Source organism: Geotrypetes seraphini, chromosome 1 (genome assembly GCF_902459505.1).
Source record: "Geotrypetes seraphini chromosome 1, aGeoSer1.1, whole genome shotgun sequence".
Lineage (NCBI taxonomy): Eukaryota > Metazoa > Chordata > Amphibia > Gymnophiona > Dermophiidae > Geotrypetes > Geotrypetes seraphini.
The window spans coordinates 48,962,680-49,088,757 of record NC_047084.1 but is presented as its reverse complement, the minus strand read 5'-3'; the positions used below and the strand labels follow the sequence as shown (position 1 = coordinate 49,088,757).

At 45.9% G+C, this 126,078-nt stretch overlaps 1 protein-coding gene across 6 annotated transcripts; it reads left to right on the top strand.

Annotated features, from left to right (window-relative positions):
• The first annotated feature begins 32,930 nt into the window (after window positions 1-32,930).
• SETD9 (SET domain containing 9) lies at window positions 32,931-125,856 on the top strand. 6 transcript variants are annotated; one of them, XM_033931069.1, is made up of 7 exons: window positions 32,931-33,581; window positions 81,470-81,813; window positions 99,182-99,305; window positions 102,914-103,029; window positions 111,783-111,888; window positions 118,512-118,607; window positions 124,870-125,856. In XM_033931069.1, exons 1-6 carry the CDS (start codon window positions 33,403-33,405, stop codon window positions 118,600-118,602), a joined length of 960 nt encoding a protein of 319 aa, XP_033786960.1. In that variant the 5' UTR covers window positions 32,931-33,402; the 3' UTR covers window positions 118,603-118,607; window positions 124,870-125,856. The 6 variants fall into 6 exon arrangements, with proteins under 6 accessions (XP_033786960.1, XP_033786969.1, XP_033786979.1 ...); XM_033931078.1 differs by lacking the exon at window positions 118,512-118,607 and having other exon boundaries at window positions 124,870-125,086; XM_033931088.1 differs by lacking the exon at window positions 118,512-118,607 and having other exon boundaries at window positions 102,914-103,043; window positions 124,870-125,086.
• Window positions 125,857-126,078: the final 222 nt, after the last annotated feature.

Genomic DNA, 126,078 nt, shown 5'->3' with positions numbered 1-126,078 from the left:
GCACGTGCATAGGGCCTGAAATTGTCAGGGGGCCCCAGGGCCAGCGTTAGGGGGGAGCAAACAGGGCAGCTGCCCTGAGTCCCATGGTCCGAACTTCTCTTTATCTTACTCGCTTCCCCTCACCTTCCCGATCTTTATTAAACAGCTAAATTTTCCTTTTGCAGAGGGGCTCCGACATAGCAGCCGTTCTCACAAACTACCGGCAGCTGCCCCGAAACTTTCCCTCTGTGGTGATCTGCCCTGCTGGAAACAGGAAGTTGCAGCAGAGGGAAATCTTTGGGGCAGCCATCGGCAGCTTGTGAGAACGGCTGCCATGTTGGGGCACCTCTGAAAAGGAATATTTTGGCTACCCGGGGGGGGGGGGGGGGGAATCGGTCTGCCCCGGGTGATCCAAGGCCTGGTGTCATGAACTTCGGGCAGCAGCATGCTCCAAAGCCTGGCATTATGAACTTCTTCAGGTAGCAGCAGCGTTCACAATTTGCTGCTGATGTCAGATTTGGGCCTTCCTCTCAGCCGGATTCTACCTACTTACTGTTTCTGCAAAGGCAGGACCTAACAGAGAAGAAGGCCCAAAGCTGCTACCTGAAGAAGTTCATAATGCCAGGCTTTGGAGCACCCACTTAGGGGGTTGCACTGTCGACCAGAGACGGGGTGACAGAAGGAGGAAAGGGAACAGAGGGGGTGAGAATTGTTGCACCCAACTGGAGGGAGAGAGAGAAGGAGAAGGCAGATGAAGGGAGGGAGAGAAAGGAAGGAATGAAAGGAGATGCCAGGGCATGAAGGGAAGGAGGAAGGTATACCAGACCAAGGGAAAATGAAGGAGGAGATGTCAGAGCATGGAGGGGGAGGGAGAGATGGCAGGAAAGGAGAGAGATATTAGGGAAGGAGACAGAGATGCCAGACCATGGGGTGGGAAGGAAGGAAAGAAAGGAGAAGAGAGATGCTAGAGCATAGGGGAGGGAGTGGTGAAAGAGAAAAATGGAGAGGTGCAGAGCTGAAATGAATCATGTACAAAGGAGAGAAGGGGCACAGGATAGACAGTTTATGGAAGGAGCATAGAAAGAGGGAAGATGTTATATGGAACCGGGAGAGGGTAGACAGTGGATGGAAGGGGCAGAAAAAGGGAAGAGGCTGCATGGAAGAGAGAGAGAGGACAGATGCTGGCTAGAAAGAAAAGAGTGAAGACGATGATTAAAGCAGAAATGACAAAAGGTAGAAAAAATATTTTTTTTGTTTCTTTAGAATAAAATAGTATTGTAGTATTGATAAAATTTTTATAAACAGAAAATAAGGTAATCTTTATTGGACTAATTTTAATACTTTTTTTTTTTACTAACTTTCAGAGACCACAACTCCATTCTCGGGTCAGGACAGTATAATGTAACAGCAGTATACTATATTGGCCTCTGAAAGTTAATTGAAAAATTGATTAGTCCAATAAAATGGTATATTCTTTATTTTCAATTTTTGTTTTATTTCTATTTGTTAACTTGTAAAGTGGTGATTGACAGTTTTTTGAAATTTATATCTGCTATATTTATATTTTGCAGAGTATTAGGGGGGATGTGTCACTGTTTCTGTAGTGTTTCACTGTATGCAGTTTAGCTTCTTGGCGGTTCAGTTTAACCTTTATCTACATATTTCTATTTTTAGTTTGTGATTACTTATTTCATACTGGGTGGTGTATCTGTGTTCTGTGTGTATGAAAGAAATGGTTTTCTGTTAGCATTGATTAGCCTTGTTTGACGAAATGCATCGGCATGGTTCTTGGGAGCACCTTGAATAAACCTGATTTGAATCTCCTTATTGTCTGCTGATCTTCTTTTATTCCACATTGGATTCTTTGGTGGACTGCTTGCCTTGCTGTTTCATTACAAGTTAACATACATTACATTAGTGATTTTTATTCTGCCATTACCTTGCGATTCAAGGAGGATTACAGAAGAGGATTTCTGGACATATCCAGAGGTGTTACAGAGTACAGCGGGTTGCATCAGAGGATTGTAATGTTTCATACGGTGTTAGTTATTCTTCATGGATTTCTTGAATAGCAGGGTTTTTATTTCTTTTCTGAAAATTTTGTAGTCTGAGGTTGCGATTAGTAGATTGGAGAGTTGGTGGTCTAGTTTTGCTGCCTGTGTGGCTAGAAGGCCATCGTACAGTTTTTTCCGTTTGATGTCTCTGGAGGGTATGTGAATGGTGTCTGGGTTCTCCTGTGTCTGGTTGTGGTAGTTTGGATTAGGCGGTTTTTCAAGTAGGCTGTATTTAAATAGACAGTAGGCTGGATTTAAATAGACAGTAGAATTTAAATAGTATTCTTGCTTGAATTGGGAGCCAATGTGAGTCGAGGTATGCCTCGGTGATGTGGTCATGTTTTCTTAGTGAATAGATTAGTCTCAGGGCTGTATTTTATACTGTTTGTAGTTGTTTTATCATTGTTGCGGGGCAGGGGAGATATAGGATGTTGCAATAGTCAAGGAGACCTAGGACTAGGGACTGGACCATGAGCTGGAATTATTTTCTGTCGAAGAATTTTCAAACTTGCCTTAGGTTTCTCATGACCGCGAATGATTTCTGTATTGTTTTGTTGATTTGTGGTTGCATGATGCAGCATCTGTCTATCATAATTCCCAGAAGTTTTAGAGTGGGTTAAATAGGCTATGTGATTGAATTTATTACTAGGTTTGTTATGGTTGGAGGGTTGTTGTTTTTTTTTTTTTGAGAAGTATGAATTTTGTTTTGTCTGGGTTCAGTTTTAGTTTGTGGTCTTTCATCAATGTTGCCACTGTTTCTAGAGTTCTCTGTAGTGTGTCTGCATAGCTATAGGAGGTTAAGCCTATTTTGTCTAAGCAGGTGCCAAGGGATGCATTGTAGAGATTGAAGAGTGTTGGGGATAATGGCGATCCTTGGGGTACTCCACCATGGTTCTGATTTTTCTTTGTTTGTCTTTACTCTGTAGGTCCTGGATTGTAGGAATCCTTGAAACCATGTGTGTACTTTGCCTGTGATTCCTTTTGTATCTAGTATTTATAGCAGGATGTCGTGGTCTACCAGGTCAAATGCTGCGGTGAGATCTAGTTGAATAATCAGCATTTTTTTTGCCTGTGCTGAGGTGTTGTCTAGCTGTGTCCAGAAGGGAGCCTAGTAGTGTCAGTGCTGATGTTGGTTCTGAATCCAGACTGTGTAGGGTGGAGCAAATTGTGGTTTTCTAGGTAGTTGGTGAGGAGTTTAGCTACAAGGCCTTCCATACATGGAATGGAACAGAGGAGATACAGATTTGGTTTTTATATATACACTAGTCTTTAAGCCCGTTACATTAACGGGTGCTAGAATATATGTTTGTCTGTCTTTCTTTATTTCTGTCTCTCTCTGCCGCTGTCTTTCTTTCTTTCTGTCTCTCTCCCTGCCCCTGTCTCTTTTTTCTTTCCTTTCTGTCTCCCTCCTCCCACTATCTGTCTTTCTTTCTCTCCCCACTTCTTTCCAACGTCTGCTCCCCTTGTCCCTCAGACTTCCATTCAGCGGCTGCCCCTCCTCTCCCCCACACTTGCATTCAGTGTCTGTCTCCCTCTCTCACTCCTTTTATCTACTGTTCACCCTCTTGTTTTTCCCCTTCCATTCACTGCCCTCTCTTCTCTTTCCATCCAGTGTCCGCCTTCTGTCTCTCTCTGTTCCATATGGCATCTCCTCCTTCCTTTCCCCCTTCCTTTTCACTTGGTGTGGCATACCTTCCTCCTTCCCTGCATGCCCTGCCATGTCTTCTTCCCTCTAAGCCATTCTCTCCCCCTCTGCTCCCTTTCCTCCTTGAACTTCATCGGGCAGCAGCAGCAGCAATCATAATTCATTGCTGTTGCCAAGCTTCAGGTCTTCCTCTCTGGCCGGTCCTGTCTTCATGAAAACAGGAAGTAGGCAGGACCCGCCAGAGAGTAAGGCCTGAAGTCGGCAACAGCCCATAGGGCTGCTTGGTGAGAGATAAGGTGTTTGTGGTGTTTTTTCAGTTTGCAACCTTTAACTGGAGGGGAAATGAATTTTGAATGTGTGTTTCTCTTGCGCTTGTTGTTAGTAAATGAGAAAAGGTCTGTTATGTACTTGGGAGCAAGTCCATATAGTACTTTGAAGCAGAGGCAGGCAAATTTAAACCTTACTCATGCTTCCGTTGGCAGCCAGTGCAACTGCCAATAGTAAGGTGTCACGTGATCAAATTTCTTCAGCCCGAAGATAAGTCTGACCGCAGCATTTTGCATTATTTGAAGACGTCTCATATTTTTTTCGGAGAGTGCTAAATAGGCGATGTTGCAATAGTCAAGTTGACTCAGCACGAGGGATTGCACTAGGATTCTGAATGCTGACGTATCGAAGTATGATTTAATGGATCTGAGTTTCCAGAGAGTAAGAAAACCCTTTCTGAATAGGGAGTCCACTTGATCCTTCATAGTTAGGCATTGGTCTAGACAGAGTAATGCCTAATATCTTCATGGTGGGCTGGATAGGGTAGTTGAGTTTATTGATGCATAATGGGGTTTTATTGTCCATCGGGTGAGGGGAGGCAATGAAGAATTTTGTTTTTTCTGGGTTAAGTTTGAGCTTGAAATCTGTCATCCATTGTTCCATCTCATTTATGGCATCGGATGCCTTGGGAATGGTTTCCGAGATAGAGTTAGCGAATGGGATGATAATCGTAAAGTCATCTGCGTAGCTGAATAATTTTATCCCCAGTTGGGTTAGTTTCACACCTAATGACATGTAGATATTGAAAAGCAGTGGGGAAAGCGGTGACCCTTGTGGTACTCCCTTTACCCTTTATTCTCTTCTTTCTTCCACTTCCCAGGCCTGCTGCTTCTACCTAGCTACCCCTCTCTAAGCCTCTCCCCTAGCCCTCCTCTTCCCCCAACACCCCTCAATCTCCCCCTTGCGAACCCAGTTTTGGCCTCCCCTTCACACTAGCCTCTCAGATTGCCCCCCCTCTGAATCTTTCTTCCCCCTCCCGACCAGGCCAACATTTCCAACATGACCAGCATCACTCATAATCTCCCCGCCTTTCTCCTCCTCTATTTGCTTAGCACAAGAGGCTGGATTACAAATGTTCTAGCATTTGAACCTATTTCAACCTACACCACTTGGACTAGAATCCCCGGTCCTGACAAATTCCTCCGCCCTCATCGACTTATACACGATTGCACAGAAGCAGGTCCTTTCCCAATTCCTGTGATCAATACCACCCGCCACCCTCCTAGACCAACTCCTAAAAGAAAACGATCTCTAAAATATCTGCAACGTACGATACCTTCCTGCCCCCCACAACAATCCATTCTTCCTTGTGCCTACTTGAACATCCGCTCAGCTAGAAATAAGGCCCAGCTCATCAAAGACTGGCTGGAAGAAACTCGCTTAGACATTGTCCTCCTAACCGAAACATGGCTCATTTCCGACCAGGACCCCATCATAGGGGACATTCTCCCTCCACACTACAAAATTATCACTCTCTCAAGAAACTCAAAAAGAGGAGGTGGCCTCGCTATCATTCTCCATAATCACCTTCACTTCCATGTCCTAGACTCTAAATCAACCAAGGACCTAGAAATCCTCACCTGCAAAATTTCCAAAACAGACTGTATAGATAACCTAATCATCACGCTATTCTATATACCCCCTAATAAATGGAATCAAGCAAAAGATGATTTCTACGAGCACCTTCTTGCGAACTCGTCAGCAGGCACCTACAATCTCTTAGCAGGAGATATCAACCTATACCTAGAACAGAAAGAGAACTCAAATGTCGCAGACCTTCTCTCCTTCCTCACGACACTAGGCTTCTCCAATCCCCCCCAAACCACAACCCATAACAAAGGCCACCACCTCGACCTCATCACCTTTCTCTCCAATACCAACACCACTCCCAATATAAGTCTCTTAGACCAAACCTGGTCAAATACCCCCTGGTCTGACCACCTCCTGTGCAATTTTGAACTAGCCTGGCACAAAAAACAACCTGACAAAAAGCCTAACCCCATCCATACAAAGCAATTCATCTGGACAAGAGAACATCTTAATCCAGCAGACTTCTGGTCACACTACACTCTCATCTCCGACTCCGACGTAGACCCCAACTTCCACCTAAATTGGGAAAAATTTAGCGACCAGGTTCTTAACACCACTGTCCCTCTTAAACTTCTCTCGAAAACTCTTCGCCCCTCAAACAGCTGGTTTGACGCTGACCTCCTGACCATAAAACGAGAAGTCCGGAAACTTGAAAGAATCTGGCGTAAATCAGGGACTGATTTAGACAGACTTACCTGGCGACTGAAAGTCAAAGAATACAAAAAACAGATCATCGAGAAGCGCAGTAAACACTACTCCCAACTAATAAACTCCCCTTCTCTAAACAGCAAAGCACTTTTTAGACTAGTTAACTCCCTATTCGACATAGACTTTCACAAACGCCCCACCTCCGACCTCCCTCCCTCCGCAATCACTCTAGCCGACCACTTCGCGAACAAAATCCACACTCTAAAACTGTCTCTTTCAGCTCACAGCCCCGATCCCCCACTCAACCTACGCGCAGCAGATACAGAAGGTTCAATAGCCGACATGTCCTGGACCTCCTTTGTAAATCCTGACTGGAATCTATTCCTCGAACTTTATTCTAAATACGCCAATTCCAACTGCCTATTAGACACTTGTCCTCCCACCATCATGAAATGCGCCCCCCCATCATTCAAAGCAGAACTCTTCAATTGGGTATCTCTATGCCTGTCCACTGGACACTTCCCGTCCGAACTTGGCCACATCCTCATTTCCCCTATCCCTAAACAACCCAAGGAGCCAATCTCTTCAATCACCAACTACAGACCCATCGCCAACATACCACTCTTCCAAAAACTCATGGAAGGTCTTATCAACAACAACCTTACAAATTACCTCGACAAGGTCAATATTCTTCATGACTCCCAGTCCGGTTTCCGCCCAAATCATAGCACCGAAACCGTCCTAGCTGCCCTGACAAATTACCTCCTCCACCTGTTCTCACTGGGTAAAAGCGCCCTGATACTTCAATTCGATCTGAGTAGTGCCTTCGACCTGGTCGACCACGACATTATGCTCAACTGCCTTGACTCCATCGGCATCTCTGGACAGGTAATAGATTGGTTCACAGGCTTCCTAACCAACCGTACCTACCAGGTCCACAGTAATGGAGCCTTCTCCCACCACTGGCGTAACCCTTGTGGAGTCCCACAAGGCTCTCCCCTATCCCCCTCCCTATTCAATATTTACTTGACCCCTCTGGCACGAAGCCTAGCAAACTCTAACCTAAAATCGTTCATATATGCAGATGACATCACCATCCTTGTTCCCATTACCTCACTCACTCTAGAAACGGAAAAACTCATCGCATCTATCCTCACCAAGTTAGAACTGTGGACCTCAAAACTCAAATTAAAATTGAACTCTGAAAAAACCAAAATCTTCCTAGCGAGTCCCAACCACAAATTAACAAACACTTCCCTCAGATTGAATGGGCTAGATTACCCTATCTTACCCACCATAAAAATCCTTGGAGTCATCCTGGACCGCACCCTAACCTTCGATGACCATACCAGTGCCCAGGTGAAAAAATGTTTCTGTACCCTCTGGAAACTGCGCACCATCAAACGCTACTTCGACCACCAAGCCTTCCGTCTACTCGTTCAATCTCTGGTATTAAGCATATTAGACTACTGCAACATTATTTACCTGGGATCCTATAAAAATACCATCAAACGTCTTAGAACAGTCCAAAATGTGGCCGTCCGCCTCATCTATGATCTCAAAAAATACGATCATGTTAGCCCCTACTACACCAAACTCCATTGGCTTCCAGTAGAGGCAAGGATCATCTTTAAGTTCGCCTGCCTCTGTTTCAAAACTCTAACAGGATCTTCCCCAATCTACTTGTCTGAGCACCTTGAAATAGCAGGCCCCTCTCGCACACGAAACGCCCACCTATTCACCTTTCCCTCCCTAAAAGGCTGCCTCTACAAGAGATTCATTGATAGAACCCTAGCATTCCAAGCGGGCAAATGGAACAATTGCCTTACCGCCCTCATCTCCAACTCCCCGCCCTACCACCTGTTCAGGAAGTCACTAAAAACCTACCTCTTCGACAAATTCCGCTAACGCTGCCTTCCCTCCTTCCCTGCACCCTCCTGACCTCGACATGCCTCCATTCCCTCTGACTACGCCCCCCTCCCAAGCCACTATGGCCTCTCTTTCTCAATCTCTGTTTTATTTAATTGCCCTGCCTTTTCATTGCCTCACATTTAACATCACTGTAAATGTATCACCGCTATAACATGTAACATCGCTGTATACGTACAGTCTCTTCTTTAGTATATGCCTTTTTATTACTGCTATTTATGTAACATCTCTGTAAATGTAACAACACTGTAATATGTATCATCGCTGTAAATGTACAGTCTCTTCTATTGTTAACCGCATTGAACTTCCATGGTATTGCGGTATACAAGAATAAAGTTATTATTATTATTATTATTACTCCGGATGAGTTGCTCCAGGTATCGGAGTGATCGTTGTTAAAGCGTACCTGGTAAGAACTGGATATGAGGAAGCCACGAAACCAGTTCAGTACCTCAGCTCTGATACCAATGGCGTCCAGACTTTGCAGCATTTTCTCATAGTCTACCAGATCAAATGCAGAGCTCATGTCGAATTGCATGATCAGGGCGTTGAGGCCCTTGCTAAATAATAGGCGCAAATGGTCTAGGATAGCAGCGATTACTGTCTCCGTACTGAATAGGGGTCTAAAGCCAGATTGAGTTTCGTGCAGGAGAAAGAATTGGTTAAGATATTCCATCAGTTGGGTGTGAACTAATCCCTCCATGATTTTTACAATAAATGGGATAGATGCTATAGGTCTGTAATTGGTTATTAGCGCTGGGGATTCTTTTCTATTTTTGGGGATAGGGGTTATTATTATGTGACCGTTGTTAGTGAGGAAAGTCCCATTTTCTAGGTTGTGGGTTAAGTAGTGTAGTTGTGATATTTTAAATTCTGATGGTGCCGCTTTCATAATCTCCTGGGGGCACGTATCAAGGGTGCAATGAGATTTAGAGTATTTATTGTATAGTTTGGTGTAGGTATTCCATTCTAGATCTTGAAAGGAACTCCAGATCATGTCTGTTGGTATTTCATGGTTTACATAAAGTGAGGCAGTTGAGAGTAGTGCTGTCCGATGAATCGATTCGAATTGATTCAATTTTCAAAAAAATCGGCCTCCCGATTAAATGACTGACCCTTCCCCCGTGCCTTCCTAAAGCAGGAACTGCAGCACTGCCTCTTGCTGGCTGTCTGCTGCCACTCCTGCTTGAGGGGGAAGAGTCAGTCAGAAAGGCTTCCCCCAGCTTCCCCACTCTTACCATCTTTAAGGCTAACACGGCAGCCTGCAGGCTCGTTGGTGTTATAGTGATCCCTGCAGCTGCCCGTCGTCCTCAGCGGCACATTATCTCTGCTACGTCCTGCCCCTGCTCTGACATCAGGGACAGGATCACGGCAGAGAGAACGTGCCGCTGAGGATGACGGGCAGCTGCAGGGATCACTATAACACCAAAGAGCCTGCAGGCTGCCGTGTTATCCTAAAGGTAAGAGCGGGGAAGACAAAGGCTTGCGGGGGGAGCAGGCATTTACGGCGGGGAGCAAGCCGAAGAGTGCCTTTACGGCATGGGGGCAGGCCTTTGCGGGGGGAACAGGTCTTCGCGGCGGGGAGCAGGCCGAAGAGTGCCTTCATGGCAGGGAGGCAGGTCTGTGCAGAGGGAAGAGGAAGAAGAGTTCCTTCGCGGTGGGGAAGCAGGCCTGTGCAGAGGGAGAAGGAGGAAAGAGTAAGAAAGGGGAGGGGAGATGCCAGACCTGGGGTGAAAGGAAGAGAGAGACCAAACCAAAAAGAGGGGGAGGAAAGCAAAAGGAGAGAGGGAGAAGAAATGCAAGACCACAAGGGGAAGGGTACAAGAGGGAAAGTTATTGCTCCAAAGTAGGTGGGCAGAGTACAGGATGGTAGGAGAGATAGTAGGAGAAAGCCTGTACCTGGGGTAGGGGATACAGGAGGTAAGGAAAAGAGAAAGAAGAAGCTGGATATGGGGAGAGATAAGATGCTGGGCATGGAGGGAGCATAGGAACAGGGACACAAGGGGGACAGTACTGGAGAGGAGAATAGGGACATGGACACAGAAGAGAGATGCTGGATGAAAGGGTAGTTGATAAAAGGAGAGATGGGAGAGAGAATAAAAGATGGCGTCTTGAGCAGAGCACATATTGGAGTGCTCTCCGTCGACGGGGCAATTTCTTTTGAATAAATATAACTACTACAGCTATCTAATGCCCAAAAGACGTGGGAAACAGAGGGGATTTCCTCCACTTACCTCTGCTTTCTCCAATATGCGGCAGACTGTAATACCATCGTTTACAGTCCAGCCAACCATTTCGGGCGGATCTGCTGCTGAGTCTAGGGGAAGTCTCAGCTTAGACGGCGACTTGTCGCTGAGCCCGAGAGAGCCACGCATGCCCCCAATGCCTGGAGGAACATCGGGAGACCGGTTGCTGTGGGGGAGCTCCCCGAATGTAGCGGGAGAGACGCTGCCGAGACCTGATGTTGACCCGGAAGTTTTCACATCAACGCCGACGTCGATTCCTGTTGGGGAGTCGCAGCGGCTAGGGAGTAGTGAACCCCGAGCAGCAAGTGGTGGAGAGGTTGAGGGAACCCAGGATTTGGTGCCTGGAGGAGTCACTGAGGAAAAGCTAGTGGCTATTTCCCCCCTCAAGCCACTTGTGAAGCCTCAGGCGGTCACACTTGATTCAATCTGGACTGCTTTGGAGAACCTACATTCGGTATGTGCTAATTTTGTTTCAATTACTTTAAATTCAACTTCTAAGATAAACCTGTTGGAGACATCACTTCAGCAGCAACAATCAGAGATAAAGAATTTAGAGAAAATAACAACAGAGACTAAAAATTTGATGACTAAACAGGTTTCTGATAAAATGCTTTTCCTGAGGAAGATTGAAAATTTGGAGAATCAACATAAAAGTTTGAACTTGAGACTTTTAAATTTTCCAATAGCCAAGTTTATGTCACCTCGGGAAATTTTTAGGAATTTCATGATAACTATATTAAAGATATCAGAATCTGATCTTCCACCACTACAAAAAATTTATTACTTAAAGAAAAATGTAAATAAAGAAGGAGAATCAGTTAGAGGTGAAGACCAGATGGATTTATCTGATATATTACAATCATCTGATATTGAAATAGAGGGTCGGGCTACGTTACTAGTCTCTTTTGTATTTCATCAAGATAAAGAATTGCTGCTGAAATTGTACTTTAAATTGAAACAAGTGTCCTACTTGGGAGGACGAATATATATGTTCCCTGATGTCTCAAAATGGACGCAATCTAGAAGAAAAGAATTTCTAACATACCGAATGAAAGTGATATCATTAGGAGCAGTTTTTCAATTAAGATTTCCTTGTAAATGTGTGGTTTCCCTTCAGGAAACAAAATATGTATTTTTTGAACCTGCCCAATTAGGCTTTTTTCTAGAAGGCAAGGGTGTCTCTAAGCACCCAGATTGAACAGGATTGTATGGTGTTAAATTTGTTTGGAAGGCTGTACTCTGCTCTTTATTTTGGAATTCTTAAATTGGTTTATGTACCCCCTCCCCTGGGGGTTGTTATTCTCTTTCTTTTTTTCTCCTCCACCTATTGTGGACTATGTAAGATACTATATTTCCTTATGTTATTTGCTTATCAGCATGAACTGATTGTATTCTATTTCAGTATTTCCTTATCATTGTGTGTAATGATAAATTGAAATGATAAATATAAAATAAAAAAAAAAAAAAAAAAGGAGAGATGGTGGATCTGGGGATGGTGGGGTCCATCGCTGCAGCTGCGGGGGGATAGAGATGAAAAAAAAGGAAAGATGCCAGACCTCCGGGGGAGGAAAGGGAAACAGAAGGGGAGGACAGAGATGGATGGATAGCACGAAGAAAGAAGGAGAGCCTGATCAGAAGACAACCAGACCAACATGGGCCCAACATGATTTGAAAAATAACCAGATAAGAAAAGATAGGAAAAATAATTTTATTTTCTGTTTTGTGATTACAATATGTCAGGTTTGAAATGTGTATCCTTCCAGAGCTGGTGTTGAACCGCGAAAGTGAGCTAGGATTTAACAGAGAGAGGAAAAGTCTTTTTTGTTTGTTTATTTTGTTTACACCACAGGACCAGTGTGGGTAGGAGAGGACAAAGGGGGGGTGAAGAGGCTATAAAATAAACCCACCAGGATGTTTGGAAAAAAACACCCAATTGGGCAGGAAAATCGAATTGAATCTAAAAATCAATTCAATAGACTGAATCGAATCAAAATTTTTTTTTCCTGAATCAGGCAGCACTAGTTGAGAGGCATTACAAACTTGGTTATTAATATAGACTTATATTTCAGATAGTATTACTGCTTTACAATATATTTAAACACTTTTATATACGTATGGAAAGGGTTCAGAGTTAAAATCCTAGGTAAATAGGTGGGAAGGGAAGGAAGGGGGGATTTGTTCAGAGATTTTTGGGGGTTGCATAGAAAAAAAATTGCACTGGTATGCTAATCTTTGTCTTAAAAAAAAGAAGTGGAAATAAAGAAGAAAACAGATAAATGGGGGCGGGGTGGAGCTGGGCATGGCCAGGGTGCCCAGTGTACTTGTGTACCTAGGGGCCCTCGAAGAATTAAGCCTGCCCTGATCGTACATATGTTGGCCTCCAGTTAATGTTGGAGAAATTGTGGGGAAAGAGGAATGTTGGAACCCTTAGGGTGAGATTGTTCAATCATACAATCCTTTTGGAGTCAAGTTTGGAAAACAGTAAAATTCTGTGCTAACAAAAACTGGACAGAAAACTGTCCAAAATGTTTGTTAGGTCTTGGACAGGGAGGAAATGGTTATTCTGGTCCACTTAGTGTTGTCTCCAAACTAGTATTCATAGTAAAGTTGGCAACTGCAAGATATTGGAAGGCTGAGGGCATGTCTTTCAGTAAGGAAATGTGCTGGTATGAGAAATTGACAGATGAAAGGCCAAGCACTCTTAATTCACTGTAATTTTGATTTTAATTTTGCTTATATTAAAAAATAATTCTAGTTTGAGGGCCAGAAACACCTCTTTCTATCCTCCAACTGACCCTCTTTCCTTCTGCCCCAAAGTCAGCACTACAGCTTCAATTCAGTTCTCTCACTGTCTGGATCGCTGCAGATAGTGGAAGCCCAGCTATTCCTACATGCAGACTCACGACCTTTGGCTAGGCCAAACCCTGCCTCTGAGGAAATAGGAAGCTCCATAGAGGAGGCATGGCCTAGCCAAAGGTCATAAGTCTGTGTGTAGGAATAGCTGGGCTTCCTCTAGCTGCAGCGATCCAAGACTGTGAAAGAACTGAATGGGAGCGGTGGTGCCAGTTCAGGGGCAGAAGGAAGGAAGGAGGGTTGGTTGGAGGATAGAAAGGGGTGTTACTGGCCATGAGGGTAGAAGAGGGATGGGTGCTGCTGGATCAGAAAGGGTAGCTGCTAGTCCTGGTGTGGGGATGAGAGAGATGATGCCAGCTCAGTGCTGCAGTAATCTAATCTAATCTTCTATTTGTGCGTCGTGCATACCTATTCAGGCTCAAGGCAATATCAAGAGAGGAAGGATCAGGAGAAGAGGGAGGGGGGGAGAAGAAGAAGAGGGGGAAGTAGAAGAAAAGAAGAGAGAGAGGAGATTATGTGTCGAAAAGATGGGTTTTCAGTAGATGATGTGATGTAATTGGAGCAGTGCATTGGGCCTCCCTGACCTCGGGCCTTAGGCACTTGCCTACTGGGCCTACACTTTAATCTGGCCTGGTGAGACCATGGGTACTCACAGGCATCTATTTTTGTTCACAGCTCTGCATGGGGTAGGAGTGTAGGAAGATCGCTCCTACCCCACTTCACCACTAGACTTTAAAAAGTGAGTGCAGAGGTCTGGAAGGTGGTGTGGGTCAGCGAGATGAAAATCATGATTAATCAAAGTCGTGAGTTCCAATCCTGCGAATATGAAGGGGGACTGTATATCAAATCCCATGCCTCTACTTTTGTTTTACTACTACTAATCATTTATATAGCACTATGTAGCGTTGTACACATATGCTGTACTTGGCCCTAGTGGGCTCACAATCTAACCCAGTGGTTCCCAACCCTGTCCTGGAGGACCACCAGGCCAATCAGGTTTTCAGGATCGCCCTAATGAATATGCATATCTGTCACTTCCATTATATGCAAATCTCTGTCATGCATATTCATTAGGGCTAGCCTGAAAACCCAATTGGCCAGGACAGGGTTGGGAACCACTGATCTAACCCCCTCCCCCCTTTTACAAAACCATTTGGTAAAAGCCTAGAAGCCCTTTAAACCCCTAAGGGCTTCATGGCAGTTACTATAGTGGCAGCTGCTAGCGCAGCTTTGTAAAAGGGGGGGGGGGATGTTAAATTTTGTACCTGGAGTAAAGTGACCTTGATCAAGGTAGAGAATGACATGGGGCAAATTTGTCCCCTTGGGATCTATCTCCATCCTGTCCCTGCAAGCTCTGTCCTCATCTGCACAAGCCTTGAATACTTTAAAATCATAAACAGTGGTGCCAGTTCAGAAGCAGAAGGAAGGAGGATCGGTTGGGGGATAGAAAGGGGTGTTGCCATAGAGATAGAAGAGGGATGGATGTTAATCATGATGATGATGGGAATGAGACAGCAGGGTGCTTCTGAATTGGGAGAGATGCTGTGCTGCTGGCCCTGGGGACAGGAGAGGGAGTGGTACTGCTGACTCTGTGAGGAGGATGAGAGGGAGAAGTGCTGCTAGAACTGGGAGGGGAGGTGAGAGGGAAAAGTACTGTTTGCCCTGGAGACAGGAAAGGGAAGGATGCTGCTGACCTGGGGGGGGGGCAGGCATAAAGGAGGGAATGCTGCTAGAATTTGAGAGAAGTGAGGGGTGCTGCTGGACCTGGGAGGAGTGTTCCTGGATGTGAGATGGAGTACTGTTGGACCTGGGGAGCAGAATGAGGTGATGCTGAAGTGGGAAAGGTGCTGCTGGATCGGGTGGGGGAAACTGAGACGGAGAGGTGCTGCTAGGCTGAGGGAGATGTGCTGCTGGATCTAGAGCAGGAGTGTCAAAGTCCTGCATTAAGAATTGAATGTGGTAGTTTGCACATTCTCTCCAGAAGTTTTTTGCCGATGATGTTGGTGGAGGAGGTTTGAGCTTTTATGCCCTACCTAAAGAAAACCTGAGGCTTTTTCTTCCCTTGAGAGTGGCTCTCTAATTTAATTAGTGTGAAGGAGTCTGGGACTGGTTTTCCTAAGTGTTGAACTAAGTTTTCTCTTTAATAAAATGCTGATTTATGTTTAGCTGCAGACCTAACTTATCTCATGTTCTAGCCTGCCTGCACTGGGTGTTTTAGCTTGGACATTCTAGCTTCTTATGGCTATCTCAGCATACATGATATTGTATTCCGCCCTCCTGGGCATGTAACAGAAAGACTGCAGGGCTTAGATAAGTGACCTGCTAGTGACCTGCTAGTGTGAGCTTAGGACCAATGATTGTTAAGAAAAGTAACACATGAAAAGTTTTTTCTAGAATTCAGTTGTATAGCCAGAAGAATGTATAAATATCTCAAACTTCCTGGTTTCAGGACTTCTGAAGCCAGCTTGGGCTCAGGGGTCCGCATATGCTGAATAAACATCTGTGCTTTCTTCAAGTCTCTAAGTTTTGTGGCTGCCCAAAGTGACCTTTCATTTGGCACCCGAACAGGGACTTGAAGGTCTTTTGACCGCTGGCTACTCGATTGGTCACTTGTGTCTGGTCTGAGAACCGACCTGTCTGCTAAGCCGGCTGGATTCCTCTTGGAATTTGTAGACCTCGTGGCTCTGGCCGGCTCAACTGATTAGTCGAGTCCTGGGTTAAAGTGCAGGTATGTGTCTGGGGTTGGCCACCAAACTGGTAAGTGGAGGAATTGATCATTCCTCTCCTGTTTCTTTTCTGTTGCTCTAGTAAATGATTTGATCCATCATTGAAATAGCGGGGAGGGATTCTAGGAACTGTGTCTGTTTGGGAAACAAAACTGAACTAATCTGTAGATCAGAAGTTAGACAATAGATGTAAGCTGCAGCATGATTCGGATGCATCCTTAAAAAAAACCAACAACAACAAACAAACCAAAACGGTGTATGTTGAGCATTTCAGGAGTCAGGGAATTGGTTAGAACTGGCTATATTTCTATTGTGCTGTATTTGTAAAGGAAGATGGAGGAGGGATAATAAATATCTGTTGGATTTTGCCTGCTAGGTTCGTTAATGACTGACGCTGCTAGGTTTCATGAAAGAAAAGATCATTTAATTTGAAGAGAGAGACACGAAGTGCTTTAAGAAGGAAATGAGAGTGGTGCTTTAAGTATGTAAGGAACCAGAATTTGAAATGAGGTGGAAGTGAATGAGTTAAAGGACGTCTGAACAGCTGTATGGTTTATGTGTTTCTAGCTGCTCAGAGCAGGCAGTGGAATCAAGAATATACGCGTATGTTGAAAGTATTTTAGAGAAAGTATGTGCATGAATTCAGACCTGATTAAAAGGGCTCATGTAGCTGGAATCAGCAGATGTAGGTAGGATTATAAGGGGCAATGCAGTTGAGCAGCCCAATAGGGAAGAACAAATATTTTGTGTAGGAAAAATTTTATTCCAACCGAGATACCATGCTTATAAGAAAGATATATGAGACTAAAATTGTACGAAAGTACAGAGATTGCTTTTTGCACGGACCATTTATCTGCATGTATGTGTGTTTTTTTGTGTGTGCATGACATTCAAAATCATAAGAACATAAGAAATGCCATTCGCCGGATCAGACCCTAGATCCATCCTGTCCGGCGACCCACACCAGTGTTCTCCCCAGAAATTTTTCCAGCCGGGTGGCATGAAAAAGTAGCTGGGTGGGGTGGGAGAGATGGGGAAATTTGGTGGTGGGGAAAATTAAGGGCTCCTTTTACAAAGATGCGTTAGCGCCTTAATGCGCGGAATAGCGTGCACTAAATAGCCTTGCATGTAGCTGATACCGCCTCTTAAGCAGGCGGTAGTTTTTCAGATAGCATACGCTAATCCGGTGTGTGCACTAAAAACACTAGCGCACCTTTGTAAAAGGAGCCCTAAATGTGTACTATTTTTATTAATTATTATTTTCTAATGCTCACTATGACTTCCTTTTTTTAAGGTTTAACACCTGTGCCAGAATATTTTTACTAAATTTAAGAAGTATCCAATTCTAGAAGTGAATAATTAGATATTCGCCCTCTTTCAAATGGTATAGAGGTTTAAAAAAGGGAAAGGCATTAATGAAGTCGTTAGGTTCAAACTAGCATGAATTTAAACAACTAAAAAAAAAAATATAGCTCATCCAGTCATACAAGAAACGTCTCTACAGCAGCTCTAATAATATTTTGATCACTAGGTTCCTTCCTGAGGTCTCACTGAGGATATGAAATAGATGCAATCCCCACTTCCAAACCTCTTCCACATAATTTATGGAGAGGTGTTACTGAGCCTTGAAGGAGACATGTGTGATCGCACTACAGCAAAATAAAAAAGTAGCAGATAAAAATCAAAGTGAGAGCTAGGCAAAACAGTTTAGGTAAAAATGCAGGTAATAATTAGCAATGTATTAAAAATATTTTATTTTTATTTGCTTATAATGTCATTTGAAAGCTGTTTGATGTTAATACAGCTTTAATTTAATTCATTATAGTGTGTGTGTGGGGGGGGGGGGACACAATACCTACATCAACAGTAAAGTTAGCATAGGGTCATTAAATCCAGTGGCGTACCTAGTATATATGACGGCCAATGCTGATCATTTTTTAATAACCCCCTCCTCTATATAAAAAAGGTATTTTTAGTAATAATCCATGAGTTACACAAGGGTGCACCTAGGAAAAGGCAACATCTTAAACAATGCAGTGAGCACTAGAATAGAGAATGACACGGTGGCGGTTACCCATGGCTAGCCGCGTTTAGCCGCGGGTAACCCGCCGAAACGGGGAATAAAAAATAGTGGCCTCTGCGGGGACGGGGACAAGGCCATTCATCACCCCGTGGAGCGGTGAATAGACTTGTCCCCGCAGTGAGGCAATCGAGGATTGCGCAGTCCCCACCCGGCCATCTCCCTCCCTCCACCTCACCTTTGAATTGAAGAGCACTGTTCCTCAACCGCCGGTCCACGCGAAAAAAAACAAAAACAAACCCTCTTCTTTTTCCCCTGCTCTCAGTTGCAGCCGACAGGAAGTCTTTCCGACGTCAATTCTGACGTCGGAGAGGACGTTCTCGGCTAGCCAATCGCTGCCTGGCTGTCCCAGAACGTCCTCTCCGACTTCAGAATTGAGTTGGAAAGAAGACTTCCGGCTTTTTATCAGCTGCAGCATGGCGGTAAGAGAAGGGGAAAAGGAGAGAGGCTTTTTTTTTTTTTTAGCGGCAGGGAGGCAGCAGGCTGGCTTTGGCTAGGGAGGGAGAAAGGTAGACAGGCAGGCAGGCTTTGGGGATGGGGGTAGGACAAAGTATGGAAGGCAGTGAGAGGGACATGGGAAGGAGGCACTAGGGGCACTAAAGACAGGAAGGGGCACTAAGGACATGGGAAGGAGGCACTGGGGGCACTAAAGACAGGAAGGGGCACTAAGGACATGGGAAGGAGGTACTGGGGGCACTAAAGACAGGAAGGGGCACTAAGGACATGGGAAGGAGGCACTGGGGCACTAAAGACATGGGAAGGAGGCACTGGGGGCACTAAAGACAGGAAGGGGCACAAAAGACATGGGAAGGAGGCACTAAAAACATGGGAAGGAGGCACTGGGGGCACTAAAGACAGGAAGGGGCACTAAGGACATGGGAAGGAAGCATTGGGGCACTAAAGACATGGGAAGGAGGCACCGGGGGCACTAAGGACATAGGAAGGAAAGAGGGAGGGAATAGAAAGGGACAATTCTTGGGCCTGAGTGCAGAAAGAAAGAAATGAAAGAAAGGATACACAGACAGAAGGAAACGCAACCAGAGACTCATGAAATCAATCACCAGACAGCAAAGGTAGGAAAAATGATTTTATTTTCAATTTAGTGATCAAAATGTGTCAGTTTTGAGAATTTATAACTGCTGTCTATATTTTGCACTATATTTGTCTATTTTTCTATAGTTACTGAAGAACTATAGAGGTGACTGAGCTTGCGGAGATGGGGCGGAAACAGGGTTTTAAAATTTTAGTCCTAGTAGTTTGCCGGTCCACAAAATAATTATTTTATTTCTGCCGGTCCACAGGTGTAAAAAGGTTGAAAAACACTGATGTAGAGTATGCCGTCTTTCTTTTTCGCTCAGCCGCACGCGTGGCTGCTCGAGTTGATCAATCTTCTCCTCTCTTGCAACTTCCTGTTTCCGGTTGCGTCAGAGGAGAATATTGAACAAATGAGCAGCCGCGCGTGCGGCTGGGCGAAAAAGAAAGCCGGAATACTCTACAATACATCTAAGGTGAGATGGAGGGAGGGAGATGGCGGAACGCTGTAATCGGTCGGGTGTCTGCTGTTTTTGTATCACTGCCTGCCTGCGCTCACGTTCCAGATCCTCCTGCATTTTTAGTGTGCACAATTGACCTGATTCGAGCTATATGGGGACACGTCATTGCAAGGGAGGACAAGTCAATTGATTTATTTTATGTTCTGTTTTTACTACAGGGCAGAGGCTCTGAAACAGATTCTCAGTGCAGTAGTAGTAGTGGCAGGACTCTCTTCTGTCTTCATGGTGTTTCGCAGTACTGAGGCTTATATGGATGCTGTGGGGACGGTGACGAGGCAGTGAATGGGATGGCAGTGGCGGTGAAAGGGATGGCAGTGGCGGTGAAAGGGATGGCGGTGACGGTGATGGGGCGGTGCAGAGGATGGTGGGCCGGGGACGGTGCAATGACGGGGACAGATTTTTCCCCGTGTCATTACACTAGAACACCAACACATGCATTGTAAAACTAAACAAGCTAGATCCTGCACAGTCAATTGATCCTGTACAGTCATTGCTAACAGAAAGCCATGTCCTTTTCATACACAGAGAACAGAGATACACCCTCGCCCAATATAGAATAATCACAAACTAAAAATAGAAATATGTAGACAAAAGTTAAACTGAAACGCCAAGAAATCAGACTCTGCATACAATGCAACACCACAGAAACAGTAACACGTACCCTAATACTGTGCAAAATATAAAGACAGTAGATGTAAATTTGAAAAAACTGCTATATAACAATCACCACTTTACAAATTAACAAATATAAATAAAACAGGGAAGAGAGAAATAAGAAAATACCATTTTATTGGACTAATTCATTTTTCAATTAGTAGTAATTAGCTTTCAGAGGCCAAATCTTTCTTCAAGACAGTACAGTATACTGCTGTTATGATATCCTGTCCTGAGGAAAGGGGTTTAGTCCCCAAAAAACTGCCTTATTTCCATTTCCTATTGATAAACTTTAATCAATACAGTTACAATACTACTTGATTATACGTAAAGCAACAACAAAATTTTTTTCCACCTTTTGTCGTTTCTGTTTTAATCATCTTCTCTTCACTCTCTTCTTTCTATTCAGCGTTTGTCCTCGCTCCCTTCCATGCAACATCTGTCCTCTCTCTTTGCCCCTTCTACCCAGCCTCTGCCCTCTCTCTCTCCCCCTTGCATCCACTGTCCACCCTCTCTGCCCTTTCCATCCAGTGTCCGCCCTCTCTCTGTTCCATATGGCATCTTCTCTCTTTCTATGTTCCTTCAATAAACTGTATATCCATTGCCCTTTCTCTCCTTTGTACTCTGTGCCTTTGTACTCCTGTGCTCTTTCTCTCCATTTCAGCTTCACCCCCTCTCCATGTTTTTTGTCTCCACCACTTCCCCTATGCTCTGGCACCCTCTATCCCCTTCTCTCCTCCCATGCCCTGGCATCTCTCTCCTCTCCTTCCATCTCCCCCTTCCACTCCATTATCTGGCATCTCTTCTCCTTCCTTTCTCTCCTTCCTTCCTTTCACCTGGTCTGGCATCTGTCTCCTCCCCCTCCCCCCATATGCCCTGACATCTCTCCCCCCTCCATGGTCTGGTAGCTCCTTTCCTTTCCCTCCCTCCTATGGTCTTGGCATCTCTTTCCTCTCCTCTCCCTTCCCTGGTCTTCCTTCTCCCCTCCCCTCATGCCCTGGAATCTCTCTCCTCTCCTATGTCTGCCTCTGCTTCCTTGCTCTGGCACCTTTCTTTCCTTTCCCTCTGGTCTGGCATTTGTCTCCTTAGTTTCCCTTCCCTCCTTTCCCCCACCCCTCCATTATCTTTCATCTCCACTCCTTCCTTTCTCTCCCTCCTTCCTTCCTTTCCCCTGGTCTGGTATCTCCTTTCCTTTCCCTCCCTCCTATGGTCTTGGCATCTGTTTCCTCTCCTCTCCTTTCCCTGGTCTTCCTCCCCCCCATTGGGTGCAGCAGCAGCATTTCTCTCCCCCCCTAATTGGGTGCAGCAGTAACAGCATTTTTCTCCCTCCCCCATCACTTCTCTCCCCCCTCCCGCCTCAGTCGGCAGATTCGCTACAGGCAAAGGCAGGAGATAGGTCAGCGACAGAGGTAAGCTTACAACTTGGAGCTCTTCCTTGCTTCGGGCCTTCCTCGCTGCCGGGTCCTGCCTTCACGGAAACAGAAAGTCGGCAGGGCCCGGCAGCGAGGAAGGCCCAAAACAAGCAAGAACACCAAGTTATAAGCTTTCCTCCCTGCCCTATCTCCCGCCTTAGCCTGTAGCGAATCTATTTCTCAGACCTACTTCATTTCTCTTAGGTACCTTCTCCCTCCGTTAGCCAGCAGCAGTTACTGAAGCACGCAGCTACGAGCTTCCGCCTCTCCTCTTTCTGATTGGTTTTGCTTTGTGCAGGAGATGAGGAGAACCAATGTCCGTCTTGTGCGATAAGCTGCAGAACAAAAGTAAACACGACGTCGGGGATCTTCCTGTTTGTGCACTGGGTCATAATGAGCCTGCAGCCCCTGCCTCCAACTGCGACTGTAAAAATCGACCAGCAGTAGGAAAATTGTTTAAAAAAATAAAGCTGAAAAACCCTTTTCTGGCGCTTTAAAAAAAAAAAAAAGTCAGGCGGAGGCGAATTTGCAGCCAAGATGACGGTGGGGCGCCCGGCTGAAAGGCGCTAGGGAGAACACTGCACATACATGGAGGCCAATCCCGGTGTTCCCTGCTAAAGACCCTGTTTACCCGTACCCCTCAATATGTTTTGCAAGAAGGTGTGCATCCAACTTGCACTTGAATCCTGGAATGGTGGTCTCCGACACAACCTCCTCCGGGAGAGCATTCAAAGCGTCCACCACTCGCTGAGAGAAACAGAACTTTCTGATATTTGTCCTGGGCCTGGTGCCCCTCAGTTTCAGTCCATGACCCCTTGTCCAAGTCACATTTGACAATGTGAATAACGATGTTTTTTGCTCCATTTTGTTGAATCCTTTTAGTATTTTGAAAGTCTCTATCATATCCCCTTGCAGCCTTCTCTTCTCGAGGGTGAATAATCCCAGTTTTCCGAGGCGTTCATTGTAGCTCAAATTCTCGAAGCCTTTTACTAGCTTTGTGGCTCACCTCTGCACCCTCTCCAACAGGGTTATATCCTTCTTCAGATAGGGAGACCAATGTTGGATACAGTATTCCAAGTGTGATCTGACCATAGCTCTGTAAAGCGGCATTATGACGTCCGCCGATCTGCTCGCGATTCCCTTCTTTATCATGCCCAATATCCTGTTTGCTTTCTTTGCCGCTGCTGCGCATTGAGCCGACGGCTTCAGGGTCTTGTCTATCAGTACCCCCAGATCCCTTTCTTGATTGCTCTTTCCCAATGCTGTACCTAACATTTTGTATTCATGTTCCATGTTCTTCTTACCCAGGTGCAACACTTTGCATTTTTCTATATTAAATTTCATCTGCCACTTTTCCGCCCATTTCTCTAGCTGGTTCAAATCTCTCTGGAGTTCTTCTCTGTCCTTTTGTGACCCAACTGCCCTACACAGTTTTGTGTCGTCCACAAACTTGATTAAATTACTTGTTGTTTCTTCTTCTAAGTCGTTTATGAAGATATTGAACAAGATTGGCCCAAGAACCAAACCCTGGGGCACACCGCTTGTCACTTTTTCCCAATCCGAGAACTTCCTATTTATGCCCACCCTCTGCAATCTGTTTTCCAACCATCCGCCTATTCATCTTAGTATATCCCCTTCTATTCCATGGCTTTGTAGTTTCTTCAGAAGCCTTGCATGTGGAACCTTGTCAAATGCTTTCTGGAAGTCCAGGTATATTATATCCACCGGTTCACCGTTATCAATTTGTTTGTTCACCTCCTCAAAAAATTGAAGTAAATTCATCAAACACGACTTCCCCTTCCGGAAGCCGTGTTGACTAGCTCTCATCAGGTCGTGATTTTCCAGGTGTTGCACTATGCTATCCTTTATTAGTGCTTCAACCATTTTCCCTGGAACCGACGTAAGACTCACAGGTCTACAGTTGCCTGGTTCTCCTCTCGATCCTTTTTTGAAGATTGGGATGACATTCGCTATCTTCCAGTCGTCTGGTATTCGCCCGGTTCTGATTGACAAGTTAGCTAGGGATTGTAATAGTTCACCTATTTCTACTTTAAGCTCCTTTAGCACTCTCGGATGAATTCCATCTGGTCCAGGGGATTTGTCACTTTTTAGTTTGTCGATCTGATAGTATATCATGTCCAAATCCACATTCACAGTGGCGAAGGTTTCCTCTATTTCTCCCTTAAATACTTTCCCTGTTTCAGGTATTGTTGCAGTGTCCTCTTTGGTAAAGACAGATGCAAAGAATGAGTTTAGCCTATTTGCAATCTGTCTTCCTTTATGCACCCTTTTCTTCCTTGGTCGTCGAGAGGGCCTACTGCCTCCTTTGCTGATTTCTTCCCTTTTATGTATCTAAAAAAGGGCTTGAAATTTTTGGCTTCTTGCACTATCTTTTCCTCATAGGCCTTTTTGGCGTCTCTTACTGCCTTGTGACACTTCTTCTGGTCAACCTTGTGACTGTTCCAGGCCTCCGTTGTGTGTTCACATTTCCATTTTTTAAACGAGTTCTTCTTTTCTCTTACTGCATCCTTCACCTCTTTAGTTAGCCAAGCTGGTTCTCCTTTTTTCTTATTTTTCCTTCCTTTGGCTATCTGCAGAATGTAGAGATTCTGCGCTTCGGTGATGGTATTTTTTAGTAGGGACCATGCTTGATCGACCGTTTTGATTTTGGCTGTCCTGTTTTTGAGCCGTTTTTTAACCATGACTCTTATGCTGTCGTATTTCCCTTTTCTGTAGTTAAGGGTTGTGGTTTGTTTCCCCTTCCCTATGCCAATTTTAAAATTGATCACGCTGTGATCGCTCGTCCCCAACGGGACCGTGACCTCTACATCTGTTGTCCTTCCAGTTAAGCCATTTAGGACCAAGTCCAAGGTTGCGGTTCCTCTTGTCGGTTCTCCCACCATTTGTTCTAGGAATCAGTCCCCTATCATTTCCAGGAACATTGATTCCTCGACCTCTCTGCCGCATTTGACCTGGTCGACCACACTATACTTCTTCAGATATTAGAAGCAATAGGGATCTCAGGCGAAGTATACAACTGGTTTCAAGGATTCCTCAAAACAAGAACATACAGAGTAAAAACAAAGGATCTTATATCGGAGCCTTGGACCAATCCCTGCGGAGTACCTCAAGGTTCCCCACTGTCACCCATGCTCTTCAATCTTTTCATTTCCTCCCTCGGTACCCTGTTAGACAAACTCAAAGTAACTTCATTCAGCTATGCAGCCGATATAACCATACTCCTCCCCTTTGACACACAAGACCCCACCACATCAGACATCCTGGAAAAAACTCTAGAAGCAGTGGAAAAATGGATGACAGAACACAAACTGAAGCTCAACCCAGATAAAACTAAATTTCTACTGCTTGAAAAGGACAAAACCCCTTCTATAACTGAACTAGAAATAAAAACCACCAAATATCCCATACAACCCACTCTCAAACTCCTTGGAGTAACAGTAGACAGAGGTTACACTCTTCAGGTGCAAATCAACAAAATCACACAAAAAGCATTCTTCACCATGCGCAACCTTCGCAAAATTAGAAAATTCTTCGAAACAGAACAATTCAGACTCATAGTCCAATACCTAGTCCTAAGTCTAATGGATTATTGCAATATCCTCTACCTTTCTTGTCCCACCTACCTAATAAAACAACTACAGACCGTGCAGAACACTGCCCTCAGAATGATCTATTCCCTTGGAAAATTTGACCACATCACCGCCTTCCTAGACTCACACTGGCTTCCAATACAAGCCCACATCCAATTCAAACTATACTGCATGTTATTCAAAACATTAAACGGAAAGGCACCCACCCACCTAAACAACCGTCTAAACAGGAACCTCTCAACCAGACAGAGGAGGACCCAATCCCCTTTCTCCTACCCCCCTTTTAAAGGAACTAAACGCAAAAAGATGTATGACAACTTACTAGCAACACATGCAGCTAAATTGGATCCCACCATCACCAACCTACTGACAGCTTCAACTGACCTCAAGGCTTTCCGCAAAGAAATCAAGACCCTACTATTCAAGAAATTCACCCAAATGTCCTAACCCCTTCCTTTTCCCCTCTCGCCCCCTCTTAGCATCCTCACATCAAAATTGTTTTAGACCTTACGCCTTTAATTGTATTCCTCTTACTGGAAAAGTCCAGTTATCTTTTTGTTGTACTAGGTCCAACATCTTTAATTGTATTTCTCTTCCTGAAAATGTCCAGTTATCTTTTTGATGTAATCCGCTTAGAACTGCAAGGTACAGGCGGAATATAAGCCATTAATGTAATGTAATGTAATGATTCCCTGCTGCAGTTTGAGGTTCCTCGGCTCCAGTTTATCCCGGAAAGTTGAAGTCTCCCATGATCGTTACATTACCTGTTTCTACATCCATAGTTGATTTCCTCTATCATTTCTACCTCTGTTTCTTCCATCTGTCCTGGGGGTCGATAGTAGAGGCCTATTTTTATGTCTGCTTCATTTTGCCTAGGAATCTTTATCCAGAGGGATTCCAGTTTTTCTTTTTCTTCCGTCTTTCCTTCTCTGATACTCTATTCCTTCTTGGACATACAGGGCAATACCTCCCCCTTTTTGCCCTAATCTATCTCTTCTATATAGTTTGTATCCCTGTAGTACTGTGTCCCATTCGTTTCCTCGTTCTACCATGTTTCTGTTATTCCGATGATATCCAGGAATTCTCGTTTTGCTAGTGCCTCCAGTTCACCCATTTTGTTTCTCAAGCTTCTGGCATTCGTGTACATACATTTGAGCTCCCTTTGCGCATTTGTGTGCATACAATTGAGTTCCCTTGATGGTACCTTCCTGAACTTTTTAGTCTTCACGTCACATCTTATATCTATTTGCGCTTTTTCTCCAATACTTTCGATTTCAGCATGCTCTTCCCCTTTATCTGAGCAGTTGCTTGTAGTTCCTACTTTGGGATCTACTGATGTCCGGGCCATCGACTGGTTGTCGACTGTCGGCTTTCCCCTGATCCTTAGTTTAAAGCCCTCTCAATGGTTTTCTTCATGTTTTCAGCCAAGACTCTTGCTCCTTGCTTAGTGAGGTGTAGGCCGTCCCTTCTATAGTATCTGCCATTTCCCCAGAATGCCATCCAATTGCGCACAAAGTCGAACCCTTCCTTTGTATTTCTATCCCGGGTTCCTTATGAGTTCTGTCTGTCCAATATGAATTTTTGTTCTCCATGTTTGTTTTATAAAGTATTTTTAGAATTGTGTAATGCCCTGAAAGTCTGATTAGGTGATTAAGTGCCCATCTTTTCTGTACATTGAAATACATGGTAAATCAGGGTTTGCAGACCTGGTTCAGGGTAATAGCCGATTTTGTAATGTAAGTGGTGTGATGGGATCCCATGAGTGACAATGTGTGTGAATGTATCTTTTAAACCTAAGGAAATTCTAAAAAGTACTACATCTGTAATTTGATCTCTTTGATCTTTAAGCAACTCTCTCTCCTCTGTGAAATTCTGAAGGGAGGGGGGAGTAAGTCTCTCCTGCTTCATTTTTATCACAGGGATACAAATTTAATAGCACTGAGACACAGGTTGATTCTAACAGAAAATGTTTAAAGTTGTGTGTATGGATTATCTTTTGTGAGTTCAGTAAAACCTTGGTTTGTGAGCATAATTTGTTCCAGAAGCATGCTTGTAGTCCAGGGCACTCATGTATCAAGACGAGTTTCCCCATAGGAAATAATGGAAACTCAGATTTGTTCCACAACCCAAAACTTTAATACAAAAATATACATACTTGTATTGCAAGACCTTGCTCGTTTGGAACCGTCACTGCACTCCTGAAGCGTCAGAGAGGAACCATTGGCTCAGTTGTAATAATGTGATGCCTGTATACTGTATGTATTTGTATTGCAAGACGTTGCTGGTATATCAAGTTAAAATTTAATAAAATGTTTTGCTTGTCTTGCAGAGCACTTGCAAACCAAGTTATTTGCAATCCAAAGTTTTACTGTATATTCCAATCTTTGTTTTTGTATTTCTTTTTATAAATCATGTAAGCTTAGTATAAGAATGTAACTTTTAAGTATAAGAATGTAATTTTTAGGAATGCTTTTGTATGGAAGTAAATATTTTTGCCAGTCAGATGATAGTGAAGGGACTGCCGCTTTAGAGCGCGCTTGTGTCAGACTACCTTGCTTAGTGGGTGGACCCAGAACTGAATTTTACTTAATTTTTACAAGTTAGCTCTATGAGGTAGGAACCTGATACAGAATAGGGATTGAGAACAATTCTTATGGGCTAGTAGACAGTTTACTTGAGTCTTTTAGATAGTGGGTCTGCCTTTTAAATTTTCCTTTGGCCATATTTACACTGATTCCAAGTATGCCTTCCTAGTGTCACCTATCTTAGCTTTCAAATCTCCCAGGGTACTCGGTCCCTTCCTCACACCCAGGACCAGGCCGTCTTTAGTCTCCCTCTCCCTGATAACCGCAAGGCTCTGCGCACCTTCCTCAGTATTGCAGGATACTGTCACATCTGGATTCCTGATTTTTCTACCATTGCCCGCCCTCCGTATGATTCCACCAAAGGTGCAGACTCAGCCCCTTTTCTCTGGACCCAATTCCAGGATCGGGCTATCCACTGCCTGCAAAACTTCTGATTCGGGCTCCTGCCCTTGGCCTTCCTGACCCCTCCAAACCTTTCCAGCTCTATGTTCATGAAAAATCCGGTATCACAGCCGGGGTCCTTACCCAGTTCCTTGGCTGCTGGCGTAGGCCCATTGCCTATCTCTCTCGACATTTGGATCCTGTTGCTGCCGGGTGGCCTCCCTGCCTTTGGGCAATTGCTGCCGTCTCAGATCTTTTACAGCACGCTAACAAACTCACTTTTGGCCAGCTTATTGACGTCTTTGTTCCGCACTGTGTGACCTCTCTTCTAGAACATAAAGGCTCCCTATGGCTCACAAACGAACGCCTCCTTAAATACTAAGCCCTTCTTTGCGAAAACCCTCAGGTCTCTCTTGTCTCTTCCCTCTTTGACCCCTCCATTCTCCTTCCCGTTTCCTCCCAGCCGGTCGCGCACAACTGCCTTGACACCGTTGACTTAGTTTATTCTTCCCGTCCTGGTCTCACTGATATCCCACTCCGGGACCCTAATCTCACTCTTTTCACAGATGGCAGTTCGTCTTTTACCCCTTCTGATGCCCGTATCACTGGTTATGCAGTAGTCTCTGCCACTTCCCCTTTACTCATGGGCCCCCTGCCCTCTGGCATTTCTGCCCAAGAAGCTGAGCTGTATGCCCTCCCTTCTGCCCTGTGCCACTCTGCCTCTCAGTCTTGCAACATATACACTTACTCCAAATATGCTGTCTTTACCTTGCATTCCCATAGGGCCATCTGGAAACATTGAGGTTTCGTTATAGCCTCCAGCCACCTGATCCATCATGCTCCCCTCATTCTTGACCTCCTCGAAGCCGTCAAATTGCCCTCCTGTGTCGTGGTTATGCACTGTCGAGCCCACCATCATGTCACTGATCTCATCTCACGCGGCAATGCCCTTGCCGACCGCACAGCCTAAGCTGCCAGCCTCTGTCCCCCTCCTTCGGCTCCTCTGTACACCATCATTCCTTTTCTGGACACCCTTACACCCCAGTACACTTCTCAGGAACAGACTTGGGCCCGCACTCTTTCAGGCCAGTGTGTCCTGAAAGGGGGGTGGATACAAATATGCGCCCTCGAGGACATGGCGGTACTCGAGGGAGTGCAGAGGAGGGCGACTAAGCTGATAAAAGGTATGGAAAATTTTCCATACGCTGACAGGTTAAAAATGCTGGGGCTGTTCTCCCTGGAGAAGAGGAGACTTAGAGGGGACATGATAGAAACCTTCAAAATCCTTAAGGGCATAGAGAGAGTAAATAAGGACAGATTCTTCAAACTGAGGGGAGCCACAAGCACTAGGGGTCACTCGGAGAAATTGAAAGGGGACAGGTTTAGAACAAATGCTAGAAAATTCTTTTTTACGCAGAGGGTGGTGGACACATGGAACGCGCTTCCGGAGGAAGTGATAGGCCAGAACTCTGTACAGGGGTTCAAGAAGGGTTTGGATAGGTTCCTGGAGGATAAAGGGATAGAGGGGTACAGATAGAACTTGAGGTAGGTTATAAAAGTGGTCAGAAACCACTTCACAGGTCGCAGACCTGATGGGCCGCCGCGGGAGCGGACCGCTGGGCGAGATGGACCTCGGTCTGACCCAGTGGAGGCAACTTCTTATGTTCTTAATTCAAGTTCCAATCCAGACCCACACACTAATACTTCAAACGCAAGCACAGCAGGTACCCTCATATTCATTCCTCAACACCTGACCCTCACGATTGTCAAAAGATGCTATGATCTGGCGCACTCTGGAGAATCAGCTATGAAAATGACTCTCAAGAGACCTTGATCAGCTCAATCACCTTGATCAGCTAGTCCGGAATACAGTCCGACAGTGTGTTGTCGGTTCTAGAACAGATTCCCCAATCAGACGACTGCCACCTCTTGGACACCAACTCATTGGAACACATTTGATGCAGGTCCTATCTGTAGATTTTACCCACATGCTCACTTCCCGCTCCCTCAGTCACCTCCTAGTCTTCACAGACACCCTAACTAGATGGGTCGAAGCCTTCCTTACTTGCACTTAACGCACCAGGGACGTAACCAAACACCTCCTGAATGATATAATTCCGTGCTTTGGTCTCTCGTTTCCATAGGCAGTGACAACGGCCTCGTCATCATTGTTGATGTCGTACAACAAACTGCTCAGGCCCTCCAAATTGAATGGAAATTATATGCTGCTTACCATCCCCAGAGCTGAAAGGATGAACAGAACTCTTAAGACCCTTCTCACCAAACGAATTGAAGAAACCAATCTGCCCTGGCCTATCTTGTTGCCTTCTGTTCTTTTTCAGATCACTAGAAATTTGTTTATACAGTTTGCTGAAACTATATGTCAGACTCTTAATGTTAGCAATTGTTTTGTATGAGGAGGGACTGGTATGGGAGAACAGTGGCCATGAGAGGCAAAGCAGCTGGACATGTTAAACCTGACTTCACAGACCCTCATTTTACGTCAGGTCCACGACCTTCACAATGGGCCTTGCGAACCTCCATTGTTGCTTCCCACTGTCTTCAGCGCCCTTCAGACATTGCAAAAGGAAACTTCCTATGAATGATGGTCAGCTCCTGATGGTCGATATTGGCCCTGTGATATATTTGCCTACTCTTGGTTGCCTGCTAACTGGACTGGTACATGTGTACTTGGCATGATCCGCCCCAGCTTCTTCCTGTTACCGCTGGTGAACACCTGGGAGCCCTTGTATTCGACAACAGGGGTCGCAAAAAGCAGTCTACTGCCACTAATTCCCTTAAAATAGGTGAATGGGGAAATGACTGTCCTGCAGAACGGATCATTGCTGTTTAAGGACCTGCCACATGGGCCATAGATTGCACCTGGGGCTATTGGACCCCAATCTATATGCTGAACCGCATTATTCGTCTACAAGCTGTACTCGAACTGATAACTAATGAGACCGTCCGAGCTTTGAGTACCATTGGCAGAGCGAATGCTAAAATGCGCAGTGCTATCTATCAGAACTGCCTAGCTCTAGACAGAAGGTGGTGCCTGTGCCAAATTTAACCTCTCCAACTGCTGCCTTGAACTTGATGACGATGGTAAAGTGATTGAGGAAATTGTGGATCGTATCACCAAGCTGGCTCATGTTCCTGTCCAGATCTGGCGTGGCCTTACTGCAAACTGGCTCTCTGGTACCTTCGGCTCCTGGTTGCCCTCTGGTTCAGCAAAGAAGACCAACTTGCTTGTTTCTGCCCTGTCTTCTCTGCTCCTTTGCTGCCTACCCTTGCTGTTGACCGTTCCACTGCTGCTATGGCCCTTGCGCTTCCCAAGTATCGACCAGTCCCTACAACTGATCCTGACCTTCCTCATTCTTGAACCTTATCAGGCTCGTCTCCTTCCTCCTTCATTCGACTAGCCTGAAAGGGGGGACTGAAGGAGTCTGGGACTGGTTTTCCTGAGTGTTGAACTAAGTTTTCTCTTTAATAAAATGCTGAATTTTGTTTAGCTGCAGACCTAACTTATCTCATGTTCTAGCCTGCCTGCACTGGATGTTTTAGCTTGGGCATTCTAGCTTCTTATGGCTATCTCAACATACATGATATTGTATTCTGCCCTCCTGAACATGTAACAGAAAGACTGCAGGGCTTAGATAAGTGACCTGCTAGTGAGAGCTTAGGACCAATGATTGTTAAGAAAAGTAACACATGAAAAGTTTTTTATAGAATTCAATTGTATAGCCAGAAGAATGTATAAATAACTCTGAAACTTCCTGGTTTCGGGACTTCTGAAGCCAGCTTGGGCTCAGGGGTCTGCATATGCTGAATAAACATCTGTGCTTTCTTCAAGTCTCTAAGTTTTGTGGCTGGCCAAAGTGACCTTTCAAGTGGAGTATTTACATTGAATATTTATTACTCACTTTCACCAAATTTTTGGATTTAGCTTTTAGAAATGCCTATTTCTGATACCTCTGATTTCTTGAGATTTCCAGCTCAATTTCTTGCCTTTATATGCTATTACTGATCTGTGGTCCCTAGTTTCATATTTGTTGAGGGTCTATGTTTTGCATGTGTGTCTAGGATGTGGCGCTCTTCTAGCATGTAGTAGTTTCTGTGTAGAGATCTTAGTTTAAGAGCATAATTCGTTCCAGAAGCATGCTCTTAAACCAAAACACTCCTATATCAAAGCAACTTTCCCCATAGAAGATAATGGAAAGTTGAACAATTCGTTCCAACCCCCCCCCCCCCCAGGCTACCGGCGCTGCTCCATCACCCCCACCCCAACCGGCATCGCACCCCCCTGAACCGGAATCGCAACCCGCTCCCCCCTCCCGAGGCTACCGGCGCTGCTGCAACACCCCCTCCCCCCGCTCTAACCGGCATCGCAACTACCGCCCGCCCGCCCCCGCGAGAACCGCAAAGCACCCCCGTGCTGAAAGCGGCATCCGCCCGCCCTTCCTCCCAAGCACGGTCTTCTGCTCGTTGTAAGGGTGAATGCGAGCTCCCGCCTCTTGCCTGGGCTGGGCCTCTAAGAGAACGAGAGCCAGAAGGCCTTGAGCATGCGCAGATGCTCAAGGCCCAGCCCAGACAAGAGGCGTGAGCTCGCATTCACCCTTACAACGAGCAGCAGGGGTAAGGACCGTGCTTGGGAGGAAGGGCGGGCGGATGCCGCTTTCAGCACGGGGGTGCTTTGCGGTTCTCGCGGGCGGGCGGTAGTTGCGATGCCGGTTCGGGGGGGTGCGATGCCGGTTAGAGCGGGAGGAGAGGTGCTTGTACACCAGAAAATGCTCGGTTTGGAGGCAAAAGTTTGCTGAGTGTTTTGCTCGTCTTGCAAAACACTCGCAAACCGAGGTTCCACTGTATATATATTAGTGTAGGGTCCAGTGTAATATTTACAGTGCTATCTGGGTGTGGAGTGGGTAGGGGGCTCACCAAATTAATCTTGCCCCGTCTGTGTGGCCAGCTTTGCACCTTTTCACCCCCCCCCCCAAATGTGGAGGGAGGAGTGTACCACCACCTAATCTTTGCTCCTGCACGAGCGCTGAAAAGGTGGTAAGGAACGAGACTGACATCAAACCTGATTGCAGTATTTGATCCCCGCGCTAGAGAACAATTATCCGAGACGGATGACGTGCAACAAGGAGCGATTCGACGACCTTCCCTCGGCTGCCGTGCGCGCTCTCTTCGCCGCCGCAGCCATCATGGCCGGCCGGACTGGGACGCTGCGTGCTCTGCTCATCCGCTGGAGATCCTACCGGTACCGCTTCGTGCCCTGGATCGCGCTCAACTTAGCCCAGAAGCGCAGGTGAGGCGGGAGAAAGTTTTTTTTAACCCTTGCCGCCGGAAGCTTAAGACGTCGAATTACAAACACTTTATTGTCAGCTTCAGGAGAAGAGCTTCTTCCAAAGAGGCGTGTTAAATGCCTAGTTCTTTCTCTGTGCGGAGAGGCGAGAGGGAAGTGTGTTGTGATTATAAAGCGAGCAAGCCCAGCACGTTTTGGACTTTCAATTTAAACTACATTTAAGTTTCGCCTGTGGGCCTGAGAGCAACTAACAGTTCTTCTTCATTTGGTAGGTTGACCCCCCGAGTAGTAGAGGGTTCAGCTGCCGCATTTGTTAAAAGTGGGGTGTGGGGGGGGGGGGGAGATAATCTAAACTAAATAAAACCTAACGAGCAGATCATGTGCCATCAGGCTTCAGCTGCCGCATTTGTTAAAAAAAGGGAAGGGGGGAGGGTAGAGATCTAAACTAAATAAAACCCAACGAGTAGATCACGTGCATCAGGGTTCAGCTACCGCATTTGTTAAAAAAAAAAAAAAAGAGAAGGGAGGGGGGGAGAATCTAAATTAAATAAAACCTAACGAGCAGATCACGTGCATCAGAGGTAATGTTATTTTAAAAATACACTTTAAAAGAGGGAAATCTATAAGTGTTCGAATTATATCTTGATGGCAAGTTACCCAGTTCTAGGCTGACTATTTTGGAAGAACTGGTTTTGAACTTGCATCCTAAAGCAGTGTGGTATTTGTAGTGTCTGATCTTGCCATTGATTTCAGTGCTGCAAGCTCCATAATGCACTTGGATGGGGTGCTCAGAAATCCAAGACTGTCCCAAAATCTCTACTTGGCATCTCTGTGATAGATTGGAAACCGAGCTTATTAAAGAGAATGGAGGGAGTAGCCTAATGGTTAGAGTAGTGGGCTGAGAAGCAGGAGAGCCCACCTCAAATCCCATTCTCCTTGTGATCTTGGGCAAAAGTTACATAACCTTCCATTGCTTCAGATACAAACCAGAATGTGAGCCCTCAAGGGACAAAAATACTTTAATATACCTGACTACCACTTGGATGGCTTTAAGCAGTATATAAAGAAACTAAATATAACATACCTAAACACCAGAATACATAAAAATGTTAACAAGATTAGTGAACTATCTCATTATAAATCAACATACCCAAAAGGCTTACACAGAAAAACTGGTTTATCACCATGCTTAGTGCAAATACCTACAAAAGGATGGTGACCCCCATCGGTACTCCTAAAGTAGGAAAGGATTGTCTCTAGATCTAGACCCCATTTGGGCTGCTAGGAAAGTCTTAAGGGGACTGATGGGGGAGAGGTCAGAATTTGGAGTCCACTTGTGCCATCAAAGAGATCTTTTTCTCCATGGACAGTGAGTAGCCACCCAGATAGTTATGTTATTGCATGACAACATCACATCAGATATATCTTCCAAAGATACAAAGACCTTTCTCAGCCTGCAAGGTGTTCTATGCTGCTGCTAGTCACAGTCTATTCCATCAGCAAAAGCATTCAGTTGTGTTTACCTTCCTTTCATCAGTTGATCAGAAATATACTACCGTGTTTCCCCAAAAATAAGCACTAGCATGATTTTCGGGGTAGGTCTTAATATAAACCCTACCCCAAAAATAAGCCCCAAAGCCCCTCCCTAATGTCCCCGACACTCCCCAACTCCATCCCTGGATTCAGCGGCAGCAGCGCTCCTCCCCCCCCCCTGCGCAGCCAAACCCTGCTAACCCACCCATCCCCCTGTGCAGCATCTTTCCATCTCTCCCGAACCCCGCCAACTCTCCATACAACAGGCTGCTTCGTGGTCTTCTCCTGCTGGGTCCTACCCTCTGCTGCATCTCTGATGATGTCAGGGAGGGATAGAAAGATGCTGCTCAAGGGTTCTGCTTTACGGGGTGGGGGGGGGAGGGAGGGAGGGATGTACATTGAAATATATCAAAAAGAAATCAAACAACTCCAACTAATCCAAAATACAGCTATTAAAATCATCACTAATTCTAAGAAATATGACCATGCTTCTCCGTTATTGAAAAATACCTATTGGCTCCCTATCCGTCATAGAATCACTTTCAAAGTTGCATTACTTACATTTAAAACACTGCAATCCAGAGAACCGTTCTTCATTGTTAAGTTACTTATCCCTCATACCCCACTTAGAACACTCGGATCTTCTTCTCAAAACTTACTTTTCGTGCCTACTCTTAATATATTTGGCACTCGCTGAGACTCCTGTTTTGCCGTAACTGCTCCTCTCACTTGGAATGCTCTCACCGCTTACATTAGAGAGGAAGCAAGCATAGATAAATTTAAAGGAGCTCTTAAAGCTTTTTTATATAGAGACGCCTTTGAACAATGATCTAAACTCCTACTTTCCTCTCTCTCCATTCGGTGCAGATAATCAACAGTTTGAATAAAACTCCTACCTCCTCCCCTTTGTTCTATCCATCTTTTTGTTTTCTCTTCTTTACTATACGTTACTGTATTCACCCTTAGTCTTTTTGTGCCATGTTAGTCCGTTCTATCTTTGTATCTGACAATATGTATTTTTGTTGTGTACCCCCTGATTTTAAATATTTTGTATAATCGCTTATATATATCAAATAACCATGAAACTTGATAGAAAGATGCTGTTCAAGGATTCTGCTTCACGGGGGGTGTGGGAGGGAGGGAAGAATAGAAAGATGCTGCTCAAGGGTTCTGCTTCACTGGGAGGGAGGGATAGAAAGATGCTGCAGAGGGAAGGCACAAGGGGATGGGTGAGAGGGGAGGAAAGATGCTGCACATGTGGGGAAGAAAAAGGAAAGAGGAAGAATTGGGGTGGAGGAGAGGAAGGGAGAGATGATCATTGTACATGAAAAAAATAAGTTATTCCCCGAAAATAAGCCCTAGTGTGTTTTTTGGACCCAAAATTAATATAAAACACTGTCTTATTTTGGGGGAAACAAGGTATATACAGTTTTAATTTTTGAGATGTTCAACAACTTGCCAAAATTCAATTCAGTGAAACTGTAATAGCAACAATATCCAACTCTGCCTCTAACACAGGGGTCAAGAATATACAAGGGAAAAATATATACCAATGGTGTCAATGCAGGAAGCAAAAAGAGTCCAATGTTAATACACAAGCTTCCAATAATAAATGTAAATATAATGGAACTTCTAATGCTATGTTTTAATTGGTAGGATTAATCTCAGAGACATGGAGTGGTTAACAAGAGGGGAAAACCCCCAACCATCACACCACCTAATCATTGAATGATACATTTTAAATTGAATGTGCAAAATAAATCTTTATATAATAAAAACTTAGCAACTCTTCAATATTTAAGTGAAGTTTTAAAAGTGAAAGTGCTTTTTAAAATGTCTTATTTTTGTTTCCATATGGCATACATAGAATCTTGTTTCCCTCCGATTATCACATATAACATAGACATATCAAGGCAACATCGTTAATCATCCCTGTTATAATAGGGATAGAGCATAAATTCAATCAGTTCAGAAATACAAACAAGCTTTAAATCACTGTTCTTCAACCGCCGGTCCGTGGACCGGTGTCGGTCCGCAGAAAATTTCTGCCGGTCTGCGCAAGGCTGCGAGATCAAGTCGGCAGTTAAATTTGCTGCCGACTGCGGTTCCTGCTGACTGCTGTTCCTCCCAGCCTCAGGCGATCAAGGCAGGCTGCCAACATCGGGGCCTTCCCTCTCTGAGTCTCGCCTGTTAGGAAACAGGAAGTTGAAACAAAAGAGGCGGGACTCAGAGAGTGAAGGTCCCGACGTCGGCAGCCTGTCTTGATCGCCGCCCCTGCCGAGTTGCTGAAAAGGGCCGCGGGGAAGTTGCAAGTAGAATGGAGAGAGCTGCAGATACAGGTGCAGGTGGAGAGAGATGGTCGGCGTGTGCGAGCAAGGTCATGGGGAGCCTTCACAGTGGCTGCCTTCCCCTCCCACCAGCTCTTCTACTTGCCAGGATAGTGATTTACCGGCAACTTCCTGCAGGCAAGTACTGAGAGCTGCTGGAATGGGAGGAAGCCACTGTAGGAGGCTGGGAAGCTGCTGGATAAAGGGAGAGCTGTTACTGGACTTGGAGGGAGTTAGAAGGAGAGATACTGCTGGGAGGGGAAGAGGGAAAGGGATAGGAAGACAGTTAATGTTGGATAGAGGGAGGAGGGAAGGGAGAAGAAGGAGAGATGCTGCTGGGAGGGGAGGAGGGGAAGGGATGGGAAGAGAGTTAATGTTGGATAGAGGGAGGAGGGAAGGGAGAAGGAAAAAAGGAAGGAAACAGCTGGCAGGGAGATTACAGGAGGGGAAGGGGGTCAGGGTGGAATAGAGGGATCAGATGAGGGAAAGGGGAGCGAGAGGAATGAGAAAGTAGAGAGACATTGATGCTGGAAAGGGGGTCAGCAGAGAAATGAGAGGGATATAGATGCTAGATCTGGTGTAGGAGAGATAAAAATGAAGAAGGCAGTGAAGCTGGAAAGAATGATGTAAAAAGGAGAGAGGAGGCACAGTCTGGATGGACAGGGGATAGGGGCATAGAAAGAAGTCAGATACATATGGAAGGGGGAGAGGGCAGACATTGGATAGAACGCACAGATGCTGGATTGAAGAGAGGGCAGACGCTGGAAGGAAAAGAGTGAAAAGAAGATGAAAGCAGAAACCAGAGACAACAAAAGGTAGAAAAAAATAATTTTATTTCTATTTTGTCATTAGAATATATCAGATTTGAAATATATATCCTGCTAGAGACATAACTGGGGACTGCAGTATTCTGTTAGCATGATATTTCTATGTAGCATTCTATAATAACTTGGCTTGTTCAGTTTTCTTGATAGTAAAGGGGATATACGTGAAGGGGAGGGGAGACAGGGGTTTTGTTGGTTCGTGCTCTCTATATTTGTATTTATAAAATCACAATTGTTCAGAATATTGTTTCTTTTTGTACTTTAATAAAATACGTTCAATATAAAATCAGAACTGCGGCTTGTGCAGATGGGATCAGATGGTTTGCGGGGACAGAGCTCGCGGAGATGGGGCGTAAACGGGGTTTTAAAATTTTAGTCCTAGTAGTTTGCCGGTCCACAAAAGAATTCTTTTATTTCTGCCGGTCCACGGGTGTTAAAAGGTTGAAAAACACTGCTTAAATCATACTTCGATGTCAGGAAAAAAAAAATTCTAGAAGGCGATTATCAACTGAAATACATCTTAGCATAAGAAGGCATTAGCAAACAATTTCAAATCTGACATATTGTAATCATAAAACAGAAAATAAAATTATTTTTTCTACCTTTTGTTGGTCCCAGACTCTGGTTGTCTTATGATAACTCGCTTGCCAGGATCTCCTGCCCATTTGTAATTTTCTTCTTTCTCCGTGCTAACCATCCATCTTCCATCTCTGTCCTCTCCTTCCATTTCCCTTCCCTCCCCCAGAGGTCTGGCATCTTTCCTTTTTTATCATCTCCATCCCCGCAGCTGCAGCGATGGACCCCACCATCTCCAGAGCCACCATTTCTCCTTTCTCAACTACCTTTTCATCCCTGATCTCTCCCTCCTTCCCCACCACCCCAGGGTCCACCAGCTTCCCCTTTTTCTTCCCAATTACCCTCCTATCCAGTATCTCTATCCCCCCCTCCACACAATCCCTTGAGTCCAACTTCTCTCCCTTTAAGTTTCTTCCTTCCCTCCCTCCACCTCATTGTCCACCATCTCTCTCCCTCTGTTTTATTTCTTCCCCTCCCCTCAGTCTGGCATATGCATGTCTGGACATTTCCTTCTCTTCCTCCAGGTACTTCTACACCAGGGTCTGCCCCCTGTCTCGAAGGCCTGCATGCTTTTCCCCTTTTTCCTGGTCTCGCCTTCAAATTTGGCCCGCCATTCCTACCCTCCCTCCATCTCGGTTTCCTGGTCTCCTCTTCAAAGCAGCCTGCTGAGGATCATCGGTCGGCTGTAGCGAACCTCATAGGCTGCAGTCGACCTTGGTAGCATGTTCCCTCTGCCGCGGTCCTGACCCTCCTCCGACGTATGGGATCACATCAGAGGGAATGTGCTACCAACGTTGACAGCAACCTGCAAGGTTCGCTACAGCTGGCCGGCGATCCTCAGCAGGCTGCTTTGAAGAGGAAGAGGAGAAAAGGCGAAGGCAGTAGTTCGTGCAGCAGCGGCGGCAGTAGTTCGTGCCAGCGGACCAGATTAAAATAAAAAACGGTAAATGTCTGGCAGGCCAATTTTTAATACATTGTGGGACTCTGGTCAGTTGGGTCCTCCGCCAGTTAGCAACACATCCCGGCTTGGTGATACTAGTAGCTTTAGACTGGCCTCGTCCATGATATGCAGATTTTGTCCATCTTCAGGGGGTTAAGAATCTCCGGCTCCCCTTTCATCAATATCTTCTCAGTCAGGGGCCAGAACCCATGGAGAACCCATGACGTTTTGGTCTTCCGGCATAGCTCTTGAGCACTCAGCTTTAATGAAGCACGGTTTTTCAGATGTAGCTAACTTGCCCTTTTTGGTGCTCATTGAGACCCTCTCCTGTAGCGTCTTATGCCAAAGACTGGCGGCTTTCCGACAGTGGTGTGCTACAATTCACATGGAGCCGGAGAGGGCTCCCTTTTCGGCGGTCCTGGGTTTTGGTTTTTTCCTTCAGGTGGGCCTAGAAACAGGTTTAGCAGTGACAGTTGCAGGCTTTTAATGTTTTAGAGCACGCAGAGGCACTAGTTCGCTTTTTGATCATCCAGCGTTGTCCAGATTGCTGAGAGGGGCAATTCATTTGCGACTTCCCTTGCATCTTCCTTTCCCTTCGTGGACTCTTAACATTGTTCTGCATGGCCTTGGAGAGGCCCCATTTGTACCACTGATGGATGCTTCTCTTCTGGATCTGAAAGTCAAGACTGTCTTTCTGGTTGCCATTGTCTCGGCACAACATTTTGTAGTACTTTAGGGCAGGGTGTCCTTTATCTGTTTTCCAGACGCAGGAGTTTTCGCTGCACTGTACCTTCCTTTCTGCCGAAGGTAGTTTCTGCCTTCCATGTCAACCAGGAAGTTTGTTTGTCTGCGTTTCTTTTTGCAGACTCGGAGTGAAAGGATCAGATGCTCTACAAGTTGGCTGTCAGGTGAATCTTGCTCCACTGTTTAGAGAAAAATAATGATTCACGGCTGTCTGCTTGCCTATTTGTCCTGACTGCTGTGCCTCACCAGGGTTGGCCATCGGCCAAGGCTTCGATCGCGCAATGGATTCTAATGGCCATTTCTGCGACATCCATCGCCCGTGGCAAGTAGCCACCAATTTCGCTTAATGCCCACTCGTCTGAAATGTGTAGTTGCGTCGAGGTTGGTGTCTTGCGTGTTTTCATCCTGATGAATTTTGTGGGGTGGCTACTGGATCTTCTCTTCATATTTTTACCCGGTTTTGCCAAGTGGAAATGGCGGCTTGTTCTGTCACTTTTGGGACCTCAGTGTTGAGGGCAGGCTCTTCTGTCCCTCCCTTGATATTACCATTGCTTTGGTACGTCACCTAGCGTATGGAATCCTACAGGGACTTAACAGAATGGAGGATTAGGTTTATACCTTTGATAATCTTTCTTTTAGTCCCTGTAGGATTCCATATGACTCACCTCTGCTTGAATGCTTTCCAGCCAGTTAACAGATCGTTTTCTGTGAGTATACGCATTACCAAAGGCCTTTCTCGGAGTGCTCATTGCACACAGCAAGTCAGTTTTACATTGTTCCTCAATGTTTTTTTCTGAGTTGCCTTTCTGTCTGTTTATCACTTGTTAATATTTTGCAGAGCAAACCAGTTCAGGAATTACTTGTGTTGCTGGGGATCCTCCTCCTTGTCATGGATTTGTTTTCCCAGGACAAGCAGGCAGCATATTCTCTACATGTGGGTGACGTCATCCACGGAGCCCCGACGCGGACAGCTTTTCAAGCAAATTTGATTGAAGATTTCAAGTTTTCTGGTGCTGCACCACGCATGTGTGTGCCTTCCTGCTCCACTAGAGGGCGCATCCCCTCCTCATGGTCTTCAGTTCTTAGTTTTCCACGGAGCCAGAAAGCCCTGTCTCTCTTCTTGCGTTCTTCTAAGTGCCTTTCTAGCACCGCGGCTTCTTTATTTTGTTCGGGAGTCGCTGTGCGTTTGTTGATTGATCGTGTATTTTCTTTGTTTCAAAAAAAAAAAAGGACTTTTTGTTGTGTTTCTGCTGGTTTTCCTCCGGCAGGCCCTTCTTGGGCCTCAGCCATGCTGCTGGGCCTCGTTTGGCTGCAGCTTTGTTTTCTTCTCCCTGGCCTCTCTCTGGGCTCACCTCGTGTGAGCAGTATGGCCAGGACCCTTTTTCCTTCATTGGAATCGGGCTGACGTAGCATCGATCCCCGGTAAGTATTTCTTTCTTTCTTTCTTTCTTTCTTTCTTTCTTTCTTTCTTTCTAGGTGCGTTACCTCGGTAACGCCACCGGCTGAGTCTCAGGCATTCCAGGCATCGAGTGCAGTCGTGCCAGCCTCTACGAAACCTTCGAAGCGTGCCTCCTTTCATGGGAATACTCATCCTCGAGGTTGCCCTCTATGGAGTGTACTGCTGCACCTTCATTACCAGTTTCATTGGTACAGTGCCAACTTCCGACCCTCAACGGACTTCAGTGTGCCTCGACGTCGACTGAGGCTTCGTGCCTCGACGTCGACTGAGGCTTCGTGCCTCGACGTCGACGGTGGCTTCGTGCCTCGTCGTCACCGGGGGCTTCATGCCTCGTGGTCGACGGGGGCTTTGTGCTTTGACTTTCTGCCTCGACGTCGACTGAGGCTTTGTGTCTCGACGTCGACTGAGGCTTGGTGTCTCGACGTCGACTGAGGCTTGGTGTCTCGATGTCGACTGATGCTTTGTACCTTCGACGTCAGCTGCGGTTGTGTGCTTTGACGTTGCCTGAGGCTGGGGGCCTCGTCGTTGACCTAGGCTTCGTGCCTCGCCGTCGACCGGGGCTTTGTGACTTGACGTCGTCTACGGCTTTGTGCTGGGGGCTTTATTCCTCGACATCGGCTGAGGCTTTGGGCCTCGGCGTCGACTGGGGCTCTGTGCCTCGACGTCTCCGGCTCCTGTCCCGCTTTCTCTTTGGTTCATTCCGGGCAGACGTGCCGGAATCTTGTAGTACGAAGTTTGGTCTCCTGGAGGAGACTCTCTCCCTGCTCCGGCTCTATTGCTCCCGCCATGCGTCGTCTCGCTTGGCGCAGAGTGTGGCTGAGGATCCGAACCTCCAGGATCATCTCGCCACTTTTACTTGCATGAGTACTGTGCTTCTTGAGGCCTCTCTTGTGGCGGCCACTAACCGCCTCTCAGAACACGACCGGTCCTTCGCCTATCTGGACGCCTTCAGCTGAATCCCTTCTGCCTTGGCGGTTTGGACTCCCTCTCCGGAGGGGCCCTCAGGATACCTTTCCTGTGTTCTCTCGGCCTCCTTCGCAGCGGCCGTAATAGCTGCAGCAGCGCCGGGTTACGGTCCAGCCGCCGGCTTCGGCGACTCCTGGCCGTCTTTTTGACTATTCTCGCATTGCCTTCAGGCTGCTCTCCTTCAGGGGATTCCTCCCCTCCCTTTGGGGTGTCTCCTTCGTGTCTACGCACAGGGGGTATAGCCTCGCCTCTATCGGTTGGGCGTTCCCATCATCCCATCTGCATCTAGTCCTGGCCCTTCGTGACCTGCACTAGTTTCTAGTCCGGGAGCAGTTCAGTGCTTCTGTCCGCCCCAGTCTTGGGAGTCCGTTGGGGCGGACCTGAACCCAGTTTGCACTCCTTCTTGTCTCGGCCTCAGGGGAAGGCCCTTGTTCGTTTATGCCGGAATGTGGCCTCTCTGTCCTTGGTCCGCCCCTGGTCTTTTCTGCCTCAGCAGGCCGCCCGTCTGCGCCTGAGTCAGCTGGTGTCTCAGCGGTCTTCGGTCTCGGCCAAGCGGATGATGATCCTTTTGGGACCATGGGTCTCCACGGTTCATGTCCCGCCGTTCGCCTGGTTTCATCTTCGTGTTCCCCACTGGACCCAAGTGTCTCAGTGGTGGCAGGATCGGGATCCTGCTTCCCAGCACATTGCGGTGCCTCCCTCCTTGAAACGCTTGCTTCATTGGTGGGCCACCTCTTCGTACCCCCGCATCAGAAGGTTCTGATGATGGACTCCTCTGCATAGGCTTAGGGGCGCACCTCGACGGCCTTGGGACTTAGAGTCTTTGGTCGAGTGCGGACCGTCGCTGCCGCATCAACCTGCTGGAGCTCCGGGCTATTTACAATGCCATGGTGGATTTTCGTTCTTGGTTGCAGGATTGCGGGGTCCTGGTGCGTGCAGACATCCAGGTGGCGATGTATTCTGTGACCGAGCCAGGGAGTATAGGTTCCCTGTCTCTTTGCAGGGAAGCCCTTCGTCATTGGCAGGGGGCATTAAGCCACAACCTCTTTCTTCGGGCGGTGTATTTCCAGGGCGAGCAGCGTTGTCTGGTGGACACATTGAGTCGCCTTTTTCAGCCGCGTGAATGGTCGCTCCATTCTCAGTTTCTGTGGCAGGTGGTTGTTCGGTGGGGAACTCCACAGGTAGTTCTGTTCACTTCGCCCCTCACTCACTGGTTGCCTCGATCCTGCTCGAGGATGTTCTCCCGGGTTCGCCTCGAGGCGGATGCTTTCCTTCTCGATTGGACAGGCAGGTTCCTCTATGCGTTCCCTCCCTTTCCTTTGCTTCTCAGGTCTTTGGTACACCTCCTGTCAGTCTGCGCCACCATGATCTTGATGGCTCCTCTGTGGGCCCGGCAGCCGTGGTTCTCCCTGCTCCTCCAGCTCAGTGTCAGGGAGCCTCTGCTTCTACCTGTGTTTCCTTCTCTGCTGTCTCAGTGTTGAGGTTTTCTGTTGCATCCCAATCTGCAGTCTCTACACTTATCAGCTTGGTTCCTCACCACGTGCCTCACTCCTGTTTCTCTCAGTCAGTGGGGATGTTCTCGAGGCCTCGCAGAAGAGCTCCACTCGGCAATGCTATTCCAGAAATGGTCCAGATTTCCTGCATGGTGTGCTGAGCGCCGCATGGATACGCTCTCTGCCTCCTTGCCTTCAGTGCTGGATTATCTGTTCACTTGTCTCCACCTCTGTGCGATTGCTGCCTTTCATTGGCTGCTTGATGGGAAGCTGTTCTCCGTCCATCCAACGGTTTCCCGCTTTATGAAAGGTCTCTTCAATGTTCATCCTCCGCTCCAACCCCCTCCGGAGGTTTGGGATCTTAGTGTGGTCCTGGCTCAATTGGTGAAACCTCCATTTGAACACATTGATACAGCTCTTTTGATATACTTCACCTAGCAGGTTGTATTCCTGGTTGGTCTCGCATCTGCTCGCAGTCAGTGGGCTGCAAGCTCTGGTTGCTGACCCGTCTTTTACTGTATTTCATCATGACACTGTGGTCTCGCTTACTCATCCCAAGTTCTTGCCCAAGGTGGTTTCAGACTTTCATCTCAATCATTCCATTGTTCTTCCGGTCTTTTTTCCGAAGCCCCTCTTGCCTCCTGGCGAGGGGCGCTTCACACTCTTGATTGTATGAGGGCGTTAGCCTTTTACCTGCGTCCTACTGAGCCTCATCGGATGGCTCCTCAACTGTTCATCTCTTTTGATCCTCGTCGGTTGGGCCACCCTGTTTCCAAGCGCACCTTATCCAACTGGTTGGCTGCTTGTATTTCCTTCTGCTACGCTCGGGCTGGTCTCTCGCTGCAAGATCGGGTCACGGGGCATTATGTCCGAGTGATGGCGGCGTCTGTTGTTTTCCTCAGAGCCATGCCTATAGAGAAGCTCTGCAAGGCTGCCACTTGGTCTTCGGTTCATACCTTCACCTCTCACTACTGTTAGGACGTTTTTCCAGGCGCGACAGCCAGTTTGGCCAGTCGGGGTTGCGTTATCTGTTTTCATAATTGCCAACTTTCCCTCCGTCCCTTTTTGGTTAGCTTGAAGGTCACCCACATGTAGAGAATATGCTGCCTGCTTGTCCTGGGATAAAGCACAGTTACTTACCGTAACAGGTGTTATCCAGGGACAGCAGGCAGATATTCTCGCAACCCTCCCACCTCCCCGAGGTTGGCTTCTTTGCTAGCTATCTGGGGGGTGGGTCATTAGAGTGGGCAGACTTGATGGGCTATAGCCCTTTTCTGCCGTCATATTCTATGTTTCTAACTGAAGACCATGAGGAGGGGATGCGCCCTCTAGTGGAGCAGGAAGGCACACACATGCGTGGTGCAGCACCAGCAAACTTGAAATCTTCAATCAAGTTTGCTTGAAAAGCTGTCCGCGTCGGGGCTCCGTGGATGACGTCACCCACATGTAGAGAATATCTTCCTGCTGTCCCTGGATAACACCTGTTACGGTAAGTAACTGTGCTTTCAGGTATGTTGCTTGGCTTTGGGACTTAACTGGATATGTTTGTTAGCTTTTAGGCTAAGGGGGTGGAGCAGATGCTCAGAAAAGTTTGTGGATTTCTGCAACTTCTGGATTGTACTGCAAGAAGAGTCTTGCATCTTAGAGTTTCGTTTGTATATATTATGTTTTCCCCAAAATAAGACAGTGTCTTATATTAATTTGGGGTCCAAAAAATGCATTAGGGCTTATTTTAGTGAATGTCTTATTTTTTTTCATGTATAATAATCATCTCTCCCTTCCTCTCCTCCACCCCAATTCTTCCTCTTTCCTTTCTCCACCCCCCCTATGTGCAGCATCTTTCCTCTCCTCTCACCCATCCCCTTGTGCAGCATCTTTCTATCGCTCTTTCCCATCTCCCTGTGCAGTAGAACCCCACCGACCCTGCCATCATGAGACTGACATAACTCTGCTCCGAAGACTCTAAAAATAGCAGCAGCGGCAGCGCTCTGAACAGGCTCTGAACGGCCCATTCACGGCCCATTCATAGCGCTGCCATCGCTGTTGTTATCCCAGTACAAGCAGGCAGGTATTCTCACTAATGGGTGATATCATCCGACAGAGCCCTGATGCGGACGTCTCACAAGCATACTTGCTTGAAGAAACTCCAGAAGTTTCGAGATGCCCTCACCGCGCATGCGCGAGTGCCTTCCCGCCCGATGCACCGGGCGTGTCTCCGCAGTTCTTTTCTTTCCGCGGAGCTGAGAAGTTTTGCTTCAACTCTCTGCGCTGAGTGAACCCTTGTTCTTGCCTTCTAGTGCTCGTGGTTTTGAGTTTATTTCTCTTTATCGTGTGTTGTTTGATACGTTTTGTTGTTTTAAAAAAAAAAAATTTTCGTCTGAAGATTTTATCGCATCGGCCGCATGGCTGGGGTCCCGCTGCTTCGATCTAGCGGCGGAGCTTTTTCGGCCTATGTCCCGGCCCATTACCGGTTTTAAAAAGTGTGTCAAGTGCCAGTGCGCGATTTCGCTGACGGACCCGCATCGACGCTGTTTGCAGTGTCTTGGGCCCCACCATCTTCCGAAATCATGCCGGCCTTGTTCCACTCTGACTGCACATGCTTTCAAGCGTCGCTGTTTTTTGTGGGAGTCGTTCGCCATGGATGCATCGAAGGAACCCTCGGCATCGACCAGCGCTTCGCCTTCGACCTCGGCATCGACTTCCGTGCCCGCTGCATCGGGTCTTCTGAAACCTGCTTCCTTTGTTCTGGTTTCGACCCCGCCTCCTGCTGCGGTGCCTTCCTCGGTCTCCTCAGGTCAGGTAACTCAGCAGGCAGTTCCTCTGGTGGTGATTAAGGTGCCCAAGGCTTCCAAGTCCAAGCACCCTAACACCCGTGACCGCGACGATCGTACAGGGGGTCCCACTCCAGATGCGGCTCCCCCCCTTGTCGGCTTCACTCCGGTCGCTGATGGAAGCGCAGTTCATCGAGCTCATGACTACAATGGGCCCGCAACTGCTTTCCAAAATCCAGCCTGGGTATGCGGATCCTTTCCGTGATGTCGAGCTGCCTCCACCTCCACCACGGCGCTCTCTCTCGTTGCTGGGAGAGGAGTCTCGGCGAATGGCTGGTGTGTCTTCGAGACATGCATCGCAAGGGGATGAATCTTTCACGATGCCACCTCTGGAGTCGCTTCCTGTCTCGAGTGCAGACCCCTGGGATTTGCCTCCTTTGGAGCGAGTCCCTGTCCGTCATCTTGTGGAATTCTTCCGGAGTCCTTTGCCTCCGATGCCGAGTCTCGAGCCCTGGCCTGCTCATCGAGAGGCACCGGCCCATCCCCAGCTTCGTTCTACGGCTTCCAGCCCCATCTACTCGGTGGAGGCCTCTGCGGAGCCGTCCTCGCATCGATGGATGCCTCCAGGCAGAGTGCGGGGCGTCGTTCCAGGCATTCCTCGAGGCATTCATTGAGGCATTCACATGACTCGCCGCAAAAGAAGCATCCTCACCTGGCATACTCGACTTCGGATGTTTCACCTCCTCCGGTTCCGGTGTTAGAGGACACTGTGAAGTCGTTCTCGCCTTGTAGATCCCAAGCTTCTCTGGATCCTGAGGCCTCGACGTCTTCGAGCCCATCTCGAAGCCCTGTGTTAGCGGACCAGCTCTCGTTTTCCACTTTTCTGCGGCAGATGGCGGTGGATCTGGACATCACCTTGGACCGCTTTTCCAAAGAGTATCTTGAAATCATGCATCTGCCTTATCCTCCTGTCGAATCTCTTCGCCTGCCTCTGCATAAACTTCTGGACCAAACATTCATGAGATGCTTCGAGACGCCATACTCCATTCCTGCGATTCCGGGAAACTTGATGCCCGATACTGCACGGTACACCATAAGGGCTTTGAGGGTTCTCAACTGTCTCATCAGTCCCTGCTGGTCGAGTCCTCTCTCAAGCGCTCTCACCCGTCCCAGGTCTATGCTACTGTTCCGCCTGGCCGGGAGGGCAGGACCATGGATAAGTTCGGCAGGCGCATCTACCAGAACTCGATGATGGCTTCCCGAGTTCTCAATTACAGCTTCCATTTTGCCACCTACTTAGAGTTCTTCCTCTCGGTGCTTCGGAAGTTCCTGCCTTACATCGACTTGCAGGCTCGTTTTGAGTACGAGGAGGTCCTCGCCTCGTTGTCTCAGCTGAGGCTTCAGATGATGCAGACCTCCTATGACGCTTTTGAGCTCTCGGCGAGGGCTGCGGCCTGTTCCGTGGCCGTGCGTTGCTTGGCATGGCTCAGGACAATTGATATGGACCCGAATCTGCAGGATAGGCTAGCTAACGTCCTATGTGCAGGTGCGGATCTGTTTGATGAGTCCATTGAGACGGTGACGAAGAAGCTGTTGGACCATGAGAAATCGTTTCAGTCCATCCTTCGTCCGAAGCCTAAGCCTGCCCCGTCGCAGCCTTCTCGACCGCCCTTGATCTACCAACGGTGTTACACCCCCAGGCAGGCTCCTGCAGCTCGCCAGCCAGCTAAGAGGTAGCCACCACAGAAGTCTCAACAAAAATCTCAACCTTCAGCTGTTCCCAAGGCTCCTCAGCCTTTTTGACTCTCTAGTAGGGAGCATAACCAACACCGTTCTGCAATCCCATCTTTTTCCAATTGGAGGTCGCCTCCATCATTTTTATCATCGATGGATGGCTATTACCACCAACCTCTGGGTCCTTACCATCATCAGGGAAGGATATTCTCTCCAGTTCCATCGAGTTCCTCCGGACCATCCTCCAAGAGAGTATCCTTCCAACTTGACCCAGATCGCCCTTCTTCTTCAGGAAGCGCAGGCTTTGCTCCGGCTTCGAGCCGTGGAGCCGGTCCCTGTGGACCAACTCAACCGGGGGTTTTACTCCCGGTACTTTATTGTCCCGAAGAAGACGGGTGACCTTCATCCAATTTTGGACCTCAGGGTGCTCAACAAGTTCCTGGTCAAAGAGAAGTTTTGCATGCTGACCCTGGCTTCTCTCTACCCTCTCCTCGAGCAGAATGTGCACTCGAGGGAATGTGCACTCTTTGACCAAAAGATTTGTAAGCCTGCAACCATGTCAAGGTAGACTCTTTCAGCAGCTCCCCTCCCTCCCCCTTACCTTTGTGGCCAAGTCAAAATGATCTACCAACAATAAAATTTTAAAAACACAAAGCACGTTGTACGCAGAGAAAATGTTAATTATCATTTATATTCCGCGGGTTTTCAAAGAGGTCAAGGCAGATGACTTTATGCAATGTCACCTCAGTAACAACTATAAAAAAGTAGACAAATATTCCCCCTCCCTTTTTACTAAATCCCATCCATCTGGCCTCTCGCAAATTCCTCAGATTTCGGGTGGGACATCTTCATCTGCAATATCGTGTGCTTCCTTTCGGCCTGTCCTCGTCTCCCAGAGTCTTCACCAAGTGCCTGGTGGTGGTGGCCGCAGCACTCAGGAACCATGGTCTACAGGTGTTTCCCTACCTTGACGACTGGCTCATCAAGGTTGCCTCGGCTCCAGGGGTCGTCCAAGCGACCCAAAGGACTATCTGGTTCCTGCAGAGTCTGGAGTTCAAGATCAACTTCCCAAAATCCCATCTGCAACCTACCCAGACTCTTCCCTTCATAGGAGCTGTTCTGGATACTATCCAACTCTGAGCGTTCCTTCTTCCTCAGCGTCTGGACGCTCTGCTTCATCTCTGTCAGTCAGTGTCTTCTCGCCCGTCCATGTCAGCAAGACACATGATGGTTCTTCTGGGCCACATGGCCTTTTCAGTGCACGTGACTCCTTTTGCCAGACTTCACCTCAGAATTCCTCAGTGGACCCTGGCGACTCAATGGATGCAGGTGTCGGACCCTCTGACTCGTCACATCCAGGTCACTCCTGCTCTGCAAAAGTCTCTTCACTGGTGGATGCTCTCTTCCAATCTATCCAGAGGTTTGCTGTTTCACACGCCTCCCCATCAGAAGGTTCTCACCACCGACTCCTCGACCTATGCATGGGTGGCTCATCTGGACGGTCTTCGCACTCAGGGCTTCTGGACCAGTGCGGACCGGCTGTGCCACATCAATCTCCTAGAACTCAGGGCGATTTTCAATGCTCTCAATGCTTTTCAATATCTGCTTCACGACCAGGTGGTCCTCATTCGCACGATAATCAGGTCGTCATGTATTATGTGAACAAACAGGGAGGCACGGGATCGGCCTCCCTCTGTCAGAAAGCTCTCAGAGTTTGGGATTGGGCGATTCACCACAACGCTTTCCTCAAAGCTGTCTACATTCAGGGGCGGACAATGCCTTGGCGGACAACTTGAGTCGTCTTCTCCAGCCTCACGAATGGACCCTCCATTCCAACCCCCTTCATCAGATCTTCTCTCAGTGGGGGACGCCTCAAGTGGACCTCTTTGCAGCCCCCCACAACTTCAAACTGCCTCAGTTCTGCTCCAGGATCTACACTCCTCGTCGCCTCGAGGCAGATGCTTTTCTTCTGGACTGGAGGAATCTCTTTCTGAATGCATTTCCTCCGTTTCCTCTCATTCAAAAGACTCTGGTCAAGTTGAAGTCCGACCATGCCACCATGATTCTGATAGCTCCTCGGTGGCCCAGACAACTGTGGTACTCCCTGCTTCTTCAACTCAGCAGCAGGGAGCCATTCCTTCTTCCAGTGTTTCCATCGCTGCTTACTCAGCATCAAGGATCTCTGCTCCATCCCAACCTGCAGTCTCTCCACCTGACAGCTTGGTTCCTCTCCACGTAACCTCCCTTCAGTTTTCTCAAGCTGTACGGGATGTGTTGGAAGCTTCTCGGAAGCCTGCTACTAGACAATGCTACTCCCCAAAATGGACTAGATTTTTGTCTTGGTGCGTTTCTCATCATATGGAGCCTCAACGTGCCTCCCTCTCTTCTGTTTTGGATTATCTTCTGCACCTGTCTCATTCTGGTCTCAAGTCTACTTCGATCAGAGTCCATCTGAGTGCTATTGCTGCTTTCCATCAGCCTCTTCGAGGGAAACCTCTTTCTGCTCATCCTGTGGTTTCCAAATTCATGAAAGGACTTTTTCATGTCAACCCTCCGCTCAAACCTCCTTCTGCGGTTTGGGACCTCAATGTTGTCCTTTCTCACCTAATGAAGCCTCCTTTTGAGCCTCTCAACAGGGCTCCTCTGAAGTTTCTCACTTGGAAAGTGGTGTTTCTTGTTGCCCTCACCTCTGCTCGCCGAGTCAGTGAGCTTCAGGCCTTGGTGGCGGATCCTCCTTTCACAGTATTCCATCATGACAAGGTGGTCCTCCGCACTCATCCGAAATTCTTGCCTAAAGTAGTGTCTGAATTTCATCTCAACCAATCCATAGTTCTTCCTGTGTTTTTTCCAAAGCCTCATTCTCATCCTGGAGAATTGGCTCTTCATACTCTGGACTGTAAGCGTGCTTTGGCTTTCTACCTGGATCGCACCAAGCCACACAGAACTGCTCCTCAACTTTTCATCTCCTTTGATCCGAACAAGTTGGGACGCCCTGTCTCGAAGCGTACCATCTCCAACTGGATGGTGGCTTGTATCTCTTTCTGCTATGCCCAGGCTGGATTACCCCTTCTGTGTAAAGTCACAGCCCATAAGGTCAGAGCAATGGCAGCCTCTGTAGCCTTCCTCAGATCGACACCGATTGAGGATATTTGTAAGGCTGCCACTTGATCCTCGGTTCATACCTTCACTTCTCATTATTGTCTGGATACTTTCTCCAGACGGGATGGACAGTTTGGCCAAACAGTATTGGAAAATTTATTCTCCTAAGTTGCCAACTCTCCCACCATCTCATTGGGGTTAGCTTGGAGGTCACCCACTAGTGAGAATACCTGCCTGCTTGTCATGGGATAAAGCAGTGTTACTTACCGTAACAGTTGTTATCCAGGGACAGCAGGCAGCTATTCTCACGTCCCACCCACCTCCCCTGGGTTGGCTTCTCTGCTAGCTATCTGAACTGAGGAGACACGCCCGGTGCATCGGGCGGGAAGTCACTCACGCATGCGCGGTGTGGGCATCTCGAAACTTCTGGAGTTTCTTCAAGCAAGTATGCTTGTGAGAAGTCCTCATCGGGGCTCTGTCGGATGACATCACCCACTAGTGAGAATAGCTGCCTGCTGTCCCTGGATAACAACTGTTGGAGGCCTTGGAGCGGAGGTATGTCAGGTCTCATTGGGGTGGATGTCGCTGAATTAAAGAGTCTGATTTTTTTGTCGAATTGGACAGCATTAGTGTCAGGGACATTCAGGAGGGGCTTCGGGGGTCGATCTTAACTAGGGCTTATTTTTGGGGTAGGGCTTATATTAGGAGCACCTTTAAAACTCATGCTATGGCTTATTTTTGGGAAACATGGTATTAGTACTGTTAGTTTGTGGTCCCATATTTGCATAAGGGTTATCTGTATTCTGCATGTGTTTACCAAGACCAGGTGTTCTGGTAGGAATGAATGTTGAGAAGCATACAGTGTGCTTTGTGTAGTTTAATTTTGTGGTTAACCATTATGTGTTGTTAATAAGATTATATTGTGTGTATATATGAAAAATAAATGGAAAAATTGTATTACAATTAGTACTATTTTGGGGCGGGGTCTGGGGCAGAGCTTTCAGGTCCCCTCAAACAAAAAAGCGTTCCGCTGCCTATGGACCTCAGAACCTGAAATCCAGGTTCTGGAGACAGGGGATAATGCCTGGTTGTGGTATTAGATCAACTCTCCAGGTCATGCAAGAAGGGACAGTTCTGTTAAAAATACCTGTAGGGATAGTGCTACTCTACACTAGTGTTTACACTTCCCTAATGGGAGAGATGTAAAGACAAATACATACCACATGAGGTGCTACCCAAAAGTTTGGGGAATTCAATTGTAAAAAAAAAAAAACTGCTTAATAAAACTCCTAGTTTCCATTGTCTCCTTCGAACTACACTTCTCCCTTCGTATTCGCGGTTTCAGCATTCGCAGTTTCGATTATTCACGTTTTTTAGCTTGCTGGCTCCTCCCCACAAATTACATCAGCTTGCATAGAGAAATCGCTGATTCAAAGCGTTTACAGAGAAAATTGCTGATTCCCAGCACTTTCTTCACCATGTTTTGCCTCTCCTTCAGGTCTCCCACCATGTTATTCGTGGTTTCAACATATTCATGATGGTTTTTAATAAAAAACAGCAAATAACATATAAAAAAGTTATTCGCAGTTTTTCAATATTTGCGGTTCTGTTAATCCCCTATCACAGCGAATACGGAGGGAGAAGTGTAGTCCCCTTGAGAATGTATACAGCGATCCTATCATTTTTCCCATGAGTCCATTCATCTATGGAAGTCATCTTGGGTGAGTGCCTTGGGAACCTAAGATTCTGCCTGGATCTCTTCAATCGTGTTAAAATGGCACCCTTTCAGTTGTAATTTCATTTTGGGAAATAGGAAAAAAATCACAGGGGGCAAGATCAGGTGCGTAATCACTGTAATGTTTCTGGAAGTCAGGAATTGTCAAATGAGTGATGTGTGAGTGGGCGCGTTGTCATGGTGGCGCAACCAATTTTTGTTTTTCCACTTGTCTGGGCAGAAATGTGAATCATGTTCAATTCGGCCAACAAAATTTGTTGAACTGTCCTGTATGACTGTCCTATCACACAAACATCGTGCATAGTTTGCCTACGATCTGCAAGGATAGTCTCACAAATTTTTGCTATGGTTTCCAGTGCTGTGCTGGTTGGCGGTCGTCCAGAACAGTCATCATCGTGGGCAGATATTCGTCTGTCCTTGAAGCATTTGTACCAAATAAAGGTTTTGCTTTGGCATGTGGCATCTCCAAAGGCTTCCTGGAGCATACAATGGGTTTCTGCAGCAGTTTTGTTAAGTTTGAAACAAAATTTGATGCAGATTCTTTGCTCAGTAAAATCTATCATATCAAAATCCACCGAGTCACTAAAACAGAACCTTACAAAATCGCACAGAACAAAACGACACAACCACTCAGCTGCACGTGCATTGGCACACTGATTCACAAAGCATACTGCTAGACACCTTTAGTGGCAGAAGGGCATACTATATCCAGTTCGCACATGCTGTTCACATTCCCCAAACTTTTGGGTAGCACTTCATATAACAGAGGTACAGGATACTTTGAGATGGGTGCACACAAGCGTCCACTTTGAGGCAGGATAGTAGGTATAAAGAAAGTTTTGTGTATGAATGCAGTGAGAAATTGTGAACCCATGAAAAGGAGTTTTAGATATCATAAGAGCCGCCTTAGCGCAACAACTGAGAGCAGCTACCAAAAAACAAGAATAATTCCAACCCCCCTCTTTCGCTCCCCTCTTCACCACTGACCTATTCAGGTTCCAGAATCTGAAGTAACTTTCACAGGTACAAACTAACCAGATAACATGCAGTGATTGATCGTACTCCTATTTTATCTTGCATGGTGAGGTTGCATGGAGTGGGTCACAAACAGCTCAAGACATATCCAAGTCCACTACACAATAATAAAACTATACACATAATTAAGACCCCCCACTAACATCTAGAATTATAATAGACTGCAGAGAAGTAGGCACTGAACCAATTCAACCCATCCATAATACAACAAAACAAAGCTTCACATACCAGACCAAGGAAGGGAAGAACTCTATCACCTTTGCCACGAGCACTAGACTATCAGGAGACCTACTTCCCACAATCCCTGATGTGTCACCAGTGGCGTACCAAGGGAGGGATGGGGTGGGGGGCACAGCCAGCCAGGTCCGGGTCCTCCTGCCTTTGCTTTCCCCCGGCCGCGCCACTACAATCCTACCTCCCCCAGCCGACAAGAAGTCTTTCTGATGTCAATTCTGACGTCGGAGAGGATGTTCCGGGCCAGCCAGGCAGTGATTGGCTGGCCCGGAACGTCCTCTCCGACGTCAGAATTGACGTCGGAAAGACTTCTTGTCGGCGGGGAGAGGTAAGATTGCAGGTGTGGGTCGGGAGAAAGGAAGGGGAGGCGCGCTTTTATTTATTTTTTTCCCGCGGCAGGGAGGGCAGGATGTAGGCAGGCAAGCTGGCTGGCTTTAGCACGGCAGGGAGGGAGATAGGTAGACAGGCAGGCTGGCTTTGGGAGTGGCCAAAATCTGGAAGGTAATGGGGGGACATAAGAAGGGGGCACTAAGGACACGGGAAGGAGGCACTGGGGGCACTATGGACACAGGACGGAGGCACTGGGGGCACTAAGGACACAGGATGGGTGCACTATGGACACAAGACAGAGGCACTGGGGGCGCTAAGGACACAGGACGGGTGCACAGGGGGCACTACGGACACAGGAAGGAGGCACTGGGGGCACCATGGGTACTGGATGGAGGCACTGGGGCACCATGGACACGGGACGGAGGCACTGGGGGCACCATGGACACAGGATGGAGGCACTGGGGGCACCATGGACACAGGATGGAGACACGGGACACCATGGACACGGGACGGAGGCACTGGGGGCACCATGGACACGGGACGGAGGCACTGGGGGCACTATGGACACAGGAAGGAGGCACTGGGGGCACCATGGACATGGGAAGGAGGCACTGGGGGCACTATGGACACGGGACAGAGGCACTCGGGGGAACTAAGGACAAAAGACGGAAGCACTGGGGGCACTAAGGACACAGGACGGGGGCACTATGGATACAGGACGGAGGCACTGGGGGGCACTAAGGACATGGGAAGGAAGGAGGGAGGAAATAGAAAGGGACAATTGTTGGGCCTGAGTGCAGAAAGAAAGAAATGAAAGAAAGGATACACATTCAATTAATAGATGTCCCCTTTTGATGAAAAAAAATAAATGGTCACGTTACCTCTGACTTACTTTCTCTTCAGCAGAGTCGGAAGCCGTGCTGAGGTGCAGGAAGGTCCCGCGCTGACTCGTCTGCCGGCTCTGCTCCGGAAGAAGTAAGTTACGTCGGAGGGGGTAGACCCGGCAGACGCAGTCATTGCGGGACTTTGCCACAACTCCCTGCGTCTGCCGGGTCCACCCCTTCTGATGTAACTTACTTGTTCTGGAGCAGAGTCGGAAGATGAGTCATCGCGGGACCATCCAGCATGCGGCTGCTGAGTCCGCTCCAGAGCAAGTATGTCGGAGTGGGGTGGACTGGCAGCAGGCAGCTACAATCATCGTGGGACCTTGCTGCATGAAGGGAGAGAAAGGAGCAGGATTGCTGGAATGGAAGAGTGGTGAAGGGAAAGAAAGGGGGGCAGGGTGGTATGGAAGGGTGGTGCTGATAGAATTGATGTACAGAGAAAGGGGAGAGACATAAGGGGGAAGGATATTGGAGGGAGAGAAAGGGGGCAGATGCTGATTGAAGAGGGGTGGATGGCGAGAGAAAGGGCAGACATTGGATGGTAGTGGGGAGCCTATGCTGGTTGGAAGTGCAGATGGGAGAGATAAGGGAGCAAATGCAGGAAGGAAATGGGAGGAGAGAAAGAGGAGAGCAGACGCTGGATGGAAGTAGACAGAGAGAGGAGAAGGTACTAGATGGAAGGATTGGAGAAAGAGGGTACATGATGAAAGGAGGGGATAAATTAAAGGAGAGCACATGATGGGGAGAAAAGGATTGAGTTAGGGAAACACTGGAGGGGTGAGGGAAAGAGGTGGCAAGCTTTAGGTAGACAGTAAAAAAGGACATTGATGAGAGGGTAGTAAGAACATAATCTAGACAGATGCAGAAAATAAATTGAAAAGGAAAATGAGGAAAAAAAGGGAAAGGGATTGCAGAGGAGAGGTGTAGAGAGGGAAGGAGAGGAGAGAGATGCCAGACCAATGGTGGTGAAAGGAGAGATGGAAGGGAGAGGCATACATTTTCTGGAAGGGGCATAGAAGGAGAGAAGATGCTATATAGGGGAAGAGAAACGGCAGACAGTGGATGGAAGGAAGAGAGTTACAAGAAGATGAGGAAAGCAGAAACCACAGAAGACAAAGGTAGAAAAAAATTTTCTATTTATTGCTTTAGGAGACGTGTCACTGTTTCTGTGGTGCACTGTATGCAAAGTCCAGCTTCTTACTGGTTCAATTTAACCTTTGTCTATGTATTTCTATTTTATCCCCCCTTTTACAAAACTGTGGAGCGTTTTTTAGTGCCAGCCGTGGTGGTAGCAGCTCTGATGTTCAGAATTCTATGAGCGTCAGAGCTGTTACCACCATGGCTAAAATTCACACTACAGTTTTGTAAAAGGGGGAGGGGTTAGTTTGTGATGACATATTCCATACTAGGCGAAGGTGTTTTCTGTGTTCTGTGTGTTCGAAAGACATGTTTTTTTGTTAGGATTGACTGCAGGATTGATCTGTACTAGTCTGGCTTGTTTAGTTTTACAATGGGTGTATTGATGTTGTACTGCTCACTGCAGTATGTAAGATGCTGCCTTTTCCTAGGTACTCATGTGTGACATGTGGCTTGTTACTAAAAATCATGTTTTTCGTACAGATGGGGGGGAGTGTCAAAAAATGATGGGCCCCGGGTGTCACATATGCTAGGTACGCCACTATGTGGCCCTATGGATGAAATAAAGGGAAATAGTGAATCTGTGAAGGCATGGACAGCTGTAAGAAACAGGGTTTTGGTGTATGCAGGATAATGTAGGTCTTCATACATTTACAAAAGGATACAGTTACTTATCTGGAAAACTATGGCTGAGCAATCAGTGAGAGGGAAAGAAAATAATGTAAAATTAGGTGAATTTGCTAGGTCATTGAATGGGACTCAGGAAAGAATAAGTGAATTTACAAATCACTGAAACCTACAGAGAGAAAGTTTAAAACTCTGGTCTCAATTAAGGGAATTTTCTTTCTCTTTGTTCTCTGGCTTTGGCCATGTGATCCGAGTTGTTGTTTTTCTGCTGTCTCCTCCCTTTTGCTTCTGTCAAGTAGAGTTAAAAAGGTTTTATTATAATTAAATAGGAGTGTATGAAGTGTGGAAAATTTGGTTTCCCAATGTTTGTATGAAAATATGCATGCTTGTGGAAATAACCAAACAGGACTACCGTATTTTCGCGGATATAACGCGCGCGTTATACGCGATTTTACCTACCGCGCATACCCCTCGCGCGTTATATGCCTGAGCGCGGTATAGAAAAGTTTTTAAACATAGTTCCCACCCCGCCCGACGCCCGATTCACCCCCCCAGCAGGACCGCTCGCACCCCCACCCCGAACGACCGCTCGCACGCGCTCCCACCCGCACCCGCATCCACGATCGGAGCAAGAGGGAGCCCAAGCCCTCTTGCCCGGCCGACTCCCCGACGTCCGATACACCCCCCCCCCCGAAGGACCGCCGACTTCCCGACAATATCGGGCCAGGAGGGAGCCCAAACCCTCCTGGCCACGACGACCCCCTACCCCCACCCCGCACTACATTACGGGCAGGAGGGATCCCAGGCCCTCCTGCCCTCGACGCAAACCCCCCTCCCTCCAACGACCGCCTCCCCCCAAGAACCTCCGACCGCCCCCCCAGCCGACCCGCGACCCCCCTGGCCGACCCCCACGACCCCCCCACCCCCCTTCCCCGTACCTTTGGAAGTTGGCCGGACAGACGGGAGCCAAACCCGCCTGTCCGGCAGGCAGCCAACGAAGGAATGAGGCCGGATTGGCCCATCCATCCTAAAGCTCCGCCTACTGGTGGGGCCTAAGGCGCGTGGGCCAATCAGAATAGGCCCTGGAGCCTTAGGTCCCACCTGGGGGCGCGGCCTGAGACACATGGTCGGGTTTGGCCCATGTGCCTCAGGCCGCGCCCCCAGGTGGGACCTAAGGCTCCAGGGCCTATTCTGATTGGCCCACGCGCCTTAGGCCCCACCAGTAGGCGGAGCTTTAGGACGGATGGGCCAATCCGGCCTCATTCCTTCGTTGGCTGCCTGCCGGACAGGCGGGTTTGGCTCCCGTCTGTCCGGCCAACTTCCAAAGGTACGGGGAAGGGGGGTGGGGGGGTCGTGGGGGTCGGCCAGGGGGGTCGCGGGTCGGCTGGGGGACGGGCGGAGGTTCTTGGGGGGGGGGCGGTCGTTGGGGGGGGAGGGGGGTTTGCGTCGAGGGCAGGAGGGCCTGGGATCCCTCCTGCCCGTAATGTAGTGCGGGGTGGGGTTAGGGGGTCGCCGTGGCCAGGAGGGTTTGGGCTCCCTCCTGGCCCGATATTGTTGGGGAGTCGGCGGTCCTTCCGGGTGAGGGTGCGAGTGGTCCTGCCGGGGGGGGGGGTGTATCGGACGTCGGGGGGGGGGGCATCAGGCTTTCAGGATGGGGACAGACCTTCAAGGGGGGACAGGACTTCAAGGGGGGACAGTGCACGGAAGTCAGGGGGGGTGAACGGAGAGTCGGGACAGCGCACGGAAAGTCAGGGCGGGCGAAAGGAGCGTCGGGCATCATGCGCGTTATATGCCTGAGCGCGGTATAGAAAAGTTTTGGTAGATATCATCGTGATTTCTGCGCGCTATACCCCTGTGCGCGTTTTACACAGGTGCGCGTTATATCCGCGAAAATACGGTACATTAAAAGGAACATATGCTTTGTTCAGACTTTAGAATGAAATATGGAAAAAAAAATCTAGCCTGGCAAAAGACCTTTGACCCCTGGCTTCCTGAGACAAGAGGCCCCACATTCCAGTGGTGAACCAGCGAAAACATGCAGGGGGCACCTTTTGGGTTGGATTTCATAACATATTATATTATGATTTTTATAATTCATTGGGTTGTTGGGATCTGAATCTATATAAAACACACTTTCCCTAAGTCTGTAGTATGTAACTTGCACAGTATTTGAGAGAAACATGGGTTACATTCTTTTAAGAGTCATTCAATTCTTCCTCTCAATAAGATGCAGGAAGCTGCAGACTGTCAGCTTGTTAGAAAAGCATTATCCCAGGACAAGCAGGCAGGTATTCTCACTAGTGGGTGATGTCATCCGACAGAGCCCCGATGCGGACGTCTCACAAGCATACTTGCTTGAAGAAACTCCAGAAGTTTTGAGATGCCCGCACCGCGCATGCGCGAGTGCCTTCCCGCCCGATGCACCGGGCGTGTCTCCTCAGTTCTTTTCTTTCCGCGGAGCTGAGAAGTTTTGCTTCAACTCTGCGCTGAGTGAACCCTTGTTCTTGCCTTCTAGCTCGCAGTTTTGAGTTTTTTCTCTTGATCGTGTGTTTTTCTCACTTCGTTGTTTGTTATTTTTAAATAATTAAAAAAAAAATTTTTTTTCGTTTGATTCGACCGGATCGGCCGCATGGCTGAGGCCCCACTGCTTCGATCTAGCGGCGGAGCTTTTCCGGCCTATGTCCCGGCCTATCACCGGTTTTAAAAAGAGTATGAAGTGCCAGCGTGCGATTTCGCTGACGGACCCGCATCGACGCTGCTTGCAGTGTCTGGGCCCTCACCATCTTCTGAAATCGTGCCGGCCTTGTTCCACTCTCACAGCACGTGCTTTTAAGCGTCGCTGTTTCTTGTGGGAGTCGATGTTCGCCATGGAAGCATCGAAAGAGTCTTCTGCTTCGACCAGTGCTTCGACTTCGACATCGGCTTCCGCGCCTATGAGCTCATGACCACGATGGGCCCGCAACTGCTTTCCTAGATCCAGCCTGGGTATGCGGATCCCTTCCGCGAGGTCAAGCCGCCTCCGGTTCCTCCGCACTGCACACTATCGCTGGGAGCAGAGTCTCGGCGTGTGTCTGGTGTGGCTTCGAGGCACGTCTCGCAAGGACTGGAGTCTTTGCCGAGGCCACCTCTGGAACCGATCCCCATGTCCTCTGGGGATGCGCCCTGGCGTATGCCTCCACTGGAACCGATACCTGTGAGACATCGTCCGGATAGTTTCAGAGAGCCTCCCCCGGATCAGTTGCCTCCGTTGCCTGCTCTCGAGCCCTGGCCGGCGCCTCGTGAAGCGTCAGCTCACCCTCTGCTTCGTTCTACTGCCTCCAGTCCCATCCATTTGATGGAGGCTTCTGCGGGACCTCATTCACCTCGACGGTCGAGGTCGACTTCCAGACAGGGTTCGGGCCGTCGCTCGAGACATTCTTCACGGCACTCCTCGCGGCATTCTTCATGATTCACCATGCAAGAAGCAGTCCTACCTGGCCTACTCGGCGTCCGATACCTCACCTCCTCCTATACCAGAGTTTGAGGACACTGTGGGATCGTTTTCTCCTTGTAGATCCCAGGCTTCCATGGATCCAGAGGCTTCGACGTCTTCGTGTCCGCCTCGGAGTCCGGTACTGGCGGACCAACTCTTCTTTTCCGCTTTCCTACGGCAGATGGTGGTTGATTTGGACATCAACCTGGACTCGAGGTCCAGATTCTCCAAGGAGTACCTTGAGACAATGCACCTGCCTCATCCTCCTGCCGAGTCCCTTCGTCTGCCTCTCCATAAATTGCTCGACCAGACCTTCATGAGATGCTTTGAGACACCGTATTCCATTCCTGCTGTTCCTGGGAAGCTGGATGCAAGATACTAATAATTTGCTTATATATCCTCAAATTACATATATGTAAATAAATATTTAAACATATAAAAAATATAAAAAGTGCTCAGTGTCTTATCTCTTGCATGCGAGCCACAATGAGATCATTAAGTGACCTTCATCGCACTTTTAGGTCCCTTGTTAAACATTGTGATTGATCTTATAATGCAAGACCATCCAATGAGTGCTAATGCTGTCTCTAATGTACTATTAAATAAATTATTGCACTTATCTTGTTTATCTTGAATGGTCAACTCTTATGGCTCTGCAAGCTTACTGTTCCAATGAGACTTAGTGAATAAAGGTGTCCAAATTGTGCCAAAAGTGCAGATGTGCGAGTTTTGAATTTTCTCTATTCCCCAACTCAGTCCTGAGTTTCGCCGCTAAGGCTTCTTTAGGAGGAATGTTTGCTAAAATAAATATATAAATAAATACTTTACTTAAACAACTACAATTTAAAACATATAAACCAAGCGCTTATTCATTAGTGAACTTTAAATGTTTTATTATTATATCTTTTATAAATTTGTATCGCTAAGTCTCATTGGAACAGTAAGCCTGCAGAGCCATAAGAGTTGACCATTCAAGATAAACAAGATAAGTGCAATAATTTATTCAATAGTACATTAGAGACAGCATTAGCACTCATTGGATGGTCTTGCATTATAAGATCAATCACAATGTTTAACAAGGGACCTAAAAGTGCGATGATGGTCCCTTAATGATATCATTGTGGCTCACATGCAAGAGATAAGACACTGAGCACTTTTTATGTTTAAATATTTATTCACACATATGTAATTTGAGGCTATATAAGCAAATTATTAGTATAATATTACATAAGTACAATATGGTAATTATGAATTGAAGAAGCTGGTAATCATTTTGAACATTCGTGAAATAACTATTGCCAAAGATCATAAATAATTCATTAATCAATACTGAAAAGAATGGTAAGGCTGAGCTTTCATTCAAAATATAAAACTCATTTGTGGTGAGACCTCAGAAATTCATTCTCCAACTTACTATAGGGCAGCCTAAGCTGATCCATTTGGGGGATTAATTTATCAATTACCGGTCAATCACCACTCACCAACCTTAATGCAAAATCTTATCGTGTTAAAACAATTTAAATATTATAAATATTCTTTGAACATTATAAGTGTGGAACTTAGCTTCAAACAGTAATGAAACTTCACAATCGTGATCTCAACGGGGCCCGTTTCACCCATGGCTTCGTCAGGAGATCAAGAGAAATGACTATAACTGAACATGTTCCAACCACATTTAACATCTAGTGACCTGGAAGACAGAAAGATCAGCCTCCCATCTTCATAAACATTCAAACTCCTTTTACATGCACATCCAAACATTACTAAACATATACTGAACAAACTATAAGTATTAAACAATGCCTGCAATACTGGAGGACCGGGTCAAAAATTACTCTGCGTTATAACCTGCATTGTGAATCCTCACACAGAAAGAACCCATACTTCCCAATAATATGTCTGTTTTTCATAATACACAACTTCAATATTCACAAACCTCCCTTACAAAACTGTCTTACCAATTGGCAGAAAGCTTGATGTGACCCATGTCACTATGCAATCATCCTCACTAGGACTTGTGCTCCATAACTTCTGCCCTGTAATGGCTTCTGCCTGAAAAAAAGTCACCTATGCTGAAAACTCATCCTAACCCTGCTTGTAAAAAGACCGCCTTAGCTCAGCCTCAGCCAATCAAAGAGCCTCTCAGTCATTCATCCAATCAACCTCTCTCCCAATCCACAGCTAGTCATGGCTCAGGCAGCTACCATTACAGGACAGAAGTTATGGAGCACAAGTCCTAGTGAGGATGATTGCATAGTGACATGGGTCACATCAAGCTTTCTGCCAATTGGTAAGACAGTTTTGTAAAGGAGGTTTGTGACTATTAAAGTTGTGTATTATGAAAAACAGACAAGTATGGGTTCTTTCTGTGTGAGGATTCACAATGCAGGTTATAACGCAGAGTAAATTTTGACCCGGTCCTCCAGTGTTGCAGGCATTGTTTAGTACTTATAGTTTGTTCAGTATAAGTTTAGTAATGTTTGGATGTGCATGTAAAAGGAGTTTGAATGTTTATGAAGATGGGAGGCTGATCTTTCTGTCTTCCAGATCACTGGATGTTAAATGTGGTTGGAACATGTTCAGTTATAGTCATTTCTCTTGATCTCCTGACGAAGCCACGGGCGAAACGGGCCCCGTTGAGATACGATTGTGAAGTTTCATTGCTGTTTGAAGCTAAGTTCCACACTTATAATGTTCAAAGAATATTTGCGATATTTATAATATTTATTGTTTTTAACATAAGATTTTGCATTAAGGTTGGTGAGTGGTGATTGACCGATGATTGATAAATTAATCCCCCCAAATGGATCAGCTTAGGCTGCCCTATAGTGAGTTGGGGAATGAATTTCTGAGGTCTCACTACAAATGAGTCTTATATTTTGAATGAAAGCTCAGCCTTACCATTCTTTTCAGTATTGATTAATGAATTATTTATGATCTTTGGCAATAATTATTTCACCCCACATTTTTGCTGTTTATCATTTTTGATTTTTCAGTGGGTTTTTTTTGTCTTTTTTGATTATGTGTTTTACAAACAGCTACAATATTATAATGTTTGCTCTTTGGATAGAATGGATTTGTTGTTTCCCATTGAGTCCATTTAGAGGATGATTTTCGGGTATCGGGTTTGCATAAATCCCTTTAAAGTTTACTATCTTTGGCAGACCGTGACACTTTGTGCTCCAGATGGAGTTTGGAGGTGGGTATATTGAAAACTTTGTTGGATCTTCCCAAATTGATTAGCCAATGCAGATCTTAGGGAATGTCAATTTCGAGTTTTGCACAGGGTGTATTTCACCTGGGATAGGTTATATAAATCAAGCTATAGTGATTCTTCCATTTGCCAGAAGTGCAATTTAGGATTCTACTCCTTTATTCATGCTTTCTGGACCTGCCCAAAAATTAAGACATTTTGGAGAAATATTATTGAGTTTGTTGCCAGCATTTTACATCTGGATATCCCATTATCAGCCATAGGGCTATTATTAGACAAATATGAGGCTTTTTGTCTCCCCAGGCAGGGTCAGCGAATGTTTTTATGGAAAGTGGGTTTGATAGGGAAAAAAATAAATATTATCAGTATGGATGGAAGATTCCATACCATCATTTTGGGCGTGTCGGAATTGTCTTCCTGCGCTTTTATTAAGAACATAAGAGCATAAGCATTGCCTCTGCCGGGTCAGACCAGGGGTCCATCGTGCCCAGCAGTCCGCTCCCGCGGCGGCCCCCCAGGTCCATGACCTGTAAGTGATCCTTTACCTAGATCGTGTATTCCCTATTCGTTTAGTGTCCTGTATAGTTAACCTCTATCTGTATTCTTCAATCCCCTTCACCTTCAGGAAATCATCCAATCCCTTTTTGAAACCCAATATTGTACTCTGTCCTATCACCTCTTCTGGGAGCACATTCCAGATGTCCACCACCCTCTGAGTGAAGAAGAACTTCCTAGCATTTGTTTTGAAACTGTCACCTTTCAACTTTTCTGAATGCCCTCTTGTTTTGTTGTCCCCGCTAGTCTGAAGAATCTGTCCCTCTCCACTTTCCCTATGCCTTTCATCATGTCCCCTCTAAGTCTCCGCTTTTCCAGGGTAAAGAGCCCCAGCTTCTCCGGCCTTTCAGCATACGAAAGGTTTTCCATGCCCCTTATCATCCAAGTCGCTTTTCTCTGGACCCTCTCAAGTATCACCATATACTTCTTAAGGTACAGCGACCAGTATTGGACGCAGTACTCCAGATGCGGGCGCACCATCGCTCGATACAGTGATAGAATAACTTCCTTCGTTCTGGTAATGACACCCTTTTTGATAATGCCCAACATTCTGTTCACCTTCTTTGAGGCTTCTGCACATTGTGCCACCGGCTTCATTGTTTTGTCCACCAATACCCCCAAGTCTTTTTCTAGGTTGCCTTCCCCCAGTACTCTCCCTCCCTTTTTCTATATGCAAGACTTTGATTTTCTCAACATTGAAACTCATCTGCCATCTTTCTGCCCACTCACTCAGTTTGTTCAGGTCTCTTTGCAGATCTTTGCATTCCTCAACAGTTTTGACCCTACTGGATAGTTTTGTGTCGTCCGCGAATTTTATAACTTCGCACTTCGTCCCTGTTTCCAGGTCATTTATGAATATATTGAACAGCAGCGGTCCCAACACTGACCCCTGTGGGACACCACTTGTGACCCCTTTCCAGTCCGAGTAGTGTCCCTTTACTCCTACCCTCTGTTTCCTGTCCGCCAGCCAATTTCTGATCCATCTGTGCATGTCCCCTATCACCCCATGGCTCCACAGTTTTCTTAGAACACAAATTGACAAAGTGGTTTTGTCCATCTGGCTTCCCTATATTCAATCTTTGAGTTCCAGAGCTCGTAGTGATATATTAAATACCCTCTGATTTTCTCTGCTTGGCCATTAATTTGACAGGTTCTTGGGGACTGCATGAGAGATGCAGAAATGTATTTAATTTATTTTTTCTTTTCTCTCTCTTTCTTTCTTTGTTTTCTGTAGTCAGTCATTGTTTTTCCTTGTACCTCATCCACTGCTCTTTAGGTAGGGGGAATACACTACACCAAATCATGAATGTTTTGTAATGTCCTGTTTTATTTTGGCTGTAGTATATCTTTAACTATATTACATATGGCTGGGTGGATAACTTTAATGCCTGTCGGATAGGCTTTCGAGGACTCATAAGAGTCCAGGGTCTTGGAATACATTTCCTTTTTATTAACCAAATGGTTTAGGGCTCCTTTTACAAAGGTGCGTTAGGGCCTTAACACACGGAATAGCGCACACTAGCCGCTACCGCAGCCTCTTGAGCAGGCGGTAGTTTTTCGGGTAGCGTGTGCACACTAATCCGGTGCGCGTGCTAAAAACGCTAGCGCACCTTTGTAAAAGGAGCCCTTAGTGTGATGGGCAGGTTTAGGTTTGAGCTGCTAACCCATTTGTTTCTGTTCCACCTGTTGCTACCCAGTTGCCATGATCATGCTGTTGTTTTTTCTTTGATTCTGTCTGTGTTCCTTGGCTTTTACATGGGGTGTGTTTTCCTAATACGGGCTGCTCTGGTCAATCGAACCTTGTTAGAAAGTTACGGGATAGTATTGTAATGGGGTGGGTGGGAAAGCAAGTAGGTATTTCTTTGCTTTTTTATAACTTGGTCCTTTTTTCTGTGGGGAGAGCTTTTGAGGGACATGTGGGGGGGGGGAGAAATAGTTGACAAAAGTTGAACTGTTTAGTTTGTTGCACTGTTTTGTATGAAGTCATCAATAAAAATCGTTATAAATTATGCATAACCCACTATAGCTACACTGATGACATTACTATTGTCCTCCCGGTAACCCACCTGACACCCACAAAGATTCAAGGAATAGACTTCCTCTTAATCACCACTGAAGAGTGGATGACACATTTCAAGTTAAAATTAAACACTGAGAAAACAAAATTCTTTCTAGCCTCTTCCACCAACTTCTCTGTGAACTCCCTGATTCTGAGAGGAGCTATCTTCCCCATCGCTCCTCTGATCAGAATCCTGGGAGTTCATCTTGAGACAGCCGTCCATTACGATGATGAGTCAAAAGCACGCAGAACAATCGCACGCTGACAAAGCTGCTCGGAAAAATGCACACAGGATGTCAGCGTGCTGGATTAAAACTTAACTTTAAAGTGTTCTGAGGGGGTGGGGGGCACCCCCCTTCACCCCCTTTACTTAGAAAGTGTTGCTGCTGCCGTTGGTGATGGGGGGAACCCCCCACACTTAGAGAGGAAAATGTATTTTTTCCCTAAAAAAGAGGGAAAAATTACACTTTCCTCTGTAATGGGAGTTCCCCCCCAGATCCTCCCAATGGCAGCCGGAGCATTTCTAAGTAACCCCTCGGAGCACTTTAAAGTTAAGTTTTAATCCAACGCGCGTATTTGTCCGAGCAGCTTTGTCAGCGCACGGTTGTCCCGTGCGCTTTAGTCTATGTACTGTCCATGACAACCCAAGTGGACCAAATAATTTGCAAAGGCTTTAGCATTCTCTGAAAACTAAAATCCATAAGAAAATTATTTGAGCTGGCACCTTTCCAACTACTAGTCCAAACCCTAGTGTTAAGTCTTCTGGACTACTGCAATATTTCATACCTAGCAGGACAACGCAGGCATCTCAAAAGACTAAGTATCATCCAAAACACTGCAGTTAGGCTAATCTTCAATTTTAAAAAAATTTGGCCACCTAACTCCATTATACCAAAAATTACATTGGCTTCCGGTAGAGGGAAGAGCTCTCTTCAAGTTCGTATGCCTCTTCTACTACTTGTTTTTGTCGCCTAGCCATCCACACGCCACCAGTGATTCTTTACCTTCCTGGCCGTCAAAGGCTGTACTCAGAAAAGGTTCATTATCAGATTCTTATCATACTAAGCCGCTTCCAGGGATTCCAGTATCCAATATCTCCCTCATACATGCACTTTAGAAAGCTTCTAAAAACTCACATTTTCTCTAAATTCTTGTAATCCCTCCTAAGAAGTATACAAATGTTTAAGTTCTATTGTAGCTCACAGACAATGATCAGGCCACCTCTTTTGTAAACTGCATAGAACAGAAAGGCTTTTGCGATATATAAATAAAAATTAATGTTATGTTATGTAATATGGTTCAGATACTGCTGTCCTTGCTCTTACCCACAGAAAATCACATCACCTGTCTACAGTGAAACTTGTCCTGCAAGCATGCTGACCACAACTGTCTGACAGAACCTGGGTTGACGCTGATGACAATCTGAAACAGCTACCTCATCTACCCCATTTTGCAGAAAGGATAAACTGAACTGACCACTGAACATGCAACAAAACAGAAGTTTCAACATCCAATGAGACAGAAGGTTCCATGTGTGATGAGAACTGTGAGAGCAACTCTCAGTGCAAGACCATCCTGAACTGAACTTGATTGAACTTTTACATTTCAAGCAAAAAGTGTGTTAGTGTGTGATTGGCAAGAATGGCAAAAGAAGATACAGTAAAACTTTGAATTGCGAGAAACTTGGTGTGCGAGTATTTTGCAAGACGAGCAAAACATTTTATAAAATTTTAACTTGATCAATGAGCATTGTCTTGCAATACAAGCACATCGACACGCACCACATACAAGTACCACAATATACGCATGTCGCATCGCTGAACGCAGCTGATCACAGCACAAGCATTGCAAGTGAGTACAATATAAGTGCAACACAAGCACGCACATACACACATCGCATCGTTGAGTGCAGCTGAACACAGCACAAGCATTGCAACTGGGAACAATATAAGCGTGACACAACGCAAAATTTGCCTGCGATACAAGCAATTTATCCGCAGTAAAAGTGTGTCCAACATACGCGCAGTGTAGGTACTCACAATTTGCATTCAATACAAGTAAGCATAATATATGTATGCACATCAAAACTGAGCACAATACAAGTGCGTACAGTGTAAACGCATCACATCATAACTGCGGGGTACTTGTTTGTACAGTACTGTAACTGTACTGCAACAATGGCCCCTACGAAGAAGAAGCATGAAAAGGAAGGTGGTAAGAAAAAGGAGATGATTACGATGGAAGTTAAGAAGGAAATCATCCAGAAGCATGAACGAGGTATGCGAGTTGTCGACATTGCAAGATGTTATAACAAATCTACCTCGACGATTTGCACAATATTAAAAAAGAAAGAAAAAATAAAGAGGCTAGATGCAGCGAAAGGAGTTACGAGAGTATCAAAGCAACGGCCACGAGTTCTGGAAGATGTAGAAAAGTTGCTTCTCGTATGGATAAACAAGAAGCAACTCGCAGGTGATACTGTGACAGAGAACATTATCTGTGAGAAGGCAAAATCCTTGTACACTGACCTTGTAAGTAAACTGCCAGGTACGTCAACAGAAAATGAAGAAGGCTTCAAGGCGAGCAGGGGATGGTTTGATAACTTTAAGAGGAGAAGTGGCATCAATAATGTGAGGCACAGAGAGGCTGCGAGTTCGGATGCTCAGGCAGCTGAGACATTTGTAGCTGAGTTTCAGGAGCTCATAGTTTCCGAGTGTTACCTGCCGCAACAAGTTTTTAATTGCGATGAAACGGGGCTTTTTTGGAAAAAGATGCCTAAGAGGACCTATATTACAGCAGAAGAGAATGCAATGCCCGGTCACAAGCCCATGAAAGACCGTCTCACCCTCTTGTTTTGTGCTAATGCAAGTGGGGATTTCAAAGTCAAGCCCCTGCTTGTATATCATTCCGAGAATCCACGAGCTTTCAAGAAATGCAAGGTGCAGAAAAGCCAGTTAAATGTTATGTGGAGGTCCAACAGCAAGGCTTGGGTCACTCATATCTTGTTTGTTGAGTGGATCAACGAGGTCTTCGGTCCTGCAGTGAAGAAATACCTTTTAGAAAATAATCTGCCACTCAAAGTCTTGCTGATTATGGATAATGCTCCTGCTCATCCTCCAGGCCTTGAGGATGACTTACTGGAAGAATTTGAGTTCATTAAGGTCAAGTTCCTTCCTCCCAATACGACTCCACTACTCCAGCCCATGGACCAGCAGGTCATTTTGAATTTTAAAAAGCTTTACACAAAAGCACTATTTCAGCGATGCTTCGAGGTAACCGATGGAACAAACCTTACCCTCCAAGAGTTTTGGAAAAATCATTTCCACATCGTTCACTGCCTCAAGATCATTGATAAAGCCTGGGATGGGGTCACCAAGAAAATCCTCAATTCTGCTTGGCGAAAACTCTGGTCTGATTGCGTTCTTGACTATAACTTGGAGGGGTTTGCTCAAGAACAGGAACCACCAGTTGTCAATGAAATTGTGTCCTTGGGAACGTCCATGGGACTAGAGATGAATGAGGATGACATCCAAGAGCTGGTGGAGGAACATAGCCAGGAGCTGACCACAGATGAACTGATGGATCTGCATCACGCACAACAGCAAGAAGTTATGGAAGAGATCTCATCTGAGGAGGTTGAGAAAAAGACGGAGGAATCTCTCACTTCAAATGAGGTTAAGGAGATGTTGAAAATGTGGGAAAGAGTGCAAAATTTTGTAGAAAAGCACCACCCAAATAAGACTGTAGCAGTTCGAGCAATGAATCTGTTTAATGACAATGCAATGTCACATTTCCGTGAAATCCTCAAAAGGAGGCAGAAGCAACTGTCATTTTATAGGGTCCTTGTTAAAGAAGAAACAGATTCCTATGAGCCAACAGATAGCAAAGATTCTGTTAGTTATTGTGAAAGTCGTCCTACATAATAACCCTCATCCTCTCCTCTCTCTCATCTCCCTCACACCAGCCACGATTCTATTCAAAATTAAAGTACAGGTTATTTGTTTTACTGTATATATTTTTACTTTATACAGTACGGTATTTTGTATTAAAGTGTTTGGGTTGTGGAACGAATCATCTGAGTTTCCATTATTTCCTATGGGGAAATTTGCTTTGATATACGAGTTCTTTGGATTACAAGCATTCTTCTGGAATGAATTATGCTTGCAAACCAAGGTTTTACTGTAATGTGAATAATACACATTTAGCATTAGTGTTAATAATGTACATGTCTAACTTAATTATTAGCAATTTTGGTTCACCCTATTTCCATAAGTAAATGAATTGTAAAATGATAATAAATTTAGAGATAATTTAGCTGTTTTCTACTGTAGAGGAAAGCCTAAGACAGTAATTTTGCAGTACATAGATCCCCTTTTATCAAGGTGCAGTAGGCGGTTAACGCACGGAATACCACGCGTTCAACCGCCTGCCGCGCTAGTCGCTACGTCTCCATTGACGAGGCATTAGGTTTTTGGCTTGCCGCTGGGGTTAGCGCGTAGCGCACCTTGATAAAAGGAGACCATAGTCTTAGTTGACTATCCTACTTATAACTGCTTATGAGCAGATGCACAATCTGCTACATAGGGTGCATCTGTGACCCTAATTTCCAAGAGGTGAAATGATGTAAAATGGTACAAAACAGCTTTTGACAGTGGAAATTGGGCCCATATAGCTGTGATCAGGCTTTTAGAGTTTGTAGTTTATATAAAAGAACCTACAGATACAATTAGAGAATGACACGGTGGCGGTTTACCCGCGGCCACCGCATTTTAGCCGCGGGTCACCGCCGAAAACGGGGAAGAAAACTAGCAGTTGCTGCGGCGACGGGGACAAGGCCATTCACCGCCCGCAGGGCGGTGAATGGGTCTTGTCCCCGCAGTGAGGCATGAAGGATCGCGCGGTCCCCGCAGCTCACACCCGCCTGCCCAATCGATTCTAGTGTTTAGCCAGCTCTCTCCCTTCTCCTCACCTTAGTTTGTAGATTTTCTTTTTCGGCGACCCGCACACTATCAGAGAGCCGCGTACGCGCTGCTGCTCAGTTTCGATCTTCTGCTCTGACGCAACCGGAAACAGGAAGTTGCAGCAGAGCAGAAGATTGAACACTGAGCAGCAGCGCGTGTGCGGCTCTTTGGAAAAGCGTGCAGGTCGCTGAAAAAGAAAGCCTGCAAACTAAGGTGAGGAGAAGGGAGAGAGCTGGCTAATCACTACGATCGATTGGGCAGGCGGGTGGGGGCTGCGAGGACCGTGCGATCACCCGTGTTCCCGGCTCAGACTGTAAGGAGGGAGTGAAAGGGAAAAGGATTCTGGGCCAAGGTGATGAAAACGGAAAGAAAAACCCACAGCAGGAAAGAAAGGGAAGGACAGGCAGGTGAGCCAGATGCTAGAAGCAGGGGGGGGGGGGAAGAAAGAGGGAAAAAAGCTAGATGGGGTTGAAAAGAAGAGACACACTGGTATGGAAAAGGAAGATAGGGGAAATCTGGACACAGGAAGGTAACAGAAAGAGGGGAAATTATGTGCATGGGGCATAGGGACAGAGACAAAAAGGGGACATGCCATGGGGATGGTATATGGACACAGGGGGGGGCAATGGCAGATACATAGGGGAGATATTAGAAAAGTATATAAAATCGTACCCGTTTGAGGCTTTTATGTATGCAGCGGTGACGGTGACGGGGCGGTGAATGGGATTGCAGTGGCGGTGACGGGGCGGTGAATGGGGTGGCAGGGGCGGTGACGGGGCGGTGAAGGGAATGACGGTGACGGGGCGGTGCAGAGGATGGTGAGACGGGGACGGGGCGGTGACGGGGACCAATTTTTTCACCGTGTCATTCTCTAGATACAATCTAGATTAGTGCCCTACAGTAAACCCTATTATTATCCCAGGACAAGCAGGCAGGTATTCTCACAAGTGGGTGATGTGATCCAACGGAGCCCCGATGCGGACGCCTCACAAGCAGACTTGCTTGAAGAAACTCGAAGTTTCGAGTCGCCCGCACCGCGCATGCGTGAGTGCCTTCCCACCCGACATCGGGCACGTCTCCTCAGTTCTTACTTTTTCGTGGAGCCGAGAAGTCCATCTTCGACTCTCTGCGTGAAGTGTTTTTCACTTGTGCCTTCTTTCTCCGTGGTTTTGGGTTTATTTTTTTCAGAATCGCCGGTTTTCTTCTTTTTAAAAAAAAAAAAAAAAATTTATTCCATTCGTTCGACCGAGCAGGCCACGTGGCCGCAGCCCCGCGGCTTCGATCTTGCGGCGGAGCTTTTTCGGCCTATGTCCCAGCCTGCAACCGGTTTTAAAAGGTGTTCCAAGTGCCAGCGCGTTATTTCTCTGACGGACCCTCATCGACGCTGTCTTCGGTGTCTCGGGCCTCAACATCTCCCGAAATCGTGCCGGCCTTGCTCAACACTTAAGCCTCGTGCTTTCAAGCGTCGTTACATCCTGTGGGAGCAGCTTTTCAGCATGGAGTCTTTGATGGAGCTTTCGTAATCGAGGGGTGCTTCGCCTTCGACATCATCCGATGCACTCCAGGCTTCCACAGCTTCTGCTCCGGACCTCATCAAACCTGCCTCGTTTGTACCGGCTATGTCTTAGACGCCTGCTGCAGTGCCTTCCTCTGTCTCGTCAGGTAGCACAGCAGCCCATTCCCCCAGTGGTGCTTAAAGTGCCCAAGGCTTCTAAGTCCAAGCACTCTCACAATGCCTCAAGGGAGCACGAAGCCCGTGCAGGTGGTCCCGTTGGAGACGCGGATCCATCCTTGCCGGCTTCGTTCCAGACCTTGTTGGAGAAGCAATTCATTCAGCTCTTTACTACTAATGGGGCCAAAGCTTCTCTCAAAAATCCAGCCTGGGCATGCGGAGGTCTCCCACGAGGTCGAGCCGCCTCCTGTGCCTCAGTCGTATGTACATTCTCTGCAAGGAGCAGAGTCTCTGCGAGTGTCTGGTCTGGCATCTCAGCATGCATCGCAAGGAGCAGAGTCTTTGCCTATGCCTCCGTTGGAACCCGTGCACTCGATGCAAGGAGCAGAGTCTTTGCGAGTGCTTCGAGGTTCTTCCTCTCAACAGCCTCTGCTTCGTTCCACTGCCTCCAACCCTATCCATTCTTTGGGGGCTTCAACGGGGACCGCTCTCCTCGGATGCCGAGGCCTGCTTCCAGGCACAGCTCGCACCATCGATTGAGGCATTCTTTGAAGCATTTATTCAGGCATGCCTCACCTTATCGGAAGCAGCCTTTTCTGCAGTATTCCCCACCGCATACCTCGACTATGCCGCTTCCGGATCTCGAAGACCCGTCGGGTTCTCTTTCCCCATCAAGATCGACTTCTTCATTGGGGCATGCTGCCTCGACGTCCTCGAGTCCCTCTCGAGGCCAGACTTTGGCAGATCAGCTGTCCTTTTCCTCCTTTCTACGTCAGATGGCAACTGATTTAGATATTCAACTTGACACTGGCTCCAAGTTTTCCAAGGAGTATCTTGAGACCATGCATCTCCCTCAACCTCCTGCTGAATCCCTGAAGCTTCCTCTGCAGAAGCTTTTGGATGAAACCTTTCCATCCGAGCTGTTCCAGGCAAATTGGATTCCAGATACAGGACTGTTCATCATAAGGGATTTGACCACACTCAATTGTCTCACCAATCCCTTCTGGTCGAATCTTCTTTGAAGTGTTCTCACCCTTCTCAGGTTTATGCCATTGTTTCGCCGGGAAAGGAGGGTAAAACGATGGACAGGTTTGGTTGTCGCATCTACCAGAACTCTATGATGACCGCCAGAGTCCTCAACTACAGTTTTCATTTCATCACCTACTTTGAGTTTTTTTTCTCTGTTCTCAAAAAATTCATGCCTTATTTGGATTCTCGAGCTCATTTTGAATATCAAGAAGTTCTTGCATCCTTATCCCAACTCTGGCTGCAGCTTCTTCAGTCCTCCTATGATGCTTTTGAGCTGTTTGCTCAAGCTACTGCTTGCTCGGTGGCCATGAGGCGTCTGGCATGGCTCCATACCATCGATATGGATCCTAACCTGCAGGACTGGCTGGCTACTGTTCCTTGCGCAGGCACTGACCTCTTTGATGAGTCCATTGAGGCAGCCACCAAGAAGCTTTCAGACCATGAGAAGTCTTTTGCATCCATTCTCCGTCCCAAGCCGAAGCCAGCTCCTCCTCGATCTGCACGCCTGCCTCTCATTTACCAACGGCGTTTTCCACCTAAACAGGCTCCTGCCTTTCATCAGCCTGTCAAGAGGCAACATCCGCAGAAACAGCAAAAGCCTCAACCACCTGCGGTTCCTAAGGCTTCTCAGCCTTTTTGACTGTCTAGTAAGGAGCATAACCTCAGTCGTTCTGCCCTTTCCCGTTTTTCCCCCTATCGGAGGTCGTCTCCATCATTTTTTCCACCGATGGACGATGGACCGACCTCTGGGTCCTTTCCATCGTCAGATAGGGATACTCTCTTCAGTTCCATCAGGTTCCTCCGGAACATCCTCCAAGAGAGTATCCTTCCAACACTGCCCAGACCGTCCTTCTTCTTCAAGAAGCTCAAGCTTTGCTTCAGCTCCAAGCTATCAAGCCAGTTCCTTTGGCTCAGCAGAACAAGGGTTTTTACTCCCGGTACTTCCTTGTTCCGAAGAAGACGGGCGATCTGCGACCTATTTTGGATCTCAGGGTACTCAACAAATTCCTAGTCAGAGAAAAATTTTGCATGTTGATCCTGGCGTCTCTTTATCCCCTCCTTGAGCCGAATGACTGGTTATGCTCTCTAGATCTTCAAGGAGGCCTACACTCACATTCCTATCCATCCGGCCTCCCGCCAGTACCTCAGATTTCGGGTGGGAGATCTACATTATCAGTACAGAGTGCTCCCTACAGAGTGCTCCCTTTCGGCCTGGCCTCGTCCCCCAGAGTCTTCACCAAGTGCCTGGTAGTAGTGGCCGCAGCGCTCAGGAACCATGGTCTTCAGGTGTTTCCCTACCTGGACGACTGGCTCATCAAGGATTCCACATCTCAGGGAGTCGTCCTAGCGACCCAGCGGACTATATGGTTCCTGCAGAGTTTGGGGTTCGAGATCAACTAACCAAAATCTCATCTCCAACCTTCTCAGACTCTTCCCTTTATCGGAACTGTTCTGGATACAGTCCAACTCAGAGCGTTCTTTCCTCAACAACGTCTGGAAACTCTTCTCCATCTTTGTCAGTCAGTTTCCTCTTGCCTGTCCATCTCGGCGAGACACATGATGGTTCTTCTGGGTCACATAGCTTCCACAGTACATGTGACTCCTTTTGCCAGACTTCACCTCAGAATTCCTCAGTGGAACCTGGCATCTCAATGGACGCAGGTTTCCGACCCTCTGACTCGACATATCCAGGTCACTCCTGCTCTGACACAGTCTTTTCGCTGGTGGATGCTCTCTTCCAATCTATCCAGAGGCTTACTTTTTCATATGCCCCCCTATCAGAAGGTTCTCACGACAGATTCTTCAACTTACGCTTGGGGGGCTCATCTCGATGGTCTCCGTACACAAGGCTATTGGACCAGTGCGGGTCGTCAGTACCACATCAATCTGCTAGAACTCAGGACTCAGGATTTTCAATGCTCTCACTGCTTTTCAGCATCTGCTTCACGACCGTGTAGTCCTCATTCGCATGGACAATCAAGTCGCAATATATTATGTCAACAAATAGGGCGGCACGGGATCTGCCTCCCTCTGTCAAAAAGCTCTGAAAGTTTGAGATTGGGCAATTCGCACACAACACCTTCCTCAAAGCTGTATACATTCAGGGGGCGGACAATGCCTTGGCAGACAACTTGAGTCGTTTTCTTCAACCGCATGAATGGACTCTCCATTCCACGCCCCTTCATCACTTCTTCTCTCTGTGGGGAACACCTCAGATAGATCTCTTTGCAGCACCCCACAACTTCAAGCTGCCTCAGTTCTGCTCCAGGATCTACACTCCTCATCGCCTCGAGGCAGATGCTTTTCTTCTGGACTGGATGAATCTCTTTCTATATGCGTTTCCTCTGTTTCCTCTCATTCAAAAGACGCTGGTCAAGCTGAAGTCCGACCATGCCACCATGATTCAGGTTGCTCCTCGGTGGCCTAGGCAACCCTGCTAATCCCTTCTTCAACTCAGCAGCAGGGAGCTGTACCTTCTACCAGTTTTTCCCTCTCTGCTTACGCAGCATCAGGGATCTCTACTTCATCTCAACCTGCAGTCTCTACACCTGATAGCTTGGTTCCTTTCAACATAGCTCCTCTACAGTTTTCCCAATCTGTGAGGGATATTTTGGAAGCTTCCCGGAAGCCGACTACTAGACAATGCTATCACCAAAAATGGACTAGATTTTCTACTTGGTGTTTTTCTCATCATAAGGAGCCTCAACGTTCCTCCTTATCTTCTGTTCTGGACTATCTGTTGCACCTTTCTCATTCTGGTCTCAAGTCTACCTCGATCCAAGTCCATCTTAGTGCAATTGCTGCTTTCCATCAGCCTATTGAAGGGAAGCCTGTCTCTGCTCATCCTGTGGTTTCCAGATTCATGAAAGGACTTTTCAATGTCAATCCTCCTCTCAAACCGCCTCCTGTGGTTTGGGATCTCAATATTGTTCTTACTCAATTGATGAAACCTCCATTTGAACCAATGGACAAGGCTCATCTGAAGTATCTCACTTGGAAAGTGGTGTTTCTCATTGGCCTCACTTCTGCTCGACGAGTCAGTGAGCTTCAAGCTTTGGTTGTGGTTCCACCTTTTACAGTGTTTCACCATGACAAGGTGGTTCTTCGCACTCATCTGAAGTTCCTTCCTAAAGTGGTCTCGGAATTTCATCTCAACCAATCCATTATTCTTCCAGTGTTTTTTCCTAAGCCTCATTCTCACCCTGGAGAATCTGCTCTTCATACTCTGGACTGTAAACGTGCTTTGGCTTTCTACTTGGAATGCACCAAACCACACAGAACTGCTCCTCAACTTTTTCTCTCCTTTGATCCTAACAAGTTGGGACATACTATCTCTAAGCGTACCATCTCCAATTGGATGGTGGCTTGTATTTCATTCTGCTATGCCCAGGCTGGATTTCCTCTTCACAGTAAAGTCACAGCCCATAAGGTCAGAGTGATGGCAGCTTCTGTAGCTTTCCTCAGATCTTCACCTATTGAGGAAATTTGTAAAGCTGCCATTTGGTCCTCGGTTCATACCTTCATTTCTCATTAATGTCTGGATACTTTCTCCAGACGGGATGGACAGTTTGGCCAAACGGTATTGCAAAATTTATTCTCCTAAGTTGCCAATTCTCCCACCATCCCATTCTGGTTAGTTTGGAGGTCACCCACTTGTGAGAATACCTGCCTACTTGTCCTGGGATAAAGCACAGTTACTTACCGTAATAGGTGTTATCCAGTGACAGCAGGCAGCTATTCTCACATCCCACCCACCTCCCCTGGGTTGGCTGTTCTGCTAGCTATCTGAACTGAGGAGACGCACCCGATGTCGGGCGGGAAGGCGCTCGCGCATGCGCGGTGCTGTCGACTCGAAACTTCGAGTTTCTTCAAGCAAGTCTGCTTGTGAGGCGTCCGCATCGGGGCTCCGTTGGATCATGCCACACACTTGTGAGAATAGCTGCCTGCTGTCCCTGGATAACACCTGTTACGATAAGTAACTGCTATTTGTGGTTACGCACAGGCTGGTGCTTTCTATTTTGATATAGACAAGCAACAGAACAAATGGCTATGTCAGTCATTCATATAAAAATCAGAAATGTCAATGCATTTCATTTAAAAATCAGAAATGTCAATGCATTCCCACAACTTTCCTCAAATGAATCATTCTTTATGAATACCACCTAAGTATACATTAGCATGTCAGTATGAGTGACATCACAAAGTTGAGCATTACTACCAAATAAAATCCACTACAAGAGGAAAGAATGACGGTAGTAACAAATACAACGTTCCATCACAGTTTCATTTTTAAACAATTGTAAGACTTGTCCTAGAAATTTCTAAGTTACCTGTTTCATTTCACGAGGCATTATAGAAAGGATAAATCTAGCACTTTCCCTCAGCTGTTGAAAGTCGTGAATGCCAATGTGCCATTGTAGGAAATAACTTCCAAAATCTAGCTACAGTACCCTATAAACTTTTGTCTAAATCTACAGTTCAAAATGCATTAAAGTGGAATTTTAACTGATCTACAACATACTCTACAGTAAGAAATAAGAAGCCAAAAGGTCTTGGTAGAAACTCCTTTTGCAGGAATAACATCTGGGAGTTATCCATAAGTGTACTAACTTTGTACAGTAGGATGGTGCAATTTTTTACCATTCTCAGCAGAACAATTAAAGCTCTTTCAGGTACGCTAGGAATTATCTGGATTTTTTAATTATTACTAGCCTTTTCCAAATCTAAGTTTAAAGCAAGTTACATTCAATTTTTTCCTGGTCAAATGGGCTTACTGTCAGTTATACCTTAATGGAGGTTGAAGTGACTTGCCCAAGGTCACAAAAAGTGTCGGGAGAAGCAGGATATATGAACCTTCACTTCCCTGATTCACAGCCCATATCTCTATATCATCAAGGTACATCTCTGTTCTCTGAACTGCAGTCTTCAAGTCTCGCAACAAATTTTATATTGTTTCCAGTTCTTGGCTTTGACTGGACCACTCAAGGGATATTCAAGTTCTTTTTGCTAGGCCTCTCTATTGCTTTTTTGCTATGTGCTTAAGATCATTGCCTGCTGAAAGCCAAATCTCCATAGATCCAGGTCTATAATGAGGGTCTGAAACAGGTTTTCCTCCTGGCTCTTACCTTGTGTGTCACATCATATGGCTTTTCTTTTGCAGTATATATTTTAGGAAACAATCCTAACTCTTCAAAATTCTGTACAGAGAGAAGTAATTCACCAATATAAATCTGCTCTCTGAATATTTTTTTTCTAGGATCTTCAACATATAAATGTTTGTTTATAAAATAATTTAACCCTCCTTTACAAAGCCACGCAGCAAAAGCCCCAAAGTCCTTTAAATCCCTATGGGCTTCGGGGCAGATTCCACAGTGGCAGCCGCTAGAACAGCTTTGTAAAAGGTAGGGGGTTAATATGAAAGAAAGAACCTCTGTAAATCACTATCAAAATGGCACACACAAATGCCTATGATGTTTAATATGCGAATATTGAGCCTTATATGGCTTCACTTGCTATTAATAATGAATATCACCATATATTCTAGAGCAGTGTTTTTCAACCACCGGTCCATGGACCAGTGCCGGTCCACAGATTTCCTGCCGGTCCACAGGGCCTGCACATGCATCAGGTCCAAAACAGTGTTCTTTAACTTCCGGTCCACGGTGCGATCGATGCGGCGTTATCTTCGAGCCAGCTCCCTCTTCCTAACTGATTCAGTGCACAAAGCCACGGGCAGTGGCTCCTACGGGCATCCTGCACCTGAACCGGAAGCCTTCTCTCTGATGTTGCAACGTCAGAGGGAAGGCTTCCAGATGAGGTAAGGTGTAATTAGTACTATTAGGGGGGCGGGGTCTGGGGTGGAGATTGGGTAGAGATGGGTGGGGTCTGGCCCATGACTTAGCCCCGTGTTCCTCAACCGCCGATCCACGGACTGATGCCGGTCCACAGAATAATTCTTTTATTTCTGCCGGTCCATAGGTGTAAAAAGGTTGAAAAACACTGTTCTAGAGGTTCTTCCTAATAGCTAACAGTGACTGTATTCAATTTGTATCCATAAATATATTAACACTATCCATTTTCGCCAACTCTCTGTCATTTAAAAAGTTCAACTTATCTGAACAATATTGAAAGTCTTCAACAGGTTAATCCAAATGTGGTTTGACAAGGTGCTCCATTTTGAATCTTCCTGAGGAGCCTTTACTGCAAATTCATATTGTCTGCCCTTAATGTGGCACACACTAACACTTTAGTAAAAAGGTCCCTTAATTCTATACCTGGTTGACGTCTGTCTTATCATCTCACTTCACTTCTAGAGATCCTTTATGGTTATCTCATAATTTATTGGATTTTGTTAACCATTTCTTCTTCCACTATATTCCATGGAAGGTTATTCCATTTATGCATGATATCTAATCTCATCTATACAAGCAGAAATGACTGAGCAGCATCATTGGATTTAGACTTTTTTCTTATGTTGCAGGACAACACGCCATGTCTCAAAAGATTCCCAAGATAAAATTATTTCCGATACTGTCGTCTGGGATACATTGATGAAATTCTTTCAAGCTCTGATCATAAACCATTTCAGAGATGATTTTGTCTTGCCTCCTGAAGCTATAAGAGCCAAATATGAAGCATTATACACTAGTCATCAAACAGCTGGCAATGGTCCAAAACAGAGCATTTTTGTACCAGGGGAGATATTATTTGCTACGCTTGGTTTCAGTATTAATCGAAGAACAAGCTCTCTGATCTCTGCTGGGATAGGAGTCTTCGTTTCCAAAGGATCTGTGCCTAAAGGAGCTGTTGTAGCTATGTATCCTGGTACGAACTACTGCATTATTTATTATTCTGCTTGCTTGGTATATATTAAAACACGAATTAAAAATGTGTGCTAATTCGTACTGTAAATTTTTACTTATACATTTAAAAATCATGCTACTACCCAGTGGAATAAACAAAACATTTTGCTGCAGCGTATATTATATATATATATTTAAAAAAAGTACAGTGAAAAGGTATGTGCTAAAACCAGAGTAACAATGTGTGGAAAGCTTAGCACACATTTCCTAATTAGCCAAGTGCATTGAAAATGTTAGTAAACTTTTAAAGTATACTACTTTTACTACTGTTTTAAAATTTAAAACATTGAGGACTCTTATGACTGAGCCCAGAGCCCCTGAGTTAGAGGAACTCTGGCCCACAACCCCAGAGTCAGTGTAGCCTGCCACTCTTTCCTCCTTACCCATCAACTCCTGTCCTTCATGCATCCCACTGATCCCAGCCACCCAATTAGCCAATTGCTAATGCACATCTGAAGTTGACTTATTCACCCACTAATGTTACCCTTTAAACCCTGTAAGCCCAATTGCGTACCCAGTTAACTCCCCTATGGCTTGAGGGGTCTTGGGCAGAGAATCTGTCTCAGAGGTCCTGGATTTAGGTCCATATTTGGAAATTCCTGTCAAAGTGTCCCCAACTTGGGGAGCCCAGGTCTGTGAATGGCAGGATTTTATTTTTTTAATTTCATTGAAGTGAGTGGAAGTTTAAAAGTTTACTTCACTTTTAAAAGTTGCAGAACACTTTTTAGTTACAGGGAACCAAACAAATTATCCCGTTCCTACCCACCCCAAGTTACTTAATAGCTGTTGCTATGCAAAACAAAAGGTTGGTTAGGCTGTGGCCCCAGTGTCGTATCTCATTCCACTGCCTGTTCTTCTATCACTGTGATTAATAAAGATGATATTTTACAGACCTGGACTCAAAAAAAGGAAAGCAGTTTACTGACCTTTGGGAACATTTTTGGAATACCTTAACATCAATGGCAAGAAGCTGACTGTTGAACACTTAGGCTCAGATTCTATAAAGGGTGCCTAAATCACACCTAATGTTAGGTGAGACTTAGGCATCCAAATAAAGTAGTTAATGAGCAATTTAAAGGTCTTAACAAGTGCTAATTGGCACTTGGGCATCCAAAGGATGTGGACTCAAGTTCGGAGACGTGTCCACAATTTTATGGGCGCTAGTGCTGCCCTATTCAAATCGATTCACCAATTCACTTCAGGTGAAATGATTTGAATTGATTCAAAACCCAAAAAATTGGCCTCCTTGACCGACCCACACAACTGGTGCTTACAGTGTTTGGGTCCGGATCATAAGGCTTCCACCTGTACCCGCTGTGCTACTTTGAAGAAATGTACTTTAAAGAATCGGCAGATTCAACAGAAGCTCCTTTTCAGTACCGAGATGTCTGATCCATCGGCACCGACATCGACACCGTCTCAACCGGCACCCATTTCTTCAACGCCGCATGATACTACCCCGGCGTCGCACCCTACAGGTAAGCCGGCTAAGAAGCCTTCCCCTCTGGAGCGTCCTCCAGTCGCGGTGGCAGCGAGTCCAGTCTTGCCGACCTCGAGGCGCCCTCGTAAACACTCCGCCCCCATAGAGGTGAGTGCATCTTCCTCGGCATCCTCATCCTCTGGGCGTCGAGTGGCACCGCAGGTACCACAGAAGAAAAAAGCGATACCGGTGCTTTCATTGGATGACCGTATTGCGGCTGTCCTCCATGCCCAACTCAAAGAGCAGTTGCAGTAACTTCTTCCTGCTCTGTTGGCGCTGAACCTTCCAGCTCCGGTCCGGTCTGAGCCACAGGTACCGGCCGTGGAACGACCCCTATTGTCGGCTTCCACTCTGTCGGTACGTGTCCATTCGGTCTCCGCTTCCATGCCATTACTGGATCCGGAACCGAGAGGTCTTAATAGAGCTGAGTCGCTGTCTCGACACCAACAGTCTCTCACTTCTCCCGGTACCGCTTATCCCAGGACAAGCAGGCATGATATTCTCACATGTGGGTGACGTCATCTACGGAGCCCCAGCGCGGACAGCTTTTCAAGCAAACTTGCTAGAAGTTTCAAGTTTGCACACTGCACCACGCATGTGCTAGCCTTCTTGCCCACTAGAGGGCGCATCCCCACCTCGTGGTCCTCAGTTCATTTTCATCCGCGGAGCCAGAAGCCCTGTGGAGAATTTGTGCTAATTGTGCCTTCTGTCGCCGCGGCTGTGTAGGGATTTTCGCACGGTCGCTGCGTTTTTTTGTCTTCTTCTTTCTTTATTTTCTTCTTTTCTAAAAAAAAAACAAAAAAAAACTTTTTCGTTCCGTTGCTACCGGGGGCTCCCGGTAGCCGTGGCCGAGGAACCTCGCTTGTTCCCGGCTCTCTTTTGGGCCCATGTCCCGGCCCGTAACGGGCTTTAAAAAGTGCGGGCGCTGTGAACGGCTTCTTTCAATTACTGACCCACACGGGTGCTGCTTGCGGTGTTTGGGGCCCCAACACCCGACGGCGTCCTGCGAGCAGTGTGCCACTTTCCAGAAGCGGGCACTTAAACGCCGCAAAGCCCGCATGGCAGAACTTTTTTCTGTCGAGTCCCCTCCGGGGAAGGCCTCGAGTTCGGCCTCGGCTTCGGCCCCGGCCTTGACCTCGGCCTCGACGTCGGCATCGACCTCGACTTCGGCACCCTCGGCTTCGCCTCGGGCCTCGATGCCTTCGAAACAGCCGGCCTCTTCCAAGGCCTCGGGTAAGTCTCCGCTTCCCTCCTCAGCTCCAGGATCGTCCAAAAAGCCATCCTCGGGCTCGTCGGCGGGTGGGTCCGCCTCTGCTAAACCCAAGTTGCCCGCGTCCGCTGCCCCGAGGGAATACTCGAGACCGAGGTCGCCCTCCGAGGAGCAGCGGCAGGTCTTGCCACAGGGAATGACAATCCCTGTGTTCCAAGAATTGCTCCGGGCGTTGATCGCCTCGGAGCTCACCGGGGCCATTGACCAGCTGCAGCAGGCTTCGGCCTCGGCGGCTTCGGCCCCGGAGGCTTCGGCCTCGGTGGCCCCGCAGTTGGCGACCTCGGCCTCGGGTACCGGGGCTTCGGCTCCCGAGGCGCCCACGGCCTCGACCTCGGCGGTACCCTCGGACCCGGCTTCGCGGGATCCGCCTGAGCGTAGCGTGCGCCCGAAGGACAAGGTGCGCCGAGTGCGCAGAATCTCATCTTCGTCCTCGGGGTCCTCGCGAGGTTCATCGCCCTCGGGCAGGTCTCGAGCGAGGCGCAAGCCGAGGAAGGCCAAGCGGTCTCGGACCTCGCCTCGGCGGCGTGGTCGCTCGTCGCCGGCCGGGGCCGATGCCTTGCAGGTGCGGGACCTGCGTGTCGATAACCCCATTTTGTTCCGGTCTCCGGCCAGGGAGAGCTCTCGGGCTTCCTCGCCGGGGCCGAAGGGTCGGGCTTCGGTGCCTCGGACCCCGGGGGGATCCCCGAGGGGTTCCTTCCGACGCACCCGGTCTCCGACTCCGTCGAGGTCGCAGGACTGTGCCTCGTTGGGGTCGGGGTCGGGGAGGGAGCCCAGATACTCTCACGAGGCCTCTCCCTTCGGCTCCGCCGGGAAGTCGCGGTCTCCCTCTCCTCCTGCTAAACCCTCATCCTTTACCAGGTTTGTGCAGGATATGGCGGCGGCTTTGGGTGTTGACTTGTCTGAAGGGTCCACTCACACCAAAGAGTTCTTGGAGGAGCAGGATCTTCCTGCCCCTCCTAGGGAGTCCCCGCGCCTTCCGATTAACAAGGTCCTCTGCCAGACCTTTCTGCGGAATCTTGAGGCTCCTTTGACGGTCGCGGTGGTCCCCTCCAAAATGGAGTCTAAGTATCGCACCCTCCCCATCAAAGGGTTTGAGAAGGGCCAACTTTCCCATACTTCGCTCCTGGTGGAATCGGCGGTCAAGAAATCGCAGCCCTCCAGGGTCTCGGCGACGGTCCCACCGAGTAGGGAGGGCCGGACCCTTGACAAATTTGGCCGTCGTCTCTATGCGAACTCTCTGATGGCTGCAAGGGTCCTGAACTATGCATTTTCGTACTCTTCCTTCCTCCGTACGATGGTGAAGGACCTCCCCTCTTTTCGTGAGGTGATGCCGGAGTCGCATAGGGACCGGTTCGCCACCTTTAGTTCGAATCTGACCCAGTTGCGCCTGTATTTATTCCACGCAGTTTATGATGCGTTTGAACTCGCCTCGAGGGTGTCCGCCTGTGCAGTGGCCATGCGCCGGCTGGCGTGGCTTCGGACCCTCGAGATGGAGTCAAATTTGCAGGAACGCCTGGCAAACTTGCCTTGTGTTGGGGTGGAATTATTTGATGACTCTTTGGATGCGGCGACGGAGCGACTGTCTAAACAGGAACGCTCCCTGGCCTCTCTGGTGCGCCCGAAGCCTAAGGCTCCTGCCCAGCGTCCCTTCCGGCAGCCCCCGAGGAGGTACCCTCAGAAGTCCACACCGGCCTTCTCCAGACCGCCCCCTCGGAGACAGCCCCAGCAGAGTAGGGGTGGCCCCTCTAAACCTGCCGCGCAGGGGGCCGCCAAGGCCGCGCCGTCCTTTTGACGGGATGGGCGGTTGGGGGCGGGCCCTCACCGCAATATCGCACCACCCCCTCCCCATCGGGGGTCGGCTGACGGCCTTTGCCGGGGCCTGGTCGGCGATCACGTCGGACGCATGGGTGCTCCGGATAATCTCAGACGGCTATTCGCTAAACTTCTCCTGTCCGCCTCCGGACTTGCCCCCCGGGGCGTGCCCTCCCAATCGGAACCAGCTGGCCCTTCTCCTGGAGGAAGCCAGGGCCTTGTTGAGTCTCAGGGCGGTCGAGGTGGTACCTCGCGATCAGATGGGCCAGGGGTTTTACTCCCGTTACTTTTTGGTCCCAAAAAAGACCGGGGACTTGCGCCCCATTTTGGACCTCCGGAAGCTCAACAAGTTCCTGGTCCGGGAGAAGTTCCGTATGTTATCGCTCCCGGTTCTCTATCCACTTTTGGACGAAGGAGATTGGATGTGCTCCCTGGACTTGAAGGAAGCTTACACCCATGTTCCGGTGCATCCCGCTTGCCGCAAGTTCTTGCGTTTTCAGGTCGGGGATTTGCACCTGCAGTATCGGGTTCTTCCCTTCGGGCTGTCATCTTCCCCTCGGGTATTCACCAAGTGTATGGTGGTGGTGGCGGCGGCCCTGCGCTCGCGGGGTCTGCAAGTCTTTCCCTATCTGGACGATTGGCTGATCAAGGCCCCGTCCAGGGAGGGGGTTATCTTAGCGACCCGACAGACTATCAGTCTTTTGCAGGACCTGGGGTTCGAGGTGAACTTCCCCAAGTCTCAGTTGCGTCCGGCGCAGTCTCTCCAGTTCATTGGAGCCGTGCTGGACACGGTTCGCCTCCGCGCTTTTCTCCCCCCGCCTCGACGGGAGACTCTGCTTCGGTGGAGTCGCCATTGTCAAGGGCAATCGCAGATGTCGGCCCAGCACATGATGGTTTTGCTGGGCCACATGGCGTCGACGGTTCACGTTACGCCGTTCGCTCGCCGGCACTTGAGAATCGCGCAATGGACTCTGGCGTCACAGTGGCGACAGGATCGCGATCCGGTGTCTTCCCGGATAGCAGTGACTCCTTGTTTACGTCGATCGCTCCGTTGGTGGACCGTCCCTTCCAATTTGTCAGGGGGTTTGCTGTTTCTCGTTCCTCCTCACACCAAGGTCTTGTCGACGGACTCCTCCGAGTATGCGTGGGGAGCGCACCTGGACGGCCTGAGGACGCAAGGTCTGTGGTCTGCCGAGGATCGTCGGAGCCACATCAATGTGCTGGAGCTTCGCGCCATTTTTCTAGCTGCGCGAGCTTTTGTCCACCTGCTACGCGATCAGGTGGTGCTCGTGCGGACGGACAACCAGGTAGCGATGTACTATGTAAACAAACAGGGGGGTACGGGCTCTTGGCCCCTGTGTCAAGAGGCCCTCCGCCTTTGGGACTGGGCGATCTCCCAGAACATGTTCCTGCGGGCGGTATACATTCAGGGAGAGCAGAACCAGCTGGCGGACAAACTCAGTCGTCTTCTCCAGCCGCACGAATGGTCTCTGAACTCCCGAGTTCTTCGCGAGGTTTTCGACCGCTGGGGTACTCCTCAGGTGGATCTGTTTGCCTCTCCGGAGACTCGCAAGCTGCCCCTCTATTGCTCTCGGATTTACTCTCCGGATCGTCTCGAGGCGGATGCCTTCCTCCTCGAATGGGAGGGGAGGTTCCTTTATGCGTTTCCGCCGTTTCCTCTGATTTTGAGAACGCTGGTTCATCTCAGATCGACCGGAGCCTCCATGATCCTCATTGCGCCTCGTTGGGCCAGGCAGCCCTGGTTCTCCCTACTTCTTCAACTCAGTACCAGGGAACCTCTGCTTCTGCCGGTGTTTCCCTCTCTGCTGTCTCAGAGTCGGGGTTCGCTGTTGCATCCCAATCTTCAGTCTTTACATCTGACTGCTTGGTTTCTCTCCCCCTGACTTCGATTCCGGTGTCTCGGGCCGTGAGGGACGTTTTGGAGGCCTCGCGTAAGGTCTCGACTCGGCTTTGCTATACTCAGAAATGGACCAGGTTTACATCCTGGTGTTCTTTGAATAGTCTGGAACCAGATTCGGTGCCTGTGGCTTCGGTTCTGGAATATCTTTTGCATTTGTCTGAGTCTGGCCTGAAAACGACTTCCATTCGGGTACATCTCAGTGCCATTGCAGCATTCCATCGGCATCTTGAGGGTCGTTCTCTCTCTCTTCATCCTCTGGTGACGCGTTTCATGAAGGGGCTAGTGAATATCCATCCTCCTCTGAAACCTCCTCCGGTGGTGTGGGATCTTAATGTGGTCTTGGCTCAGCTTATGAAGCCTCCCTTTGAGCCCATCGACAAGTCGCACCTTAAGTTTCTTACTTGGAAAGTAGTCTTTTTGATTGCACTCACGTCTGCTCGTCGAATTAGTGAACTACAGTCTTTGGTGGCGGATCCTCCTTTCACGGTGTTTCATCATGATAAGGTGGTTCTCCGCACCCATCCCAAATTTTTACCTAAAGTTGTGTCTGATTTCCACCTCAATCAGTCTATTGTCCTTCCGGTGTTTTTTCCGAAGCCCCATTCTCATCCTGGTGAGGCGGCGCTTCATACCCTTGACTGTAAGAGGGCGTTGGCATTTTATCTCCAACGTACCAAGTCTCATCGGAAGGTTACTCAATTATTTTTGTCCTTTGATCCTAATCGTTTGGGACACCCGGTTTCAAAGCGCACCTTGTCCAACTGGTTAGCTGCTTGTATTTCTTTTTGCTACGCTCAGGCTGGTCTCCCGCTTGCGGGTCGTGTTACGGGTCATAAAGTCCGGGCGATGGCAGCTTCTGTGGCTTTCCTCCGATCTACGCCTATGGAGGACATTTGTAAAGCTGCCACTTGGTCTTCGGTTCATACGTTCACCTCTCACTACTGTCTGGACACTTTGTCCAGAAGCGACGGCCGGTTTGGCCAGTCGGTGTTACGTAATCTGTTTTCATAATTTGCCATCCTCCCACCTGCCCTTTTTTGGTTGGCTTGGAGGTCACCCACATGTGAGAATATCATGCCTGCTTGTCCTGGGATAAAGCACAGTTACTTACCGTAACAGGTGTTATCCAGGGACAGCAGGCATATATTCTCACAACCCGCCCACCTCCCCGGGGATGGCTTTCTTTGCTATGATATGGAACTGAGGACCACGAGGTGGGGATGCGCCCTCTAGTGGGCAAGAAGGCTAGCACATGCGTGGTGCAGTGTGCAAACTTGAAACTTCTAGCAAGTTTGCTTGAAAAGCTGTCCGCGCTGGGGCTCCGTAGATGACGTCACCCACATGTGAGAATATATGCCTGCTGTCCCTGGATAACACCTGTTACGGTAAGTAACTGTGCTTTCTCTGCGGTCCGGGAAATCGGCCCGTAAGACCAAACATCTTGACCCCTTGACACTGGAATCTCGGGGTCGAGGTTCACAAGTCCGAGATACTGATCTGACTCTGAAGAGCCATTACTTTCTGAGGATGAGGTTTCTTCTGGTAATGAGGACCCTTCTATGCAAGATCCTTCCTCTAAACCAGACCATTCCTCCTTTACCTCTTTTTTAAAGGAGATGTGCGAGACTCTTTCCAATCCCTTGGAGGCTGAATCCAAGAAATCCAAGGCATTTCTTGATGCTTTGGACTTTGACCAGCCCCCAAAGGAATTTTTAAAGTTGCCCCCCCATGATATCTTGCGGGAAACTTTCTGTAAAAATCTAGAGACTCCCTTGACCATCCCTGGGGCTCCTCGGAAGTTGGATTCTTTATATAAGGTGATCCCCATTCCTGGTTTTGATAAACCCCAGCTCCCACATGAATCATTGTTGGTTGAGTCTACACTTAAAAAGTCTGCGGAAGCTAGTGTATATGCCTCAGTCCCTCCTGGCAGAGAAGGTAAGGCCATGGACAAGTTCGGCAAGAGATTGTACCAGAATGCTATGCTTGCCAATAGGTCAGGTAATTATGCATTCCATTTCTCTTTCTACATGAAGCATTTAATTCAACAATTAGCTTCTTTTGAGAAATACTTACCTGATCGCAAACTCTCTGCTTTTCGTCACTGTTCTTCCTCTCTCTTACAACTTAGGAAGTTCATGGTACGTTCAATCTATGATACCTTTGAACTTACCTCCAGAGCTACAGCGATTTCTATCGCCATGCGCCGTCTGGCTTGGCTGAGAGTCTCGGAGCTTGATATCAACCATCAGGATCGCCTTGCTAATGCTCCGTGCCTGGGAGATGAACTCTTTGGCCATTCTCTGGACTCCACCACACAAAAATTGCCGCACATGAGACTCGCTGGGACACTCTTCTTCAGAATAAGAAGCCTCCTCCTACCCGGCTTTATCATCAGCAATCAGCTTATCAGCGCCGTTATGCTGCTCGACCCTTACCATCTGCGCCTCAGCAACCGAGACGTCAACGTCAGCAGCAACGTCAGCCACCTCGTGCTCAACAACAGCAACAGGTGAAGCCTCCACCACCGCAGAAGTCCACTCAGCCCTTTTCACTCCATTCTCCAGGGCCTAGCCAGTATTCTACCATCTGCCCTTCTACCTCAACCCATCGGGGGACGTCTTTCTCATTTCATCAGCCATTGGGAGACCATCACTTCGGACCAGTGGGTGCTCAACATCCTCCGCCACGGCTATTCTCTCAATTTTCAGACTCTTCCCACATCCAGTCTTCCAAAAGAGTCTGCTTCAAACATCCCTCAGTCCTCCATCCTCCTTCAGGGGGTCCAATCCCTTCTCCTTCTGAACGCCATAGAGGTAGTTCCTCTCGATCAGCAGGGGCAGGGATTCTACTCCCGCTATTTTCTGGTCCCCCAAAAAACCGAAGACCTCAGACCCATACTAGATCTTCGCGATCTCAACAAATGCTTGGTCAAAGAAAAGTTCAAAATGCTCTCTCTGGCCACTCTTTACCCACTCCTCACTCAGGGCGACTGGCTATGCTCCCTTGATCTCAAGGAGGCACACACTCACATTCCGGTCAATCTGGCCTCCAGGCAGTACCTCCGCTTCAAGATCAATCGCTACCATTACCAGTACAGGGTGTTACCCTTCAGTCTTGCCTTGTCTCCCAGGGTATTCACAAAGTGTCTCATAGTGGTGGAAGCCTTTATGCTCCCACCATCTTCAAGTCTTCCCTTATTTGGACGACTGGTTAATCAAGGCTCCTTCATCTCAGGAAGTACTTCTTGCCACCAACCAGACCATCCTATTTCTCCAACTTCTGGGTTTCGAGATCAATCTACCCAAGTCGCATCTCATTCCCACTCAGCGACTTCAGTTCATCGGAGCACTCTTGGACACTGTTCTCATGAGGGCGTTTCTGCCATCCAACCGCCTTCAAACTCTTCTTCATCTCTGTCAGCAGGTGCTTTCACAGCTCTCCATCTCTTCCAAACAAATGATGATACTCTTGGGCCACATGGCCTCCACAGTTCATGTCACCCCTTTGCACGTCTTCACCTGCGCACCCCTCAATGAACCTTAGCCACCCAGTGGTGCCAGGCGACGGATCCTTGCTCACAACACATATCTGTGACATCATCTCTTCATCAATCTCTGCAATGATGGTTGAGATCTTCCAATCTCTCCAGCGGCCTCCTCTTCCTTCTACCTCCTCATCATCTGGTCATCACCACTGACGCCTCCCCCTATGCCTGGGGAGCTCACTTGAACGCATTCCAAACTCAGGGGCTTTGGACTGCCCAGGAAAAGAAACATCACATCAATTTCCTGGAACTTCGAGTGATGTTTTATGCTCTCAAAGCTTTCCAGCATCTCCTCTTTCCTCAAGTACTACTACTTTGCACAGACAATCAAGTTGCCATGTACTACATCAACAAACAGGGAGGGACGGGCTCTCGCCTGTTGTGTCAGGAGGCCCAAAAGATTTGGTCTTGGGCGACAGCTCACCATTTATTCCTGAAAGCTGTCTACATTCAGGGAGAGCAGAATTCCTTAGCAGACAATCTCAGCAGAATTCTCCAACCCCACGAATGGACTCTCGATCCCATGACTCTCCAGTCCATTTTCGATCAATGGGGGACTCCTCAAGTGGACCTTTTTGCAGCTCCTCACAATCATCAGCTACCCCACTTTTGCTCCAGACTCTACTCCCCTCACCGTCTGGCACCGGATGCGTTTCTTCTGGATTGGACCAATCTCTTCCTTTACGCATTTCCTCCGCTACCTCTCATGTTGCGGACCTTATTCAAGCTCAAGAGGGACCAAGCCACCATGATTCTCATCGCTCCACGGTGGCCCAGGCAACATTAGAAACATAGAAAGATGACGGCAGAAAAGGGCTATAGCCCATCAAGTCTGCCCACTCTACTGTCCCACCCCATTAAGTCAAAGTGCTGCTCGACCCACGTAGAGATCCCACTGGATGTCCCATTTATTCTTAAAGTCGAGCACGCTAGTGGCCTTGATCACCTGCACCAGTAGTTTGTTCCAGTGATCCACCACCCTTTCCGTAAAGAAATACTTCCTGGTGTCACCACCAAATCTCCCTCCTCTGAGTTTGAGCGGATGCCCCCTTGTGACTGAAGGTCCCTTAGGAAAGAATATGTCGTTTTCCACCTCGACACGACCTGTGACATACTTAAATGTCTCAATCATGTCACCTCTCTCCCTGCGCTCCTCTAGAGAGTAGAGCTGCAACTTGCCCAGTCTTTCCTCGTATGAGAGACCCTTGAGTCCGGAGACCATCCTAGTGGCCATTCGCTGGACTGACTCAACTCGAAGTACATCTTTACGGTAATGTGGCCTCCAGAATTGCACACAGTACTCCAGATGAGGTCTCACCATGGTTCTGTACAGTGGCATTATGACTTCAGGTTTACGGCCGACGAAGCTTCTTTCGATACATCCCATCATCCGCCTTGCCTTGGATGAGGCCTTCTCTACTTGTTTGGCAGCCTTCATGTCTGCACTGATGATTACTCCCAAGTCCCGTTCTTCTGAGGTCGTAGCTAGTGTTTCTCCATTCAAGGTGTATGTTCTGCATGGATTTCTGCTGACGAGATGCACTTCTTTGCGTTGAAGCCCAGCTGCCATGTTGAGGACCAGTTTTCCAACTTGATCAGATCCTGCGCCATACCATCCGTGAGATCGCTTTCACCTACTATATTACACAGTTTGGCGGCGTCGGCAAACAGCGCTACTTTTCCCTGAAGCCCTCGGGTCAAGTCCCTTATGAATATGTTAAAAAGGGATGGTCCCAGGACTGAGCCCTGCGGCACTCCGCTAGTCACCTCCGATGTCTTAGAGAGGGTGCCATTGACCACTACCCTCTGAAGTCTTCCACTCAGCCAATCATTGACCCATGCCGTTAGTTTCTCACCTAACCCCATCGATTTCATCTTGTTTAATAGTCTACGGTGTGGGACACTGTCAAACGCTTTACTGAAATCCAAGTACACTATGTCCAGAGACTCTCCCGAGTCTAGCTTTCCTGTCACCCAGTCAAAGAAGCTGATAAGATTGGATTGGTTTGACCTGCCCCTAGTGAATCCATGTTGACAGGGATCCCTGAGATTCCCCTCATCCAAAATCGTGTCTAATTTCCCTTTAAGTAGAGTTTCCATGAGTTTACACACTATTGATGTGAGACTTACTGGTCTGTAATTCGCAGCCTCCGCTTTGCAACCCTTTTTGTGCAGAGGAACAACATTGGCAGTTTTCCAATCCAGGGGGACTCTCCCCATACTTAGGGAGAGATTGAAGAGTATGGCTAACGGTTCCGCCAAAACATCGCATAGCTCTCTGAGCACTCTTGGGTGCAGATTGTCCGGTCCCATGGCTTTGTTCACCTTGAGTCTTGACAGTTCTTTGTAAACATCAGCTGGTGTGAACTCAAACTTCTGAAATGCTTTGCTTTGCATCCTTTGCTTTGCATCCATGCTTTGCATCTTTGCTTTGCATCCATGCTTTGCTTTGCATCCAGCCGAGGCCCATGCCCTGGTGCCTCGCAGGTAAAGACTGAACAGAAGTAATCATTCAGTAGTTTGGCTTTATCGGAGTCAGTTTCCACATAATTCCCGTCTGGCATTCTAAGGCGTACTATCCCGTTTGTGTTCTTTTTCCTGTCGCTAATGTATCTGAAGAAGGATTTGTCCCCTTTCTTGATGTTCTTCGCTAGAGTTTCTTCCATACGAAGTTTGGCCTCCCTGACTGCTGTTTTGACCGCTGCAGACTTTGTCCTGTATTCAATGTTTGCTTCTTTTTCCCCCATGCGTTTGTATGATAGAAATGCTCTTTTCTTCTCCTTGACGAGGCATGATACCTCATCTGTGAGCCATTGGGGTTTCCTTTTTCTTTGTTGTTTGGTTACCGATTTTATGTAGCGGATAGTTGCCTCATGAAGGATCGATTTCAAGGTTGTCCACATAGCTTCCACATTATCAGTTACTTCTTGAACCTGCAGCGTCTGGTAGACGAAATCTCCCATGCGTGCGAAGACAGTGCCCCTGAAATTGAGTACCCTTGTTTTTGTTTGTGATCTAGGGAAGCCTTTCTTAAGGTTAAACCATACCATGTTATGGTCACTGGTGGCTAGCGTCTCTCCCACTGAGACGTCCGAGATGCTTTCCCCATTCGTAAGTACCAGGTCCAGGATGGCCTGGGCCCTAGTGGGCTCTAGTACCATTTGTTTGAGCCGTACTCCCTTCATGGACGTTAATATCCTCCTGCTATCACAAGTTGTCGCTGATAGTGTGTTCCAGTCTACATCAGGCATGTTGAAGTCTCCTAATAGACTGATATTCTCAATGTCTTCAATTAATTCTGCGTCCTTTTCCTCCGATTGTCTCGGAGGTCTGTATACCACACCAAGGTACAGGCATTTTTCTCCACCTCTGGCCAAGTTTACCCAGATGGATTCCCCAGTATACTTGACATCTGTGATCCTGGTTGTCTTAATGTTCTCTTTGATATAAAGTGCTACCCCACCACCTAACTTACCCTCTCTATCTTCAACTCAGTTCCAGGGAGCCCATACTTCTACCACTGTTTCCTTCTCTGCTTACTCAGCATCAGCAGTCGCTTCTTCATCCCAACCTTCAATCACTACACCTGACAGCTTGGTATCTCTCGGGCTGACCTCGGCTCATTCACTTTTTTCTCAGCCTGTCCGATCTATTCTTGATGCTTCCCGGAAGCCGGCCACTCTTCAATGCTATCAACAGAAGTAGTCCCAGTTTTCTTCCTGGTGCCTTTTGCATCATCATGATCCAACTTCACTAGCAGTAGAGCTCGTGTTGGATTATCTCCTTTCTTTATCTGACTCCGGACTCAAATCTACTTCTATTCGAGTCCACCTCAGTGCCATTACTGCTTTTCATGAGCCAGTTCACGGAAAACCTCTTACTGCTCATCCATTGGTTTCCAGATTCATGCGGGGTCTTTTTAATGTGAAACCACCTCTAAAGCCCCCTCCTGTAGTCTGGGATCTTAATGTGGTTCTTTCCGCCTTAATGAAGCCTCCTTTTGAACCTTTGGCCACGACTTCTTTCAAATTTCTCACTTGGAAAGTGGTCTTCCTTATTGCTATCACCTCTGCCAGGAGGGTCAGTGAGTTGCATGTACTAGTTGCTGATCCACCTTTCACAATCTTTCATCATGACAAGGTGGTTCTGCGTACCCATCCAAAGTTTCTCTCTAAGGTTGTCTCTGATTTTCATCTTAACCAATCCATTGTCCTGTCTGTATTCTTTCCAAAACCTCATTCTCATCCTGGAGAACAGGCTTTGCATACTTTGGACTGTAAACGTGCTTTAGCTTACTACCTAGAGCGCACTAAACCTCACAGATCATCTCCTCAACTCTTTCTGTCCTTCGATCCTAATAGGATGGGACATCCTGTCTCTAAACGTACGTTATCCAATTGGCTTGCTGCGTGCATCTCATTCTGTTATGCTCAGACCGGACTGCCACTGGAAGGTTCCGTCACGGCCCATAAGGTTAGAGCTATGGCAGCGTCTGTAGCTTTCCTCCGATCCACTCCCATTGAGGAAATCTGCAAGGCTGCTACTTGGTCCTCAGTTCATACTTTTACATCTCATTATTGTCTGGATGCCTTTTCCAGACGGGATGGACACTTCGGCCAATCTATTTTACAAAATTTGTTTTCCTAATGGCCAACCTTCCCTCCATCCCTCTTTTTGTTAGCTTGGAGGTCACCCATCAGTCAAGAATATGATGCCTGCTTGTCCTGGGATAAAACACAGTTACGTACCGTAACAGGTGTTATCCAGGGACAGCAGGCAGATATTCTTGCGTCCCACCCACCTCCCCGGGTTGGCTTCTTAGCTGGCTTATCCTAACGGGACCGCACGCCTCCGTCGAGCGGGAAGGCACTCGCGCATGCGCTGTGCTGCCTAACTAGAACTTTCTAAATTCTTAGAGTGCAATCACTCTAAAATTGTCCGTACTGGGGCTCCGTCGGTGCCGTCACCCTTCAGTCAAGAATATCTGCCTGCTGTCCCTGGATAACACCTGTTACGGTAAGTAACTGTGCTATTTCGTTTTGGGGCTCTGACAGAAATGGGACTTAATGAACAATTTCTAAAATGGATTTCTTTATTATATAAGGAACCCTTATCCAGGTTTAAAATTAATGGACATTTCTCGGAGCCAGTGGATTTGAAGAGGGGTACCAGACAAGGGTATTCCCTGTCTCCGCTTTTATGTGCTATAGCAATGGAACCATTTGCCTGCTTGATTCAAGACATTTATGAAATACAGGGCTTACAGGTGAAAAACATATCCTATAAGATTCTACTTTTTGCAGATGATGTTTTATTGTTTATGAGTGATCCAACAACATCTCTAGCTCAGTTGAGGTAGGTCCTATCAGACTATGGGCAGTCCTCGGGTTTTCGTGTTAATATGGAAAAATAAGAAATCTTAAATCTTACCCTAAATCCACAGCAGCTTCAAAAGGTACAATCTTAAATCCCTTTCGGTGGGCGCATAAAGATATTAAATACCTGGGTCTTCAGTTGACAGTGGATCCCACTAACTTATATAGTGCTAGTTTCCCAGATCTTCATTAGTTGTTTCAAGAATTAGATTGATAGGAGGGGGGTGACACATGGGTGGATGGGGCATATTGCAGCCATAAAAATGTTATTACCCAAATTACTTTATTATTTTATGGCATTGCCCATTGTGATCCCCCGGGTGTTTTTTTGCATGTCAAACAGAAAAATGTTTGCTTATATTTGGCGGCATAAGCCACCTCAGGTATTCAGAGTACTTTTATTTCAAACAAAATAGAGGGGAGGGATGGGAGTACCAAACATTTTCTTATATTATAAGGCAGCCTTATTACAAGAAGTAGCAGCCTGGGTCAGATATGCTTATTGGCCCTGGATACACTTAGAGCAGGCATTTTCCCTAGAAATCTCTCTTTGGAGACTACCATGGGCCCCAATCGCAGTTCTCTGAGTGTGGCTCAGAATCAACAATCCCTTTTTGAAGGTGATCTTTCAAACATGGTATTCCTTGCGGAAAAAGAACACAGTTTTTTGTCCTGGGGAGAGAGGATCCTATCCATTTTCAATTGGTTAGGGCTGGTTTACGTACGGTTGGGCAACTTTGGAAGGATGGGAGGGATGTTATCTTTTGAACACCTACAAGAGGAATATGGCCTGCTACATACTGACACATTTTGTTTATACACAATTATGGTTATTTCTTGCTAAACAAGCATTTTGGGATCCCAGTTCGGGGAAAACTGAATTGGAGCTAGCACTATGAAGGGGGATGGGGTAGGATGGGATATATTGCTTATATGGGACTTTGTTATTAAGGGACGTGCTCATGGATTCTTATAAAGAAAAGTGGGCTCAAGAATTGAGAATGCTTGAGGACTCTGACTTGATGGTTGGCTTTATAAAGATATATTTTTTCTATTCCACTCTCCTTTTCCTTAATTGAAAATGGCTATAAAATGTATTATCAATGTTATATGTCCCCACAATGCCTATCCCAGATTTATAATAACCAAGGGAATTTGTGTTGGAGATCCTGTGGCTAATTGGGGTCTTTTCAACATATATGTCCCTTGGTAAAGGAGCATTGGATTATGGTGGGTCAATTGATAGTTAATATAACTAAGGAAGCATTGTCCTCTGCTGATGGAATGTTGTTTGCTCAATGCTCCCATTCCTGGATATTCCCCTCCAGAACATCAGCTGGCCGTTTATGTTTGGACTGTGGCTCGAATGACGCTGGCAAAAAAATGGCTTTCAAAGAAACTGCCTGAGCGATGATATTTAATTAGTTGTTTAGACTATGTGCATCTAATGTGCAAGCTAACCATGCTACGATGTCAGCAGTTAATTCCCTATCATAAAATTTGGGATGCTATCTGGCATGGAGGTTGAGTCCTCATCAGTCATTAAGAGAGGTTATCATTAGTTCTCATCAGTCATTAAGAGAGGTTATCATCTTAGGGGATCGTAGGGGGTTTGGGGGAGAAAGGAGGGTGGAGGGAAGATGGGGGAATTGTAAGGGAGTCTTTAGTCTCTTGGTTTGTTTGGGAGTCTCATATCTTGGTCTATTGTTTGTAAAACTAATTTGTAAGAGATAGCTGGGGAATATGGGAGTGAGGGGAGGGTTAGTGACTATTGCTGGAGGGATAACAAAAATATTGTTTAATGCTATTTTTGCCTGTGTTTTGAAAAGTGTTCAATAAAAATTAATTGGAAAAAAAAATCTGACATGAATGTGCAAAACTGTTGGATGCAAAACATATTTTTTTTAAACTCTGTCCTACAATAGGTACAGTATACCAAAAGCATGAACCTATCTTCTTCCAGTCCATTGGCAATCCATTCATTTTCCGATGTATTGATGGCATCCTGATTGATGGAAATGACAAAGGGATATCAAAAGCTGTGTACAGGTAACTACTGTATATACCAAAGAGAAAGAAAGAGAGCAGGAACCGTCTATTGCATGTTAAAAATACAGCGCTCCATATTCCTTTCAGCACTACAGCAATGATAAATAGTAGTAGTAGTAAAGAAACTCACAGATGTACAGAACTTTGGTTATGTTCCTTCCAAACATTAAGGCCCATGTTCTATAAATGGTACCGGTTTTTTAGGTGCTGGTAGACACCCTACCGGCACCTAAACTATTTGAAAAATGCTGTTTAAACAAAGCTTTAAACTGATTTTCAAGGTGCCTAGTGGCACCTAAAAAATTGGTGCCAGAATTACACCAATGTAGGTGCTTTATAGCGCCTAACGGTACTATAGGCGTGGCTGATGCCACAAATGGCATACGCACCTCCAGATGTATGATTAATATCAAAGATAGACGCCAGAAATGTAGGCCTTGAATACCCTGGCCTACATTTCTGGCACCTACCTTTGCTGGAGGCACAATTCTCTAAATGACACCATCACATGATTGACACACGATCGGCAGCTGCTTTTAAGGCGGCCGATGACTATAGCACCATATAGAGAATCTGGGCCTAAGCATCTTTGGCATTATCCCTGCTTTTGTCAATTATTTCCACTTATGTAAAATTCAAGTACATCAATGTCCTTATGTCAAAGAGGAGAATGTAGCATTGCAGAGCTAGCCTTGGTACTGCTCTTTGGTTGGCCATAAGAGGATAATTTTTGTAAAAGGGCATCTATATGCAATGTCCTATTTTATGCCTGTTTTAGAAATGCAATACAAACAGTTTAGGCAATCAAAAATTTAAGTAGTCAAAGTATTCAAAATACAACAGACCAATCATTCTGAACATTAAACTCTTCAAAAGACCTCAGTGGTGCTGCAGCTCAGCTATAAACTTTTGCCGTGTAGACTCAATGCACCACTCTCATCATTGGTCTTTAGTTAAGATTACTTCTAGAGATCCACATTTTCTACTTCTTATGGCAAACGTTTATAGTTGAGCTGTAGCATCACTGAAGTCTTTTGAAGAGTTTAATGTTCAGAGTGATTGGTCTGTTGTGTTTTAGAAATGCAGCATGTAACAAATTAATAAAGAAAAAATAGATCATGGAGCCCTGAAACTCTTCTGTCTATAACCTGTGCCCACTGGTGGAGTCCTTGGGCCAAAGTTAGCACTCAGGAGTCAGTTTACAGACTTTTGCCCTGATTGAGCTTGAGAGGCTCTTTGGTACCCCAAGGTTTTGTCCAAGGGCCTTGATTCTGTATGGCTAGAGTAATAAGACCCCATTGGGCTGCTACCACTGGGGGGTGAGTAGTGGCTGTTCTCTCCTTTGTCTCCATGCCCATTACTCTTTGGTGAAAGAGAATTGTCAAGCCTAAGGAAAAGAGGAAGCAGAGAAGTTTTTAAGGCTGTTGAATAAAAATGTTTTTAAAGAAAATAAAAGCAAGGTGAAGAGGCTAATTTTGGCCATGATTGAGAGAAAGTAGGTAAGACAGCTGCAGGCGGAAATTCTTGAGCCGGGTCACAGGTGCAAGATGAGCAGGGCAGTATGCTGGATGGTTGCTACTGTGGGGCTTGTGGAAGCCAACATGGCCAGCTTCTACTGCCTTGAATGATATGGATTAGATTTTCACAGCCAGGAGTAGCTGTTAGCTCTGATTAACACATTGGGTCAGGAATTGGAGGGACATGCAATTATGGTTGCTTTCCTTTCCAATACTGTAGTTCTTAAATCATGTAACAATTTCTCTATTTTTATTTAATTTTAATGCATATGTAAACCACTTAGAAGGTGCTTCTATTGGGTAGTATATCAAAATTTTAATCAACTTGAGAAATTGTTGTTCTCTTGACAGGAATGGTCACCATTTTGCCATCTGTCCAGATAGTTCTCATAGTTTTAGAATAGAAGAAGGTCCAGCAAGGAGAAATGAGAGGAGAGGCCTCCTACCTCCTTGACCCTTAGGAGCTCCTTGGTCAGGCACCGTAGGTTTTTCAGGCCCCTTCTCAATGCTTCCAGAGGATCCTGGTCAGTTTGTAGGGACAAGATCCATAGGCTGCAAGCTAAGTGGGAAGCTCATAACAACTCCAGGGGACTTCCCAGGACAGCCCCTGTTCAGTGAAGTCTCTAAGGGAGCATCAGATGTGCATCAGATTCTTATTATGGCCTCTGCTTCAGAGCAGGACTTAAGGAGGAAAAGGATGGGGGGGCCCTCTCCCCTTGGTAATCATTCTCAGTCATTAGATTGTTCTGCCACAAGAAACTCTCCTTATTATGAGATGGTTTCAGCACTTCATATACCCAGCTGCCACAAGAGGAGGTCTCTGAAGGGGATCCAGTGGGGCTGCAGAAGCCATTGAGTGTTTGTTGCCTTCATAAGGCACTTTTTAGAAGGTACTGGTGGAATGGGAGTCCCCTGAGTTGATTCTCAAGGGAACAAAGGTGATGGGTAAGTTGTAACCTCTCCCCATAGTAGATGCCTTGGTCTCAGAATGCCTAAGAAAACTACCATTCCTGAAGAAGGTGGTTTTTACCCTGAAAGACTCTCACAACAGGGACAATATCTGACATGAATGTATGTCATGTCCTTATGCAGGGTTTCAACTCTTTGGTGTGGGGGGGGGGGGGGCAAGCGACCTCAGGCTGCAATCTGTGGAGTCTTCATGAAGAGGATTGTGTGTTGCTGGCTTAATTATGTCTGGAGTCCCCAGGACTGGATTGGATTGGATCTATTAATTTGATATACTACTATTGACAATGAAGTGTTGAGTAGTTTACAGAACAGATAGATCTACTTGAATATTACATTGTATAAAATAGTAAAATACCAGAATTACTGGTCTAGAAATCAATAAATAAAACAATCCACAGCATTAATCAAAATCAAATAAATCTTATAACAATTGTGCAAAATACTGCTGATTTGATCATTTGACAAAAAGCTATATATGAGCAATCACTATGGAAACTGTCCAATAATGAGTTCCAAAAAGCCCTACTACTTGTTGATGATAAGTTGATTAAATTCAAACCTGACAGTTGAAACTGCAAAACTTCCATGGTAGTGTTTAGGAGAGTGGTTGGCATTTAGGATCCAGTCATTACGTTTCATAGGGAATAAACTGCTAATGCTTATTAATGGTAGAACAAATACCGTGTACTACCTGCCTGCAGCTGACATTCATTATGGTAACATGCATTAACTGTAGTTGGTGCTTCCCCTTCTCCACCTTATAAAATTGCATGTTAGATGTTCAAGCTTTACAGTATACTAAGGATGGGGTATAGCCAAAAATTCCATAACAAGAAGCTGTGCAGTCTTCTCCATACTCCCCTAAAGGTGCCCCTCAGTTCTCATCTGTATTTAGTTCTGAATGGTGATAGTCATTGTGCTATGTTCAAGTGCTGTGATGGTAAAGCTGTGATTATCAGGGATGAAATGAAGATTCCAATTCTACTTCCCCATCTTGCCTAGAACATAAAAACAGGTCTGCATGTTTTTTTTCTGAAAATGCTGTGTGATTGGCTAAGAAGCCTTCCCGTGGTTTATAGAAAGACTGTTTCTAGTTTCTCCCCTACTGTGCTTTAATTGCAGGTCATGCAGCAGGAGAGACCAGCTGGGTCCTTTTAAAATGAGTGATGTCACCTGGCTTACTTCCTGTCCATGGAATCCTCTTGCTGTTGGGCAGTATGTTAATAACTGCTCAACTGGTAAATCTGAATATGTGTGTCCTTTTAACATTTTAGAGATGTGATTTTGGGGATCAGATTCAGGGTTTTTAAAAATTCTTTCCATCTAACTAAATGTTTCAAGGAAATTATACATAAAGGTTGAAAATATCTGTTTGGGGACAAAATAACTGTGAAAATTTAACAAAATGGTCAGCACAGATATACACACATTTATAGACATACCTACACACACAATGTGGACACACATGCAAGCAGAGGATTTTGAAATAATTCTGGGCCCCTTTAACAAAGCTGCGGTAGCGAGTTATTGTGTGTCAAATGCAATGCAGCCCATTCAGTTCTGATGAGCTCCGTCACATTTACCACACTGGGACTCACTACTGCGACTTAGTAAGAGGGTCCCTCTATGAGGTGTGTTTCACATTTTTTCCCACCATTCACCTCCACACAATATTGCCACAACCCTATCCCTGTTGGACTGGGTTTTAGTAATTCACATGTGTGCTTAATTTTCTTTGTTGTAAATTGTACTGTGAAAACTAGTAACTGAACTGTAGGTTTCTTAATAGTTGTTATTGAGAGAGGACAGATTCAGAACCAATGCTAGGAAGTTCTTCTTCACCCAACGGGTGGTGGACACCTGGAATGCGCTTCTAGAAAGTGTGATAGGACAGGATTCGGGGTTGGAGTTCAAGAAGGGATTGGGCAACTTTCTGAAGGAAAAGGGGATAGAAGGGTATAGATAGAGGATTATGTAACAGGTCTGGACCTGATGGACCGCTGCGTGAGCGGACTGCTGGGCATGATGGACCCCTGGTCTGACCCAGCAGAGGCACTGCTTATGTTCTTATGTAAAGACCCCTAGTGACCGAACTGTTTAGTTTGCTGCTTGTTACAATGTGTACAGCTTCCTAGTGGAGGAAAAGCATGGCAATACATTTTGCTTCGGTACTGTGGCAACCTGTAATTTAAATGTATAATCCATTTTTTGAAATCTGTTCACTCTGACATCTAAATTGGGCAATTGCCCTGGGCCTTCATGTCACAGGGGCCCCAAATCTGCCTGAAAATGAAAGAGGGACAGCCTGCAAGCAAGCTTTGGGGCCCCCTCCCTAGTGTTTGCCATGAGCCCCATCATGTCTAAGACTAGCCCTGCTTGTATGCACTCACCTTTGCACACACACAAAGGGACTGGAAAAATTTTCTCTGCATGCTTTCCCCACTTTTTTGGGGGAGAGCCTTTCTTAACTTCCCCAAATTTTTCTGCAGCAGCTACAGCTCTGATGTGAGTGTGAGACTTGGAGGATAGATCTAGGAACAATTTCAGCGACAGATTCACTATCTTTTTCCAGGCAGCTCTCATGGACTTCTACCAACTATATTTTGTGAAGAAGATGGAATTTCCAATGTGAAAGTTTAATGTTCAGAGTGATTGGTCTGTTGTGTTTTAGAAATGCAGCATGTAACAAATTAATAAAGAAAAAATAGATAATGGAGCCCTGAAACACTTCTGTCTATAGCCTGTGCCCACTGGTGGAGTCCTTGGGCCAAACTTAGCACTCAGGAGTCAGTCTACAGACTTTTTCCCTGATTGAGCTTCTTTTTTGAGTAGAGGATTGAGAAGTAGAGTTGAAATTGCATAGAAACTGAACAGTTTCAGTGGAGCCAAAGATGATATCTGGTGAATCAGCTGCTTGCAGAGGGACAGATGCAAAAAGCAACTGCTGGCTTAGCTGCAAGTTCCTGCAGGCCAAACATGGGTTGCAGATACTGAGTGAGGCACAGAGAAATTGAGTGTGGGTGTTAGCTCGCATGGAAAGACAGCATAGACTGCATGTATGATAATGAGCTAATTAAGGTATTCTGTGCAATGCAGAGAGTACCCACCCACTTTTGAGTCTTCAATCTATTAAGAGCATAAGAATTGCCATACTGAGAAAGACTGAAGGTCCATCAAGCCCAGTATTCTGTTTCCAACACTGGCCTACCCAGGTCCCAAGTACCCAGCAAGATCCCAAGTAGTAAAACAGATTTTATGCTGCTTATCCTAGGAATAAGCAGTGGATTTCCCCAAGCCATCTCAATAATGGCCTTTTCAGTGCAATAGGCTTTTCAGGTACATTCATGCTTGAAGTGAATTTCAAGCTCTGCCTGCTTGAGAATTCAAGACTTCGGTCTGTAGCTGACAAGCTGATTCCTTTTTGGGTACCTATCGGCCAGCCTGCATAGTTTTTTTGTCTGAAGCTCAGGGCTGTCCCTGAAGTGGTCTCACCTACTGTTAAGCAGAGGTTGAACGCAGGCTGTTAGGCACCCATAGGAGGCTCAGCGGTGTCTCGCAGGGTGCCGGCTGTGTTATCACATCTCCACCCATCCTAATGTGCATCTGGTGGTCCACAGGCGTGGAGGTATAGACAGACAGAGGAGTCTGACTGGCAGCCCAAAGATCAGCTTTGAGGAAGCATTCCCAGCTTTGTGGCAGTGAAATTTTCATACATCTACTGTGAGAGATCTGAAACAGCATGGATTCTGTCAGGTCACAGTGAGTACACAGGCTGACAGCTGATGGTTTGAAGACACAGGACCGCCTGTTGAAGAAACTGGATGTATGCAGAGTGCTTCTGCGTTATCTGGAGGTCACTTACGAGTTTCGCTTCTCTGACCATCTGTTTGTACTGACACATTCTGTTAAGCGGGGTGCTCCCGCTTCCAAGGCCATGATTTCCAAATAGATCCGTAGGGCCATTTCATCAGCCTATGTTCTTTCTGGGAAACAATTCCCTGTTTTCATCAAGGCGCATTCTAGCAGGAGTGTGGCTTTTTCATGGGCCGAAGCTAGATCTGTCTCTCCTGAGGAGATTTGCAAAGTGGCAACATGCTCTTCTCTTCACACGTTTGCCAAGTTCTACAGAGCAGATGTAGCTGCAAGACAGTACTCGGCTTTTGGGTTCTCGGTCCTAAGGGCTGGCGCAGCAAGCCCACCCTAGCTTTTTAGGGGACTGCTGTCTAGAATGTCTCACCTATTGCACTGGAAAAAGAGATTATGTACTTACCTTAGTAAGCTCTTTTCCAGTAGAGAGATGAGACATTCTAGACTCCCCACCCTGTCCTTCCTGTGCCTGCTTTCAGTTTTCAGGCTGTTTATGCTTCTCCAAGCTCATTCTTGGATGCCTGTCAGCCCTTGAGGGCTGGGAAGAATTTGTATATATGTTCCATTTATTGGGGAATAGTTTTTGAGCTCCTTTGAAGCCTGTGTTAGCAGTTAGTGGTACTATTTAGTTACTTTTGAGCAGAACTATTTGTTTAGCCTGTTGCTACAGGTGCCTCTACTTCACGTATATTGAGTGCTTCTCGGTGCTTGGGTACTAACTGTAGAGGGTGCTAAACTGCACAGAGTGAAAAATCCAGAGTGGATTCCTTCTGCAGCATGCGGGTATGGTCTGGAGAAATAACTAGCTGTCTAGAATATCTCACCTATCTACTGGAAAAGAGCTTACCAGAGTAAGTACATAATCTCTTTATAGACTTCTCTTTTAGGAAATTATCCAAACCTTTTTTAAACCTCGCTGAGCTTATTGATTTCACCACATTCTCTGGCAATGAATTACAGAGTTTAATTATACAGTGTGTGAAGAAATATTTTCACCATTTTTTAGTAGCTTCATCGCATACACCCTAGTATTTTTGGAAAGAGTAAACAATTCACATCTTTCCACTCCACCCAGTATTTTATAGATCCAGGGTGGCCCTATAATGAGACCAAGTGAGGTGGCGGTCTCAGGAGGCACTCTTGAGGGAGTGGCATCTTGCTTTTAGCCAGCCTACCTACTAGTCGACTCTCTCTGCTGCTCCCCTTTCCAACATCTAATGCTTTTACCTATCCCTCCCAATTGGCATTTTTTCCATTCCCCTCCCCGCATCTACCTTTCATTTGCTGTAAAGATTACCTTTGCATGGTATTCTCAAAGAGACTCTTCACAAGAACTGGGAAATGCCCCTAACCATTACAGTGGCTCCCAGAAAATTGGACTCTCTATATAAAATAATTTCTTCAGGTTTTGAAAAACCACAGCTTTAGCATCAGTCCATAGAGAGAGTCTACGCCTCAGTGCCACCAGGGTGTGAAGGACGCACTATGGACAAATTTGGGCATTCCCTGTACCAAAATTCCATGTTGGCAAATAGAGTTCTAAATTACAATTTCTATATTTCTTGCTATGTAAAGCACCTGGTTAGGAAATTGCCTTCTTTTGATACATTCCTCCACAACATTTACAGGAATTTCATCATATCTCTTGCACCCTTGTCCTAGCTAAAAGATGTAAGGCAAGATCTGCTTATGATGCGTTTGAATTATCTTCCAGAGCCTCAACTATATCAGTGTCAATGATACATCTCGCATGGCTAAGAGTCTCAGATATGGACATCAATCTTCAGCATAGATTAGCGAACATTCCCTGTTTGGGAGATGAGCTGTTTGGAGACTATTGAAAATGCCACATAAAAGCTTAGTGATCATGAGAAACATTGGGATGTTTTGGTTAAATCCAAACCTAAGCCTTCAACTTCTAAATCTTTTAAGCATTCTTCTTCATATCAAAGGCGTTTTTCTTCAGAACCAGCTGTTCCTCCTAGACCGCAGCAGAAAAAGTAAAAACTACAGCGCCTTCAAAAATCTCAATCAGCAGTTCCTCAAAAACCTACTCAGTCTTTTTGACAGGCTTCTATAGCCGCTGTTCCTCTTTCTCAGCCTCTTTCTCAACCAATCGTAGATCGGCTCCAACTGTATTATCCCTGTTGCGAACTGATAAAATAATTCAAGAGGGATACTCTCTTCACTTCATCACTATGCCTCCAGGTCATCATCTAAGAGAGTGTTCTTTAAACCCTCAGCAGACGTCCCTTCTTTTTCGGGAGATAGAATCCCTTCTTCTCAATGCTATAGAAAAGGTTCCACCTGCGCAGAAAAACCAGGGGTTTTATTGCCGGTATTTTCTCATCCCAAAGCAGACGGGAGGTCTATGTCCAATCTTAGACCTCATAGGCCTGAACAAGTTTCTAGTGAAGGAAAAGTTTTGAATGCTGTCCTTGGAAACTTTATATCCTCTCATAGATCGCAACAACTGGCTATGCTCTCTAGATACAAAGAGGCTTATACTCATATTCCAGTGAATCTGACCTCCAGGAAATTCCTCAGATTTCAGGATGCACAGCACCATTATAAATACAAGGTTCTGCCTTTGGCCTTGCATCCTCTCCCAGAGTATTCACCAAGTGCCTGGTTGTAGTGGCAGGGGCATTGTGGGCTCAGGGTCTTCAGGTGTTCCCTTATCTGGACGATTGGCTGAACAAAGATCCAACCTTGCAAGGGGTAATTACAGAGACTTGCTTAACCATTCTCTTATTTCAAAAGTTGGGTTTCAAAATCAATTTTCCCAATTCTCAACTTCAGCCCTCTCAAACCCGGCAGTTTATTGGAGCTCTGCTAGACACCATTCTAGACACCGAGAGTGTTTCTCCCTCAGCAAAGACTAAAAAATTTGATTCAGGTTTGCACTCAGACTTCTCACCTACCATCACTCTTGGCCATACAAATGATGGTACTACTGGGTCACATGGCTTCCATGGTGCATGTAACTCCATTTGCAAGACTTCATCTCAGGATGCCTCAATGGACTCTTGCATCTCAGTGGTCTCAAACACTCGACCCACTATCTCAACACATTACGGTCACTCTTTCACTTTGACAATCTCTGCAGTGGTGGATGAACTCTTCCAATCTTTCCAAAGGGTTGTTGTTCCACATACCTCCACATTAGAAGGTTCTGACAATGGACTCGTCCACTTATGCTTGGGGGGTTCATCTGGATGGTCTTTGTACTCAAGGTCACTGGTCTGCCCAGGACCAACTTTGCCATATCAATCTGTTTTAACTCAATCTAAAATGCTCTCAAAGCTTTTCAGCACATTATCACTGACCGTGTCCTTCTTATCCGCATGGACAATCAGGTCACAATGTATTACATAAACAAGCAAGGCGGGCATAGGCTCTCTCTGCCTTTGTCAGGAGACCCAAAAGATTTGGAACTGGGCTATTGCTTACAACATCTTTCTGAAAGCAATATACATTCAAGGGGAACAAAATTCTCTGGCAGAAAAACTCAGCAGGTTTCTTCAGCCACACGAGTGGACACTGAACTCTGCAGCTCTCCATCACATCTTCTCTCAGTGGAGGACTCCTCAGATAGACTTGTTTGCGTTCCCCCCCCCCCCTACAACCATAAGCTACCCCAGTTTTGTTCCAGGCAGTTTTCCGTGTGGTGTACTCTTCATCATCATGTTGCTAATCCACCTCTGTATCTTCAGTATTGGATTACCTTCTACATTTATCCAATTCAGGCCTCAATACCACTTCGATTAGAGTTCATCTCAGTGCTATCAATGCTTTTCGTAGACCAGTTGATGGAAAACCTCTCACTGTTCATCTTCTTGTATTGAGATTTATGAAAGCATTTTTCAATGTCAAACCACCTCTCAAACCACCTACAGTGGTTTGGGATCTTAATGTGGTTCTTGCTGGACTAATGAAGCCTCCTTTTGAACCAATGTCCTTGGCTCTTCTTAAATAACTCCCTTGGAAAGTGGTTTGTCTCATCTCTTTTATATCTGCTCGAAGAGTAAGTGAACATCAAGCACTGGTGGTGGATCTACTGTTCACAGTGTTTCATCATGACAAAGTGGTGCTTCACACTCATCCAAAGTTCCTTCCAAAGGTAGTCACTGAATTCCATCTCAATCAATCCACTGTACTTCCACTGGTTTTTCCCTAAGCCTCATCCTCATCCTGGAGAAACAACTCTTCATACTTTAGATTGTAAAAGAGCTTTAGCCTACTTCTTACAGCATTCTCAGCCACATAAGACGACATCTCAACTCTTTGTCTCCTTCGATCCTAATAAGTTGGGACGGTCTATATTCAAGAGAGCTATTTCTACATGGTTGGCAGCTTGTATCGCCTTCTGTTATGCTCAGGCTGGGCTGCAACTGGGGATTTGTGTCACAGCCCACAAAGTCCGAGCTATTGCAGCTTCAGTTGCTTTCTTACGTTCCATTCTTATTGATAAGATCTGTCCTCAGTTCATACATTAACATCTCACTACTGTCTGGAATCTTTTTCCAGATGGGATGGTCACTTCGGCCAAGCAGTATTGCAAAATGTATTGTCTTAATGGCCAACACATCCTCCATCCCATAGTCCCACATATGAGAATATGCTGCCTGCTTGTCCTGTGTCTCTCTCTTATATTTTTAAGTTTTTAGTTCTATTTAGTTTTATTTTGTTGGTTTCTACTTTATTGTCTTCCTTTCATCTACTTTATTCATAGTTTTACAGGGTTCTGTACTTTTTTCTTTTAATTTTCACTAGGGTGAGTCAGAAAACATCTTGGATAGGAGGAGTTTGACAATTATAGAATCAGCATAACTGTCTACTAACCTAAAGGCCTGGAACGGTTCATTTTCAGCAGAGGCCCTTCCTACAAGCATGTGGTGACTGGAGATTGCTTCGGGGAGATCGTTGCTGGAGGCGGGACCAGTGGAGGCATGGTTGATTGCTGCTGGTGGTTGCCTAGAATGGGGTGGTGTCTGCTCTCTCATTGGGGAGGAGTTGGTGGTGTCTCCAGATCTGTGGATTGGGACCGTGCTGTGGACTCCTCCTCCCGGATGTCCAATGGAGGCAGAGTGCTGTATTCTTTGGGAGCTGCCCATGAGCTTCCATCACCCACCGAGAGCAGTGTGGTCCGGAGCTGGATTGTTCTATCTCTGTGCGTCTTTTGCCTGGAAACGATGAGTCAGGGCTGCATCAGCTAGAAAGCCCAAGTTGATATCTGTCCCGTCTGGAATTTGCCGTTGGGATTATTTAAAATATGCTGAGGCAATAGAGCTGCTTCAGGAAATTGGACTTCTGCCAGACTGATTTGATTTTTCAATTTTTTCTTCGTTTATGAATTATTATAAATTTTATTCCATTGTTTTTACCCCTATTATTTTTATTTTATTAACTGAATTCTATTGTTTAACGGTTCCACCCATCTATTCCTTTTTACATATCACTTTAATTCATTTACATATCATTTATATAGATGGTGCTCCTATCTGTAAAGTTAGGAATTTCTATGAAATATTCTACATACTTCTCTCCTCTCCACTCCTTCCTGCCCTCCATAGTCCTCCCTACCCTCTTTAACCCCTTCCTCTGTAATGTCGCCAAGAGCTTGTATAGGTATGTGCGAAGCACAAATGGAATAAATAAATAAATAAAATAAAACACAGTTACTTACCGTAACAGGTGTTATCCAGGGATAGCAGGCAGATATTCTTACAACCCACCCACTTCCCCTGGTTGGCTTCTTAGCTTGCTTATGAAACTAAGGTACCGCAAGCCTACGTTGGGCAAGAAGGCACTTGCGCATGTGCGGTGTGGGCAATTCGCCAACTTCCTTAACTTCTTAAAGTGGTGATGCACTTTTAAAGCTGGCTGTGCCGGGGTTCTATGGATGACATATCTGCCTGCTGTCCCTGGATAACATTTGTTACAGTAAGTAACTGTGCTGTTAAATATACAAAAGCAGTATAGAAGAACTTTGGTGTCCAACAAATAGGCATGGTTTCTGACAAGATAAATACTCAAACTAGAGTTTATGTACAGTATCTACCTAATCAATATAGCTAAGTAGAGCAATGATATGAATTTCTGTTTTTTTTTCATTTTCCAGACAGGGCAGCTAATGTATGTTATCAGGAGTTTGATGTCCTGGAAGATTTCCCTCTGGAACTGAGACAGTACCTTCCAAATATCAACTACAGTCATGACACTGAAGGGTTGGTATTATCTGAATTGCAATGAAAACCCCTCTATTCTTTGTGTCTACCAACAGGAGTCAGCAGAAAATGCTGTTCATCTGGAGGGCAACTCTATAACAGTATGCCTATATAGAAGTGCCTAGAGGGCACCTGATTAGAGCATTAGAACATCCATACTGGGTCAGACCAGTAGTCCATCTAGCCCCGTATCCTGGCCAATCCAGGTCACAACTACCTAGCAGAAACCCAAGTAGCAACAAATTCCATGCTACTAATCCCAGGGCAAGCAGTAGCTTCCCCATATCTGTCCCAACAGCAGACTATTGACTTTTCCTCCAGGAATTTGTCCAAACCTTTATAAAATTCAGCTAAGCTAACCACTGTTTACTACATCTTCTGGCAATGAGTTCCAGAGCATAACTCTTCTTTAAGTGAAAAAATATTTCCTCCTATTTGTTTAAAGGTATTTCCATGTAACTTCAAGTGTCCCCTAGTCTTTGTAATTTTTGAAAGAGTATAAAATTGATTCACTTTTATCTGTTCTACTCAGGATTTTGTAGACCTCAATCATATCTCCCTCAGCTATGTCTTTTCCAAACTTAAGAGCCCTAACCTCTTTAGCCTTTCCTCACACAAGAGGCATTCCATCCTCGTTATCATTTTGGTCACTCTTCTTTGAACCTTTTCTAATTACCACTTGGACATTTGTCAGGGATAATCAAATCTTTACTGAAATGTCCAGAGCTTTTTTAAAACATTTGGAGCTAGACCTGTTTTAAAACGAATAAGTGTCAAACAGGTGTCAAAACTGACAAGATAACCATTGGAGGGTTTAAGGTATGACCTCCTCTTACTCCCCCACCCAAAGATGGAAAAGAAAAGTACTGTCCAGCTGTTTGGCTTTCCATCACTTGATCATAGCAGGGGACTCTCCCCATCAGCTGAGCCAGTCAGGGAGTCCTGCTGGCTCAGCTGATGGGGATTTCCCCTGCCAGGATCAGCTGAACTGGCAGGGAGATTCCTCTCTCACTCCCTCCCTCAGACCCACCGATCCCCCATCCACACATCCTCTGAGCCATATACCTCTCCTCCCAACATCTCTTGACACTTCCCAACATCTCTCCAGTCGCTGAAGATTTCAACAATACCATTGGTGAAGGATATGAAATTAGGATCAGGAGATCTTAAGAATTATAGACCAGTTGCATCAATGCCAGTTTTAGCAAAAATACTTGAAAAACTGGTATACATTCAACTTAATCTAAACTAAACTAAACCTTAAGCTTATATACTGCATCTTCTCTATAGAGATAGAGCTCGGCAAGGTTTACAAGAGTTTTAAAGGAAGGAAAATATAATAAGAATTAATGATTATATAGAGAGCAGAAGAGTTTACATTTTTGAAAATAGCCACATTTTCAGATGTTTTTGAAATAATTGGAAGGAGCCCAAGTTACACAGCTGGACAGGAAAATTATTCCAAAGCTCAGTGATTTTAAAGTAAAGAGATTTCCCTAATTTTTCAATATAGATAACGCCTTTTAACAAGGGGCAAGATAATTTAAGCTTTTGGATAGATCTGGTAATATCAGTTCTTGCAGAATTCCAAGATAGAGGAATTAAAGGAGGAAGAGTGCCATGCAAGATCTTAAATGTTAATGTTAATGAGCACAATCAAAAGTGTGATATCTTGGATCCTCACCAAATATGCCTTTCGTTCATATTATAGCACTGAGACCTCCCCTGCAGGAAGACTAAGCAAACCAATCATGTACCGATTGATTTGCAACCTCTTTATGACGCATTTTTCCTCCGACCTGATTCACTAATCTCTGTGCCGATCTGTCCCTTGCCGATCTGATCCTTGCATGTAAATGAGGGGAAACGGCATGCAAAGTAGGAAGGGCTGCGATTCACTAACAAAAAGCAGGCACACCGACTGGGCTGGCCGATCCAAAAACAAGCAACTGCTAAGGACCAGTCGCTTGTGTAAAAACCCTGCTCTCTGCTGCGATTCTCCTGCTTATGCCACCCTGCTCAGCCCTAATTCTCCTGCCTTTTGCCGCCCCTATACTCTCCTGCTCTTCCTCCCTTCCCTGCAGCGCGAGCCTGTGGTTTTAACCTGCTTTAAACCCACGGGTTAAAACCATGGGCTCGCGAGTAAAAAAGTTAAGAAAAAAGCACGGACTGCAAATGCATGCGCAGACCATCTATAGGCAAAGTATATGGTCTGCACATGCATCGGGATCACTACCTAGCGATCCGTGTCGTTGGATGGGGGCGTGTCCCCATTTGCATGAAGATGGCTGGTGAATCAGTCGGCCTGCCTCCAATCACCCACAGATCGGAAGGTTAGTGAATCTAGCCCTAAGTCTAGGTCGGCCCACATCCCACCCTAACCACTCCTCCAGATACGCCCCTTTTAGCTCTGGGTGCACAGCAGCATTCATAGGCCTAAAAATCCCTGGATACATCCAAAAAATAGGTTTGATTATCGGCACTTGTACAACCTGTCTTAGGCCATCCAAGTGCTGACTTGGGCGGGTTTTTAGATGTGTTTATGTTTTGATTATGAGCCCCCCCCTAGAGTCCTCGCTTTGGGTGCCACTTTTATTTTGTCCAAGTGCCTACCAGCTTTTACTATAGCTTAGTAATTTCCCTCTTATATATATTTAAAACAATTTTATTGACTATCACACAGAAACAATAAAGTGCACACATCCAGTTAAGGTACACACCATCAACTGACAACAAGAAAATGAATCTCCCCTTCCCCACTCCTCTCCCATCAACCCCATATGTCTGCCCTCCTAAATGAAAACTACCTACTCCTCAGAGGGTTTGTGCTCTGATAACCCCCTGAGTTCAAAATACCCAATCCCTCTCCCACCCCAATCCAGAACTCTCCTGGAAAGTCCAAAGGGACTATTTTGCTACCAATTCTATATGATTAGCAAAGGGTATTCAGGAAAAGGCTTCTGCCCCTTGGTGACAAATGATTAGAGATATGGATTCCATACCCTTAAACAATGCTGTTTTCATTTGAAAAACCCTTTAATGTTCTTCGCTTCTCAATTAATCAACAAATTAATTATATTCCTCCAATGCCAATTCCCTGGGGGGAGTTCTTATATCCATGATTGCAAGATACACTTTCAGACTAGAATGCTCAATTTTTGAAACAAAAGAGTATTGCCCCTCTCCTTATCCCGAAATGCCTGGCTTATCTAATTCTAATTGTTCAATCATCCCTCCAATACTACATGCCATAAGAGCTGCTACATATCTGGTAACCCGTTTCCAAAATGCTTGAATTGCCACGCATTCCCAAAATACATGAATTAAAGTATTCTCTGCTGCTCGGCATTTTCTGCAAGTTGGAGTGGCCACACCACCTGCTTTGTAAAGTTGGACCTGAATATAATATGCTCTATGTAGGACCCTAAAATAGCATTCTCTGAGGTTTGTTTTGGGGATCAATCCCTGAATGCCCCTGATATTGTTAAGAATATCCCAAGGCCCCAAAGCCCTCCCTAAGTCCCATTCCATCATTGCTTAATGAAACTCATGTCGTTCCCTGTCTCCAATGAATATAACACTTTACACAACCCTGATGTAGTCAGTTCTGAGATTTCATTAAAAAATGCCTGCATGCATTCTCCAATCTTCAATCCTAGAGATGACTTATCAAGGGAACTACCCCCCCCCCCCTTTTTATGAAGCTGCATTAGGCTTTTTTATCAACGGCTGTGATGGTAAAAGCTCCGATGCTCATAGAATTCCTATGAGCATCAAAGCTAATACCGCTGTGGCCAGCGATAAAAAAGCCTAATGCAGCTTCATAAAAGGGGGCCTTAATGTTTCAGTTTCCAGAGTATTAATATTAAAGGATCATATGCTAAATCAATCCCTCCTTTTGTCTTCAAATGTTACTTCTCTATATTTGGTCCTTTCATTCATACTTTAGTTAATGAAAGTTTACAGTATAGCTCATTGCCTAAATCTTGGAAGGAAGCAATCATCCTTCCTATCATCAAGGACCACAACATCACACTGGATGATAAATCAAATTACAGGCTCATTGCCAATCTCCCCTTCTTAGGAAAAGTAACTGAAAAGGTTCTTTTAAAACAAATTTCAGAATTCATTGAAAAAACAAACACCCTACATCTGAATCAAACAGGCAATATCACTCCACTCATGAGAATCTCGGCGAGGGTGAGATCAGAAGGCCTGAGCATGCGCAGATGCTCAAGACTCAGCAGCAGACCGGCGGCAGGCACTTTTATCACCGGCAATGCAGGGGTAAGGACAGGGCCAGTCGGGGAGGGGGGGGAAGAGGCGATAGCAGCGCCGGTGGCCTCGGGTGGAGCATGGGAGTTGGGGTGCGTCCGGCAGGAGTGAGCCAGCACTTGAGAGTTCCAGCAGAGGGGGTAGTGGCATCCGTGGGGAGGGGGGGGGTGCAGCGTCCGGGAGCGGCAGAGCCAACAGTGTCCAGTCGGGCTCTGTGGCGGCGGCGGCGGTGTTTGCTTAGCGAGCACCACTCGCAGTGAGATGCAGCGAACAGCAGCAGAGGAGGAGAATTGGAGGAGCCAAGTGGATGGGTCTGTGGCAGAGGCAGCGATGGAGGCGTCCCTAATGGTAATTAAGTTTTTGGGGATGTGGAACGAATTGTTCAAGTTTGCACTAATTTTTATGGGAAAAGTTGCTTTGATATACGAGTGTTTTGGTTTAAGAACATGCTTCTGGAACTAATTATGCTCGTAAACCAAAAGAATATGGCGATACTCGAGAGGGTTCAGAAGAATATGGCGATACTCGAGAGGGTTCAGAAGAGAGCGACGAGTTTGATAAAAGGTATGGAAAACCTTTCATATGCTGAAAGATTAGAGAGACTGGAGCTTTTTTCGCTGGAGAAGCGGAGACTTAGAGGGGATATGATAGAGACTTATAAGATCACGAAGAGCATAGAGAAAGTGGAGAGGGACAGATTCTTCAAACTTTCAACAACTACAAGAACGAGAGGGCATTCCGAAAAATTAAAAGGAGACAGATTCAGAACCAATGCTAGGAAGTTCTTCTTCACCCAACGGGTGGTGGACACCTGGAACGCGCTTCCAGAGGGAGTGATAGGACAGGGTATGGTATTGGAGTTCAAGAAGGGATTGGACAATTTTCTGAAGGAAAAGGGGATAGAAGGGTATAGATAGAGGGCTAGTATACAGGTCCTGGACCTGATGGGCCACCGCGTGAGCGGACTGCTGGGCATGATGGACCTCAGGTCTGACCCAGCAGAGGCACGGCTTATGTTCTAAAACATCAGCTATCTCAGATTTCAGGTTACCAGGTACTTTATTGATATTACTTGACAGAAATAAACCTGGTAGTGCTGTAATCTTTGTTGCTGGCATCTGGTTTGCAAGTAATCCTTGTGAGCCCATAAGCCATTGGTTCCATCACATGATCTCCAAGAGAGAATTGTCTTGCACCTTGAGCAAAGTGCAAAAGGCACTTCTTTGCCATCAACCATTACCACTTTAAAAAAGTTCCATACTTCACTCTTGCCTTTATTTGTTGCATATGAAATACGGTCGCTGTTTGAATCTACAAGTTTCTCAACTCCAGTTTTCTTCTCCATCACAACAAACAGAAATCAATCTCTGTAATCAATATAAATGGAAAAATTAATATTTAAAATGTATTTCACACTGTACTGAGCAAAATGTGGTCTCTAGGCTCTGGATGGCATCTCCCTCCATTTAAAACAAAGCTAACCATTTAAATGATTTTGAATATTGACTCATATTGCCTCAAAAATAATCATGTTTATTATACATATATTCTAATTGTAATGATTTTTGGAAATTGCTTGAATATCTTTAAAAAACAAAACCGTTACCCAATAAAACTCTGATCTGATCTGATTCACATAATAGTAACTTCCTGATAACAGATCACACAATCTTTATGATCACCTTTGAGAGAAATAGACCATCCCCTCAGTGCTAATACTTTAAGGGCTCCTTTTACTAAGTTGCGGTAGTGTTTTTAGCGAGCGCTAACCCCCGCGCTATGCGGAAAAACTAACACCAGCTCAATGGAGGTGTTAGCGTCTAGTGTATGCGGCATTGTAGCACGTGCTAAAACTGCTAGCACAGCTTAGTAAAAGGAGCCCTGTCATTACAAACAGACCAGTGTTTAGCCACCCTGAGCCTCTGGTATCACACTGGACAAACCTATTGCTGTGCAAACAAATGAAATGAGATTATTCTTGAAGATATGAAATCCATGCCAATAAATTAATATTTGATTTTCTAATGATTACAATTTATAAAACTCTGTATAGAAATTGAGACATTTTCATTCACTTGGATTCCCAGGAGGAATTGGAAAACAGGCAGTAAAGTTCTGTTAATTACTGTTGTAAGTGATATTTGCTGGAAATTGGCCAAACAATACTGAACACTTACTGCCTTTATAAAACAGGCACATTTTAGACTTCTCATATAGGTGACCTGTTATGAAAGGAACTCTAACTCTAAATACATGTTCATATAGAACAGATGCATAAGTAAATGCTGAGATTTTGGCAAGTAATTATGTTGTTAATCATGCTTTTTATTCCACCTTTACCTATTCAGATCAAGGTCAGACAACATTACAAGAGGTTGGGTCAGTTACCCAGGAAGTTGCATTGAACAGTTTGACACGGACATCCAATCCAGTTTCTAGTACAGGTAGATCAGTACAGTTATTAATACAGTTAGGGACTGATTCTATAAAAGGGCACCTAAAGTTAGGCACAACCACAACGGAGCAATCCTCACTCAACAGGATTAAGTATAGGATGGCAAATGGGCTCAAAGCCATTTACATCAATACAGAAATCCAGTGTAGATGTTTTAACTTGGCTCATTGCATTTGATAGAGGAGGCAATGATATGAGCCAAGTTATTGATGTAAATTACTTTGAGCCCATTTTCCATCTTATACTTAATCCTGTTGAGTGAGGATTGCTCCATTGTAGTTGTTTCCATTTAGCCTCACTTTTTCATCTTCTATAGCTTTGTAGCTCCTAAAGTTAGGCACCTCACTGCCCCCTCCTTTACAAAGCCATGCTAGCGTTTTTAGCGCCAGTGGCCATAGTAACAGTTCCGACACTCATGAGCTGTTACCGTCATGGCCAGCACTAAAAACACTAGCGTGGCTTTGTAAAAGAGGGGGTTAATTGACAAAATACTTAGGCGCTATACCACTCTTAGCACTAATAGTGCAGCAAAGCAGTTTATAATAATACTCGTATCTGCCCTTCAAGTTTCAAGTTTATTAGTTTTTCATATCCCGATCATAAAGCAAATATCTGACCGGTTAACAATAAAAATTTAAAATAAAAGAGTAAGAACTAGTTAATAGTGTATTAAAGAGTATAGGGGAAACATATTAAACATATACAGACAAACACGACCGTGAGGATGAATGGGGAGGAGGGGAAAAGTTACATTATATTAGAAGAAATGATATAGTGGGTAGGGAAAGAACATGGAGGGTAATTGTGCGTGATGTTATGAGATGCCCTAATGAAGAAGATGAGAATTGTGAGAGTGTTGAAAATTTAATAGATGAAGTAAAGATTAGGATTTGGTAAAGGCATCTTGGAATAGGAAAGTTTTAAGATTGGTTTTGAATTTTTGTAGATGATTTTCGTCACGAAGAAATTGAGGGAGAGAATTCCATAAGGTTGGAGCAGTAATAGCAAAGTTAGTTTTCCTAGTATAGTAGGACTCTTTTAGAGACGGAACAAAAAGAAGTTTTTGATCGGTAGATCGTAAGGATCGGGGAGAGCTTTGGGGAATTAATAATTTATCGAGGAATAAAGGTAAGTGAGATTGTTTGATTTTGAAGATAAGCAGTAAGATTTTGTAGGTTATGCGATGTGTGACTGGGAGCCAATGAGCTTCTTTAAGAAGAGGGGTGACATGTTCAAATTTACCTATTTTGTAGACTAGTTTTATTGCAGTATTTTGTATAAGTTGCAACCGTCGAAGTTCTTTTTGAGGTAATCCATTTAACAAAGAATTACAGTAATCTAAGTGCGAAATGACTAGGGAATGAATGAGGATGTTAATTGAATCATTATTTAGAATAGAACTGAGTGAACGGATGATGCGTAATTTAAAGAAACAGGTTTTTACTACTGAGCTTATGTGGTCATGAAAGGAAAGATCTCTATCGATAATTACTCCTAATAGTTTTACTTTAGTATCCATTGCTAAAGGTGTGGATTTGATATAAACAGTTCCAGGTAAAGTTTCAGATTTTTTGATGGGGAGCAGAATACCACAAGATTTATCAATGTTTAGTGAAAGTTTGTTAGAAAAAAGCCAATCACTTACAATATCTAGTTTGGTATTTAGATCATTTATTTCTAAAGGGTTTGAAGTATTTATCGGAAAGAGTATCTGTATATCGTCAGCATAGGCGAAAATTGAGAATCCCAGTGATTGGGCGAGAGAAAGAAGAGGGGAAAGAAAGATATTGAACAGTAGTGGTGACAAGATAGAGCCTTGAGGAACTCCAAAAGTTTGAGTTATCGGAGAAGAAGTTTGACTTTTTGCATGAACTGTAAAGCTACGTTGATGAAAATAGGATGTGAACCATTTGAGAGCGTGACCTGTAATGTTGCATTCAGCTAATCTGGATAAGTGGAGGGAATGATCGATAGTGTCAAAGGCTGCAGATAAATCTAGGGAAATTAATATTACTGATTTTAAATGATCGTGAGAGTATTGTATGGTTGTAATTAGACCAAGTAATGATAATTCTGTGGAGTGTGAAGTTCGAAAACCAGTCTGATAAGGATGTAAAGCATGTGTTTGATCAAAAAATTCTGATAATTGAGAATGGATAATTTTTTCGGCAATTTTGGAGATAAATGGCAAATTGGCTATGGGACGGTAGTTATTTGGTATAGAGGGATCAGAGTTGTGTTGTTTAAGTTTAGGGAAAACTAGAGCTGATTTCCATGTAGTAGGGACGCAGCAGTCAGTAAAAGATTTGGAAATCATTTCCCTTATATAGGGACCAAAAAAAGAAAAGAATTTTTTGAGAAGAGATGGGGGAAAACTTTCAATAGAGTTATTGGAAGAATTTATAGATTGTAAAATAGAGGATAGTTGAGTTAAGGACGGTAGTTTGAAATTAGAGAAGGAACTGAGAGGTAAGAAAGTTAAATCATTATTAGTAGGAAGCGAAAAAGCTGGAAGAGAAGGTCCGAGGTGAGTTCGGATAGTAGTGACTTTGTTGTCAAAGAAGAGGGATAGTTCCTTAGCAGATGGTAGAGATGAATCTGGAGGGGGGAGGTTTTTTTTTGAGTATTTAGAAAGAGATTGTGCAATACTAAAAAGAGTGGATGAGTTACTAGTGGTGGAGATAAGGTTTGAGTAATAGTCTTTTTTAGTTTGTTGAATGATTTTTTTGTAGTGTGTAGCTTTATCTTTATATGACAAAAGGTCACTATTATAATGATGTTTTCGCCATTTGTTTTCTGCTGACCGTACCTGTCGACGGAGGAGAATCAAGTTTTCATTAAACCAGGGTTGGTGTTTCTTGGAAGTAGAGTTGAGAGTTGGTTTATTTTTTTGTTTGACAGATTTAGGAGCTAATGAGTCTAGTAGGGACTTTGTAGCGGTTTCCCAATTAGAAAATTGTTCTGTGATAGATAGTGATGAAAAATCATTGAGATTTAAGTCAAAGGAGGATTGAATGGCAGGAAGAGTTATGGTATTTAAATTACGGTTGATAAAAGAATTGTTTATCGGTTTGATGATATTTGAATGAGTTGGTATGTTAGATTGCCAAGTGATTAAGGTGTGATCTGACCATGGTACTAGAATGAAATCAAAATTATAGAAAGAATCAGTCATAGTGGTTGGGCATAAGATCATGTCTAGAATATTTCCTGCGGTATGTGTAGGCGTATGAATGAGAGGAGACAGTGATAAATCAGAAATTAGAGTTAAGAGTTCGGAAGTGTTATAGTGATTAGGGGAGTTGAAATGGATATTAAAGTCTCCAAGAATTATAGACTCAGGATATGCAATATTGAATTCAGTTAAAGTGGAGATAAGAGATGAGAGAGAGATTTTAGTTATTGGCGGGGGTGCATAGATAAGGAGAAAGTTAAGAGAGGAGGAGAGTTTGATTGAAAATTGGAGAGAGGTTACTGCCTATGAGTACCATAGTGGAAGGGTGATGTGATAATAAAAATAGAACATAAATAATCTAAAGAAACAAATAAACTAAACCATCCCATCATATACAAGCGAATAAAACATATAATCAAATAAAGGACATCCAAGTATAAAAATATACAAACATATAAAGATATGTACAGTATATAAATGTAATGCAAATACTGAGACATAAAAGTAATGAAGAATAATATATCATAAAAAAACATTTAGGCAAATGTATTTCACGTGTGTTGATAAAAATAGCAAACAATAATTTCTTACCTAATCTCTCGGTCTCCTCCTCGACTCGTGGCTCTGGTCGGGTCAGGTCAGATGGTCCTCCTGCTCTCGGTGCTCTAAATGCTCCTCCGGTCCTCGAGTCTCTGTCAGGGCCTAAAGTTTATCTTTGGGCTCAGTCGGGTGACGAACGGTCCTCCTCCACCTCGGCTCAGGGGCAGGGCTCAGGTCTGCTCCTCCGGTCTACTCTGTTCTCTGTTGGTCTTCTCGTCGGGTGGGGTGACTGGGTTTCCCTTTGGAGTGATAGGCTGCTCAGTCAGGTGGTCCTCTTTGGCTGGGGGCTGGGGGCTTGGGTCGGATCCTGGCTGGGCTGGCCTGGGGCTCTTCGGGTTGGGTCCTCTTGGCTGGAGCACGTGCTCTTTGGGTCTGGTCCTGGCCTGGGGCTCTTCGGGTTGGGGCCTCTTGGCATGTGCTCTTCGGGTCTGGTCCTGGCCCGGGGCCCGGGCTCTTTGGGTCGGGTCCTCCTGGCCCGGGGCACAGGCTCTTTGGGTCTGGTCCTGGCCCAGGGCTCTATGGGTCTGGTTACTGGTGGGGCCCTCCTCGTCGGGTCACTCAGGACGGAGCCATGCGGGACCTCCTTGGTCCTATTCGATCGGTTCAGGTCAGGTGGCTGGGTGGTCTTCCTCGGCTCAGGTCCAGTGGGTCCTTCTCGGTTTGGCTCGGGTCCAGTAGTGGGTCCTCCTCCTCAGGTCTGGTGTAGGTCTCTGTTGGGCCTTTGGTTGGGGATATTGGGTGGCTCACCTCATTAAGTACTGGCTCTAGCCTTGCATGTGACTTCTCTCAGCCAATCAGCAGCAAGGCTCCCTGCCTGCGTACGTGTGCGTACATGTGCATACGTGCTGAGCTCACTGCTCAGCGTGGCTCCAGTCTGCTGCAGTGCCGGTCTCTTAATTAGATTTCAATTTAATCCATGGAAGTCATGGAGCATAAGGTAGGCTCTGAAATCCCGATTCCATCCCCGTGGGAGTCCCGTGAGTGTGTTTGGGGGCCCAGTTGGAGTCCCATTGACTAGGGTGGGATCCCAGTGGGAGTCCCATGTAGCAGGAGGGAAGCCCGCAGGGTTTCCACGGGATCCGCGGGATTCCCGTTCCTGTGCAATCTTCTACTTCAAATCATCCAAAATGCCTCAATAAAACTTATCATGAAAGCAAAAAAATTTGATCACGTCTCGCCCCTTCTAAAAGAAGCACACTGGCTTCTAGTCTCTCATCGAATATCATACAAAATATGTTTATTAACCCTTAAATGCCGTCTTCATAAAGCCCCAGCCTTCATCGACAGATTCTTAATTTCTTACGCCTCTGCAAGAGGTCTAATGATCATCATTTACTTACAGTTCCCTCTCTCAAGGATATCAATACGTGCCAACAATATATCTTCTCTATATAGCGGTATATAAGAAATAAATTATTATTATTATTATTATGGCTCCGCAATTCTAGAACTCCCTCCCTATTCATTTAAAGGAGGAACACATGCTAGACCGATTTAAGAGTAAGTTGAAAAGCTTTCTTTTTAAAGATGCCTTCAACTGTTTGCTCTCTTGACTTGAATTGTTCCTCAGGATCTACCCTGCGACTTTCTCTCTTTTCAGCATCACCTTCCCTTTTGTCCTTTCCCTTTTTGTTTTATTTTCTTTAAAATATTGTATTTCTTTCCCTCCTCCCTCATGATGCGTAAGTTTTGTCTTTTGTTGTATGTCATATGTTGTATGTTTTGTCCCGCTGAAAGTTATATGGATTTTAGTTAGGTACATCGCTTTGAAGTCTGATTATGCGATCAATCAAATTTTAAATAAACTTGGAAACAAATCTCTCCATATAAACCCCTTTTGTTGGCTTGGTGTCTCAAAAGGAAGGATGGCACCCTCCTCATCCAAAACATGCTCCAAAAGGCTAATGTCCTGAGCATCCCAAATTAGAAAAGTGAAATTCTCCAGTCCCAGAACAAAGGCCAAGCTACCTCTCAGGGTAGCTGATTGGTAATGGAAAGGTTACCTCCCATCATCCTACCCCTTACTGACAAATTTCATTTCAATAGGATGTACTTCTGGTGTCCTTCCAAGTATTGTCTGTTAATGAATCTAGTTGAAGATAAAAGTTAATTTAAAATAGTTTTCTTATGGGATGCAAAGATGGCAGTTTGTTCTGGGTTTGTATAAGCATACAGTACATGCACAAAACAGGCTTTGGAACATTGCACAGCCTCTGCGAGAGTAAAAGTATGCAGATGGGGGTCTTAGGGAAGTTCTTTTTCATCCTTTTGTTTTATTGATATTTTATTTGTACCCTGCCTTGAAAGACTTTTTTAGGTGGTTAATCAAATTTAATAAACATTGAACTCTTTTGTAGTCTTGTTGTTTTTGGCAGGCATTTGCACTCATTTGTACTCAATGTGTGCTGTAATAATTCCATTTAAGAACTGATTTGATGAATTTCAGAACTAAGCATCATTTGGTTTTCGTTTACAGGCCCTTGAGGTGTGTGGTACTTGTTGCTCTCAGAGACATCAAAGAAGGCGAAGAACTACTCTCTAATTATTACACAGTTGTACACTGAGCCAAGAATTAAATTTATATATACAATAGCATAAGCTATTTATTTTGTATAATTTTTTAGACTCATCAGTTTTGCAGATAATAGCTGGAATTTAAAAACTGTATGTAGAAAAATAAATAATTTTTATATGATGTCTGGTTTACAAAATATTTATCTTTAAATTTCTTAGTAGATCAATATAAAATATCTAGAGTATTGTATAAGATCTTTATTTGATGTAGCATGTATTTTTCTCAAAATGAACTTGCTAACTGTATAATAACATTGTACGTGTTCTTAAAAACAGTGGTGTAGAGTGCTGAAACATAAATACCTTTACTGTATTACAAATCTAGACTATGCTTTTGATGCTATTACAAAGAGGATGTCTACTGATCGAGTGTGACTTTTTTTCTGAAAATCTGCTAAAATTAGTTTTGAGCTACAGAGTATTGGGTATATGCATTCTGTAAGCTAGCTAGGGCTATGTACAAGGAGATACTATAAAGTTCTCAGCCCAACCAACCAACTTCCTCAATTCTGAGCGTTATTTTGCCATTGGAACTGAAAAGAGTGTTATCTTATTTTGTTAAGTGCCAATTTGCAGAAATGAAATTCTGTTTTGACATTGTTTCAGATCATTGATTTAACCATATCCATGTCATTCTCATATTGGCTGGGCTGAGAACATTTCAGTACCCCCTTGTAAATATAAGGTGAAGGTGAAGAGCGATCTGCAGTTTATGAATTGACAACAGGGGTACCACAGGGATCCTTTTTTTTCTGCATTGCTCTTCAATATATATTGTGCAGATGGTTGAATTGTTTAGATTTGCAATATCCCTTGTATGCTGATGATTTACAATTTGTAATATCAGTTGATCGGTCAATTGAAACTAGTCTCAATAAATTTAGATTGTGATTGATGTAGTTGTCTGGGTCTCACCATGTCTGGGTAGGTAGAGCCGATGTTTCAGCCATCATGCTGTGGCTTTCCTCAGGGTATGTTGTGAGGTCTGCAATTTGTATTTATATATAGTGGGTCCTCTAACCCAGTGATTCCCAACCCTGTCCTGGAGGAACACCAGGCCAATCAGGTTTTCAGGCTAGCCCTAATGAATATGCATGAGAGAGATTTGCAT

Coding starts and splice junctions, on each gene's coding strand:
- SETD9 (XM_033931047.1), top strand. CDS start 69,504: ATGGCCCCTACGAAGAAGAAGCATGAAAAGGAAGGTGGTAAGAAAAAG.